The sequence below is a fragment of the Callospermophilus lateralis genome, unplaced genomic scaffold, assembly GCF_048772815.1.
Source record: "Callospermophilus lateralis isolate mCalLat2 unplaced genomic scaffold, mCalLat2.hap1 Scaffold_194, whole genome shotgun sequence".
Classification (NCBI taxonomy): Eukaryota; Metazoa; Chordata; class Mammalia; order Rodentia; family Sciuridae; genus Callospermophilus; species Callospermophilus lateralis.
In genome coordinates, this window is record NW_027512953.1 from 873,785 (window position 1) to 1,017,963 (window position 144,179).

At 37.8% G+C, this 144,179-nt stretch overlaps 1 non-coding gene and 1 pseudogene across 1 annotated transcript; both read right to left on the reverse strand.

Annotated features, from left to right (window-relative positions):
- Positions 1-4,164: 4,164 nt before the first annotated feature.
- Trnaa-ggc (transfer RNA alanine (anticodon GGC)) lies at positions 4,165-4,237 on the reverse strand. Its single transcript has one exon. It is a non-coding gene; the product is annotated as a tRNA-Ala (tRNA).
- Positions 4,238-7,364: 3,127 nt separating this feature from the next.
- LOC143388555 (mucosa-associated lymphoid tissue lymphoma translocation protein 1-like) lies at positions 7,365-81,953 on the reverse strand (annotated as a pseudogene).
- Between the last annotated feature and the right edge of the window lie 62,226 nt (positions 81,954-144,179).

A 144,179-nucleotide genomic window follows, 5' to 3' on the forward strand; every position in this document is an offset into this window, starting at 1 on the left:
GATCAAGTGATGCTCTGCTTTTAAAAACCTGGGAATGAGATGAGATTCATTATTTTTTAATGTAAAAAGGATGATGGCAAACTTCGCAGTGTCATACAAAACGGGGCTGTCACTCCTCCCTGCACTTGTATGATGCTGACCATTGAGAAATTAATAGCTGCATGCCATACTTACAAAACCTAGGGTTTGACATTAACGCAATATTTATTTTTTTCCTTTGAAAGCAGTGTTTGAGTGTTTAATTGCAGTGGATGATTCACAGGGAGATCTTCAACCCTGAGCAGTTCCCTGGTACTTATTCAGGAGCGCATTTTTCCAAGTAAGACACACATCTACTGAGGAAGCCCTTTAGCTTTGCTCTCGTATTTCTCTTTCCACAAGGGGGCTGCTGCTAAGTTTTATTTGGTTTCTAAGAGCATGGTGAATGAAATTAAAATTAAAATAGTCAAATGAGTTGAACTAAAAATTAACCTTATGGTTACCCAAAGTGTTCTGGAAGAAAATTTAATCTGTATTTATTTATTTTATTATAATTATTATTTTTTTGGAAAGTTCTTCTTCTGGAATGAGAAGAACTTTGGAATTGCAGACTAAAATGATGTGTCTGGAAATCTAATCCTTCCATGGAAAATCTGCAAGGCCTGCCCTGTGCACATGTTCAATGTTCATGTTCCCCACTGACCTCAGCCTCAAGGAATGTCTTACGTTATGCAATGACTTCCTCTCATTTTAAGGAAGAAAATTGACCCTTATTTCTTTAGGTCATTTTTTTATTAGCTACACATGACATTACAATGATCTTTGGGTCAACATTGGGTCAACTTTTGGCTTCTACTTTACCTTTGTAGTTTTTTTTTCTTTAGTACTTTTTTTTTTTGCACCAGCGATTGAACCTAGGTGTGCTTAACCACTGAGCCACATCCCCAGCCCTTTTCATTTTTTTTTTTTTATTTTGAGACAGAGTCTCACTAAGTTGCTTAGAGCCTCACTAAGTTGCTGAGGCTGGCTTTGAACTTGTGATCCTCCGGCCTCAGCCTCCCAGGTTGCTGGGATTACAGGTGTGTGCCACCCACCGTGCCTGACTCTTTAGTAATTTTTATAGTTTGATTTTTTTTCCTAGATTTATTCTAAAACCGCTGGGTTATCATAGAATTATTTTCTCTTCTTCTCTTGAAGTTCGTCTCCTATTGCTTCTGGTTTTATCCATCCCTGCTCCCTAAAACACCCAATAAATCATTTTCTTTTATGTGTTCATTCATGCAACTATTTCCTGCCACTGGAATCGGTACACTAGGGTCTGCTGCCTTATTTATACTACTTGTTAGCTAACAGTGCTTTGTACATTTAAAAAAGATTTTTTAAAAAATGTCAAAAGAAGTTTTAATAAAAGTTCACTGACCATATTGAAAAAAAAAAGTCAAAAGAAGAATGCTGTTTTATGGTAGGTAAAAATTGTATGAAATTCAAATTTCAGTGTCCATAAGTAACCTTTCATTGTAAGGAGGCCACATTTATCTGCTTACCTATTGTCAATGGCTGCTCATGGCCCATAGAAGCCCAATGGCCAATCTAAATTCTCAAGAGTTCTGCCTTCTTCTCACGGCTCCAAATCCACCATCCTTGCCCAGAGGTCTCTTATTCCTGTCATGCACCATTGCTTTGTACCTATTTTTCTTTGCTTGCTACTCAGCACCTTTTGTGTGACTCTCTAATACAGGACTGGATGGCTTGATCCCAATCTGTTCTGTTAGAGGCAGAACTAAAGTCCACGATCTCTCTCCTGACATACCCACTTCCAGCCTCATCTCCAGGTTGGAATCCCAAGTGCTCTGAATCTCAAAGGGAAGCTTGGATAGTATTGAAATAAGAGTCATTAATACTTGTCCAAAAATAGGAAGGGCTCTCAACCTGATTTTTTTTTCCTCTTCTTGCCTTTGTTTAATTGAATTTTTAAAAGCTTAGATGTTAAGAATCTCCTTTCGTAGATGTTAAATGTTTCCATGTTGGTTTTCGCCCAGGGTTGGTGCCTGCAGAGCTGGTTCTGAAACTTCACCTTGTTGGCCATTGTTCTGCCTTCTTGCTCAGTTAGGTGTTCCAAAGATTTTTTTTTTTTTTTTTTTTTTGCAGAGGTATATTCTACATTCAAGAGCGTTCAATCCCAAATAGAGCTATGTGGCACTGTCCTAAAGACTTCTCTGCAATTCAATATTGATCTGTTAAGCGGCACTCACTGGCTGTAGTTCATTCAAATAATTGCTGATCCCTTTAACAACACACAATTATAGAAGGCCATCAGGTGCTTTGCTAAAATCACAACAAACCACATGGAAGCCCTTCACCTACCTGCTCTAGTAGCTTAGGGGTTCCCATCAGGCTGAGGATGGCAAGAATAAAAGAGAGTTTCTGGAATCAGGCAGACCTAGGTTAAACTCTGTGTCTGCCAATTCACCCAGGAGACTGCTTGTCCTCTCCTCCACGTGGTGGTGAGGATTCAATGCATGATCTTCCATATAGTCACTCCCCTCTAAATGGGAGTTTTATCACCAGTCATCATGATGATTTCTTGAAATCATCAAGAAAGAATGAGATCAGTTAAGAATGGCTTCTTAATAAGTTCACATTGGCATCTAGTGGAGAAGAAATGGTTTCTAAATGCCCGTGTCTCTTTTTTGATCTTAGGTTGCTATGGTTCATATGTGTTTAATGTTTAGTATACTTCTGTGGTTCCTGAAGTCCACCATTGACTGAAATTTGTCATCCTACTTATCTGACTCCAATTCTTCCAATCTCCTATTTATTTAAATTCTTAAATAGCTCTGAAAAGTCTTTTTTATTTTCAACGCCCTAGCATATGATTGTCTTGAGCAAGTGGATGTCAATGTGTGGGATGAGCCAGGTGTTTCTGAACCTCTTTCTCCTGTAAGGTTTCTCTTTAGCTGAAAAAAACTTGATTTGGGGCTAAGCGCTCAGGATTGTGAATGAAAATCTTGAGATTCTGGTGCTTAATCTGCTCCTCAACTGGCTATGCATTCTGAGATGTGCTTTCGGACCTCTCAACACCAGTTTATTTCTCTGTAAAATTATTAGGTTGTACCAGAAGCTTTCCATTCATATCTGCTTATTCTAGAACCTTCTTGTTCATTACCAGAAGCAACCTATTGAGCATGTGCAGGACACCCATAGAGAAGACTGGAGACTCCTCTGCTCCCTGGTTGCCCTCTCCTGAGCTGCTTACCTCTGCCATCCACTTCCACCATGATGCTCTTCCTCATCTTGGGCCCAGAGCAATGGAGTTGGCTGACCATGGACGGAACCTTGGAAACCATAAGCCCAGATAAACTTTCCCTCTCCTACATTGTTCTTTTCAGGTCTTTTGCTCACAGCGATGAAAAAGTTGACTCAAACTCTCACCAGATGTTGGCAACTGTTCTTAGATTTCTCAGCCTCCAGAACCGTGAACCAATAAATTTCTGTTCATTATAAATGATCTTTTCTGTGATATTCTGTTATTGTAGCACAAAAGGGACTAAGGTAAATTCTGCCAAAAGAAGAAGAGGAGGAGGAGAAGGATGAGGAGGAGGAAGAAGGATGATGATGATGATGATGATGATGATGATGATAATAATAATAATAAAGTAGAGATGGTAAAGGGTTGATGTAAGGTATAAAGAGTTTTGTTTTGTTTTCTTTCAATTCTTATTTTACTTTGTCAATGCTTTAATCCTCCCCAAGGTAATGCCAATGTGACATATCGACCTGCCCACCACTCTCTGGAATACTGCCTTGACCTTCTTTAGAAGAACTAACCTCTGTTTCCATCTCAGAAAAGAACACCATTTTGAGGCAGTGTACAATTTTAGTTGGAAAGAAAAGGCATTCAACATGTAAGGATGTATAACACAAAGACAGGGTAATTCAACAATTGTCTTAGGGCCTCAGAAGCATTTGTTCTAAGTAACATTTGGAGGCATACAACTCAGATAATTGATACTAAGTGTTTGCTTCTTTGTAGTTAGTCGAGGCTGAGGGGAGAATCAATGGAGGGATGGATGGCATTGGGTTTTTATGCTCTTTCAGGGCACACAGTGAAAAGTGCTGTTTGAAATCTAAGTTCTGGAGTCAGATAGTGGATCCACTCTTCTTTTTTAAAAATTATCATTATTATGTGTGGTGCTGGGGATCGAACCCAGGGCCTCATGCATGCCAGGCAGACACTCTACCTCTGAGCCACATCCCCAGTCCACAGAGCCACCCTTTTTGATTGGGTAAAGTTGGAGAAGTTACTTAATCTCTTTTACTTCATGTTCTTCTTTTTTAAATAGGCATAATAATAAAATTGCAGTGAGAGTCCATTCAGGGTGGAACACATACTCACACAGAAGAGCTTAGACAGGTCATTGGGTTGGAGCAAATACCCACTCAATGCCATTTATTACCATTCTTAATGTTTTTTTATTCTCCCATAGATACATCCACATTTTATTAAAAGGAATAACGTATGGAAACAGGACTCAATGAAACGCTTATGGAATAGTATGAAAGGAAAAGAGAAATGTAAAAAACCCTGACTATGTCTAAAGGTCCAATTGCTCATAGCCGCTGTAAATTCTTCCTTCCTATCTTTTTTACTTTTGAATTTAAAAGTGTTGCAGGAAATTTTTAAATTATGTTAGGTTTTTTTTTTTTTGAGTGATCTTTCTGGAGCTTAGAAAAACCATCATGCCATTTGACTCTGGTGACTGTATCACTTAAGACCAATTAATGTACTATTGAAATGTCATTAATGAAACATGGCAAGAACACAACGCATATCAGAAGGTAAGCATTGTTTTGCCAACACCGATCTCATTTTAATAGATGCACTGTGTAAAGGATTTAATTATGCAATAAAGCAAAATAATGGGGAATTCATTGAAAATCATTAAAATGAGTAACAGAATGAATAACTCCTTTAGGAGTTTTTTCGGCAGGAGGAAAAAAAAAATGATTACTACCTGTCAAATCAGTGTAATAGATGGGATGCTCTCAGAATCCCCGTGACTCTTTGTCTTGGGTGAAATCAGTGGTGGGAATCAACAACGGAAGGGTGGAGCGGGGCGAGATAGTGACAGGAGGGCGTGAAGAAAACATAAAAAGGCTTGACAGAATTAGGGGCACTGGGTGGGAAATATCTGCCGCTTTAGGGAATCAACTAGATGATGTTTTAAAGCACTTTGTGCATTCTGTATCCCGTAACAGAATTAGCAGCTATTTCTTCCACTCTGTATTTGTTTTCTTTGGGGAGCTTTCTGACAATGAATTCTCTCTGAGTGTTTTTTTCTTTTTTTCTTTTCTATCCATGCATACTGTTGTTGGGGACGAAATGGGAAGCTGGTGGGGAGCATCTCAAAGACATAATGAGATGAACTTGGTCCAATGGACATTTAAAGTGTAAGAAAGGAAACCTCTTGAGCAGTGAGAGCTCTTAGGCACTGAAAGGCTCTTTGCTTGATATAGTTAAAAGATTACTAAAAAGTCTAGAAAAATAGATGCAAGCAGGAACACCGCTCTGCATGGGTTAGATGCCTCGGTGGAATTTTCCCATCTTGAAGTTCACAGGGCATTCGTTTATTGACTGGTGTATGGGAAGGATGTTTGCTTATGCAGACTGAGTAGATTTGAAACAGGAGAAAACAGCTGTAATGCAACCACAAGACATTGGCTTGTGCCTCAAACTAAAAGACCCTTCACAGTGAGCTCCTTCCTGGATGCCAAGCCTAGGTGACTGCTTAGTAAGAGGTTACCTGTGAGTCCACAAAGGGTTGGAAGAGCCTATCCAGGAGGCATGTGCAAGAGAGAGGACACCTGCTTAGGTCATTTCTTTGCCATTGATTCTCTACCATGTCTTGTTTTGGCCTCACAGGATGAGTTTGGGAAACGTTCTCTCCTTTCTTTGGGAAGAGTCTGCAAAGACTGGGTGCTGATTTTAATGTTTGGTACAATTCAGTGGTTAAGCTATCTGGGCCTGGAATTGTCTCTGTGTGACTTTTAAAATTACTAAATCTTTTTCCTTGTTATTGCCAATTTTCTTTTAAACCTGCTTTTACGTAGGACACAAAATGATAAGGATATTATCTCTTAAGCCCATTTTAAATTACTAATTCTCTATTTTCCCTTGTTATTTCTAGCTGCATTTCAATGCAGCTTTTAGGCAGAATCACAAGTGATAAGAATATCATCTCTTAAGTCCAGTTAAGTTCAAGAAGGAAACTAGGCACAGTGGTGTACGCCTGTAATCCCAGCAGCTTGGGAGGCTAAGGCAGGAGGATCATGAGTTCAAAGACAGCCTCGGCAACTTATTGAGGCCCTATGCAACTTAGTGAGATCCTTATTCTGTCTCAAAATATAAAAAGGGCTGAGAAGTGGCTCAGTGGTTAAGCATACCTGGATTCAATTCTCAGCACCACCCCCCCCAACAAAAAAAATTCAAGAGGAAAATATATGTCATCAACGTTTGGAAGATTCAGATAAACATCTACCAAAATTATATCTCTATTCTTAATTCTGCTGTCTAGCTTCAACACAGATAAACATTTCATCACCTCTCGTGGTTTTGTGAAATTATGAACAAGAAATTTCAGTCCTTTCTACATAAGATTTATTTACAAACAATCTTAACTGACACTTGATTCAAGGTCCTATGATTATTAACTGAAGTTTATACATTGCTCAAGATAATATACAGATATGTGTACCTACCTACCTGTCTTTCAACCTATCTACAAAAGTAACAGTTGTCTCAGAATCTGTCAGGAAGGCAGGAGTAGAGAAAACATGGGAACAGAATTCTAGAGTCTCAGTTCTGATGTCAGCTCCAACTTACACAAGAGACTTTAATCTTTTTTCTCCCACTGATAAAACTAGGTTAAGCATGATGATCAACAGGATTCCTTCTGGTGTAAAATATACAACGACTTATTCTACAACAATGCCATTCCCATTGCTACTAACTCAGAGTGATCAAAATGAAAAGATTTTTGTTATGTACATGTACTAACACACACACACCCACATTCACACCCACACGTCATTCTTACAGAACCAACCAACCACTTTCACAAAATCTTAAAAGAGAAAAAAGAGCAAGAGGAAGTCTGTGGTTAAATAATATAATTCCAACAACTCATAAAGTCCTAAGCCTGCTATGAAACAGTTGTTGCTTATTTTCTTTGTGTGTGTGTGTGTGTGTGTGTGTGTGTGTGTGTGTATATATATATATATATATATATATATATATATATATATATATATATATATAATATTTTCCATTTCACAATGCTCACTTTTTAAAAGCACTATTTCATGTGAGGCATCTAATAAGAAGGTCACTTTTCAGAAATCATGAGCCTATCAGAGAAACTGAATGGTATTTCATCAGTTGCCTCGACTGGCACATTACTTCTACTGAAGTGGCAGGAATAATGATGGGTATGATAATTTGAAATAAATTCATTAGGAGTCTGGCTGCAATGACACCTGTCTGATGGTATAACACTGTTTGAATTACTAAGATATGAATGGTAGACACCATGGAATGAGTCCTGAGATGAATGATAGTGCCCTGCTCCCCCCAAGGTGGATGTGGAGCTATGGAAAGGCCCATCAGACATAAGACGTGTAGGAAGGCAAGTCTTTCTTCCCAGACTTCGGTGCATGTCTAATTTAGCAATGAGAGGCTTCCCGAAGTTCACTTCCTGCTTCTCCTCCACAGTGTCTTCCAGTCCTGAGTACTGATAAGACAAACATACTGTGAAGATTAGATGTTCCTGAAAAGGAAAAGAAACGAGGTTTACCATTTTATCAATGTTAAAAATATCAATCTTAAGATGTAATTCCCATACATAGAACAAAAAGCCATTCAGCCCTCTATCCCAGGTTCCAATTCTCAAGGCATCCTCTCCCTCTCCCCTAAATCAAAAAAGGCTGGCAATTAGCCATCTCCTTTTCCTTCCTTCAATACTGAACTGAACAAGATAATGGGCTAAACCTTTAAGAGATGACTTTAGCTAATACATAGTTATACGGCTATGAAAAAGTTAAAAACTCAACTTTTCTAAGGATATGACTTTATTAGAAAGTTTAACCATGTAGAGCTAGCTTCTCATTATCAAATCAACTAGAAATTTAAAAAAAGATTAAAGAGAAATTCCATACTAATTTGCTGTATATTCTGTGGAAAGTCATAGAACAAGGAAATGATGATTCAAAAATGCTAAGATATTTAAAAGTAGAATATGCTGCATTTTCCTAACTTCTCAAGAGTATGGATGATAAACACATATACTCTCACATGAAAGTCCTCAAGCCACTACCGGAGAAAGAATATAAGGACACTGAGAGGACCCACTGTAGATCAGTTATCTCAACTTCAATTTAATAACCAATAAAGCAGCATATGTATGGATTTTGCCAACAGACTTTTCAGTTTCAAATAATTTTTCATTAGTAGCTATAATTAGGAAAAGCAATAACCTTTAATTTTTGCAGTGAACTGAGTCTTGGATACAGGCAATGCTTGGGAAGATCCTTTGATACTAAATAGCTGCCAGTTTCTTCAGTAGTTCCTTTATTTGCATCTTTTGGATCAATATCCAGGTCCTGTGGGGGGGGTGAATCAATGAATGTTATTGATGAAATCAATCAGTCACACACTGTCTATGGTATAACATCTTGACAGGTATTGCTCTCATGAATTTGACATAAGTAGTGATTCCTTACCCAGGATTAAAGAAGCAATGAAAACCACATTCTATGATTACAATAGAATTGTAAATTCTGTACTAATATATTTAAAAAGTAAAGTTAGCTCTGAAAGGGTAGTGCTAACTTTACTTCTCTTTGAAATACTTATTATCCTACTCAAGTTTCTTTTTCAGTAGAGAGAACCCCATTAGTAATTAGCTCCTGAATTCTTTCTCGTTATGATCATATGTTTAGAATATTTAAGAAGAATAAACGAATAAGCTAAAGTCAGCCCTTCCCTTTTTATTTTTTTAGAGTCAACCACTGGTGAAGGATACTGCCCTTCTGCTTTTCTAGAGGGACGCCCCAGCAACACTGGGTGGCCTAATCTGAGCAGTGCTGCTATCACTGGAGGCCGGCTGAAACTAACTGAGCGATTCCGTACTAAATCATTTGCTGTCACATGAAGCAGTGGGTTCCATGAAGTCTCTATAAATAATAAAAAAAATAAATAAAGCACATATTTTTGAGCTTACTTCTCAGTTTGTCATACCTATGTAGAAAGAGGGGTACTATTTATTAGATTCTTTTGATCAATAAAAAATAAATACTAGAAATAAATGTTTGGAAAGAATAGAATTAGATTTCTATTCTTCCAATATATGACCATAACTTTACAAGAAAGTTTTATGTGTTATAATAACACAATGGAAACAATAGATTTTTTTAAAAGAAAATCCCCCCACTCTATATATGTACGTGTATGTATAAATAAAATATTTTGTTCTTCTACATTTGACATCCTATTTAAGGACTGAGAAAGGCATCCTTCCTGAGTGAACTTTAGACATTTTAAAATTAGACAAACTTAAGGTATTTTGGCAAAATTAATAAATATCATGATCAATGTTTCTAAACTACAAAGAAGTAACACTTATATAAATATATCTCCCTTATATTTACCATCAACTTTTAAGTTTTTAAAAGTTTAGAAGTTTTTTTTTTTTTTTTTTTTGTGTGTGTGTGTGTGTGTGTGCATGCACGCTGAGTACTGAACCTAAGTCCTCCTCACATGTGCTAGGCAAGTGCTCTACCAACTGAGCTACATCTCCAGCTCAAAAGTTCAGTTCTTTAACATCACAATACCCCTTTTATTTTTCTTCCCAGAACTAGGATTTGAAATCAGGGGTACTCCACCACAGACACACATCCCAAGCCCTTTTTTATTTTTTGAAACATTGTCTCATCTTGCTAAGCTGCCAAGGATGTTCTTGAACTTGTGATCATACTAGCCTCCTGCCTCAGCCTTTTGAATTGCTGGGATTATAGGTAAGTATCACCAAGCCCAGCTAATATCACTGATTTTATTTTATTTATTTTTTTTTCACTTTTACTTCAAAATTTTATTAACAGGTTAAAATACAGAAAATAATAAATTAGTAAAGCCTATGTATGTTTCCAAACATTTGATTGACTAGGATTCTGATTTTTCTATTGGGAAGATTGTATAAATCTCAGATATCCCAGAAGAAAGACCTAAATTTTTTTTTTAATTAATTTTTATTGTAGGTTGTTCAAAACATTACATAGTTCTTGATATATCATATTTCACACTTTGATTCAAGTGGGATATGAACTCCCATTTTTACCCCATATACAGATTGCAGAATCACTTCAGTTGCACAACCATTGATTTACATATTGCCATTCTGGAGTCTGTTGTATTCTGCTGCCTTTCCTATCCTCTACTATCCCCCCTCCCCCCTCCCCTCCCCTCTTCTCTCTCTACCCCCTCTACTGTAATTCATTTCTCCCCCTTATATTTTCCCTCCTTTCCCCTCACTTCCTCTTGTATGTAATTTTGTATACCCCTGAGGGTCTCCTTCCATTTACATGCAATTTCCCTTCTCTCTCCCTTTCCCTCCCACCTCTCATCCCTGTTTAATGTTAATCTTCTTCTCATGCTCTTCTTCCCTACTCTGTTCTTAGTTACTCTCCTTATATCAAAGAAGACATTTGGCATTTGTTTTTAAGGGATTGGCTAGCTTCACTTAGCATAATCTGCTCTAATGCCATCCATTCCCCTCCAAATTCTATGATTTTGTCATTTCTTAATGCAGAGTAATACTCCATTGTGTATAAATGCCACATTTTTTTTAATCCATTCGTCTATTGAAGGGCATCTAGGTTGGTTCCACATTCTTGCTATTGTGAATTGTGCTGCTATGAACATGGATATAGCAGTGTCCCTATAGTGTGCTCTTTTTAGGTCTTTAGGGAATAGACCGAGTAGTGGAATAGCTGGATCAAATGGTGGTTCCATTCCGAGCTTTCCAAGAAATCTCCATACTGCTTTCCAAATTGGCCGCACCAATTTGCAGTCCCACCAGCAATGTACAAGAGTACCCTTTTCCCCACATCCTCGCCAGCACTTGTTGCTGTTTGACTTCCTAATGGCTGCCAATCTTACTGGAGTGAGATGGTATCTTAGGGTGGTTTTGATTTGCATTTCTCTGACTGCTAGAGATGGTGAGCATTTTTTCATATACTTGTTGATTGATTGTATGTCCTCCTCTGAGAAATTTCTGTTCAGGTCCTTGGCCCATTTGTTGATTGGGTTATTCGTTATCTCATTGTCTAATTTTTTTAGTTCTTTGTATATTCTGGATATTAGGGCTCTGTCTGAAGTGTGAGGAGTAAAGATTTGTTCCCAGGACGTAGGCTCCCTATTTACCTCTCTTATTGTTTCTTTTGCTGAGAAAAAACTTTTTAGTTTGAGTAAGTCCCATTTGTTGATTCTAGTTATTAACTGTTGTGCTATGGGTGTCCTATTGAGGAATTTGGAGCCCGACCCCACAGTATGTAGATCATAGCCAACTTTTTCTTCTATCAGACGCCATGTCTCTGATTTGATATCCAGTTCCTTGATCCACTTTGAGTTAACTTTTGTGCATGGTGAGAGAAAGGGATTCAATTTCATTTTGTTGCATATGGATTTCCAGTTTTCCCAACACCATTTGTTGAAGATGCTATCCTTCTTCCATTTCATGCTTTTAGCCCCTTTATCAAATATAAGATAGTTGTAGTTTTGTGGATTGGTTTCTGTGTCCTCTATTCTGTACCATTGGTCCACCTGCCTGTTTTGGTACCAGTACCATGCTGTTTTTGTTACTATTGCTCTGTAGTATAGTTTGAAGTCTGGTATAGCTATACCGCCTGATTCACATTTCCTGCTTAGAATTGTTTTTGCTATTCTGGGTCTTTTATTTTTCCATATGAATTTCATGATTGCTTTCTCTATTTCTACAAGAAATGCCGTTGGGATTTTGATTGGCATTGCATTAAACCTATAGAGAACTTTTGGTAATATCGCCATTTTGATGATGTTACTTCTACCTATCCATGAACAGGGTATATTTTTCCATCTTCTAAGATCTTCTTCTATTTCTCTCTTTAGGGTTCTGTAGTTTTCATTGTATAAGTCTTTAACCTCTTTTGTTAGGTTGATTCCCAAGTATTTTATTTTCTTTGAGGATATTGTGAATGGGGTGGTTGTCCTCATTTCCATTTCAGAGGATTTGTTGCTGATATACAGGAATGCCTTTGATTTATGCGTGTTGATTTTATAGCCTGCCACTTTGCTGAATTCATTTATTAGCTCTAATAGTTTCTTTGTAGACCCTTTTGGGTCTGCTAGGTATAGAATCATGTCATCTGCAAATAGTGATAATTTGAGTTCTTCTTTTCCTATTTTTATGCCTTGAATTTCTTTCGTCTGTCTAATTGCTCTGGCCAGTGATTCGAGAACTATGTTGAACAGAAGTGGTGAGAGAGGGCATCCCTGTCTTGTTCCAGATTTTAGAGGGAATGCCTTCAGTTTTTCTCCATTCAGAATGATGCTAGCCTGAGGCTTAGCATAGATTGCTTTTACAATGTTGAGGTATGTTCCTGTTATCCCTAGTTTTTCTAGAGTTTTGAACATAAAGGGATGCTGTACTTTGTCGAATGCTTTTTCCGCATCTATCGAGATGACCATATGGTTCTTATTTTTAAGCCTGTTGATGTGGTGAATAACATTTATTGATTTCCGTATATTGAACCAACCTTGCATCCCAGGGATAAATCCTACCTGATCATGGTGCACAATTTTTTTGATATGTTTTTGTATCCGGTTCGCCAGAAGTTTATTGAGGATTTTTGCATCTAGGTTCATTAGAGATATTGGTCTGTAGTTTTCTTTCTTTGAAGTGTCTTTGTCTGGTTTAGGAATCAGGGTGATGTTGGCCTCATAGAATGAATTTGGAAGTTCTCCCTCTTTTTCTATTTCCTGAAATAGCTTGAAAAGTATTGGTGTTAATTCCTCTTTAAAGGTTTTGAAAAACTCTGCTGTATACCCATCCGGTCCTGGGCTTTTCTTAGTTGGTAGTCTTTTGATGGTATCTTCTATTTCCTCAATTGATATTGGTCTGTTTAGGTTGTCAATATCCTCCTGACTCAATCTGGGCAAATCATATGACTTAAGAAATTTATCGATGCCTTCACTATCTTCTATTTTATTGGAGTATAAGGATTCAAAATAATTTCTGATAATCTTCTGTATTTCTGAAGTGTCTGTTGTGATATTGCCTTTTTCATCCCGTATGCTGGTAATTTGAGTTCTCTCTCTTCTTCTCTTTGTTAGCGTGGCTAAGGGTCTGTCGATTTTATTTATTTATTCAAAGAACCAACTTTTAGTTTTGTCAATTTTTTCAATTGTTTCTTTCGTTTCGATTTCATTAATTTCAGCTCTGATTTTAATTATTTCTTGTCTTCTACTTCTTTTGCTGTTGTTTTGCTCTTCTTTTTCTAGGATTTTGAGTTGAAGTATTAGATCATTTATTTGTTGGTTTTTTCTTTTTTTAAGGAATGAACTCCAAGCAATAAATTTTCCTCTTAGAACTGCTTTCAATGTGTCCCATAGATTCCGATATGTTGTGTCTGTGTTTTCATTTATCTCTAAGAATTTTTTAATTTCCTCCTTGATGTCTTCTATAACCCATTGATCATTCAGTAACCTATTGTTCATTCTCCAAGTGATGCATGATTTTTCCTTACTTCTTTTATCGTTGATTTTCACTTTCATTGCATTATGATCAGATAATATGCATGGTATTATCTCTACTCCTTTATATTGTCTAAGAGTTGCCCTGTGACATAATATATGATCTATTTTTGAGAAGGATCCATGTGCTGCTGAGAAAAAAGTGTAACTGCTTGATGTTGGGTGGTATATTCTATATATGTCAATTAAGTCTAGGTTATTAATTGTGTTATTGAGCTCTATAGTTTCCTTATTCAACTTTTGTTTGGAAGATCTGTCCAGTGGTGAGAGAGGTGTGTTGAAGTCTCCCATGATTATTGTATGGTGGTCTATTAGACTCTTGAACTTGAGAAGAGTTTGTTTGATGAACATAGCTGCACCATTGTTTGGGGCATATATATTTATGATTGTTATGTCTTGTTGGTGTATGGTTCCCTTGAGAAGTATGTAGTGTCCCTCTTCATCCCTTTTGATTAACTTTGGCTTGAAATCTATTTTATTTGAAATGAGTATGGACACTCCTGCTTGTTTCCGAAGTCCATATGAGTGATATGATTTTTCCCAACCTTTCACCTTCAGTCTATGTATGTCTTTTCCTATCAAATGCGTCTCCTGAAGGCAGCATATTGTTGGGTCTTGTTTAGTGATCCATTCTGCTAGCCTGAGTCTCTTAATTGGTGAGTTTAAGCCATTAACATTAAGAGTTATTATTGAGATATGGGTTGTTCTTCCAGCCATATTTGTTTATTTATGTTACTAAACATGGTTTGTTTTCCTCTTTGATTATTCCCCCTCACCTTTACTGTACTACCTCCCGCTGTTGGTTTTCATTGATATTTTCCATTTCCTCTTCCTGTAATATTTTGCCAAGGATGTTTTGAAGAGATGGTTTTCTAGCTGCAAATTCTTTTAACTTTTGTTTATCATGGAAGGTTTTAATTTCATCTTCCATCCTGAAGCTTAATTTCGCGGGATACACAATTCTTGGTTGGAACCCCTTTTCTTTCAGTGTTTGAAATATGTTATTCCAGGATCTTCTAGCTTTCAGAGTCTGTGTTGAAAGATCAGCTGTTATCCTGATTGGTTTACCCCTAAATGTAATCTGCTTCCTTTCTCTTGTAGCTTTTAAAATTCTCTCCTTATTCTGTATGTTGGGCATCTTCATTATAATGTGTCTAGGTGTGGATCTCTTATGATTTTGCACATTTGGCGTCCTGTAGGCTTCTAGGATTTGGGATTCTGTCTCATTCTTCAAGTCTGGGAAGTTTTCTCGTATTATTTCGTTGAATAGATTGCTCATTCCTTTGGTTTGGACCTCAATACCTTCCTGTATCCCCATGACCCTTAAGTTGGGTCTCTTTATGTTATCCCATATTTCTTGAATGTTCTGCTCATGGTTTCTTAACAGCTTTGCTGAGCTGTCTATGTTCTCCTCCAGTTGAAATACTTTGTCTTCATTGTCTGATGTTCTATCTTCTAAGTGTTCTACTCTGCTGGTAGTATTCTCAATTGAGTTTTTAAGTTGGTTTATTGTTTCCTGCATTTCCAGGATTTCTGTTTGTTTGTTTTTTATAACCTCTATCTTCCTGTATAATTGATCTTTTGCTTCTTGGATTTGTTTATGTAATTTATTGTCGAAGTGGTCGAAGTGGTCTTTCATTGTCTGATTTTGCTGTCTAATGTCTTCCTTGAGACTCCAGATCATCTGAAGCATGTATATCCTGAATTCTTTATCTGACATTCCATCTGCTGCAGATATTACCTCTTCTAAAGTTGAGTTGACCTGCATTGCTTGTGGTCCTTTCTTTCCTTGTCTTTTCATACTGATCGCGTTTCTTTCTGCTTGGTGAAACTGTTGTGTTATTGATTTTTCCCCCTATATATTTATATTGCTCTTGTATAGCTGCAAAGTCTCCCTCGCAGGCTTTGGCGGTGGCTCTGCCCCTCCTCCAATTGAGGCAATGTGCCTTCCACGCCAGGAGGCCGCTGTACCTGTACTTTCGATGGGCCTGTTCTTCCGATAGTCACAGGTCCACCTACCTTGCAGGCGTGAGCAGCGGCTTTGCCCCTCCACTGGCCACTAGGCCTGTTCTGTCTGTCGGTTGCAGATCTGTCTACCTAAAAGGCGCTGGTGGCGGCTCTGCCCCTCCCCCGACCGGGGCGATGTATCTGGCGGGCCACTGGGCCTGTTTTGTCGGTGGTCACGGTTCCGCCTACCTTGCACACGCGTGGAGCAGCTGTTTCATTAGTGCCTGGGCACACTCTCCTTGTTTGCCTCCCTCAGGCCCTAAGTTTGTAGAGCTTGGGGCTGAGAACCCCCAGCAAATTTGCTTACCTTCTGGTAGCCACGCCCCCGTATCTGGTGCAAGAGACCTCAGTTGTCAGCACTGGTGGGAGCTGTAGCTGGGAGACCCGCGCCGCGCGGCTCCCGCCGGCTCCTGCGTCAGCACCGCCTCAGCTCCTGCCGGTTCCCGTGCCGCTGCCGCGGTTCCTGCCAGCTCTGGCCGGCTCCCTCGCCGCTCCTGCTAATTTAGAATCCGCTGGGAAGGAATCTCTTTGGCCGATCTTTGGTGACTTCCCCTCTCTGCTATGGCGGGCCCCTGGCTCCTTGCAGGAGTGACCGAAGGGAGAGGTGGAACTGGCTTGTCTCTGGTCTGACACAATCTCTGGTTTTAGATCCCAGTTCGCTAATTCATAGAGGCTTGGTTAGATTTCCTTCCCATCCTCTCAAGGGGGGGAGCCCTTTCCCGGGTGGGCAGGGCTGTTAGCAGAGCCGGAAGGGCACGTGCCTTCTGTCGGGCCAGGCGGGGACCCTTCTGGCTGCGCTGGGCCGCCGGGGGTGCCCACAGAGCCAGGCAGATGGCGCCCGCGTGGCTAAGAGCCGGGCGGGGTGACCCTTCGCAGAGCGGGCGGGCCGCCAGGAGTGCCGGGATGGTGGGAGCTGTCTGCCGGCCGGGCAGGGACCCTTCTCGACGAGCAGGGCCGCTGGGGGCGCTTGTAAAGCCAGGCGGCTGCAGCCTAGTGGCTAAGAACCAGGCGGGCGGGGTGGCTGTTTGCAGAGCAAGAGCGGAATGGCGGGAGCTGTCGGCCGGCAGGGCGGGGACCCTTCTCGCCGAGCAGGGCCGCCGGGGGCGCTTGTAAAGCCAGGTGGCTGCAGCCACGTGGCTAAGACCCAGGCGGGTGGGGTGGCTGTTTGCAGGGCAAGAGAGGGGCCGCCAAGGTAGCCGGGATGGTGGAAACTGTCTGTCGGCCGGGCAGGGACCCTTCTCGACGAGCAGGGCCGCCGGGGGCGCTTGTAAAGCCGGGCTGCTGCAGCCTCGTGGCTAAGAACCAGGCGGGCGGGGTGGCTGTTTGCAGAGCAAGAGTGGGATGGCTGGAGCTGTCTGCCGGCCTGGCGGGGACCCTTCTCGCCGAGCAGGGCCGCCGGGGGTACTTGTAAAGCTGGGTGGCTGCAGCCGCGTGGCTAAGAACCAGGCGGGCGGGGTGGCTGTTTGCAGAACAAGAGTAGAATGGCGGGAGCTGTCTGCCGGCCGGGCGGGGACCCTTCTCGCCGAGCAGGGCCGCCGGGGGCCGCTTGTAAAGCCGGGTGACTGCAGCCGCGTGGCTAAGAATCAGCCGGGTGGGGTGGCTGTTCGCCGAGCGAGAGCAGGGCCGCCAGGGTAGCCGGGATGGCGGGAGCTGTCTGCTGGCCGGGCGGGGACCCTTCTGCCGCGCTGCTCTGGGCCGCCTGCCGCTTGCAGAAGCGGCGGGTGGCCGCGGGATTGGACTCTGAGCCCGCGCTGCCGGTCAAGTTTCAATTGTCTGGGGCAAACTGTCACGTCTAATAAACTTACTAATTCTCGGCAGGTCTCCTTTCAACGGAATTTTGCTAGAAGATCCTCAGTAGGTAGAATGTAGCTGTTTTAATTGGTGTTTCTGATCCCGTTAATGTGGAGATATTGAAAGTGCAGCTTCCTCGCAGGCCGCCATGTTGGATCCCCTCGACCTTTTGGGTCCCCTTCTTCCTCCGGGAGAAGTCTTTTCTGCTGCCCTTTAATAAATTTCTAATTTCTACTCTGACCTTGCCTCGGCGTGTGCTTTCTGGTGTTATTCTTCAACATTGGGGAAGCAAGAACTCGTCACTGGTCAACAGCGGTTTCAATGGTTTCAGAGGTCTTAGTTCATTGATGGTCAACTCCAATTCTCAGAGCCTAGGGTAAGGCAGGACATCATGGCAGAGGAGTGTGGCAGAGAAAAGAATATCACTGATTTTAAATAAAAAATAAAAATAAAAAAGGAGAGACTTACAAGTGGGAAATCAGTAACATTTGCATCACACATTATTATCTCAGGTGGTTTGTGGACTATACTTGTATAGATTATCATGACGTTGGAAAACTCAGCTGCAAATCCTAATTGAATCTGAAAACCACATTGAAATTTAAGACACATACTTTCTGGAAGTTCTGAAAAAGAACAATAGGGACAACTTACAAAGAGTGCTTGGTAAATTTTCTGATAAAATAGCTAGTATTCTGTATAGGATAAAATACAATTAGAGACTTTTCTTTTGCTTAAAAAATGTTATATAACCAATATTATTTAAACACATATTTTTTCTGGCTAAACATATCAAATCTTTTATTATAATTCTTGCCCATCTGCATATATACTTTACTTAGTGGTAATCAAGAGTATATGCACAATGATAGATATATTTTCACTGATGTCTCAATCTTCATGACAATAATATTTTCTGGTGCTGGAATGAAATCCAGGGTCTCATGAATGTTAGGCAATTCTCTACCAGTAAGCATTTTTCACTTTTATTTGAAGACAGGGTCTTGCTAAGTTGCCTAGGCTGGCCTTGAACTTGGGATTCTCTTCCCTCGGCTGCTGGAATTACAGATCTGGGCCACTGCACTACCTTCTCTTACCATTTTATGCTATTAAGAAACCCCAAAAACCAAAAAAGCTATCTTCTTACTAAATTTGTTACAAATACCTTCTACCTGACTTTTTAGTCTTATTTTATAGAAGGTTTTGTTTCCTATTGATCTTTACCACTGTAACTTTGTGTTGTTCAGACTTATTTACAGAAAAGATATTCAATTTTAATTACTATGCAATTATCTGGAATGCCAAGATAATATGTTTACAGCACTTTACCCTTTAATGTGCTCTAATATGTTAATTTGCTAAAACTATTATGAAAAGAAATATGCTTTATAGGCATTCAATAAATGTAATTATTTTTCAATTATTTCTAGCAAGAGATTCACAGAATAGATATTTGGAACTCAAGGGAAAAATCTAAAATCTTTATTAAAGTCAATAATTCAAACTTATTTCACTAAATCATAAAAGGTAAACTGCAAAATAATTGCCAAAATGTAATTTAGGCTACAGATAGGATTTTTATCTCACCTTTACCCTTTTATAACCCCAAACCAATAAAGTGTCACAGAGAGAATGGCAGTAATATTCATGGGCCACGCATGTCTTTCAATCACAGCAATCCTATCTAGTAGGATTTCACTCTCATGTTATAGATAACATGTTTACCAGGTGGTAGAAACCAGGTCAGAACCCAGACCTGACTACACAGCTACACATTTCAGTAGTCACAGTATAAGACAAGCTAAAGACTACATACTACACAAATAAAAAAAATCTCATTTAAAAAACACAAAAATAAAACATACTCTGTTAAATTTTAGCAATGGTAAAAACAATGGGCTAAAATTTTTGAAATCTTTAACATTATATAAATTGGCATAATATCTATAATTTAAACATTTGAATTTGCCCACTAAGCAAAAATTTTCACTATAAAATTGGGAGGAAATCTATTTAATCAGAATTAAAAAAACCTTAACAATTTAAAGTAAGTTTATGGTAGAAAGATTTCACAAGAAATCTACCATACCATGAGCCTTGGCCCACTGTAGATTGCGCACTAGGGATTCTGCAGGATGAGCTGTGCCCTGAATTCCTGAATTGGATCGGTGAGTGCTCTCTTCTCAGACAACTGCTTTGAATCTCTAGAGCTTGTTTGCCTTTGGTAAGGTGACATTTACCCATATCTAAAAAAATAAGAAAGTAAGTAGTATTTTTAAAGCCAGCAATTCTTTTGTTATGTTTATAACATTTAGCCAAGAACTCTCTTATAAATCAGATTATATTCTCAAAATGATCCACTGACTCAAAAAGTGTTTACTGAGCACTTACTCAGACATAGATTAAGGTGCCAGTGATGTAGCAGTAAGCAAAAACAAAAATACTGGACCAGTTTCTAAGAGCTGAAAGTATTTTTCTAAAAAAGCAGTCATGATAATTTTATGTCTATATTGGCTTACACTATGACCCAGCAATTCTAAATCTTAAATTTATATCCCAAAGAAACTCTTGTAGGCACACTCTAGGAGATATATACAAGAATGTTACAGCAGCACTATTTCCAGTAGGAAAATGCAGAAGTAACTCAAATGCCCATCAACAGGAGAGTAGGTGGAAAGAAAACTTAATATGTTTTAATAGTGGAATTTTTACACAGAAGTCACAATGAATGAACTATAGTTATGTAATAATACCAATCTTGGCAATATAATATTAATTGAAAAAACTTTTAGTGAAGTCCTGAGAGACTACATATTGTGTAATATCTCTCTATAAAGTTAAACACAACCTAAAACAAAAATATACTTAATTTTGGGGGGCATATGGAAATTCTTTTTTGCCCCCTTTCTTGGTACTGAGGACTGAACCCAGGGGCACTTAACCACTGAGCCACATTCCTTGTCCTTTTTATTTTTTATTTTGAGTCAGGGTCTCACTAAGTTGCTGAGGCTGGCCTTAAACTTTCGATCCTCCTGCCTCAGCCTCCTGAGCTGCTGGGATTACTGGCATGAACCACTATCCCTCGCAGAACATATAGAAACTCAATAAAACTATGTAAGAAAGAAACTGAGGGCTGGGATGTGGCTCAGTAGTAGAGATGTTTGCCTGGCATGCATGAGACCCTGGGTTCCATCCCTAGCACTACAAGAAAAATTCACACACCGCGCCCCCCACCCCCCCAAAAAAAGAAAAAAGAAACAAATTAAGTAATAATAAATGGTGGTATTTAGAAATGATTATTATCATGGAAGGTGGCAGGGAACAGATAGAGGAAACATAATTAGATGTAGATTTCTGTAAATGTCCTAGATTCCGGTTGTGCATCGGTTCACAATACATACCTCAGAAGTAAGTTTGTCAGTACTACTAATTAAATAAGCTTTTTTGTTTTGTTTCTGTAGTGCTGGGATCAAATCTACATACTAGGCAAGTCCTCTACTACTAAGCTACATCCCCAGCCTGTTTTATTCTATTTTTAGTCAGGATCTTGCAAAGTTGCCCAGGCTGTCCCCGAATTTGGGATTGTCCTGACTCAGTCTCCTAAGTCACTGGGATTATAGGCTTGTGCCACTGTGCCTGTCTAAATAAGTGTTTATTTCTAGCAGGTCTTGGAGTTTAAATATGAAGATCATTTTCAGATATCTGAAAGCCAAACTGATGAACTAGACTAGTGAGCATTCATTTTGCCATTTCAATCAATTGAATAGGCTGTACTGAATAGTACAAAAAATTATGTTCTGGAGCTACAACTATTACAGCGAGCAATTTATTTCACATTTTGTTTTACTTGTACATAGCTGAAATTGGCAATTTTAATTAAGGAGACATGGTAGATCTAAAAAAGATCAGCAAAAAGCAAAAAACTTTCCTGAGACGTTTATAAGAAATTAAAAAATAATCACATAACATACCAAGATGTCATTTGTTGTCATGGCAACTTGGTAAGTAATCCTATACGGGTAAGTGTGGAACTTTTTTTTTTAATACTTTAAAAAATAACTTTATTTAAACTGGAACAAGACAGGGATACCCTATTTCACCACTTCGATTTAACATAGTTCTTGAAACACTGGCCAGAGCAATTAGATGAAAGAAATTAAAGGGACACACATAGGAAAATAAGATCTCAAAATGGCACTATTGGCTGATGATATGATTCTATACCTGGAAGGCCCTAAAGTTCCACCAGAAAACTCCTAGAACTAGTAAATGAATTCAGCAAAGTAGCAGGATATAAAATCACACCCATAAATCAAAGGTGTTTCAGAATATCAGTGACAAATCCTCAGAAAAGGAAATGAGGAAAACTACCCCATTCTCAATAGCTTCAAACAACAACAACAACAACAAAACAAAAACAAAAACAAAAAAAAGACTTGGGAATCTTGGATAGGCAGAATTAATATTATCAAAATTCCAATGGCATTCCTCATAGAAATAGAAAAAGCAATCATGAAATTCATCTGGTTTGTAAAGCAAACCTTAGCAAGAAGAGTGAAGTAGGTGGCTTCACCTATACCACACCTTAAACTATGCTACAGAGCAATAGTAACAAAAACACATGGTATTTGCCACCAAAATAGACTGGTAGACCAATGGTACAGAATAGAGGACACAGAGACTAACCCACAAAACTACAATATTATTTTATATTAGACAAAGGTGCCAAGAACATGCATTGGAGAAAAGAGCCTCTTCAACAAATGGTGCTGGGAAGTTGGAAATCCATATGCAACAAAATGAAATTAAACTCCTATCTCTCACCATGCACAAAACTCAACTCAAAATGGATCAAGGACTTAGGAATACAACCAGAGACCCTGTGTCTAATAGAAGAAAAAGGAGTCTCTAATCTCCATCATGTGGGATTAGGCCCCAACTTCCTTAATAAGACTCCCGTGGCACACAAATTAAAATCAAGAATCAATAAATGGGATGCACTCAAACTAAAAAGCTTCTTATCAGCAAAAGAAACAGTCTGTGAGGTGAATAGAGAGCCTGCATCTTGGGAGCAAATCTTTACCCCTCACACAGCAGATAGAGCACTAATCACTAGGATATATAAAGAACTCAAAAAGCTAAACACCAAAAAAACAAATAACCCAATCAATAAGTGGGCGAAGAACCTGAAGAGACACTTCTCAGAAGATGATGTACAATCAACAGACACATGAAAAAATGTTCATCAAAACTAGCAATAGAGAAATGCAAATCAAAAACACTCTAAGATTTCATCTCACTCCAGTCAGAATGGCAGCTATTATGCATACAAGCAACAATAAGTGTTGGTGAGGATGTGGGGTAAAAGGTACACTCATACAATGCTGGTGGAACTGCAAATCGGTTCAGTCAATATGGAAAGCAGTATGGAGATTTCTTGGAAATTTAGGAATGGAACCACCATTTGACCCACCCAGCTATCCCTCTCGTACTCAAAGGACTTAAAAACAGCATACTATAGGAACACAGCCATATCAATGTTTATAGTAACACAATAGTAATTCAATTCACAATAGCTAAACTGTGGAACCAACCTAGATGGCCTTCAGTAGATGAATGGATAAAAAAAAATGTGGCATATATATACAATGGAATATTACTCAGCAATAAAAGAGAATAAAATCATGACATTTGCAGGTAAATGGATGGAGTTAGAGAAGATAATGCTAAGTGAAGTTAGTCAAACCCAAAAAAACAAATGCCAAATGTTTTCTTTGATATAAGGAGGATGATTCATAGTGGGACAGGGAGAGGGAGCATGGGAGGAATAAATGAACTCTAGATAGGACAGAGAGGTGGGAGGGGAAGGGAGGGGGCATGGGGTAATTAATGATGGTGAAATGTGATGATCATTATTATCCAAAGAACAGGTATGAAGACATGAATTGATGTGAATATACTATGTATACAACTAGAGACATAAAAAATTGTGCTCTATATAATAAGAATTGTAATGCATTCTGCTGTCATATATAAAATTTTTAAAAATTAAAGTTAATACCTAAAAAAATAAACTTTTATTTATTGCCTAAAAATAACTTTATTCATTTGTTTTTATGTGGTGCTAAGGAACAAACCCAGTGTCTCATTTGTGCTAGGCGAACACTCTACCACTAAGCCACAACTCCAGTCTGGTGCTTTCTGCTGTTTTAAAATAGTTGAAATATTCACTCATTCATGATACTAGGGATTGAACCCAAGAATATTCTGCCTCTGAGCTACATCTCTAGCCCCTTTTGTCCAAGCTGGTTTGTGATCCTCCCTGCTTCAGCCTTCCAAATAGTACACCGAGCTTAAAATATACTTTAAAAATGAAATTAGACTAAAAACACTTTAGAGGCTCTGAAGCACCTTAATGGATCTCAGTATAAAAATAACTAATATAATCCAAATATTTTACTTTTTTGTTTGTTTGTTTGTTTTAAGCAGAAGAACCTTTTCTTCAATTGACACTTATTGGGAAGCCCAATGTGTAAATGAATTAAAAGCAGAACTTCTCTGGAAAAAAGCAGGAGGGTGGGGAGAAAACCCAAAGCCCTGGCAGGCTACATTAAGTAAGAGAGTGGTTAAGTCATGGGGTATAACTAAAATATCTACATTGACAAAAACATGAAAATAAATGTGACTGACAGTTGCTAGTGAAATAACTTACACTCAAACTGTTATCTCAGGAACATCCATGAAACTCATTTTTAGGGAGTGCTAGTTTGCACTAGCATTACCTTATTTTTGGTCTGGACCATAAAAGGACATTTCCACAACACTGTAATCTACTGATTTAACATATACTTATTCAGACCTGACATGAGCACAGACAGCAAGCACTGTACTAGAAGGCAGGGCAGGGAACAAGAGGATATAGAAGACACAACATTAGACCTCTAGGATCAAGCCTTTACAGCAGGCTTCAAAAATACTAAGCTCACCAATTAAAGAATGAACTTGACTTTTTCTATCAGAGTGTCAAAATTTCTGTAAGATTCTCTCTCTAATCCCAGAAGAGACTGTTCACTGGCCTTTTTCCCCGCTTTCTTCCAGGCAAGTACAGTGGGCAGCATCAAGGCACCAGGCACAAAAACAAGGTATAGTTCTGAGGATTACTTTATCACTGTGTCTGATGTCAGCCCTGTCAGCTAAGTGATACTGCACAAATGCCATGAAGCTAAGACTGCACGGAGAGAAGAAAGGAATTAAATAGCAGGAGCTCTGATGAACATTACATTTAAAAATTGTTTTATAAAATAAATGTCAATTCCAAATCCACAGGGTACTAGTAAGAATAAAATAATCACCAAACAGGGAAACCTGAGTAGGTTTATCTCCCACTCCTTTTTCTGAGTTGATTTCTTTCTTTAAATTTTACCTTCTGCAACTTCATCCAGGAACACAGTATTTTTTTTATCTTCTAATAATCTATCTTTTAAAAATTTCATGAAGATTCCATTTGCCAATCCAGAATGCTGGATTTCAAAAGCTTCTGCTCCTTGACACCTTAAAAACACCAAGAGAAAGAAGTGAAATAAACCAGGCACAGAAAGCCAAAAGCCACATTCTTATTTACATGTGGAGGCTAATCAAATCAAACACAGAGAAGCAGAAGGCAGAATGGTGATTCCTGGAGACTGGCAAATAGGAGGAGTGGGAGTTGCTGGTCAAAGGACAAAATGCTATTAGACAGTAAATATCTTGAGGTGATGAATACGTTAATTTGTTTGATCCATCACTCCACTTTGTACTCCATAAATACATAAAACTATACTTTGTCAATGTCCACTGAATAAGAAATTAAAGAAAGAAGTTTTTAAAGAAGCAAATACTTGCTACCTGGAGTATCCATATACAGTGATGAGCTTCATTCTCTCTCCTCCTCCCCTACAATGACATCCCTAATTAAAGAGTTATCTTTAAGCAGGAACTAAATGCATTGGTGCTTAGTAATAAGATACCAAGACATTAGGTACTGATGTCAAGTATTTAAAACTTTGCACCAAGAACATCAAGGAGGCAAATTTATGTCTAGATATCTATGCATCTAGGCATCTAATCTCCAATCAAAAGAAAACATCAAAGAATAAATAAAGGAATCTCAACATAAGCATAAAATTTTCTTACGTGGCATATCCAAACACAATATTGGCAGTGACTTTTAGTGCATCCAAGATTGGAATGGTGTCATCATAATCATTTCTATTTAAAAGGAAGAAAGGAGAGAAGGACAGATATGAAAAGTTGAACAGAATTCTTTAAAGAATATAAATAATATAATGAAAAATACAATATATTTTTAGTATAAATTATTTAAAATTACAGGTTCCAAATTGCTTCATCTAGTCAGCAATTTATTTACCAAAAATAATCTCAGGCTCCTAAACACACAAAAAGGCAAACAGTCACATCTTCTGTTAGCTTTAAAAATGGAGGTACATTTAAACTTGGGCATTGGGTTTGATTGGTAAATGCTGAGAAAGTGAAAAGCAGTAAATCCAATAGTCATTGGTTCTGTTCCTTAGCAATGCAGTGGCAGGCAAATGGGATCCAAACCTTTAAACATTTGCTTCAGCTATCCTTTCAATATTTGCAGATCCAGGGCTAACTGACGTGTCCCAACTCTAGAGGAATGGTTTTGTTTTAATTCCTGAAGGAATAACTGTAGTGACTGTCAGAAACATGTTCAGGCATTCTGGAGAGTTAACTCTTTGTAGTGTGATAACCATGCCTCTTAGTTCTTCACTTTTATTCTCTGACAAACAGGAATAGAATAAAAATAATTTGATATACATAGAGAAACAAGGAATTTTTTTCTAGTTTTCTTCTTTCAGTTTCAATTTATAATCAGAAATTCAAAAATTCAAATTGTTCTTGACTTCTTACAAGTTTGCCTTAGGTTTATCAAGGTGGATATTTAACAACAAAAGTAATTTAATAAACATTAAAATTTTACCTTTTCCTACACATATCCAACAAGAATACATTGAGTCCAGTTTCTTTTTCTTGCATCAATTTCAGTATATTTTGTACACACAGGCAATTTTCAGACCTATATGGATTTGGAGCATCTACAGGGACCATAAAGCTGTTTTCAAAGTTTTCATAACCATGTCCTGCATAATATAATAACCCTGGAGAGAGGGGCAGGGAGAAAAGAGATAGATGGTAACTCTAAGAAAGACCCAATATAAATTCAGTCAATGTTAACTTCCATTTTAAATTATTGAGGCAACAGTCTTTACTTAAATTCTGCACTTAAGACATCAAGATGCAGTATGAAGTGTATTCTAATTCATACAAGAATATATTTATAATATGAATTGCAGTTTTATCTCAGGTTGTATAAAGAAAAGGGTGTAGGACTGTTTTCCTGGCTCATTTATCACAAAAGGTGAAGATTTCCTTCAGTGCACAGAAGTCTTAAATCCATCTGTTTATTCCTGGCACAAGGAAGGAGCTTAGGAAATATATAAAAGATGAACAGGCAAGCAATGTTCAACATCATGAGCCACTACGAAAATGCAAATCAAAACCACAATATCACTTCACACTTACTAGGTTATCTATAGTAAAAAGACAATAAAATGTGCAAGTAAAGATGTAGAGAAATCGAGATCCAATTACTTCTGGAGAGAATATAACATGGTGTAAGAAGTTTAGAAAGTTTAACAATTCTTCAAAAAGGTAAACAAAAAATTACCATATGACCCAGCAATTCCACTCCTAGGTACATACCCAAGAGAACTGAAAACTTAAGTCCGCTTAAAACTGTGTACCCAAATACTTACAGCAGCATTATTCATAATATCCAGAAAGTGAAAACAATCCAAATACCTACCTGCTGATGAACAGACAGGAATAATGTGGTATATTCATATAATGAAATATTATTTAGCCCTAAAATAATAGAGTCTGATACAGGCTACAATATGGATGAAACTTAAAATTTTTACACTAAGTAAAAGAAGGCAGACATAAAAGACGTTATATTAAATTTGCATTTATATGAAATGTTCAGAATAGGCAAGTCCATAAAGATAGAAAAAGGTAGGGTATGGAGGAAAAGTACTGACTACTAATGGGTTTCTTTTTGGGTTAAAGAAAGTAGAGAGTTGGTGATCACCAGTGCACAACTTTGGGGACAGTCTGACCCACTAAATTATACATTTTAAAAGTAAAATTGATACTAAGTATTCAAAATATGACTCTATTTCCCCATCAGTGACTTCACTGCTTATTTTAAATCTTCATGACTTTTATTCATTGATTGCCCTATATTTTAACCCCTCCTCAAAGAGCATCTCAAGTTCAGACTCCTGGGCAAGCTATCATTTGCTTATATCTTTCTAACATACTGCAATCTCTCCCTGCTTTGAAAAGTGGTGGCAGTACATTTTAATAATCACTGACTTTGACTAACATTGTACAGTTGTACACACACTTCATTTTTTCTGATAGAAAATGATCATAGTGACATGTACTTTCATACAATCTAATTTAAATACATATAACACAATCTATAAATTACTCCTACCTACATAGATGAGAAAATTAAAAAGATTAAATGATTTGCTTAAAATCACACAACTGATAGGTGAATAGACTCCACAGACAGTGCTTTGTCCCATTATATTAAGGAACTATAATTTTCTTGGGAGAATAGATCTTGTTTTTTATTCTCTATATTGCTCTCAGCAGTAGCACATTTCTTATCTGGACTGTGGATATGCTAGGAATCCAGTAAGTACTTACTGAACTGCATTATATCAAACTGATCAAGACAGAATCAGATATAGAGCCCTTTTATAAAAGGTCTGATTTAAGTAAAAGTGGTGCTATTCTAACTATGGATATTAGAGAGCATCAAGCAGAAAGCCTGGGTGCTACCCACATCATATCATTGAACATGCATAGCTTTAGTAAGATTTGGTCTGGGAGAAGAAGCAAATCAGGGAGGGAAGAGAGAGAAGGTTTGTTTCCACTCATCTAGGGGAAAGCTAGGTATGGTTCTACTATGTTAGTCATATGCTCAGCCTTGTAACTGCTGAAATCAAGGTACTTAAACCAAAATACGTCTTCTTCCCAAGAAGATTCATGAAAAGTATAAACATTTTCTATTACAGCCTGCAACCAAATTATATTAAGTGTTTTTATGTAAAGTAGTTGAGATTTATTTTAAAAATTCCATCTCCAGTAATAATAAACTAACCCATTACTCAAGGACAGAAGACAATATAGATGTCTATAAAATCTCAAAGAACCTAACATGGTCAGAGATATAATTCTGCACAATAGATCTTCAGGGTATTTATTTCTCTGGAATATGATTTTCAAGAATAAAATTTGCCAAAGCTATTTATTTCTGACCACAGAAGTGATATTCACTTCTCTAGAAAACTCTCCCTCCCGAGAGGATCTGCGCTCCACCTAGCACAGTGCTCTGATGAGGTCAACCCCACCTCTGGGAGACTCAAGAGAGCTTGGTATGCCAGGTCTGGCTCCAGGACAGCACTTCAGTTATGTGACCTCATATAATCCTCAGGACAAGGTATATAATATTATATTATCATACCCCTTTACAGATGTGAAAACAGACAATAATAAGTTTATAAGCTTACCTGAATTCAAACCACTAAGTGATAGAATCAGAATTTGAATGTAGGCCAGTTTATCACTGTGCTGTATTATACTGTCTCTATTATTTACTGCTGACTTTTACTTAACATTATTCTCAGAAAATATAAAGTATAAAATGTTAGTATACCAGTTTCTCACCATTTTACTACTTTATGAACTCCTCTCCCCCCACCTCCTTAGAAACCTAATGGAGGCCCAAAGCAGAATGCTACCTAGTCTAAATCCTCAACCTAAAAATAAAGGTTGAATTAATTTCTTTAATTAATTTTCAGGAAGTCGTCATTGCTGCAATATTTTGAGCACTTCAAGGTGCCAGGCATGGAAGTAATTATTTGCTCTTACTTTTCCTTTACCAATCCCTTTAATTTATTACTAATCATTTTTTGAGATCACTGTTGGCTTAGAAAAGGTAAACCACCTTAGTTACACTGCTTGTAAGCAGAAAAGCCAGAGCCTGGGCTAGCTTACTCTGAGGCCTCCTTCTTAACCACTGAGCTGTCATGAACTGAATAACAAACTCTTTCTCAGTGAACAAGTCTTCTGCCATCTTTTGACCAGACACTTTTATTTCTTCCCCACAAAAGCACAGATAAGCTGCAGCCAGTGATGAACATACTAAAGCATTTGGTGGATGGATAATAAGCCAAACAGCTACTTTTAACCTTAGCTATCTGTATAACTAAAAATCTTTATCTTACTTATCTTCAAGGACACCTAATATCATTCAATTATTTCTATTTTTAAGGCATTTGTAAACATAAGTTTCATATGTTTTGAATTACTTATTTTCTGTTCTACTGTAACTTATATTTTACAAGCCCATAAATAACATAAAAATAATAATGGCATATACTTGAGTCCCTATGTTTTTCTAACCTAAAGTTGTTCAAGCTGAAATCCCCATGACTCTACCTTCACCTCCTCTCCACCACTCAGGTACTACCAGTCATCTGGGGATATCAATCAGAGTCAAAGGCACAGTCCAAACAAAAATGAAAGGTTTATTTATGAAATGCCCTAAACCCTCAGGCCTTTAACACACATTTAATGTAGATGTGTCTGATGTTTTGGATAGTCATAATACTTCAAAATAAAATGCAGCCACCCTGTTAAGACATGAATCAGTGGGATTTAAAAATGTTCTAGCTTCCTTAAGCTACCATTTTGCCCTAACATGTCTCTTTACTCTATACCCCAAGATGATGTTTTTATAGTGGGGCCTCAACTGAAATCTTTCCCCAGCTTTTTATATTTCTGGTTCTCTATTTAGCAGGGACAAGTAAAGGTTTTGATTTGATTAGCCAAATAAAAAGGCTTAAAAAGCAAGGTGACACTGTCAATAAAAATAAGAATAGATACTCAAATACATACTTTTTCAGAGAATTCCTTCACTCTCAATAGTTTACCAATCCAGAAATCTAAATTTATCAATATTTTTTCTTATATCTCATTGCTTCTAAAGAAGTTTTGAAGACTTTTCCTGTTTAAGCCATTTAGGTACCTTAAAAACTGGGATGGATACACTTAAGCAATCCACCTGAGTCTAAGATGAAAGTATAAGTCAGTAATAGGGCATCTTAGTACAGTATATTCTTTCCTATTTTCATAAGAAAAATGGATGGTTGCACCCATCAGTTATCATCCCATAATGCTCATTAGCAAAGTTATACTATTACAACATGAACATAATAGCTGAAGTTGCAAATAGTAGTTACCTTGTTAACTTCAGCTGTGCCACAGTGGTAATTCTCATTATTCAGAAAATGAAAGTTATTTAAATAAGATTTTTTTCCTTTGGTACTTAACCACTGAGCCACATCCCCAGCTCTTTTTAATATTTTATCCTTTTCTAAGCATTATTTTTTTCAGATTTTTTATTTCTCTTTCAAGTCCATAGGTATATTGTCCAAATTTATCCTGACTCCAGTCTTCATATGCAGAGATTTTAGTGCAATTTGATCTGCTCCATACTCCTCTACCCCCTCCCCACACCAAATGAGCTTTGTTTGTTTTCTCTAAGTGGTATGACACCATCTGGTGTTTTCTGCATTTGACCCAGAGCTATGTCTAGCATCATCAGACTAATCAAGAGGTGGGAAGGGACAGGGTCAGGCATGGGTTAGTGGCACAAATCACTTGGTAAATAAAAAAAAACAGATATAACATTTGCTCCCTGCATAATAAAATGTGTATTGCAGGATTCCAATAAAATCCTGTTTTATTAATCACCAGCAATTGGAAGTTCAGAGTTTATGTTTGTCAGATTGATGCTGTGGATAATATGAAGTATAAAATTTCAAAAAGACATTGAGAGGCAGTTAAAGACACATTTATTCTTAGCCCACATTTTCACATATGTTAAATTCCTCCCAGAAAGTATTGGATGATTAAAGTACAAGTGATTGAAGATAATAAAGTATCTATGTCGTCATCCTTCCCATTCAATCAATAATTGTGGCCTTATACCATTTGCCAGACATTGTGCTAGCTGCCAAAGATATAAATGGGAATTTTTGAAACTGTAGACTTTTTAAAGATATATGGAAAGACTAAAATAAATAACAGGAAAATGAGATAAGTAATCTGAAGTCAGCTTCCATAGACCAATAATCCCAGAAAGCTTAGCAAGAAAATTAATGGCAGAAACTAAGCTTGGATATTTCATAATTCTCTTTTAGCCACACAGAATTAAATCTGTAATTCTGAGAAGACTCCGGCATAGATATGAAACTTTTACAAAAACACACAGAATATAAAAAGTACATTCTTGGCAGAGAGATGACTCATATGCATAACAAAGGTTTCTGTTTGCCCTGTAACTCAGAAATCTATAAATATAGAACATATCTTATGTGGGGAACTAAATATCTCTGCCAAAGCCTTGAAATCACCAACCAATGGACAATATTTTAGAGTCTTATAAATTAACCAAGTCATATCATACAGTATTTAAATTATAGTCCTATAATATTTTACTACATAATTAAGCTGAAAACATATAGTATTTATAAAATTCCATGTTTTGAAATTTAAATCCAAGTTTAGACAGATTTTATACTATGTATTATTTAACTAACCACATTTTATATTAGAAGATAATTCTGTTTTAAGAAAAACTTCACAAAGCACACTAACATGGGCAAAGTTTTAACTTTGAACACAATGGATAATAAAAATATAGAAAAAATTATAAACTAACACATTAGACCCTGAAAACATAGAAATTACAAGGAATGAATTGAAGCCTTTTATTGTGCTATACTTTAACCAGAAAAGCTACTGAAACTCTTTTTCCAAGTCACTGATTTAATCTACAACTTTTTTCGACTCAGAAGAAGCAATATAAAATGTGAACTGGTTTATATCTTGAAATGAATGGATATTCAAATACAAGATTGGGGCAACTTGAAGATACAACTTTGGCCTTACAAATCAAAAGAAATAAAATTAGAATGAAGACACTTCTTACAAGTTTTAAAATGTAGACTGCTAAAGCTATTTTTTCTAATTCTTTGTCTTCTCTGAGGTTCCATAAAAAGGTTTCAAAAGGCATTGTGGGCTAACATAAAATAACTACCACTATGCATGAAATTTCTTAAGATATTATCTACTTAGAAGATAGAATCAGATAGTAAGTTCAGTGAATCTGTACATAGTCACTTTTCTAAAACAGCAGACTTTTGGCTATACCACCTGACAATTTCTTTGTCCAAGTCACACTAAAAATAAGACTTTAAATAATGGAAATGTTGAGACATTAACTATAGCAATGTGAATGAGCGCCACTGTAATAAGGATTTCTCATCAACTCCTGGTTTATGTTATATTAACATATGAAAAAGCTATTTAAACATTAAAATTAATACATCATAAAACAATGGTAATGCTTCATACAAAATATAGTTTTATTTGAATCACAACTACTCACAATAGCTATGAATATCCCCATTCAAATTGCTATCATGAATATTGTATAAAATGAGAAGAATAAACTAAAAGTAAAATTAGAATACTGCTTTATAAATTATAATATGTCAGGCTAACAAATGGTAGACTTGTCATATTGAGCAACTAAACGTCTAAATGATCATTCAGCACTCATAGTGTAGGAAGAAAAAACATTGGCTTTGTTGCCTCTAAAGCAGTTGCTCGATTTTTCATACTGTCATTCTGCTCTATTAGCAAAGCCTAACACAATTAGGTATGAATATGCAGTAATAACATGCAAATTGTTCCCTCACAATTGCCCTAAGGCAGCAGTCTCAGCCTTTCTAAGCTTGATTCCTTCTACATCATTACAGCCTTGGCATAATTCATCAGAATAAAAAATACCTCAGCCTTATTGCAAGTGGCCAGCTAGTAAAATCATTGGTAGCTGTTAACCACTCTCCCTCGATGGGTTTGTTAGCGATGCTGTCCCCAGCTCCCTGCCACTCCTGCTCTTGTACATGTTTCCCTTGGGTAATGTTACATACTACATTTGAGCCTGCCAGAACAATTAACCCTACTGTTAATTAGAATGAAATGTCAGGCGCACAGATGGTACAAGCTGGCACCCTGCCATCCCGCCAACTGCTGCTGAAAGCAGCAACCCTACTGCTGACAGCTGCTCAGCCATGTCCCAAACCAGCAGATGTAAAAACTTTCCAGCTGAGGAAGGTTAAAAAAAGCAAAGAGGAGGGGTTTCTTATCCCAGTAGTGATGATGACTGTTTTAGAGCTATTGTATCTGTTACCTGTTGTCATACTGTACCAATCAAGAGGAAGTCTGCAGAGAGACACAAATTTAAAATAATGATACTAATAATCATAACATAAATAAACACAATATGACTAAAACTCAAGACAAGCACAAAAATAGTATGGGCAGCAAACAAAATCATTGAACTTTTTCCATGAAATTCTCAGCAAGTCAAGTGGTATATTTTAATGTACATTTTCAAAGAGGAAAATACCTCTTTGCATTCCAAAATCAAATTATTAAAATGGACATGAAATATTGCCTCTCTAAGCTTCAGACAAAATATGCACTTTGTTTCCAGAAATCATACCTAGGAATGAAATTATTATTGTTCCTGATATCTTTCATAGTTCACATTTATGAATATATTGTGAGATGATAATTTATGTTTGCCTCAGTTTTCAGACACATATATATTGTGACCCAAAAGAAAGAGGGAAGCATGAACCATGAAAAATGTCAAAAACTGAAGTCTGATTGGACAATAAAATCATAACTGAATATCATTTTGGTTAGAAACTAGCTTCAAAATTCTGACTGGAATGTTGTACTAAATTTTACGGCTGAACCAAAATATTAATAATCTCATGAATTATTTGGAAAGTCAACCTATTTCTAAACACAAGAGGACCATAGCGTAAATCCCTACTACGTATTCTTTACTTTAAAAAACAATTTTGTGTCTGATTGTTATTAAACATGGAAAGTGTAGAAATGTGAAAGCAATCTCATTTCAATTATGCTATTTTGAGTCATTCTCTTTAACAGCATGAATGCAGGTGGATATTATAAACTAAATGCCACAGGAAATATGCCATAAAATTTAAAGTTCATGCTTCTGCCATTTCTACTTCAGGCAGACATAGTTTTTTGATAAATAATTCATTCAGTATTACATAAGTATGCACACATACCAAAAAACACAATCTAAAATTCTTTTATGTATTCAAAATGAGTTAAACATCATATACATAGTAACCATTCACTAAGCAGAAAGAAATGATACTAACAGATATATGGAGCATATAACAGTGATTTTCTGTCATGCATAACCAAAATCAACTCATACTAAGAGAAGATTTGGAGGGAAGGTATGGAGTGATTTACAGTAAAAGAAAAATTTTAGACTGACTTGGTAAGGACAGGGAAGTCTGTGAAATTAAGAGAGAGAAACAATGGGCAAAATAGGATACCAAGATGAATAAACTAAAATAATTTATTCTAAAAACTCAAAAATTCTGTTGTACTACTTCATCCACTGTGCCAAAATTTGGTATGTACAGTGTAACTTAATATATCCAAAAAGACTAAAAAACTGTTTCAGTTATTATTATCAGAAGGAAAGCAAGTGAATTCTAAGTGTCAAAACAAAAAATGACAGACGATTAATACCCTGTGAAGTCAGAGCCAAAGCATTCCAAGGTTGAAACCACATACATGAGTACTATTTAGGGGATGAGTAGATATCACTAATATGATAATGAGTATAACTAAGATATTGCTTGAGATGATAATTGGCTTTGTTGAACATTGAACATCTCACTAGAACACACCAATATCATCAATAAAGTCTACTACTACTTCTAATTTTTTTCTATTTGTTCCTACATTTCTATATGACTTTATAAAGTATTCAAAAGAGTCTTCTTTCTTACTATAGTCCTGAAATAGATATATGTACACTGACGTTTCACAAATGAAGAAACAAGTGGTGTGTCAAAAATATAATAGAATAGATATATGAAAATGTTTTGTGCTAACACAAAGGAAGAATTTGATATTTGTTAGAAACAAATTTAAGCTAGGAAAGCTAATTTTTTTTCTTCAGTTGGTAATGTTTTTGTACAAGCAATGTAAATGGAATCTGTGAAACATTATCTTATATTTTACTATTTTATTCCAAAAATATTATTTGAGCAACCAACTATAAAATGTCAGACCCAAATCAAGAGAACAAGGGTGGTGAAGGAAGTGAGATAAACCTCGCCCTAAAGAAAATTAAGTCTAATGTGAAAAGACAAACAAGTAAGCAAATATAAAAGTAGTTTATGCTTTTCAGGAAAATGATAGTCTGAAGAATCATGAGGATATATGAGGGGAAGGATCAAGTCCTCCTCTGTGGGAGAAATCAAGAAATGTTTTTTAGAAATATGATTATTAATATACTTGAAAATTAATATTCTTTAAAATATTCAAAAATATCACATAGCATACAAAAATACAAAAAAATTAATTAAAATAAATAAAAATAATTGAAGATAAATCCACTCATCAGATGAACAAATAATACATTAAACAAAACAAAATGCTTGGGATTTTAGCACTTCTTTCTATAAAATATCTCTTTGCAGGTAATATATTAAAATCAAGATACTGCTTAAGTTCAAAATATGTGCTCAACTGGAAAATGTGTTACTTGCAACTAAATTTTAACTTTAGAATGACATATTAAAAATGCCCAGGATATAATATCAAAGTTTCCCCTGACTGCCACAGTAATTTGTTATACTGAAAAATAAGATGATATTAAATTGAAAATATGAGCATGGTCAAAATCTATTTGAGTCTGCTTTTTCTTTGGACAAAAAGGAAAATAATACTTGCTAAAAAATTAGAGTATACATATAATTTATGCATAGCATTGTATGATTTTGCCATTTCTGTTAGAATCCCATAACATTAATCATATTCTACCCATGTACATAAAATTAATTTTCTAGAAAAGTGTATAATTGCAATCTGGTAATTCTCTGTCTTTATTCTCTTAACTTACACTTTTTTAGGCATTAATGCCATTAGATATTAGAATGTTGAACATTGGCTAACTCACAAATGTAACAACTCAAGTCATATCATTCAGTCTCACCAGAAATTAGATAAAATATATATATTTTTTCCAAATCTCCTATTTTGGTGGCTTTTCTGTCATTCACAACTCTTTTACAAACAAGGGCTGATTCTTATTCTCTATAATTATTAGTACACAGATTTTGATTTATAGTTTTTGTTTTCCATGCTGTACATAGATGAAAGTTATATGTTTATATATTTTAATATGAAAGTGAAATTTATCTGTTTTATTAGTTGCAACAATTGATAGTAAAGGTTTTTATGAATTTATGAATCTTTATGAATTTACGAATTTTATGCACACATTGAACTTCACACAGTCTATACAACATGGAAGATGTCATCCTCACTATTGTGTGAATTTCTCTGGATCACAAACAAATATCTGAACTAAAGTCCATCCCCAGATCCCAAAGCATGTCCATGTTCCTTCTAAATTAACACCATCTGTGAAATCAATTTCAAAGTCCATCAGCATAGAGTAACAGTATTACTGCCATTTTGTTGATCATGCCTATTTTCCTTTATTTGAATCAAATGATAGAGATTGGCTGTGTGTGTGTGTGTGTGTGTGTGTGTGTGTGTGTGTGTGTACACATGCCCAAAACCGGAGTTTGGAGCAAGATAAGCACTCACTCTACAACTGAGCTTCTCAAAGAAGGAAACATCTATTCACCTATCTTTCTCAGCCACCACCACAATAAATGTCAAAGACCTCTAGAAAATCTGGAGAAATGAGCCAGAGACTTTTAGTAAACAGTTGTGAAAGTTTCACAGTATAGGCATTAACCATTTAAGCAGAAATAATATAGCTTCTGTTCCCTGCATAATTAATAGTTCAAATGTGTGATAAATTTGCCAGAAGAAAAAATGCATTTAAATTGAAAGACATGCCTATTTAGAAAAATGTGGCAAGACTTGTCTGATAAAGTGTGACATCTTGCTTAGACCTTTTAAATCTCCCACATAGGGCTTCCTTGGTATAAGAATAGGGATGAAAGAAACAGAGAGAGAGAGAGAGAGAGAGAGAGAGAGAGAGAGAGAGAGAGAGAGAGAGAGAGAGAGAGAGAGAGAGAGAGAGAGAGAGAGAGAGAGAACAGATACAAACAGGCATATAAAAGGGGAAATGTAGGGAACTTGTGTAAATAATTAATAAGATTAAATATAAAAATATAAGAATGTAGAAAAAATATCCCCTCTGATTCTAAGAAGAAAGATTCCAGATAGAGCTGGTTTGCCTATGTGAGGACCCCTGTTCTTTTAGTTCATTTGTCTTGGTTGCATTGGAGTATTATTCTTAGGAAGGATGTTTTAATCATTAAATATCTCTTGGAGGGTTAAAGCACTATTATTACTGTTAGAAAAATTATGACATCCCTGGGGGGAAAAAAACTTTATTTCTTAGCTGAAAACTTCCTGTTTTAAAAACATGGATTTTGAGAACTTGAGAGTCAGAGTAATTTGCTTTAAATTAAAAATCATGACCATATTACCACTGAGGACTCCAGAATCCTGAGTGCCCTGTGGAGAGAATAATGGCAGCAATCATAATGGATGGTATTTCGAGGGTCCATTCTTGAGCAGCCAGTGCTCTCAGACAATTCCATATACCATAACTTAGATGGTACTTTGTGTACAAGTTCCTTCAACCTGTATTAAACAGAAGAATGAGGAGCCTTTAGTCACTGTTTTAGGAAATGAGAAGAAGAACAAAAGAATGACTTGATTGTAGTTTTAATGAGAAGAGGTCTATGCTTAACCATTCCACATACTAGGGTATTGCCCAAGATTTGAGAGCATTTTTTTCACAATAGTCCTTCTACAGTATCTATTAATTTCATTCATCCCTGCTCTCCACTGCCAAAGGAATCTAGTCAACTGTACTTTTTGTATAAAATATGATTAGAATCTATGGCTTGAAATCAATGTCCCATAAGGTTTATATTATATGTTAGAAGTTATTAAGAGCCATTGTATTATTTATACTTCATTTTAAAAAATTAATTCAAATGTCTATTAGATATTACTTTGTTCATAAAATTCATGATTATTCCCAGTAATTGAAAGCAATAGAAAGAAATAGCCTACAATTCATGTTTGTGTTAATCAAGACACTATGGCCCTATCCCTCTAGATAGTCTGCATTATTATAGTTCATCTTTTTAAGAAAAGGCAGATTGATTATGCTCTCCCTTCTCTCGAGAATAGTCACTTTCCATCCTGTCCTGAAACACTTCTTTCCAGCTAGCAAGGCTCAGTTCTCACGCCACCGCCTTTACAAAGCTTTCCCCAGACACACTGCCTCAGGCATCTCCTGATCTTTAAACTTCTATTGCAGTGTAAAACTCTTTCCAAGATTCATCACACATCATGTTAGATTAGAACTATTTATATACATGTCTTATCCTCCTTCCTAGATGAGAAATGGCTTTGGTCTAGGAACCCTCAGTTCTATCACAGAACCAAGCATCGTATTTTTTATAAATTCTCAATTAATGTGTGTGTGGTTTTGAATGAATGATGAGTTGAAGCCGTGGGATATGTAAAGACAAAAGAAATAGGAAATACAAGATTCTCACTGGGCTGGAGAAAATGCCTTGAGTGTCCTTTTCATATTTCCACATACTGAGATCCCTAATGTTTCTCCTAAAGATAAGCAAACTTGCATAATATGTGCCTACTGTATTTTGGTAATAAGAAGACACAGATAACACAATCCTGTAAGGAAAGCCTTTTTCAAAACTATCTAAAGATATTACATATTGTTTTCGTTTGCCAGTACAACCATAAATCCCTACATGAAAAGAAACGTGAAAAACCTCTAATCTGGCATAGGATGAATAAATCCAAAGTTCCACATTCCAGTTCAGCTTCCCTTTGTGCCTGCAACTTTCTCTAGTTCTCAAGGGAATGAAAAATGAAAGACATACCAGGCTCTGTAGAAAAAATACAGTTGATCTGATCTAAAATTGTTACAGCTCTTTAGTGACTTGTGAGGTATGATATTCAATTTCTATTGAAATAATATAAAATGTGCTTAAACTTTAGAAATAACAAATGAAGGTACATACATTTAAAAGAAAAGTATCTAGAACTCTATTTTGGTTTGTGTGCACAAGGAACTGTTTTAGATCTACATAGGTAAGAATCTGATATGTAGTCTCAGCCCTTGTAGAGTTGACACTCCAGAAATTCAATCACCATAAATCAATCCATCACATATTTAAATTTTGCTAAATAACAGAATAGAAAAACCTTTTTGGTGAGCATTTAAGTGAGGAATCTTTTATAATCTAAGGAACTGGATGACACTTCTTCAAAAACATGACATAAGAACTTAATATTGAAGACTATTCATTTTCTAAATTTTTCAAAATTTCTATATATTTCTAAAAGAATAATGGATGATTTAAATTTGAAGAATTACAGATCTGCTTTAGAACGTATAACCTCCACTCATACAGAAAACATGTCAATTGTTGAAAAATGTGTATCAAACTTAATATGTGTATTTTTATGACTTTTGTATATGGATTTCCTAATTGGGATGCATGTGTTTCAGTGGTGTTGTTTATGAACAAGTGTAGAGTATTTTAGCTGGCATTTAAGCCAAATAATTTTGCTAGGATGTTCTGATATATTAAGAGGAGGTTTAAGGTGCCATATAACTACATGTGTAACTACACTCTTATTGCTGACCTTACAAAGCACTTAGTATCTTATACTTCACTAATGCTGTCTCTACCACCACAAGCAATTTATTCTGCCTCATGTTCCTTAAGTGCTCATAAATCAGCATTAGATCCTTTTACTGAGTTGCTGATTTTAAGCCAGCACAATAAGAAGGAGCATTTGGATTCAAAGTATAATATTGGCACACATATTGATTTTAATTAGTCTAAATAGTTCATTACACTAAAAATCACACATATCATTTATTACATCAAACCTAATGGCATATGATCAAGGATTTAATATGATAATGAAGTAGATCAATTATCACTCATAAAGGAAGTCATTAACAAGTGTAAACATTGTCAAGCTGAATACCATTACAAATTATAAAGTCACAGCAAAGACAATTTGCATATACACACTAATTATATTTTACAATCTTCTCTTTAAAAAATGAATATGATCTTGTTTTTAAGTTCATTGTCATATATCCATCAATACTATTTTAAGGTATGCACAAGCATTTTAACATAAGTTGTCTGTTTAAATACTTGTGACTCTATCTGGAAAATTCTTATGTTACAAAAATAAATTAATATAATTGACTGAAACTTAAATCTATTTAGACTTCTATCTTTACCTTGAAAACTAACAGTTTGTTTCCTTTGGCAGTTTAGTGGTCTGGTTTGCATAAGAATAAACAAACAAACAATGAGGGTCAATGAAATATGTCTGATACTTGAGATACTGGACGTGATTTTTTTATCTTTAATTAAATAATAATAGCAACATATACTTACCTTCAGCAAGGACCAAGATAATTGCAAAAAGATTTCAGATTACAACCCGTATGTACTCATTTATTAATGCTTCTTTCAGCTTTAACATTACCAAGACATCTTAAATAAGAGCAGCCAACTGTGCACACTGGTCCTAACTCAATGCATTGCCATTTATCATTAGTATTGCTATCATTACCCATTGCTTAGGGTCCCTTCACTCTGTTTTAAATCCATTTGACAGTAGTGCACATTCAAGCCTTTCAGAATTTATTTTTCGGGTAAGAACTTGTGAGGTAGTGTATAAAATATTTCCTTGATATCCAGATATAACATGATTTAATTGTCACCCTCTAATTGTTAAACTTCCCCAAACAAATGCAGTCTCAGGAACTCTTCCTAACCTCTCTAGAAAGTTCCCAAACAAAATATGAACCCTTGCTATTGACAATGATGTATATAAAATCTAAAGTTGCATTATAAGTGTTACTGAGTAGTAAATTCCCATAGCTAAAAAAAATAAAAAAAGAAAATATCTTCCTAAAAGACTATCTCATTCTGTTGTCAGGAGCAAATTCAGATATCACACTCTGAATTCCTCACCTGGTTCCTCTACTTCATCATATGTGCCTCATAGAACACTGAGGATTAAATGAGTTCATACCTATGACTAATTTGAAATGTTCACTCAGAAGTGGGTACAAAGAGGCAATGTTCAATTGTCTGACATTTTCCTAGTCCAGCAGCTTCCCAGAGAAAACTACAATGCACCAAGTATGCACTTCTCAGTCTCTTACTTTACCTACTGCACCTGGCACAGAGTCTGCCACAATGATACAATTTCTTAATGGTATTGAAACTGGAGTTTGGGGAGGAAAATAGATTCCCCAATTCAGCTGGTAGGCTGCAGGCCTCACCAATTTCCTTTCAGGTTCTTGTCTTACAATTTTAAAGAATAAAATCCCCAGACAATAATGAAATGGAAGAGTGAAAGGAGTAGGATTTACTTAAGTGAGAGGAGATAGAATTCCTTTGATGCCAAAGGGGATCTGATAGTATTATAGGGGCCTCCTAGGAAACTGAGTGGGACCTTCTAGGAAACTGAGGCAGTGTGAAGATCCCACCCGCATCCCTGATTCTTGAAAATAAATAAAATATTTTAGACATGTCACTCAGAGTAACCAGGCAATGAGGTTATTAAAGGGATAAGAAAAGGGAAAAGGGGACACTATCGAGGGAGAGAGTGTGTTCTCAGAGAGGAAAGGAAGAGCGTGCCTCTCTAGAACTCAGATTTTATTGGGGAACCCCAGAGAAGTTTCCAGAAAGCTCCATCAAGATTCACTTTTGGACTTTTGACTGACAGCAGGATGACATCAGATTTTCAAGTCCCCCCTGTTATGAAAACTCTAGGTCACTTTGGCCCATGCTGACTGGTTCTAATTGGATTCTTAACCATAAATTCTTATAGAGTTATGGTTAGGAAGAATTTTATCCTTATCTCCCTGCCTTCTAAAATCTAGTCTGTTAAAAGGGTCACAAAAGTCTCTTGCTTCAGGGTAACTTGGGTTCTTATGGACATTATTTTGGGCCTGCATTTCTCCTGCAGATAACAGATAGTTTGCTGAGGACTGTAACCTATCCTGCCCACTTAAGCCAGACAGGGCTGCAGGTAGATTCCTTCTTGGAAAAGAAAGCATGGGAAGGGGTGGGTCAGCACATTTTATAGAATTATCACCTAATGTCATATTCCTACCACTCCTTTCTGTTCCCTAAGAGTATTACCTTACCAAACACTTTCAAATAAATACATCCTCCTTATTGCCATTATCTTCCAAAAGCTAAATTGTAAAATTGTCTTCTCATTAGTATTTCTTTGCAAGGAGAATGTTAAGCTCAGATTCCTTATCATAACATTTCTCAGTCCTATTGCATTCTGACTCTACCCAAGGTGTGTGTGCTATAGACACAACAGGTTCTCATTGTGTCCTAACAAGCATTGGCTGATAAGCTTCTGTGTTCTACATATCCTAGGTTTGCATCCTGGTGGCTTCTCCCTCATCTTCCCTGTTAAATTCCTAATGATTCCCCAATATCTTTTTTCAAATGCATTCCATTCTTCATGAGGAGCTACACTTTTCTGGTTAAATTATTTAATCTTTGTGAGATTATGAGGTTATGTACATATTGCATACAGTGTCCAGTATATAATTGGTGCTGAAAGCATTGTGATTACAACTGCTGTTTTTATATTTTGTTTTGCTTAGATATTTCTGGAACTAGCGATTCTATCCAAGGGCACTTAACCATTGAGCTATATCTCCCCTCCTTTTTAATTTTTATTTTAAGACAGGGTTTCACTAAATTGCTTAGGGCCTCATGAAGTTGCCCAGGCTGGCCTTGACCTTGAGATCCTCCTGCCTCACTCTCCTAAGTTACTAAGATCACAGGCATGCACCACTATCCCCAGAACTACTATTTTTAAATTTGCTTTAATTCCATCATTCAAAAAAATGAAGCCTCCATTTTTCAACCAGGATGCAATGAAATATATACACTGGGATCAAAGCACTTAGTCCTGAAGGTAAAAAGTCCCCCAAGTCCTAAAATGTGTGTTGCCCAGTGGGACACTACCAGTGAGAAAAACAGAGGTAGTAGTTCAAAACTGTGTAAACAAAAGATATGCAGACTGCCTAGAACTAGAGCTTAACAAATGATAAAGAGGCAACTACTGTGGGGGAGGAACAACTCCAAAAGGCAACAATGTTGTCAAAGGTTATCCTGCAAAAGTTTTTTTTTTAAATTAATTTTTATTGTAGGTTGTTCAAAACATTACATAGTTCTTGATATATTATATTTCACACTTTGATTCAAGTGGGATATGAACTCCCATTTTTACCAAATATACAGATTGCAGAATCACATCAGTTGCACAACCATTGATTTACATATTGCCATTCTGGTGTCTGTTGTATTCTGCTGCCTTTCCTATCCTCTACTATTCCCCCTCCCCCATCCCTTTCCCTCTTCTCTCTCTACCCCCTCTACTGTAATTCATTTCTCCCCCCTTATATTTGCAAAAGTTTTTAAAAATATTTTTTAAAACATTTAAATATAGGAAAATCCTATTATTTCATGAGCTCTACCACTGTTTTATGTCATAAGCAAGCATAAGCAATGTACCTGCAGATTCATCTACTTTGCAGGAAGTAAGAGAAGAGGCACACCTCCACCTCCTTTCATGATCTGTCAAATAAGCCCTGTGCTTTCTCTGTAAAGATCACAAGCTTTGGTGAGTTAGTCATGGGGTTTTTTGTTTTCAATTCAGATAAGCTGATTGTTTTCTTTTGAACCAGAGTATACAGACCTGTTGGCAAGTTGAGAGGAGGCCTCCAGGGAATACACTGAGGACTACAGTAGAGCCGACCCAAAAGCAGTACACAAACTGCTCTCCAGATTCCATGGAATGCACACACATACTGCCTTAATTCATGCATCATTAGCATCGGAGTGCAGTGCAGCGCGCCTACCACACCTGGCTTGACAGCTGGATTGAAAGAACCGTTGACAGCTGGTGCTTATGCACTTGCTTGAAGTACAGGGGCTGATGATGGGCTTGCCTAGGGAGCTAGAGCCCTGCTGAGAGGTTATATGTTTGATGAAGGTAATAGAAGTTAATGAGAATATTTTTGCAAGAGTTTGGGGACTAATGTAACAACATTACAATAAAATGCACATACTTGGCAATTCAATACGTAGCTCTGCTAAATATTGTAAAGCCATGTAAACATTTGAACAAATGTCTCATGTGTTAAGACATAAGCTCCCACAGAGCTGTATTTTTAACATTAAATGGCTAAAATAGAATCAGTGTATACGCTCGTGGCCAGGGGGGGGAAGTAAAACATCCCTGTAAACAGGCAGGCATTTCCCTTTAACTCGTGGCCACAACGCATGCTCACCACAGAGCCACGGCAGGATAGAATTTATGTTTAAACCCAAAGGCTTTGTTTTCCCCAAGTCAATGATTAATATTTATATTTTAGGGCCTTAGTTAGTTTCATCCCTCACAACAATTAAGTTTGATTAAGCAACTTAAAATGCTTGGTTGTTTGCTTCTATTGCTGGTTACATTCAGAGCATTTCTTAATACTTGTGAATATTATCCCAAAAGATTGGATCCATTGTATGCCCAGGATCAATAGGCTAAGAACATAATTTTCCCTAAGTATCCTGCTCTGACCACAGCATTCTTTAGCATCCACAACAACAGCAGTAGCATTTTCAGATTCACAGGCCATATAGAATTAAGGTAAAAATCTCAAATTGGCTTTTTAAAAAATTTATTTTAATTAGGTATATATGATAACAGAATGCATTTTGATTCATTGTATGCAACTGCAGCACAACTTTACATCCACATCTTTCTCTGGTTGTACATGATGTAGCATCGTACCATATGTGCAGTCATACATGTACCTAGGGTAATAATGGCCATCTCATCAAATTAGCTTTTACATCCTTCCTGACCTTGGCTTCTACTGAAACTCTCCCTTCAGGCTCTGGGCAGCTTATCCTAAAGTTCTCTCAAAATACATTTTTTCAAATACTTTCTTTAGTGTCTCTCTATACATTTGCTTGTATTACCTTAACTCACCGTGTTTCATGATATAGGTAAAAAATCACCTCTTGACCACATTTGCTTCTTCTGAGATATGTAGAAGTATGTAAGTGGCTTGAAATACTACTGTGAGATTTTTAACAGCTAAGTATTCTGTTACATTTATATTTCTTCCAATTCATTTTTTAAATAAATGAATTAAAAACAAAAGCAAGAATAGAACCAGGTTTCAACTTTCAGGATAGTGCTGAGCCCTTCCAGTTTATATTGTCCTCTGGCTATGAATCATGGGAAGATATTCAAAAGGTAGAAAGAAGAAATCTGCTGGGAGCCATCAGCCAAGTAGGTATGACAAATTCCTTGCCAGCTTACTCCCATGCTGTCTAGTGGAAGGACTTCTGTAAGGTGACCTTGCTCAAGGACCAGGGCAGGATCCGTGTTTAGGTTGTTCCCCCTTTAGAATAGGGCGGTTTAGCATAATAGGAGATTAGGGTGTTCCCCCTTTAGAATAGGGCAGTTTAGCATAATAGGAGATTAGGGTGTTCCCCCTTTAGAATAGGGCAGTTTAGCATAATAGGAGATTAGGGTGTTCCCCCTTTAGAATAGGGCGTATCCTGCTGCTGAGTTCCTCTTGAGTGCTTAGGGTCAGACAGTATATTTTGGGAGACAGAAGCCCATGTGGATTGGATTTGGGCAGAGAGTGGATTTGGGAGAAGTGGATTTGGGCAGAGAACGTGGATTCCCCCAGAGCGTGTTTGTAGACGGCCGGTGTGAGTTCGGGAATAAAGAATTGCTGTTTGAATCTACAAGCTGTGTGGAGACTCGTGATTTGGGCCCAGCCAGAGACTGCGGCAGAAATCCAAATCTCTCCCTCGACTTGCCTGTAGTATAGGTACCTATACTAATAATAGCAGCTACCAATTTTAAGCATATTTGATATATTTTTAAATTTGTGACTCATAAGACAACCAATGAGATATTATGACTCCCATTTTATAAGTGAGGAAAATGTGCCTCAAAGAGGAAGTTAGATCACTTTTCTTAAGGTCACAATAAAAATGTGATGAAAGTTAGATTTTGTAAAGTTAATCTTTACTGAACAGTTTGTACATGTCAGAAACTGTTCTAGGTTCTTTCCCATAATAAATCATTTAATCCCCCCAACCATCATGAAGTAGGTACTAATATAAATTTTAATAATGAGAAAAATAAAGAAACAGGAGAGGTTGAACACCAAATGCAAAATGGTCATTGGTGGGGCTAGGCTTGGAACTCAAGCAATTAATTCAGCACCAACTTTCAACTACTATGCTATAGCAATCCCAGCATCTCTGACATCAGCTCACACTTTCAGATGCTATGGGACACTGTCTCAGAAGGAGCATTTATCACACAGTGTTTTATTGTATATGTGTATATCCACCTGCCTTAGTTATTGAGAACATGGACCATGGCTTTCTCATTACTGTGTATCATATATTGACTAATATTAAGCATTATAAAGTACATTTTCAATAAATATCAGTGGCATTATACTCATGTGCATTGCCTTAATTCAATGGAAAGGAACAAAGAGACAATTCTCTAGGAGTCTTTAGCATTTCTAAATATCTGAGGGAGGCATGTTCAGCTATTTGTTCCCGATTATCTTCTCAGATATATTTATGTTGTGAACAGCCTTAAAATACAGGGATGGTGTCCTTATGCAAACTTAAAACTTATATACAAGAGGTCAATGTTGCCTCCAGAACAAAGAATAGGTGTGCATACTGCCCATTATAAAAACCTAGGTTCACTAAACTCAGGTTTCTTTTCTGTCCCACAACCCACTGATTACATAAATTTCTATCTGGGCCTCACATAGAATTTATGGGAAAGGAGATTGACATAAGTAGGAACATGCTATTTGCTAGCCATGAATAATAAAGCCTTTTATCTCTGACACAGGAATCTTGTGTTGTTTGCAAGCATCCTCAAATCTGTGGCAGACAAAAATGTTAGCTTTTAGATAAGAAAGATCTTAGACCCTCCACAGTTCTTGTCTAAAACTAAAGTCATGAAAACAAATTTTCATCAGGCTTTATGGGTAATCAGCAAGTTATTTCTGCAGTGGAAATTGTAATTTTTTTTAAATTCTTAATTTTTTATTTACTTATGCAGTTGGACTCCAGTATTCATACTGAGAATTCCACCAACCATGGATCAAAAACATTTCTTTTTTCAAATTTAGTATATGCACAGGTCCTGGAACCAGTCCCCCATGGCTATGAAAGATGACTGTATTTATCTCTTAGTGAAGAAATTTAAAGTCATCCACAAGACTAGGATCATAATTAGAATAAGATACACTTCATATTGGTTTAAATATGTCAAAATTGACTATTGTCATGAATGACTAAAAAAATAAAGAATAATGAACTCAGAGAAAGGAGGAGAACAAAATTTCATGTATCATTGATTAGTTGCTATAGCTGGTTAAATAATGTTTTAACCATATGAAAATATATAATGGAAGCTTTGACACCATTGATAAAAATCTAACTGAATTCTCTGTTCTGTTTCCTCAAATGTGCTGAGAAGATTGTGGCTTCCTTTCTTATTAATGCAGGAACATAATGTTAAATATTATGACAGCAGATAACATAATATTAAATACCTGTTGAACTCTAGGCACTGTGCTATGTAATGAGATGATAAAGATCAGTGAAGACCCAGTTTAGTAGAGAAATGATTGTGTATGTCTTGGACCAACCCTATGAAATGTCTATTTAACAGATGAAGAAACTGAGGTTTGGAAAGATTATATAAAAGCTAGTATGTGGCAGAGTTGATTCTTGGAAAAGTTCATTTGATGTCAAACTCTCATTATTCAACACTGTGACAGACTAGAAATAGGTTTATAATTAAGAAACTTCTATAACTGCAGGTAATTATCCATCAGCTGCCTGTCAAACTTTAGATTTTGCATCTGCTGAACTTTTATGCTACAGTGGGAGAGTAAGGGTCATGAGAGTCGTATCTGCTGAATAGTGCAAATTAAAACAACCAGAAAAAAACCTGCTGACAAAAAGCCAGAAAGAAGAAAGTGGCACTAATTGAGAAAAATTAAAAAAAATAAAACAGCACATTAAAAAATAACAAACCACCCTTATGGATGTTGTTTGATCTTTAGAACCAAAGTTCTAAATTATGGGAACTATTTTTAGAATGCAATTAACATGTCACCAGTACTTTCAGATTATGCTCAAGAGATCACTGTAGACTAGATAGAGGACAGACAAGAGAATTTTTATTCCTTTCAACAAAAATCATGGATAACTTATTCGATATAAATTTTGAAGCAAAGAAATAATCTTTAGCAAATAAGTAGAACATATCCTGAATCATTTTAAAACAATACTTCACCTAGTTTTCCATTTGACTGGTTTCCATCATTGATACAATGAAGTATTCCACACTAAATATTTTAAGTGTATGATAAATTAACTAAGACTGATGATTGGAAACTAATCTCAAAATATATAGCAATCTCCATGTATTTGTGTCTATTTTATATTTTTAAAAAATATTTTTGATAAAAATTTTCTCACATAAAAAAATAAATAAATACAATTCTATTAAATGAGAAAACAAGAAGAAATAAGTTCTGCAAAATGCATTGTTATTTTCTTTGCAGGGAGGAATATATATTATATTAAAATGTATTACCCACACCTGAGTGGTGCTTTTGCATCTATGATGCGTTCCTTTCCTCCGCCCTTCATTTATTCATATTAAACCAACATTTATTAAACACAAACTCATGAGAAACTATAAAAGAAGACAGAGCCAACATGGAAAAGGAGAGGATGCACTAGAAAAGCAGGAGAAAGATATGAAAACCAATGCTATAGAATTATCAGGATAACAGCTCTACTAATATTATTTTTTGAAGAAACAAAAAATTATCCACCTGCTCAGGAAAATAGCATTTAAAATAGTTCATGATGACTATGTCAGAATATTGATAAAGGGAACACTGGCAGTATCAGGATTTGGATAAAGTCACAAAGCAAGTTTGGGGAAGAAGAAGTAGAACAGTTAAATTCCATTTATGTTGTATGATGGAAGAGTTGGGGAGAATGGCATTGGCAAAGAGGAAGGAGACACTTGCATGATGAGGCTTACAAGATCACATCCTTTAACCAGCTAGGAATCAATGGGAGTGTTCAGAGTAAGCAAATGACAAGATCACAGTGTGTTTAACAAAAATCACTCTGATTACACTGTGAGTGAAGATATATAAGAGACAAAATCCCCAACCACAAAGATCCCTTCGGAAGTTTTCTTTTCTATGAGATGAGATAAGACCAGAACTCAAACCAACACCATTGGCCTAAAGCTGAAGATGGGCTTTGAGACACAATTTGAATGAAGAGTAGATGAAAGATCTGGTGAGATGTGGTGTGAAAAACTGAGAAGAATAGGAGATAACACTAAGCTTAGGAATTCAGACAATTGTGAGGTACCATTATCAACAAGTGGAAACAGAAGCTGATGAAGGGGGCAAAACAGGAAATGACTTCGATTTGAAGCATATTGACTTTAAAATTTTCCCAGAGTATATGAAGGGATATACAAAGAAGACAGAAGAATATGAAAATGTGTAAACGAGAGAGAGCTGATCTAGCACTCTGCACTTCCAGGTGAATGGAATCCATGACAGTGTGTGAAATCACCCAGGGCAAACATACAGAAGGATGACCACATAACCTAAGAGTACCTCAATTTTTGAGGCATATGTGGAAGTCGAGCAAGAATAAAAACAAATAAAAACAAAAGGAACCTCAGGGAAGCAGACTCCAAGGAATAAGAAAAATTTAAGCAGATCGTGAATGAGAGCATCCAGTGCTACAGGACTGAAAAGAGGATGAAGACTCGAGAGCACTTAATTAACTTAAAATTAAACAAATGAATGGAAAGTTGAGGGTAAAAAGAAAAACAGATTGCTTGAAAATAAAATATGCTTTGCCATAGATAAGAGAATAGGTAATTAGCACACTTTTATAGCCTACTAAAATATTCAAAATTGCCAAAAGAAATATTTTATCTTGATTCATTATGAAGCAAAGAAAGGTTTTGTGAGTCATGAAGCATTTTGCTCTAAGTGAAATTTTCTGTCACTATTTATGCATATGGAACCCACAGTGGCCCTGTAAATACAGACAGGACACAGAACATCTGTTGTACAAACAGAAATTATTCCAACATCTTTTTTTTCCTCTCTATTCACTGACTTTTCATCACAGTGTCTGATAAGAAGTGTAAATAAGAAGCATATTTTTAATTTCCACTTCTGTGTTAACCCCTTGAACACTTCACTTTTCAATACTGACATATTTGTTTATGCTTTTTGTGTGTGTCATTTCACAATAATTAGTGGCAAATATTATTCTAAAATAAACATTTTAAACTTTCCCCCAAATCCATAAAGCTATGTAATTTCCTAATATGGCACAAAAACATTAATACTGATTTCAACTTATATTTTATAAATTGTAAAACATTCCATAAACAATCAAAAAGTAAATAAGACAGATGTACTTATAGTTAAAAAGCCCAACTTCATAAAATTAAGAAGCAATAAATGGGATGGTATCAAACTAAAAAGCTTCTTTAGCAAAAGAAACAATCAAGAACTTGAAGAAAGAGTCTGCAATTGGGAGAAAACCTTTGCCACCTGCACCTTAGAGCATTAATCTCCAGGATATGTAAAGAACTCAAAAAAGTTCACACCAACAAAACAACCCAATTAACAAATGGGCAAAGGAAATGAACAGACACTTCACAGAAGGAGAAATATGACCAGTCAACAAATTTGTGAAAAAAAATGTTCAACATCTCAAGTAATTAGAGAAATATAAATCAAAACTACTCTAAGATTTTATCTCACTCCAGTAAGAATGGCAATTATCAAGAAAACAAGTAACAATAAATGTTGACAAGGATTTTGGGGAAAAGGTATACTCATGTATTGCTGATAGGATTGCAAATTGTTGCAACCACTCTGGAAAATATTATGGAGGTTTCTTAGAAAACTTGGAATGGAACCACCATTTGACCCAGTTATTCCACTCATTCGTTTATACCCAAAGAACTTAAAATCAACATACCACAGTGACACAGCCATGTCAATATTTATAGCATCTCAATTCACAATAGGTAAGCTAAGCAACCAACTTAGGTGCCCTTCAACCTATGACTGGATAAAGAAAATGTGTTGTATATACACAATGAAATATTACTCAGGCTTAAAGAAGAATAAAATGATGGCATTTTCTGGTAAATGGATGGAACTGGACACTGTCATTCTAAGTGAAATAAGCCAGTCCACAAAAACCAAACACAGAATATTCTCTCTGATATCCAGAAGCTAACACACAACAAGGTGGTTGGGGAATAGAATTTCATACAATGGGGGATGAAGGTTAAAGAGAGGGCATGGGAAAAAAAGACAGTATAATGAATTGAACATAATATTCCTATGAATATACAACTAGTAAAATTGCACATCATATAAACCACAAGAATGGGAAGTTATATCCCATGTATGTATAATATAGAAAAACACATTCTACTGTCATGTATATATAAAAAGAACAAATAAATATATATTAAAAAGTCCAAATTCAGTGATTTAAGTGACTTATCAAATTTTACATGATGAGAACCTTGGCTTCTGCTTTACAGATTTGCCTGGTACTTATCTTTATCCCAGAAAATGAAACTCATTAGCAAATTAGAATATTTGATATCATTATGTAAAATATTCTTAATTTTAAAATCTCAGAGAGAAAATGTATTGTCTTATTTTCTTTTTAATGGAAAATTTGTTAAATTATGTTTAATAGGATGTTAGGTCTGTGAAAAGTGTAAGAATTTTTATATAAACAATAAACAAATTTATTGTATTATGAGAGACTGTAGCATAGACTCTAGAACCACCAAAATAAGTACAAATCCTTGCTATACTATTCACAAATTGCATAAGGTTTAGTAACATCACTTTAACTCTCTGTGCCTCAGTTTATTAATTTGTAAAATGTGACAATGATCATTCACATTTCATAAGTTTGTTATATGAATTAATATATTTATGCACTATGTAGGTGTTTGCACTTGCTGCTTTTATTCTAAAATGAACTCACAGATTCCTAATGAGATATAAGAAAATAACAAAGAGAATACATTTTTATTTCTTCTGGCAATCTTTTAATCTATTAGGACTGTAGACATCTACTGAGCAGACTAAGAGGCAGAATAACAAGTTTATAACATCATATTACTACATTAGGAAATATTGGAAAGTACATGAGTATGGATGACTTGAAGATACAAACCTAGCTTTCAAATTATTTACTTTTCCCTGTTCTTAAAATTTAAGTATTTTGAAAGCAGAATTATTGTTTGTAAATGAGAAGACATAAATTAAAATTGTGTAAAAGAATAGAAACAACTAATGAATAAAATCAAACCTCAGAAAAAGGTTTGGGAATAGTGGGAACCCAGGCAGCATTTAAGATTTTATGGAAGCATCCCATGGACCTCCCCATTAGAAATGATTGTTTTTATATGATTCTGCTGCCAACAACACCATTCACCATGTCTCTCATTTCACTATTTTTTGGGACTTATCTGATCCAGTTTCCATCTAATATCCACTTCCAACAATCAAGCTAAAAAGGAGAGATAGGGTGATGCAGACATTTTTAGCATACCAGACACATGCTCACCTCTAATCATGGTGTACAATTCTAGATGAAAGGAGGCAGAATAGCCAAGGCTAGGCAAATGGCCTCCGCTCAAGAAAAGTCACTATAATTTACTTTATAAAAATATGAGTTCATTTACTTATTTCCATAAAATAGATTCCTGTTACTTGGTCAAAAAATATTATTTTTAAAGTCGTTTCAAAGTACTGCGAGTTTCTTTTTCAGAAAAAAAAAAAGTTCTGATAGACTGAGGTTGTCTCTTGCATCACATTCTTAGCAATATTGAATATTATGATTTTTTAAAAGTAGCAACTTCAACATTACACGTTAAAATGATAGCCATCATGTTAACTTTAATTTTGTGATGGTTTGAGACCCTATAAACTTCTAATTAATTCTTCTACTACTCTTCCTTCCATTTTTGCTGAAGGCTATGTTATGGTTTAGATGTATGATGTCCCCCAACAGCTATGTGTGAGACAATGGAAGAATATTCAGTGTAGAAATAATTAGATTACTAGAGTTGTAACCTAGTCAGTGGTTTGATCCACTGATATGGACTTCCCGGATGGTAACTGTAGGCAGATAATGTGTGGCTAGAGGAGGAAGTTCACTTGGAGGCATGCTTTGGGGGTTTATATTTGTTGCTGGTGAGTAGAGCTCTCTCTTCTTCCTGGCTATCATGTCCTGCACTTCTTTCCTGGATAAAGGAAAAGATGTTCTGCTCTACCTTGGGTTCAGAGACATGGAGTCAGCTGACTGTGGACTGAATCTCTGAAACTGCCCAAATAAACATTCCCCCCTCTAAATTTTTCTTGTCAGATCTTTTGTTCACAGCCATGAAAAGCTGACAAAAACACAGTTCAAATTAATTTCTCTTACTTACAAACAAAATTTGAAAAACAAAAGTTAAAAATAAAAACAAAGACATCTATATCAGGATCAATTTAACTAGTGATCATTTGGAAATGGTGAGTATGCATCAACAGAAAAGTGATTTCAAAGATAGATATGAGAGCTCAGACATCAGAATAACAGGAATTCTGAAAGACAAAAAACAATAAATAAAGAAAATATTCTAAAGTAGCCATTGAGGAGAATGTCCATAAAATGAAGATTGTCCTCAATCTTCAAATTAACTGAAACACTCTGTTCCTAACTTCTGGCTATATTAAGGAGAAGACAGAAGTCCTAATCATATAATAGCAACATTCCCAAACTCTAAAGCTAAAGAGAAATCTTACAAATTGTCAGGAAGTAAAATCAAATGCACACAGTTTTACATAGATATAGCTATAAATACAAATATATATATGTATATATGTATGTATATATGTATATATAATAGATACAGATATATTACTTATTACAGCAAAAACATATCTGACTTCAGGTTCTTTATCAGGCATTTGGGAGGATATCTATCAGTAGAACAGCAACTCCAGAAACTTCTGACAAAATAGAAAAGACTGCAACTAACACTGATCAAGATATCATTCATCTTCAGAAATGAAAGTAAAATATTTAAGGCCATATAAGAATTAGAGTATATACCTACTAACTCCATCTGAAAAAAAAATGTAGGCAAAAAAACCATCTAATCAATTTACAAATTAACCCAGTAAAAGGTATTAATGAGGATCAATGAAGTAAAAAGGATATAACAGTAATCAAAGAACATTGCATTTATGATTAGATATTCACTATATACACAATTATGTTATGTGTGTTTTATATCAGCTATTACATTTAAATCAATATGGATAGATACAAACATTAAGCACTCTCCTAAAGATTGGTGATATTCTACTAAAATCACTAACCAATCTCATGCAAAGATAGCAGATTTGGGGGTTAATGAGAAGGGGAATGTAGGTTTCCTAAAAGACTTGTTTCATTTGGGGAAAACAGCAAGATAAAGTATTTGGAAACCAAGTTTCAGGTATCTGATTATACTCCCCCCAAAAATCATGTGCTGAAGTCCTGATTCCCACAATGTAACCTTTTTGGAAATGGGGTTGTTGCTGATGAGGTGCACTGGAGAAATGCAGGCTCTTAATCCAATATAATTGGTGTCCTTTTAGAAATAGGAAATCTGGACACAGACATGCACAGAGGAAGAATGCAACATGGAAAGGAAGTCCAAGATTAGTATGAGGTATCATCTACAAGACAAGAGACAATAAGATTTGTAGCAAACTATAAGAAACTAGGTGAGATAATGGAGCAAAATCTCCCTCAGAACTTCAGAAAGAACCAACATTGTGGACACCTTGATTTCAGACTTGTAGCCTCCAAAATATGAGCTAATAGGTTTCCATTGTTTTGTTACAGTGTCCCTAGCAAATTAATATGCCAAGTGTGACTTTTTGGAAGAATAAGTCAATGTCTTATTTTCAGATATTAGTAAAAATGCATGTATCTGGTTACATATAAAAACAGGGAAAAGAAAATATGAAGATGAATAGAATGGAAAGGAAAAATAGAACATCTGCATTAAGAGGAAGGAAACACAGCAACTTGGTCAACAAGAAACACCAGAAAACATTTTAAAAAACAAAAATGTTTTGTAAAATCAAGCATATTATTCACTTTACTATGTTGAACAGATGAACTCATTTACAACAGAGATTCTCTCAGACTCAGTTTTTTTTTTTTTAAAAAAGTAACCATATTTTATTACAAGAAACAAATTTATATAGATAGAGATTTAGACATAGATATAGATATACATGTAGACATAGATGTAAAATGATTCCTGATCATTAGGTTCTCCTCTTTTCCTGGAGCATGCAGATTATATTCCAGCCCTTAAACAGCCACCTGGGTTACATGACTAGTTTTAGTCAATGGGTTTCTAACCAAATAAATTAAGAGGGACTTTTGCTTTTCCCTTGCTATAGTGGACCCTAACATCTCAAGTCAGGATGGCAGAATCACAAGACTGAAACAACCTGGATTATTGAGGAATAAATGGAGGGTAACTGAGTTTGAAAGAAAATTAAAATAAATTGGATTTAGAACCAAAAATAAATTTAAGTTTTTTAAGACTTTGAAAAGTCAGGATTAATTTATGAGTGCAGTACAGCTCTTCCTATCTAGATTGACACATTGGATTAAAACAAAGCAAATTTAAACAAAAAATTGGAAATAAAAAGATGAAAAAGGCAAATGCCAAGTAAATGCAAATACAAAGTAAGAATGGATATTTGATGAGAATAAATGGTAAGTTTACAAGCACAAAAAGGACGATCAGTAATGTTAAGTGATGAGAAAAATCACAATTTATAGAAAAAATATGTTAAACTCACACACAGAAATAGAAAATAATAAATCAATAAGATGATAGTTTAATGGCATAAGGCAAAAATTATTAACAGTGCCATAAACTATTAAATTATAGTATAAAACTTTAGCACATTAATGAATTTGATAGCTCTAATAGACAAAATATAGGTAAGGTTATAGAACTACTGCTATAGATATATCCCTTAATGAGAAAATATACATTTTCTTTATGTGTTTAATTTAACCACATTAAAATACTTAACAGATTTTTGAAAGTTTATCTTATAATAATTCAGTAAAATTAGTCATTAATAAAGTATTAATTAAGATCATAATAAGAGTTTGTTAAAATGAATTCTGAGTGGAGAGGAGGACCCACTTTTACATGATACCTCTTCAAAACCGCTTGTCTCATCATCAATATCAATATAACTACCAATATTATACAATATCTCATTTGGTAATTATCCCCTATATATGAACAGCTTTTGAAATAGATAAAAGCTTATTTCTTTCATAATGGAGGGTGGAAAAAAGTTCATATTCTTATGAAGTCCTGTCACAGTCTAGCTATAAAAGAAGCAGACTTTAATCATAAAACAATGCAAGATACTTTAACTCAGAAAAAAAAATCTCAAACCAGTTACATTCTAGGCTTGAAAGATCCAGGCCATGCATCACTGTCCTGTCAGCCTGTAATAGGATGACTGTTCATCCTGGTTTGTCCAGGACAGTGTGGTTTATGTCTGTTGTCCAGGTGTAATTATTAATAGTACTGTACCCTTTCACTTTCAAAAGTGTCTCAGTTTGGACAATAAATTTTATAGTCACCTTACCATGGAGTGATACAGTTCCACTGCTTAAGAGGGTAAGGATCTCAGGCCATTTCTACAGAGATTAGTGAGGACACCAACACTATCTATGGTCCTTTTTTTTAATGTCATGCTTTTCCTTATGTGTGAAAGAACCATCAAAGGAATTAAATATTAACTAATAAAGATAATAAAACCATCAGAAGCAGTATTTATGACTCTAACCCAATTAAAAATATATGTTTGTTCTGATAGATAAGGAAATACTAATTTCCTCTGAATAGGATATCAAAATGATAATAATGTATTAGAAAAAATATAATAATATCTTATTAAATATATAAGGTATATTTTCCTAAACAACTAAAAATGCAGTCAATCAACTAAGTATAAAATAGAATACAATGTATGCCAATGTGATGAAAGGATTAACATCAGTGTGGTCACCTTCTGACACTAAAAAAAAAAAATTATACTAGGTAAAGTGGGAAAGGTAATGATAATGACTTAGGCAATATAGTATCTTTTGATTCTGTCTTATCCTACTCTGCATACTTATTTTGGAATCTATGTGGACTTCTATAATTTTACTTCTATGAGTAAATACCAAATCATAGATTAATATTATAATCTTCCCCATTTAATGATGTAAAATAAATTTACTCATTATTCCATTCTCACTACTCAGTTAACACACCATAAATATGCAATACAATCTATTCTTCTGTCTATTTATCTTTGGTTACATAAGAAACTATGCCTTTGTCCCTGGTAAATCCTTGAGGACATACTGTCCCTATTATTTATCATCCACTACTTTCTGCAGTGCACTTCACTTTCAAAATTTCTACTAACAAAAATGACTTCCTTTATCTATTCATGTTCAAACTCCAAAGCAAATGACTCACTTGCAAAAAAATGAAAGAAATATTTTTCATTTTTAGTCATTTTATAATCAATATTATTGGCATTGGAGTTGATAGTCATTTGATTTTTACACATTCTTCTTTACCAGCATTATTTTGATTGGATTGCTTTAGCTACTTGTCAATTTGTATAGATAAATTAATTTCTCTTGAATCCCTGTCAAATCAATGCTTAATCACAAACTTTCACTTTTCTTTGTCACAGAAATCTATAACACCTTTTCTCAGATATTTAGTTAATTAGTGTAAGAATTATCATTAAACATTGGACTTGAACTCTTTGTTGCTCCTTGTTTTCTACAGGTGGACCAATTGATCATCAAAGTTATGATAGCAATAGAAATGACAAAATTAGATTCTTCTCAGAAGTCTAATAGAGTTGTCAAGAAATAGAAGAAATTTGTGTTTTTAGAAAATTATTAAAATCAAAAATTCTTATCAATGGATTGCATTTGCTGTACTAATCATTGATAACTGAATGAACTACTGAGATAAGGGTAGACAGTGGGGTGAGGTTGGAGAAAGGGGTTCACTAGGAGAATAGCCTTGGACTGTATCTATCCCTGGATCCTTCTCTCTCTCTCTCTCTCTCTCTCTCTCTTTCTCTCTCCCCTTCCTGACTTCTTCAGCATGCCTTTCCACCAACTCAGATAAATGGAGTCAGGAGACCATGGATGGGGATTTCTGTAATGGTGAGCCAAAATACACTTTTCCTTCTCTGAATTATTTTTGTCAGGTATTTTGATAACAGAAATGAAATGTTAATTAACACATAATCAATAAATGAAATTTGAGAATATGGAATACATTTGACCTTAGAAAAATCAAGTAATACCTTTTAATAATTTTTACATTTACATTAAGATTGGAGCTGGGAGTGGTGGCACACACCTGTAATCCCAGTAGCTTGGGAGGCTGAGGCAGGAGGATTTCAAGTTCAAAGCCAGTCTCAGCAAAAGCAAGGCACTAAGCAACTCAATGAGACCCTGTCTCTAAATAAAATACAAAATAGGACTGTGGCTCAATGGTCCAGTGCCCCTGAGTTCAATCCCTGGTACCCTCCCTCAAAAAAAGAAAAAAGAAAGAAAGAAAAGGATAAAGATTGAATCTAATTTCAAAAATTATTGAACTTCATATCTTTTAAAAGAAAGGTCAGTACACCAGGAAGTAAAAAATTTCTATTAGTAATACCAGATGAAAACTTAAATTCTAAATAAGGACTAATTCTAGAAACATGTGTATGCTTAAAAGTAGTTTATATTTCTCAATTAATGAAAGCAGATGAAGAAAATGCTTTTTAAAAATTTCAGCTATATATAGTTTTGTTGAGGAAAATGTTTTTAATTCCCTTTGTGCTCAAAACCAAAATTGTTAAAATTTCCACATTAAACAACTAATATGTTAATATATGTGACAAAAATATTTGTGATAAAAATTACAATGATTATTGATTCTAAAAAATACTCTAATAGGCACAATATTAAACTATATCTTCTATAATGAAGAAGGAAAACAAAGAAACTTGAATTTAGCCTTTTAGCCTAAATCAGATTCATGGTTTTATGTGATGCCAAATGCAAAGCCAGTGTCATTTCTAGTAACACAGAAATTGTGCATGAACAATGACAATATGATTATAGTAAGTTACCAGCTAATGTGATCAGTAATTAAATCATAAGAGGTATACAGCATGTTTTACTGCTTTTTGTCAGCATCTTAATATTTACTTTCATATGTAGGAAAGTATTCAAGATGCTTTTGTGATGAAAATTTGTTTTTGTATGTTTATATTCTATTAATCAGTTGGTACATAATAGTGTTGTTTATGTTGACAGAATAAAATAAAATAGAAATTGTAAGATATTTTAAAGCTGTTAATTTGGGGGAAGCCATTTTTATTTCAAATTTTTAATTTGTAGTTAAGAAAATAGGACAATTTTTAAAAATAAGTTAGCTAATCTTGGGAAGCATATTTTAAACTTTTTCAGTCAATCGTATATAGGGAAATTTAAATAATGATATAAAATAGAATTAAAAATAGTAGGTAAGAATATAATTCCAGTCTTTTGGAGAAGTACTTAGGTGCTAACACTCAAAAAACTAAAGCAACTGACTTTAAATGAACTTATTATTATTTTGAGATATTTAATTTTGCTTAAGTCATAAGGCTTTTAAGATTCAGTGTTCCTCCAATGGCATCACTATTTACAGTACAATTGTGTAGTAAACTGCATACAGGAATAATCTACAAGCTCACAGTCTTTTTTTAAAAAAGTGACTATTTCCTAAATGACAACGTCAAGTTATAAAACTTTAAGGGCTGGAAATGTTGTTCAGTAGAAAAGCACTTGCCTAGCATGCACAATGCCCTAAGCTCAATCCCTAGCCGCCCAAAAATTATAAAACTTTGAATCTTTATATGTAAATAATTAATATAATGTGTTTTGATATTTTGGTAAAATTTCAGATTTATTTTCCTGTTTAAGACATTCTACAATGATAATATTTGGCCCCTAACCCTGAATTAAAAAAAAGGCTAATTTCAATATCCAGCCATTCAACATTTGGCCCATATTCAACTCCCAGATGAGAAAAAGATCCCTCTAAAACCCAGTGTGTAATCCTAAAAGTAATCCAGGGTAAGACCTTAGACAGGGGCTTTTCAAACTTGAATGTGCACAGGACTCACCTAAAGATCTTGTTCCATGCAGATCCTGATTCAGCAGGTCTGATGTGGAAGCAGATATTCTGCCTTTGGAACCAGTGTTTATGTCATGGCCCACACCTGGAGGAGCTGGTTCTTAGAGGAAAACATCATTTCTATGTGTAAGTGCACACCTGCACATTCTGACCCAGAATTTCTGGGAACCAATTCTATCTAAAAAAGTTTGTGTTGGTTTCTGAGGCTGGTGAGAGGGGAATGGAGAGAATCAAATTACTTCATTCATTGCTTAAGAATGTTCTGCTATGTAAATATAAAGGAGAAACATAAAGGAGTTCAACAATCCACACAGGGCATACTACAACAAAATTGGGGAAATGACTAAGTTACCCTACATTATTTCATAGGTACAACATATTCAAAAGGACTACACAAAATTTCTATTACTCAAAAAAAAATAAGTTGAGGGTAATACAAGGAAAGCTAAGCAAAAACTGTGACTAGAAATAAATAAAAATGGTGGACAAATAAAAATATTCAGCATTAATTCAAATTTAGAAGGGACAAGATAAAATGGGATAAAGTACTAACCATCAGGATAATGAAGGACAATAGAATGCTATAAGTACTCTAACCTGAGGGAAAGGTAGTTGGTAAAAATAGATCTGATAAATTAAGAGAGGTATGGAAATTATTATAACTTGAAAATGGCTAAGATATTGAAAGGTATTTCATATCAGTCTATAGGTAGAAAAAATTAAATCTGTAAGTACTAGAAAAATCTAGCTCCCTCCCCCCAAAAAAGCTATGTAGAAAAATATTTTAGAACTTGAGAATACATAAATCGATCAGTGACCACACCTTACCAGAAAGATGTCATGTAATCTAAAGTACAGCAAATACTTTCTTGGGAATAAAAGTTATTGTCATTATCATTATTAATACATCTGAGCATCAATAATATATTTGGGCTATACTTAAAATAGAAATAACTGCATCTGTATGAATTTGTAATTCAATCTAAAGGACAAAACACAGGAGAGTAGAATAAAATAAACTCAGGGGAAGATCCAGAAATCATTTTCCCAAAAAACACTAGAATATACTATCTAAGTATAATACTATTACATCAGTCCTTATGAAAAAGGAAGAAAAACAAAAGCTATGTTTATTAAAAACAAAACAAAAAAAACTTGAATTAAGAATATGCTAATGAAATAGAATCACTTCTGTCTCATTTAGACTAGACCTGGAATATTTTCTTACTACTGAGTAACCAATGATAGCATAATATGGGGAAACCATCCATTATTAACACAGAGGAGTATATGAAGCACTTTGAAGAGAACCACCTTTCAGACCACCAAGGCTCGATTGGCTTAATTGCACCCCATTGTACTAAGTGGTACTTTAATGGGAGGGAGGATGTAATGCAACTACAAGGCACTTGACACAACAGGGAATATGTTACTCATCTGAGAGGATACTTACAGATACTGCAATGATAACAATTGTCTAGTGCCACTTCACACAAATACCTCTCCACATTTCTATGTATTAATTTACTTTTAAATTTGTCACTGGAAGAAAGGGTGATTCTTGCACACTTCAGAATTTTGCAGAAAGCTAAAGGATTTTTTAACTAACATCTAAACTAAATTAAACTTTAAACTAAAAGAGTCCTTCAAACTGCTTGAAGCAACAACTGTATCTTTTGTATGCACTGAGGTGCTCTGTGTGAACCATTATATTGTGTGTGTGTTTGTGCGTGTGTGTGTGTGTGAACATGTTCATCTTTAAATGGAGTAGGAGTAGCAATATATTTGTCTCTGAGAATTTATATACTTTGTGAGTAGTGGGCATGCATGAAAAAATGCCTTGTCCCTGTCCCTAGGTTACCAAGAAACAAGATTTACTTTGAAGTTCTAACCTCTTTTTGACCACAATAAATAACAGTTGGCTTAGATTTGCTCTACCAGGGACCCATTGGAATCCACATCTGCCTAGAGGACATGGCCCCATTAAACACAAGGTGGGTTATCTCTGGCTGGGCTGCCAGAAAAGGCTTTAGCAACACTATTCAAAGACAGCAACAAATATCTTTTGATGTAGCTATCTCACTTTGGGGAATTTATCTTTGAAAATCATGGTGTATATATACAGAGCATTGAATATATATATATATATATATATATATATATATATATATATATATATATATATATATACACACATATACATATATACAGAAGCATGAAATTGTGCTTCCAAGTGTTTTAAATTAGCAAAAATTTGGAAACACAAACATGCATATGCCATGCTAGATCACCAAAGAACTAAGCTATATTCTTACAGTAAAATATTAAGAAACTTTACAAATAATGAAGTAGAAAAAATATTTTGCATTATTGAAAAAAATGGCTAGGTTAAAGTAGATGAAACAAATGATCAGTTAATATGCTAAGAAGCATTCAATTTTGTTTGGATATTTGCATATATAAATAAATTATAGAATAAAAGGATGTGGGGTATTTGAAACAGAATTTATTGGGAATGGTAACATTAGAGATTTTAATTGTTTGTGCTCTTTTGTTCATATTGTATACTAGAAACATATTATACATGAAAATATTACCTACCTTAACATTTGGTATCATGATCCTTCCTAGGCAGGAAACTATTTTTGAGGAAATATTTTGATGTGCCAATTGTACCTGAACATGAGCTATTAGTAGCATGGAAAGAAATGTCAGCAGAAGTCAAGAAAGGTGAATGTAAGCTATTTAAGATGATTTGGTTAATTCAGGAGAGGAAAGGGGAGGACAGAGAAAATGAAGAGCAACAAGAACATGAAGAGCACTGTATGGAAGCAAGGACAGTGTAAAAAATCTGCCAGTAGAAATTCTCCTGAATTGGTATGGGAAAAGGACATTGAAATGACTGGTATTCAATTCAATGCATGTTTTTAAATATTTGTTACTTGTGTTCTTTAAACCCCCTCCAGAAATCTTTAATAAATTTTGACATTTGACACACTCATGAATGTTAGCTGTGAGGATGCATTTCTTAGCTGAGTTTCTTCAGTGTGTAGTGCAAAAAATGCTGGGACAACCTAAGGGAGGTGTTTAGAGGCAGAGCAAAACCATAAGAAGCTGAGTTTGATGACATTCACAACATCTTGGGAGCCTCCACCTTTCCACAGGACATGGAAACCTAGTGGTATGAGTTAAACTTAATGCTTTGTATAGATTTCTGCCCCAGTAAGTCCAAAAGGCACAGCATGGAGCCAAAGAGGATTGTTCTTGCCCCTTAAAATATGATAAAACTCACCTTCAAGGTTTTTATATGTATTTGTCTCTCATACCTCCTTTCCCATTTCTCCATTTTGGATTGGGAATGTCCTTTCTGTGCCTATCTCTGTTATGAAATGGGAATGCCTATCCTATGTCTAGGCCTATCTCATGTATTTGAAAGCATAGAACCTGTCTCATGTACAGGTTCATGGTTTTAGTAGGATAGCTGGGGCTTATATTGGTTCCAATCCTTTTGAGGAATCTCCATAGTGCTTTCCACAGTGGTTGTACTGATTTTCAGTCCCACCAAAACTCTCAAGTTTCACCCATGTCTAATTTAAATAATATTTTGATGAGACCTTAACTGTAGTGTTAATGCTGGAACATGTTAAGTTTGGGGGGACTGTTGGAATGGATGAATGTATGTCCTAAGCAAGACTGACATGAATTTTGGGAAGCCAGGGGAAAGAATTCTATAGACAAAATTGTGTTTCTCCAAAATTTATTTTCATTTGTTCAATGTGATGGTATTTAGAAATTGGGCCTTAGGAGGTAATTAGATTTAGATGATGAGGTCATGAAGATTGTCTCTCCATGATGGAACTGGTGTCCTTTTAAGAAAAGATGTGAGAAAGCACACTCTTGTGTGTGCGCTTGCTCCCCCCGCTCCTGTCTCCATGTAAGGACACAGGAAGAAAGATCATGGTCTGCAAACCAGGTATATAAGCATCACTAAAGAATGAAATCAGCTAACACCTTGAACTTGGATTTCTTGGCTCCAGAACTGTGTGAAAATAAACTTCTTCTTTTAGCCACCCAGTCCATGACATTTTGTTAGTCATTCAAACAGTCTAATATGCTGGTATTAAGAAACTAGGGTACAATTGCATTGACATCTGGATTGCAATTTCAAATTAAATTAAAAAATTAAAAAGATGAAATAATTAGCCTGATTTGTGCCACTTGCCTTTTGGAGAAAAATTCCATTTTTTTTTTCTGACCTTAGCCTAATACTTTACAATCATTTTAAACCTTCTTTAGTTTCTATACATCCTATGGGACTGTTATTTCAACCTGGCATTCCTCTCCTCCTTGAATGCCTTTCTACTCATTTATTACCAGTCTAATATTTGAAAGTAATGTAACCCTGGCTCAGATTTCTCTGTTTCCACCCTCAATTTGCTTTAAAAACTATGAAAAAAAACCTCACACTCCAGTTTTTTAGGCTTTAGAACTATTTTGCCTTTTAAAGTTAGTCCTCAGTACCTGTAGACACACAGAGAAAACCCTGGCTTCCTGCTTCAATTTTCTCACCTACGTCTACTGTCGGGGGGGGGGTGACGAATGACTTGTGAAGTTGATGCAGCAGGAATGAGAGCCGTTTATTGTAGGATCTGAGTGATATTTATACATTTTACACAGCTTATCTAATTAGCATAAAATAGATACAGCAGTCAACCAATAAGGAATCTCCACACTTAATAGCTTGCTTTTGTTACTTCACAAACCACTCCCTCTGGCATTTTGCCAGGCGCCATCCAGACTTGTTTACAGACCTTAACAGTCTACAAAATTTGATTCTGCCTACCTGCTCATATGAATGTCAAAATGTACATTTTAATTTCTTTCAGCAGGAAATTGTGGACCTGTGGCACCTGGACCAGTAGATGGTATGGTGTTCCTCACACTTAACATTAACAGGATTTAGAAAAAGGTATTGCAAGTTCTACAGATTCAAACTGAAAGACATGCATAGGAATATAGGCAGGGACTGGGAAATGAAATACTGTAAGGAGAGTAAAGATGGGGGTTTCACAGAGTGAAACAAGAAATTAACCCTGGCGACTAAGAGGAGAACCATTGTTGTGGATGCTTTGCTGCTGTGCAATCTCCTCAGCCAATGCAAGTGCCTGGAACCAAATACGAGCCCATGAATTACTTGCAAGATGAATAAATGATGAGATGATGGCTACATCTGCATACTTGACTATTAGGACAAACTTTCTAGGAAACACAGAGAAGATTGTTTTTTGATAGTAGGGGATGTTTGAAATATGTAGTCAATCTCAGTTATTTTTCCCATTGTGATTGTTATTAAAAATCCTTCAACATAAAAGCATTTCTGTGATTGTTTTCCAAAGTATCTAGAAAGAGAATATTGAGGAAGATTTTTTTTCACACTCTGCAATCATAATTAAATTAAAAAAAAGAAAAAGAAAAAATAAATAAAAATCAAGGGATGGGATGAGTGACTTCATGGGAACCCAGAAGGAGAGAAAACAACATAAGCCTATGGAGCTTTCTTCACAAAAGAAAGAATCTTTCAAAAAACCTATGTGAGCCCAAGTAGTGTCCTTGAAGCAGTAGCCAATGGATCTTTGAGTCTTCCACAACTTTTCCAAGAGAAAAGCTGGAAGCTTTGTTGGTATAATAGTAACCAGAGTTTATACATAAAAAACTGAGAGATCCACAACTCATGATTTTGACAATACTGGGGTGAGAACTGTCTTGGTATTTTTTTCTTTTTGAGGAACATTTATAGAATATTTTGAATTTTTCATGTCACCAGTGATATGTAATTAAATGACACACCAATGTAAAATTAGTCTTTCAATACAATTTTTCTAAAGGTAATTATATGTAATTGAAGAGAAAAAGGTTGCTCCTACTTTAAGGTGGTGATCATATCATACCATCATTTATGATTCATATAATAATCATACCCACAGCATAATAAGATCAAAATGTGTTTCTAAGCAAGGATGCTGATTAAGTAGCATAGTATACCAAGCAATTAAAATTTAAAAAGCTTCCAGCAAAATGCCCAGTGTTTGCAAAGATATGAATTTTTGAGCCGGCTCGGAGACAATTCTCTATGGATTCCTTATATGTCTGTATGTCTTGTGTAGTAAGATATTGGCTGCTTTTGTTTTTCAAAGTATCTTTTCCTGGATGTTTGTATAGCAAACATTCTTGGAAAATACATTGTCTCCCTCCACAGCAAGGCAAGTTTGCTTATGGTCAAGAGAAAGAAAGATGAGCAAACTCCTTACAGAAGTGTTCAATACAAAGACTGGGTTCCCTACACTCAGGGTTCCTCTCCAACTTTTCTGTAATACATACTGAACATTCAAGCATCTCTATCAGCCCATTCACATGGCCTCCAAGAAATGTGGGGGCAAAAAAATAACTGAAACAAATGGTCAACGCTCATACCATGAGAAATAAAGTTCTTTGTGCCAGACTCAGGAGTTTGTCTTCTGCCAGCCTACAAGGAACTGCAGCAGTCTCAACTGTTACCTTCCAAATAGAATAAACTCTTGATCTTTCATAGTTTTGGCAGAGTCAAATGATCAAGAAAATCTATGATTGTTTTGGATAGCATTAATTCAATTTAAAATTTATTTAAAATGTTTTGGGATAACATTTTAATTAGGACAGATCTTTTAGTAGGACAATTTTACATGTCAAAATGTGTCATCTCTCATATGTCCTAAAGAAAGTGGGCCAATCATATTTGTGAGTCAGAGAGAATGGTATGCTAACTTAGCCCCTCCTGATTCTATGAAGAATGCACTATAAAACTGATAGGAAGAATATTTGGAATGACAAGGGACTGCTCTGATTCTGCCACCAATTGGGAGAGACGTCTTACCACTTTAGCCTATCTAATGGGAGCCTTGGGAAAATAATATTCAAGGAAGCTCATGGTTTTTGGTCCACTACTGTTCTATTATTTCAAGATATGTAGCTGCAAACTAATTACATATTCTCTTCAAACCTAAGTTTTTTTTCTCTAAAAATGGAAGTAATGACAACTTTTATGATTATTATGAGACAAATAGACAATTTATACCATTTTTTGTGTGTGTATGACTTGACACAAAATAGGACCTTAAGATGCTAATTATTACCATAAGCAATTGTACTAATATAAATCATATCTACAAAAGTTTGAGTTCAGCTTCTGAAGATTAGTCATTCCATAGGGACATAATAGAAAATATGTTTTTGTTGAGTCTGAATGAAATATATTCAAGAAATTCTAATATAATACCATTGATTGTACAGTTGTTTTTAAGTACATCTGACATGCTAATTGATTTCTAAAGTTAGAGAAAATTAATGATGGCACAAGGTTCTTGAGACAGAGAGAAAGAATTTGAGATCAAGAACAAGGAGAGAGTTCACACTTTCACAAGAATAAGACTCAAAGCAAACATTAAATTTCAACTGGTAACAGTTGCTCATAGTCTATTATGCTAAGTTTCCTAGAGAACAGTTATAGATGTGACAGATTTTCTACTCAGAAAATCTATATATGTATGTTAAGGGCCATCTCTTCTTTGTCTAAAGAGCATTAAGCAAAATCACTGTAGTAAGCCATCCTTCAAGTCCAACTCAGAACTTGTCACCTCCCAGGCCCTCTGTCTGTCTCAAGAACATTGTGTCATCATTCATTTTCTCTTTCTTCAGTAAGCATGATAATTATTTTAGTAGGTACTTAAGAACAACTGTACAAAAAATGATATTAATTTGAATTTCTTGGACAGTTAAATTCATAATCAACAAAATACATTTTCTCTTATGTCCTTGCCAACTTTTGTCTTTTTTTTTTAGTTTTTAAGTAATACATGACTTAGTTGCCTGTTATGATTCTATACATTTCTACACAAGATTCTAACCAAAATCAGGAAAATATGTTAACAGACACTATTTGAAGATAAGAGGACTCAGGTAGTTACAAAATATGCAGGAATCTGCTGATTAATTAGTACATTAGACAATTTAATTGCTTCCAGTATATATGCTAGAAGAAGTTAACACATGTATAAAAAATAATACTGTACAGCACAAATGTAGATGTACAGAGAGAGAGGACATGAAATCCCTTTACAGAATCAAGGACAGTACCTTTAATTTCTTTCTTTTTATGATGGAATTGTTTTTCTCATGAAGTTTTGTCAGGCCCTTAAAATTGATATCATTTTTATTAATTCTTTTTGTACTCTGATGACAGTTAATGGAATGATTTGAAAGCTATTTGCTTTACAAAAAAGAGCCAATATAGCTGCCTTTTGTGCCCATTCTTAAAGCTTTTACTTCTTTCTCTTGGAATAATTAGTGAAAGAGAAGAAAGATTGCTGTAATTACTAAGCATTATAAACTATATCTGGCTGCTTGAGATTAACAGTACCTGTCATTAAAATTACATCACTTGTCTCATTTTAAAGAAATGTTACTTTTTACTGTTTTAATGATATAATCTGAAAAATATCTTGACAAGTTGCTAATTCTGTAAATGGAATATAGGACCTTAAAAATATGCATTCTGTTTGCCTTATTCAGAAATCTATAAGGGATTAAACTTGTGTCTCCAAGTATATCAATTCTTTATGATTGCCAATATAAAACTGGATGAAACTTATCAATTATTGGGCTGGGGATGTGGCTCAAGTGGTAGTGTGCCTGCCTGGCATGCGTGCAGCCCGGGTTCGATCCTCAGCACCACATACAAACAAAGATATTGTGTCCGCCAAGTACTAAAAATTAAATAAATAAATAAATAACTTATCAATTATTTAATAAGAACAATTAGAGTTCAAGCATTATATTTGACATCAATTTTTTAAATAAAACAAAAAAGTTAATAATATCTTAAGTAATCAAACTGCATGCTTTAAGGGCAAGGCTATTGGTAAAGGGTTTAAATACACATAATATTTCCAAGTGTTTCTTGTTCTCTATTAAATTTAACATTTGTGTTTGCAACATTTTCTTCATCAGTCTTTTATTCATTGGTATAAAAATAAGACTACAATATAGAGAATAATTTTTTTCTTGATTACATAGCAATTTTCTCATTATACCAATGCACTTTACCAATAAATTTATATATCTTTAACAAGTGCAATCAGAATATTGTCAAATGCAAATAGCAGAAATACTGAAGACACAAAGGGAAAAAGGTATTGTGAATAATAAAAGCATAAGTCAAAAAATTATCAACAGATTTCCAGGCTGTTTTTCCAGATTTGAAAATATATAACTATCAAGTTATATTCTGAAAGAACTAAAGGTCTTAAATTATCTTAATTAAGCATTCTTACTGTGGTAAGAAAATCCACAAGCTATACAAATATATTTTTAATTAGTTGGATAATTAAATGGTTTTTAACAGCAAAATTTTATATTATGCACCTTATATTTCCATGCTAGACATGGTATATAATTATGGTAAATATGAAAACCAACAATAAAAATATTTGAAATTAATGGTACCCAAAGTTACCCTTGAAATTTAATGCTTTCCCCACCATGAAACAACAAAGTTGATTCTATTAAATGTGATAAATAAAATGTAAATTAAAATGTTAATAAGGTGCTTGTTAATCCATTTGTTCAAAGCTAACTTGAACTCAGTTAAATAAGCTCCTTATTATGAGCACTAGAGATATGATTTCTTCTAAATCTCAAGGGCAAATAAGTGTTAGAGGACTGCTTGTCCTAAGATAGCTACATAAAGTGTTAGGAAAATTATGAACTAGACACGTTTTCTGTGATGCATTTCATTTAGAAAATCAATTCTGTGTTGTTAAAGATAGTAAAAGTACTCTAAGAGCAATCACAAGACTGGATAAAAATGCCAAAATATATCCATATAGACCTGTTATGAGGTATTTATACTTACTCTGGTTATTTTATCACAAAGAGTTGCAGGAAAAATAGTTCTCAATTAATTGTTGATTATCACCCGATTACTGAGCCACAGAGTTTCTCCTGGAAAGTGTAGAAAATAAATAGTGTTTGTTAGATGTTCTCTAATCTCCAGCAGAGTATTTCTCAGCTCTGTGAACTTGCAGATCGACTAGTTAATATGGTACAGCTAATGGATTTATAATAAATTCAGCATAAATCTGAGCATCAATTTTGGATAAGTTGGATAAATAATTCATCGTGAATTAAAAATGAAACAACTATTAATTCATAATAATGATTAACAATACATAGAGAGAGATGAATGTTGTTTTTTGAAAGTTCTTTATACTAGGAAGTCTGAAGCTAGACCATCACTGAGAACTTGAGCCATCAATTAAGTTTAACCATTTAGAGTCAGTTCTTACCTTCTATTTGCACTACATCATACAAGTCACTATTGTAGGGGATCTAAAATGACAATATATGGTAAATGGCTCTGGAAGGCAATTCTCAATGCCCATATCAAGCCTGGGAATTTTTGGCAGTATAAAGTCAATACTGAGCTTCTTTATGCAACGTCAAGTCAATAATCATCCCATCTATAATGTGGAAAAGGTTATGAGATATTTGTATAGTGCTAGCGACTTCATAAAATGAAAATTGAAACAAAGAAGAAGAAAACCATAAGCCATAACTTACACTAATGGTTACTAAATGTTACCTAAGAAGTAGTGGTCCTGAAGCATATTTACCACATTTCAAATTAATTATAGGACATTGAATAGCCAATATTTTGGGGAAAAAAAGTTGAAGGATTTGTACTTTGTTTCAAACTTCATTGTTATGTTGCAAAATTCTTAGACGAAATCATAGATTCAATTATTTATGAACTTATGTTAGGCAATAGGTTCTCAGAAGTAATTTCCCAAACACATTAAACAAAAGAAAACATACCTATTTTGAACTCTATCAAAATTAAAAACTTTGTACTTTAAAAGGTACCATGCAGAAAATGAAAAGGTAATCCACAGAGTGAAATAGAATCTCTGAAATTTGTATATTAAGTGGGTGATTTTTATCTGGAATATGCAAAGTATTTGAAATTTAACAGTAAAATGACAAACCAATTTAAAACTTGGGCACAGGATGGGGACAGTTCTCCAAAGAAAATATGCAAATTTTAATAATTACACAAAAAAACCTTCAGTACTATTAGTGACTAGGGATATGCCAACCCAAACCACAGTGAGATAGCCTTTCTAGGAAAACTTAAAAAAATTAAATAAATAGGCAAACAATAACAAGTATTGGGGAGTGTGCAGAGAAATAGGGACCATTCCTGTTTGAATTACAAAATGGTACAGCCACTTTTAAAAAAGAGTTTGGCAGTCTCTCAAAGTGTTAATCAGGGTTATCATAGAACTCACCAATTCTACTCCTGGGTGTAAGCCCAAAGGAAATAAAAATGTATATTCACCTGAAAATATACACACAAAAGTTCAGAATAACATTATTTAGAATAAACAAAAGGTAGAAATTATCTAAATGACCAATCACTGATGGATCGATAAATAAAATATGGGATATTAATATAATAAATATTATCCATCCATAAAGTGTGATGTGTTGAAACATGTCACAAAATGGGTGAATTCTGAAAACACATTCTAGGAAGAAGCCATGTACAATTGCCAGATTTTGCATTATTGATTTACATGCACTGTTAAAATATGCAAGTCATTAGAAACAGAACTATTTTAGTGGTTTGCCAGAGTCTGAGAGAAGGGAGAATGCAGGGGGCGGGGAAGTTGCTAATGGAAGTGGAGCTACTTTTAGATGTGATGGAATGTTCAAAAATTAATTAGTGATAATGTCAACTTTGTCAATATACTAAAAATGATGGAATGGTATTCAGGGCTATTAGTGCCTATCTCACTAGGATTATAGGAAGAAAGAAAAATGTTTTTAAATAGCACAAGACTCATCTTCAAGTTATGTTCAATTTGGGGAGAGGATTTCAAAGAAAACTTTGTGGCAATCTGAAAGAAATATTTGTTTAATAACTATAAATAACAACTCAGTGGAATTGAGCAAGAAGGCAGTCAGAAACTTTAGAATCCACATTAAATGGAAGAAAAAAGACAAATGGTTTTGACTAGATTCTGAAATTAGAAGACTATAATTACCAAGTATGTATAAGAACTATGACACAAAACCAATGGGGTCTTGCTCAGATTAGAATCATACGAAAAGCACCTTTCTTCAAAAGTTAGCAGGAATGATGAAAATAGCTTTAAATAACAATAGGCTATAATAGAAGACTAACACAAATGGAAAAGGAATGGACATATTAGAAAGTATTTAATGTTTCTACAAAGATAAGTGATTTAGAAACACATATTTAAAATATGTGATGAAAACTGCATGTACTGTTAGTTTAATTTTTCTAGCATTTTTAAGTTAAACAAAATGTAGTAGGTATTTCTTATACCTTTCCCTAAAAAGGAAGACAGGTGAGAATTAGAATTGAGCTTTACTAATGGTAAGATAAGCACTGAAAAGATAAAACTACCAAAATATACAAGAAAATTAAAACAGATAGTTACAATGGGGACACAGAGCAGCATGATTTTTTTTATAACTAGAAATGACTTTTTATTATTCTTTATTTAGTGTTAAAATTTAAACAAAGAGCAATGTTTTTTATTTTTTATTATTAGTTGTTCAAAACATTAAATAGCTATTGACATATCAGCATGATATTTTGAATGGTATTATTTTGAGTGTTCATTCACAATCTTGAAAGCAGAAGAATATTGGTGAGATTACATGAGAGTAGAATTTAAAAATTTTAAAAAAATCTCTCTCAGAGTATAGCAGGGGTTTCAGTGGCTAAACAGGGATAATAGAATGGTGCTTCCCAGACAACTCCAAAACACAGATAAAGCTGACAAAATGCAGCAAAAATTTAGTAAAATGGAAGATTTTAACTTCTTAGTCATCAATTGGAATTCCCACTGGATACGGGTAAAGCAACTGAAAACATTTCACTTGGCTTACTAACAATTTCATCTGCCCAAAGATAAAATAGATAAGATAGGTGGGATGGGATGGGATGCTCTGAATATTTTTTTTCCAATAGGGATGGATTGGATGGCAAAGTGGAAGTGACAGAGACTTTGGAAGAACGTGCTACTGACATCTCAGAGAAAAGTGAGTAGAGTCAGATATGAAGCTGCTCCCAGTGTCCCCAAAGGTAGAGATACTTTTTTTCCTTAAGTCTGTATCATTTATTTTGATGTTTCAGTATCTTTCAAGAAGTAAAGAAGAATGCTTTTATTAGAAATCCTATGCACAAATGTATGCAACAAATAGGGGAGAAGGATCCAGTGGAGACTAAAATAAGTGTTTATCTAAGAAAGTAATTTAAAACCAACAAGAAGATTTTTGTCTTTAGAAAACAGACATAAGATGCTCAAATAATAACTGGTCAATCATTTTTTACACAACTGACATAAAACTTTTTAGCAGTTAAAAAGTTATTAGTCTTTATAGACTTGGGAAAAATCTTAATAAGTTGATTCTAAAAATAGATTAAAGAACCTTAAAATAATACATGACTAGGCACCAGCTGAATGTTTGAGAAGTTCATGTGATTCTGAAAAAGAGTATTGTATTTTACCTGATTTCTCAATGTTCACATTATCTGAGCAATTGAATGTATATCCTATACATGCAAATATATACGATACAAAAATTACATTCTAAAATTCACATTCTCGTTCTTTTAATTTTTAAGGCAAGTCTAGTGCATTTTCTATTTTTATGATAATGATCTGAAATGGCCAATAATGTGAAATTGTGCCAAAATACTTCATGATCTTTAAAAATATTCAGGTGTCAGCCTTTCATATTAGGTCTGCTGAGGTTAATTAATAAAGAAACATTATCATTATGTCTATTACTAAATTAAAATTTTGCACAAATAATCCACATTTGAATGTTTGCAAGAAAGTGCTCTCTTTACTATCTCATTAGGGTGTGGGATAGGGATCAAAGGAAATAAAAAATCATTTGACAACATTTTTTTTCCCATGAGTAGGGAGCCCATTAGAGAGAGAAAGAAATAAACACAGGACTGGGGTCCAGATAAGAGCTTAAGCTCTTTCTGTTCAAACCACTGGGATGTGCTATTGTAATATATTCACTGGCAAGATACATTACTGAGCAAATGATGGAATCTATTATATACAGAAAAACTGACTTCCCATCAACTGCATAATATTGAAAAAATGTAATGAGGACTGTCAAAATGTGAAATAGTATAAAATATATTCATCATTCACATTTAAAAGAGAAAGAGAAGCACCTGCCCATTGCAGACACCTAAAGGTAAATGAACAATAGATGGAAGGGTGGTGGGGCCTCCAGTCTGGAATGGCGATGTTCATATTTACCTTGTGCTATATTTATTGGCTATTTTTTAACTTTAATAAGACTTGAAAAATCGTTTCAGTGAAGGTGCAAGGTGTAGATATGTCTTAGCCAAAAGGCAATAATTACAATACAGCATAAGTCAAAAAGCCACAGGCTGTTAGAGTTCAAACTACTATTCATCCAATCCTGGTTAAATCCAGTAGGCAACTGAAGAGAAAAATCTAAGCATTTATAAATATTTATGTGTTCTATAGAGAGAGGTCAGAACATTACTTCTTTTATTTATTTATTTTTCTAAAACCAAAAAGTAAAAATCTTCACATTCCTTCAACTGAGTGACATAGGTTTACTCTTTATCCATTTTTTTACATTGAAATATAAACATAATGTTACTAATTGATTAACCAACTACACTTGTCAAAGTCAATAAAATCATGATGAGTAAAACCAATAAATGCTTCAAATGGGTTATGTGAATTATTTTCAAGAAGAAAATATAAACATGGAGAATTACATTCTAATTTTTGCACACCTATTTTAAAGTATAACCAAGTGACAATCTAATGAATCATTTGGGATTTGCAAGCAGCATACAAGTTTGAAACACTTTTACTAGAGAGTGACCACTTCTTTATATGTAGTTTTTCTGCTCACCATTCCAACCAGAGGAAGGAAATTTCTGTTATTCTGTATTTAATATATTCAGATTACTCCAGTTGTATTTATTTATTTGCGTTATTTTTTCTTTTTATTTCTTCTAATTAGTAATATATGACAGGATATATTTTGACATATTATACATATATAGAATGTAATTTCCCGTTCTTCTAGTTGTACATAATGTAGAATTACAGTGGTTGTGTATTTGTTCATGCACATAGGAAAGAAATATCTGATTCATTCTACTATCTTTTTTTAAAAAACGACAGTGTCTTGCTATGTTTCTTACACTGGCTTCAAATTGTTAATTTTTTTTAAAAAAATTCTTTCCTTAAAATCTTAGTATTCATTATTGAATGTTATAAAAATTACCCAAGTTTTCAAATCTTCTGACAACTCATAGCAAAAGTAGTAAAACAATTTGTGATCATTTACCAAACTTCAGTCCATAGAAACTGATTCTTGTAATCCCTAAATCATTCTAGAAAATTTCCAGAAACAGGTAACTAAATGGAGACACAGTATATGCTTTCCTACATAGGAAGATCTCTCAAGTAAAAGAAGCTGTTGAAATGAAATTCAAGGCCTCAGAAACAAGTTTCATTTATTTGGTAAAAAATTTCAAAGGGTAGATTTTTCACTCCAGACAAGAGAAATGTTTTGAGAATTTAAGCTCATTATTTATTTGCCTGAGGGTAGTGAGTTCTCTGATGATGGAGATGAACATTAAAATATATGTTAGTTATCCATTCAGTTTCTGAAAATATTTCCTCATTGAAAGTTGAAATAGGGAAAAAAACATTAACATGCTTTAAAATTCTGAATCCTATGGTTGGTTCAAAGAAAAAGACATATAATTTTAAAAAATTATATGTCTTTTTTTCCATTCTTTTTCATTTCATTAAATTAAGTAGGTTTCTTAGATAACTCAAAGAGATTGTAAATGATTTAAACTCTGAAAAAACAGCTGTAGCTAGAGTATGGGAAAATTATAATTTTCATGTAGCAATGATGAGAATTTAATTATTATAAATATTCTTTAGGATCTTAGGAATGTGGGTCAAGAATTATTTTCTAAAAAATAACATACAAGGATATCTCAGAGCTATACATGGGATAATTAATATTACTTATGGCTACAAATTTGAAACAATTTAGCAATGACTGATAAATTATAGTTCATGGAATAAGAGACAACCACTAAAAGCAATGATGTGGAACTGTATTTATTTACATGAACTGATGAGAAAACTTATCTGTATAAAAACCAAATCTCTCTTTCTGTGATTAAATGCACATCAATATAAATACACCTACAGAGACACATTTAGACTCAAAGTTAAACATGGATATCAACATTTACATTTTTCTTTATTTTTCTCTGCATTATTTAGCCTTATTAAAAGGGTATATATTTTCAACAAATAATTATTGAATTATTCAATAACTAAAATCAGTTTATGTTAGGAAAGGAGTATCTAAGGAAAGGAAAAATGAAGGAAAATATGTTGATTGATATAGAGAAAAATGAATCCAAGTCAGCACACAAGATTTAATATATAAAAATTAATTGAATTAATATGAGCAAAAGAACAATTGCATTCATAATAGTAGTAAAAACAATCCAATGCTTAAGAATGTATTGAACATATTAAATAAACACTGAGTTACTGCTGCATGAATGCCAGGCCCCACTTCAGGCACAGAAACATCAGGCCCCCATCGTCATGGAATTTCCATGAAGGTTGTGTTCTTTAAACATTCTAGATAACATTTCAATAAATATTCTTTTATGAGTAACTTTTCAAAATTATATGCTGTTACATGATTCTATAAAATTGTACTCTAGGACATTTGAGTTTTAAAACTGTGATCAGCATGTCTAAATGTTTTGCAATGAAATGGTACTCTGAGTACGCGCTTATATATAAACAATGGAAAAACCTGATTATGTACTTACTTAAACCTAACATTTTAAATAGTTCTAAATTTGAAGTAATATCAATTTCAAAAATAATCATACAAAGAAGGAAATAAAAAACAAAAGGATAATCATCAAATATGCTAGTGCAAGAAGCAAAGGTCTTCGCTATTTAAATTAGAAAAAAAGTGTATTCACTACTAAATTTTTCAGTAGTCCTTCCTCATGTACAATAAGAGTTAAGTCCTATATTTTTCAAAACTGAATAAATTTTAAAAACTAAATCAGATTTTTTAAAAAATTATCCATATAAAAAAATTTCCTCCTTTCACTTGAAAGTATAGCAGTATGTTACCTTATTAAAATACCAATATGTAAAATATATGTCATTAGTAAAGAAAAAATTAAAAGTCTTCTCAACATCGAGGTTAGTAGGTTTATAAAAGTGTCATAGTTTAGACACATAAGATTATTTAGTGAACTAAAATATTAAAGAAAGGCCATCAAAAGTAAAACATCCCTCTTAAGCATGAGGCTTAGGTAGGAGGATCAGAAGTCGGAGACCAGCCTCAGCAACTTAGTGAGGCCCTGAGCAACTCAGCGAGACTCTGTCTCTAAATAAAAAATAAAAATGGCTGGGGATGCGGCTTGGTGGTCAAGGGCCCCTGAGTTTCATCCCTGGTACCCAAATACATAAATAAAAAAATAAGTACATAAATAAATAAATAAATACATAAATAAGACTAAAATGTCTACTTGGGGAGCTTTTGATTTAATGCTGAAGGAAAGAGAATGCAGTGGAAGTGTGCAGCGTTTGGAAGTGGGGAGATATCATGGGACCCTGTTTTTTCCCCCACAGCCATCTGATTTCCTTGTGGCTGGCACTCTGTCTTCCTGCAGTGCCTCTCTGGGGGACTGAATCTGCCCCTTGATCTTCCCCAGCAGGTCCCCGTAAGCATTCAACTATGGGGCTCTTGCTTTTTCTCTCTCCCCCCCTGTCTCTCTCTGCCTCTGTCTCTGTCTCTCTCTCTTTTGGGACCATGGCTGCTGAGCCACCCCCAGCCCCTGTATGACACTAATGCTGAACTGAAGAGTTCTAATTCTGAACTGTGTGCAGAAGCTAAGCTTTGTGTCACATTGAACTTAGGCTTTTTATTTTTAATTTTTGGTACCAGATATAGCACCCAGAGGCATTTAACCCCTGAGCCCTGTCCTCAGCCCTTTTTATATTTTCTTTAAAGATAAAGTCTCGCCAAGTTGCTGAGACCTTGTACAACCACACCTGGGTTTTATGTTTAAATTTTTTCTCTCCATTGTTTTTTCTTCATTTCTCCTTTTCCATTTTTATTTCCTATTTTCAGGGTCTCACTATGTTTCCCAGGCAGTCCTGGAACTCCTGGGTTCAAACCATCCTCTTACCTCAGTATGCTGAGTAACTATGGCTACAGATGTGTGCTATTATGCCTGGCTTACTTTTCCTTATTTAAACATGTGCCAGTGATTTTATTTGACTCATTAATTAAACATATGAACAATATTCCAGCAGCTCAGGAGGCTGAGGCAGGAGGCTCACAAGTTGGAGGCCAGCCTCAGCAACTTAGCCAGACCCTTAGCAACTAAGTGAGACCTTATCTCTAAATAAAATATAAAAAGGGCTGGGGATGGGGCTCAGGGGTTGACGGCTCCTGAATTCCATTCCTGGTACCAAAAAGAACCAAAAAAAAGTGTAACCAGTAATGTAGGACAACCTTTCAAATTCCTGAATATTATTATTTTTAAGATCTTAAATTTAAAAAAACCCACCATTTTTCTAGGTTGGGGCAGGGGCTCAGTGGTAGAGCACCCACCTAGCATGTGTGGGGCCCTGGGTTCAATCCTCAGCACCTCATAAAAATAAGAATAAAAATAAAATAAATGTATTGTGTTCATCTACAATTTAAAAAAATAATAAAAAAAAACATTTTTTTGTGAGACAGAAACGTGATAAAACTGGCCTTCACACAGTTGCTTGTGTTGGAGTTGCTCAGCAGGAATTAAAATGCTTTAAATTTTGAAAAAGTAGAGGTCACCAGGGTCCTTGGTTGGGAGTGGCCCCTGGGGTGGGGTGGGTAGGGGACACAGCAGGGGCTTTTGAGGGCAGCAGTTGAAGAGAAATTTCTAGATCCTGCCACAGAATGAAAGAGCAGGCCGTGACCTCCCCTCAGACATGAGCCTGCTGTCCCCACACATTTGACTTCCTGCAAGGCTGAAGAGGGATGGAGAGAGGGTCATCTGTCCCTGATTGTGTCGCTCCCTTGACATGATAAATGTCCCTGTCAGGGACTTAGAAACCTAAACCAGCAGATGAAACCCATGTCCTTTGTTCTGTTGTGGCTAGAGACACCACCCTCAGTTCGCCCCCTGGCCCACAGCTGGGCCCACTGTCCACAGGTTCTTCCTCTGTCTGCTGGTCACCACCAAGAAACTTCTAGACAAATATGAGTAGCTGAGAGACAGGGATGCCTTTCTTCCCCTCCTGGGGGAATTTCATGTCGCTGTCCCCTCACAATGAATATGGGCAGACATTCCATTTGGAGGAATTTCCTCTTTGCAGAATAGAAAAGTTTCTATAAAAAATTGAAAGTAGACTTGAAAGCCAAGAATTTTCCAAGCAGGAAAGAGTTTTCTGATACCTTCATGTTGTCTGGGAAATTTCTTTTCTTCTTCTTTTTTTTTTTTTTTTTTTGTACCAGGGATTGAATCCAGGGGCCCTCGACCTCTGAGCCCCATCCCTAGCCCTATTTTGCATTTGATTTAGAGACAGAGTCTCCCTGAGTTGCTCAGGGCCTCAGTGTTGTGGAGGCTGGCCTCTAACCAATGATCCACCAGCCTCAGCCTCCAGAGCTGCTGGGACTTGGGGTGTGCACAGCTTCTCCGGACTTTGTTTGAGAAGTTTGTCTTGGGATTCAGGTGCTGGAAATTTGGTTCATCAAACACAGAATGAGGCTAGTCTTTTGGGTGTTTTCCAAAAGCCCCATTTATAGGCTCTCGGGTGGATCCCAGGCAGAGGAGAGCTTACCCTTAGCTTCCAGTCTTGAGTGTCCCTGTCCTTGTTGGGTTTCTGAAGAAGAGAAGGCAAGGGATGGCGTGATAAGATAATGCCCCCCTTGAACAGTGGGAAGTGGCCTGAGTGTCTGATCCTGTGGCAATGTGTCTCTGCCTTTGGGACATTTCCATATCAGCTCAAAAGGAGCCCGATGGTGGCCTGCAAGCAGAAGTCCTCTGTGACCTCCCCATTTGTCAGGAGAGCAGCGACCCTCAGCTCTTCTATTTTTTTTTTTTTTGAGGAGGGGCACCAGACATTGAACCTGGGGCACCTAAGCACGGAGCCACCTCCCAGACCTTTTTTGAATTTATTTGGAGACAGGATCTCATTGAGTTTATCAGGGCCTCACTGGGTTGCTGAGGCTGGCCTCCAGCTTGCCCTCCTGCCTCGCCATCCTGAGCTGGGATAAAAGGCATTGGCCACCGCTCCCTGCAGTGTTGCTCTCCAGCCATGATGGTGTCACTGGGTTATACTGTAAGGTGACTTGTCAGTTCTTGTGCTGTGGCAGTTTTAGGTATGAAGGTTGTTTGTGGGGAGGAGATGGATGTGAAGAGAAGGATGGTCCCATTTCTCACTGTGTCCCCATCGGCCATCCCTCCCAGAGCTGCGGATAAAGGAGGCCAAGCAGGTCTATGAGCGGAGGTGACCGAGCTGACGCCATGTGGGACCGAGAACCCCGTGGGCGGCTACGGCAAGACCATCAGCCACGTGATAATGGGCTCAATACAGCCAAGGGCATCAAGCAGATCAAGGGGAGTCTTTCCTGAGCCCTGTCCTCAGCACTGTGGCACCGGGCAGGTGGTGTGACCTCTGAGTCCCTCTTTCCTTGCCCTCTGCACTGTCGATGCCATATGGGACACTCAGGATAACATCGTGTAGTACAAAGGGACACCTCGTAGAGGGCATGGATGTAGTTCCCTTCATGAGGTAGCTCTTTCTTTTCTTATTACTCCTGGGAGTTGTGTGATTAAGAAATTTTTTCTGCCATCTCATCTGCCACATGATGACTATTGGCCACACAGTCACAGTGGAGCACGCCTGTCATCCCAGCCACTCAGGAGACTAAGGCAGGAGGATCACAAGGTGACGCCAGCCTCATCAATTTAGTCAAGGACCTGAGCAGCTCAGGGAGATCCTGTCTCCAAATAAAATAAAAAATGGGGCTGGGGAAGGGGCTCAAGGGTAAGTCACCCCTGGTTTCAATTCCCAGTACTGCCCCCTCACCTCCCCAAAAAGTCAAAGTGGACATTATTTTGTTTTCTTTTTTCTTTCTTTTTCATAATATTTTTACTCATCCACTGTTTTTATGATTGACTCACACTAGCTCTGTACCTGTCTTCTGCTACATAGACAGGTACCCTGCTGCAGGCTTGGGGAAGTATTTTACCTGTGGCTCCTTGCAGCTGTGTGCTTGTGTGTACAGGTGCCATGAATCTCATTTCCCTGTTTTCCAGATCAACTCTTCAGGTTCAGAAAGAGGCTTCACAGTCATCCTGTGTCCAGTGCTGGCTGAGGACCAGGGTGGCTGTGAGTCCCTTGGTGCTGGGTGACCCCTGTGAGTCCTCTGAGCTCTCTGTGGCTCAGTTTCTCATCTCTAGACCACTCTCGATCCACCATAGAATCTCTCCATCTTTCCCCCTTTTAAAATTTGATGGTTCTTTGATTCTCTGAGGTGGTTTCTGGGTCAATGCTTTATGGAGATCATGAAAATGTCACTTCTTCCAAGGGCTATTTTTCTATTTTCTAAAGGGGCCTTAATCTCAGGAGCGTGGCTCTGCAAACCTCTCTCTCTCTCTCTCTCTCTCTTTAATCACTCACCACATCCCGTCCACCCTGGATTAATGAAGTTCTGAGAATGTGGCCCCTTCTCAGTAAGGACACCTTGAGCCAGTTCATCTGGTAAATCAACCCTATGAAAGTGCCTGAGAAGAAAAGAGAAAATTTGACCTCTTCCACATAGGAGAGAGGACACAGGAACACAGTGGAAATTTGAGACATCCATCGGTCTGCATCATCCAGCTTCTCGAAAAAAATAGCCTAATGGAGAACAGGAAAATTGTCTTCCAAAACAAAGGTGGTATCTACCTCTGATCCCAGCAGCTCGGGAGGCTGAAGCATGAAGATCGTGAGTTCAAACCCAGCCTCAGCCAAAGCAAGGAACTAAGCAACTCAGGGTTACCCTGACTCTAAATAAAATGCCAAACAGGGCTGGAGATAGGGCTTGGTGGTCGAGGGCCCCTGAGTCCAATCCCTGGTACCACCAGCCCCCCAAAACCCAAGTCCTTCTGGGCAGTTTCCCCACATGGATGAGATATTGGGACAGAAGGAGCTCAGGTGCGTTTTGTGGAGTTGTGAAGTGTCTGAGTTTGAAGGAGGCTTACCAATCTTGGCCTGGGGACTCCCCAGTCCTGGTCCTGTTTGCACAGTGCCCCAAAGAGGCCAGAGAGGCTGGACCCTGGTGAGCTTTTGGCAGCTCTTTTGGGGTGCATTTGGAAACATGATCCACCCATTTTAAGTGTGTGCGGCCCACAAGATTTTGATGCATGACATAGGTTACACTCCTCATCTTAATTCTAGAACATTGTCATGAGCTTCCAAGGGACCTCATTCCCATGAATGGCCACTTGCTGTCCCCTCTCCTGGCCTTTAGCCACCACAAACCAACTTTGTTTCTGGATTTGCCTTTTGGGGGGCCCCTCCTGCCGAGAGAGCCCTGCACTGGGTGTTAGTCTGTGTCATGACCCCTGTCACCCCACTTTGACTCTGGACACGGTCTGGGACAGATCTCAGGTGTGTTTCCACAGGGTGGCCATCTGTAGCAGCTGCTCTGGAAGCTCAGCCTCAGGACCTGTCTGCCAGCTGGGTCCTGCAGAGGCTGCTGTTCTTGCCAATTCACACCCCTGGGGAAGAGCAAGGCCCCATAGAGCACTGTCATTCTGAGATGGTTGTGCACAGCCCTGAGGGGCAGGAGGGTGCTAGGATTTGCTCTTTTGTGGTCCTGGGGCTCAAATCCAGGGCCCTGGCCATAGCAAACTAGCGCTCTGCCATTGAGCTGGGCCCCAGCCCCAGGGCCAAGCTATGTTGTCTAGACTGGCCTCCACCTTGGTGATCCTCCTTCCTCAGCCTCCCGACCCAGACAGTTTTGGGGATTCCAACTTTTGTTTCCCCTTCTGAGCTGGACTCTTCTGTGGATGCTTCTGGGTGCTGCCACATAAAGGAGGAGACTGAGGCCCAGAGAGCCAGAATCACGGGCCACATCAAATGCAGCCTCAGGTGGCTAAGCAGGAAGCTCTGGTGTTGCTAACCCAAGGACTGGAGCTGTAGTGGTGATCCTGGGTGTGCCGTGGGGCATGGCCATGGACATATGTCCCCTCTAAGGGCAGCTGTGTCTCTCTGAGAATGCTTCTACAACTTTGCAACCCCTGAAGGCAAGGCAAGGAAGAGTAATGTTGACGTTGTCTTGTCCCCTGCAGGCAGACATGGTCACCCTCAGGTTCACCTCCTGGGGTGGTAACCCCCCAGTCCAGGCTCTTGTGCCCAGCCACATACCTTCATACCCACCCACTCCTAGGGTCGCTGGCTACCTCAGGTGTCTGTCTATATGTCTGTTTCTCTCTCGTGTTTAGTTCTATGAACTGAACCCATAGTCCTTAAGCATGGAGCCAGAAGCCTGCCCTTTTTATTTTGCTTTGTATTGTTTTGAGATACAGTCTCCCCTCACAAAGTTGCTGAGTCTGCCCTTCAACTTGGTGATCCTCCTGCCTCAGCATCCTGAGTCCCTGGAATTACAGATGTGAACCGCTGTGCCTGGCCCCTCAGGTCTCTTATGGAAAGGTGCCTTCCCTTGGGGTCAGAAGGAATTGGAAGGTGCATCATGGTTGTCTAAGTCCCCCTTTGTCTGGTTGGTTTTGCTTTAACTCGATCCCAGCATTTTTGAAAGTCTGCAGAAGAACTTGTGAAGTCCAGGGACATCATCTACATGGATGACATCAACATCAGGGCTGTGAAGGTATGCTCCCCGGGGACTGTGCCATGCCTGAGGGTCTGCCAGAGAAAGACCTGGGTGACCAGGACATCACTTTGCTCAGTGGGGGTGGGTGGGGGAAGGTCAGCAGCTGTCCCTTTACCTAAGTCACCTTGACTTTTCTGTCTTCCACTCCTAGTGACTTAAGCAGGCAGAGTGTTCAAGACCCAAACCCTGTGGGGGACAGGGACCAGACAGCCTTCGTCCCTTCCTGCTGCACCAGGCGGCATCTTCAATCTTCCTTTATCTCCCTGGTGTCCCTCCCTGAGTCCTGAGCCTGGGGACTTCACCAGGTGGCTCCTCCTCTATCTGCTGCTGCATCCCATGGTGGCTGCACCTCCCTGATTTATGGATGAGCCTAAGGCCTCGTGTCACCCATACCACCTAGAAGAGCCTGGGCCCCCTGCTCCAGTGAGTCCCCTGGATGCTCCTTTATCAGGAGTAAAAAGAAAGGGATTCAACTCAGGGGCTCTTGACCCCTGAGCCCCGTCCCCAGCCCTATTCTGTATTTTGTTCAGAGACACGGTCTCAACTGAGTTGCTCAGGGCCTTACTAAGTCACACTCTCGGGGTTTTCTGTCTTTCTGGTTCAACAGGAGATGGGCCTGGGCCTGCTCAGCGCAGGTGGCAGGAGGGCCTCTTCCACCCCAGCAGTTGAGGGCCATGGGGACAAGTCCTCAACAATGCATGCTGGGGTAGGAATTAGGAAAGAACCCTGTGGTCCAAGTGTCTCAGAATGGCTAGAGCCAGAAGTGACCCCCCAGTTCCCCATACTGGCTGCTGAGTGGCAGACAGTGGGAAATTCAGTGGCTCTCAATGAAGAAGCCCTGGCTCAGGAGCTAGGGGACCACAGTACCAGGTCACCCATGGGTCCCTGCCACTGGCTGTTCCCTTGCCCATGAAATCCGAGTGAATGGCCCAGGCTCATGGGCAGCATTCTTTGGTCCCCCCAAGTCCCCTGATGTGACCGAAGAAGATCAGGGCGAAAGTGCTTCCTGCAGCCTTGAGGGCAGCTGGTGTCAGTCTGCCCAGCTTCTGGGGGAGCTAAGGGCACCCTGGGTGGCATTGGGGTCCAGGGGTTCTGGAGCCACCACCTGATAGTGTAGAAGTCCCCTCTCCGGGTCCCCTTACTTGATCTCCTCATTGGGTCCCCATCACTGGGTCCCCTCGCTGGGTCCCCTATCTGGGTCCTGCCTGGCTGGCTGAGGGCTTCACATGGATACATAGCACCCCCTGCTGGGGAGCCCTGTTCACAGTCCCCCAGGGTCCCTGGCCTGGCCAGCAGGTGTCTTCAGAGGGTGCTGCTCTGTCCACCCTGAGCCCCAGAGAAAGTTCCATGGGAAGGTGGCTCTGACCCGAGAACCTGCCTGTGGGGAAGGAGCCCAGTGTTCTCCAGAACAGGACCCTGGTGCCCAGTCCCGGTGTCATGGTCGAGCAGCACTGAGGGATGTGACCCTGCCCCCCAAGCCCAGGAGCAGGGGCTGTTACCTGGTGTCCAGGGAGCACGCAGCCCAGAAGCAGGCTGGGCTGTGACCAAGGCTGGACTGGGCCAGGAGCTGGGGCTCTGGGCAAAAAGGGGTTGTGGTGGGGCGGAGGAGTATCTGGGACATGGGCACACTGTGGGTGACTCCTGACCTGCTGCTGACAGGCTGCTTTCCAGGGCACCTTCCAGCTCCCTGCCCTGCTGACCCTCGTCTGAATCTGGGGCCCATGAGGGACAGGGGAAAAGGTACAGTGTTGGCTGAGGGCTTCTTCTCCTGAATTTCCGCATGGGCCCTCTGGGACACTGGAACATCTTGATGTTCTGAGAGCCCATGGGGCTGTCCTGACTCGGGGACCTTCCCAGGCCAGAGCCAGAAAGTGTCCACCCCAGCAGCTCCTGGCTTCAAGGCCCAACCCCACCCAATACATTTAGAGACAGTGTCTCACTGAGCTGCTTATTTAGTACCTCACTTTTGCTGAGGCTGGCCTCCAGCTACAATCCTCCTGCCTCAGCCTCCCAAGCTGCTAAGATGACAGGCGTGGGCCTCTGCAGTATCCAGTCTTTTTAAAAATCTTAGATGATGAGTCTGGACAGCGGCCTTGACCTCCTCATTTCCTTCTGTGTGGGGCTAAGGAGGAAGATCAGCAGCTACTGTGCCAGGCCAGCTCCAGGTCATAGGCGTCAGGCCATAGGCAGTGGTGTCGCCTGGTCCCAGTGGGAGCCTCTGGCCTAGTCCCAAGTGAGGCTTTGAAGAGCAGCCCTCTGGATATGCAGCTCCTATACCCTGGAAAACTCCAGTAGCACTTAGTGTGTCCACAAAACCGCAAAAATGCCACCATAGTCGGTTTTAGAATGCTGCCACCCCTGTCCCCATCAGCTGTCCACAGCCCCTCTGCTGCTGTGGCCTGTCCATCACCCCGACCTCAGGCAGCGGAAGGCTGATTTCTGTCCCTTAGCCTTAGGTGGTTGTGTGAGTGGTGTGACTGACAGGCTTCACCCCTGTCCTCCAGGCTCTTGAATCTCCTGTGGCTGAGGAGCACCCATTGTGTGGGGCCTTCACCAGCTCATGGATCTGTGCACTCATCAGTGCTGAGAGCCATAGCCAAGTAGGAATGACGCATGGCATTTTTGGTTGAAAGGTGACCCTGCTCAGGGATTAGGGTGGCTCCAGGTTTAGGGTGGATCCTGCTGGATTAGGGTGGCTCCAGGTTTAGGGTGGATCCTGCTGGGAATAGGGCATATCCTGCTGCCTCAGGCGCCCACTCCTTGAGTTCCCATTGAGTTCTCGAGGGGTTCTGAGAGAATTGGTATGCAGAGCCTGGTGGAGGGAGTGTATTTTCCCAGAACGTGTGTGTAGAGTGCCGGTTAGAGTTTGGGAATAAAAAGTTGCTGTTTGACTCCACAAGGCTGTGTGGTGGCTCGGTTATTTTGTGCCCAGCCAGACTGCGACATATCAGCTCGAACCCGTTGGGGGGTTTGGCTGTGGGAGTAATACTGTCGCAGATGTGTGGGGACTGCGGTTTTTTTCTTTTGGATCTGTGTGGAGGGGTGGAGCTGCTGTGTCACATGGCACCTCTGACCTTCCAAGGAACTGCCAATAGGATGGCTTTATTGCCACACTCCTACCAGTAATGTCTGGAGGTCTTGGTTTTTCCACGTGCCACTTGACATCTTTTACTGTCCACCATAGATGTCCTTGTGGGTGTGCGGTGGCCTATCACTTGATTTGCATTTGCCAAGGTCCAGTGAGACTGCATTTTTTGTGTTTTACTGGCTATTTGTATATCTTTGTAGAAATATCTGTTTTTATCCTTGACCCTTTTTTATTATGTTATCTTTTTATTATTGAATTGTAAGAGCTCTTTATATATTGAGGATACAGGACCTTTTCCACGTGTGTGATTCGTGAGTATTTTTTTTATTCTTTGAATTGTCTTTTCAGTGTTTGAACAGGGTTTTTGACATTAACGAGATTTGAATTTTGATTTAAAGCTCCAGTTGATTGTCCTGGAGGTATATGTGGCTCAGTGTTAGAGTGTTTGCCCAGTGTGCCCAAGGCCCTGGGTTCTACATCCAGCATCACATTCACATACAAAAATCAAAGAATTGCAGTTTATCTGCTTTTTCTTTTGTGTTTTTGGCCTCATATTTAAGATATCATTGTCCATCCAGGAGCAGTGGCACACACCTGAAATTTCAGAGGCTGAGGAGGCTGAGGAGGCTGAGACAGGAGGATCACAAGTTGCAGGCCAGCCTCAGCAAGGACCTAAGCAACCCAGAAAGATCCTGTCTCTAAACAAAAATTAAAAGGGCTGGATCTGGGGCTCTGTGGTGGAGCCTCCCAGCCCCAAACAAAATCAATAAAATAGGGGTTCTTGGGGGCCTCATCCTCCTGCGCTGAAATTACAAGCGTGCACCACTGTGCCTGGGGCCCGGTCACTGTTGATCATGTTCTTTCTCCTCTGAAGGATCATTAAGATCCGAGCCCAGATGGAGGGTATCCACATCAGTGAGAAGGCACTAAACCACCTGGAGGAGATCGGCACCAAGACCACTCTGAGGTGAGGCGGTGGCCTCCTGGACCCAGGTGGAGGCTGCACAGGGCTCAGGCTATCTCTGGGCTTCCAGGTGTGACAAGTCCTGGGAAATCCCAGAGAAGCTATTTAGCTTAGACTGCTGAGCGTCTGAGGTTGGTTGTGAAAGATAGATTGATGAGAGAGGTCCCCTTGTCCTGCCACTGACACTCCCTCTGCAGGAGGTCACCAACTCTGTCACCATCCTTTGGGACAGGAGATGGACACAACCAGAATCTAGGCTCCCTGGGAGACTCGTCACCACCGCCTCTCCCCTGGCCCCTGGCCCCTTGCTCCTGTCCAGATGCATGAGGACAGTGGGCTCTCCAGACCAGGAAGGGAGTCCCCTACAGTCCGTGAGACCCTGTGACCCATTTTCTTACCCCCACATGTCCCTTGGTTCCAGCTGAGCCTACAGCTGAAGCCTCCTGTGTGGTGGCTTCACTGAATTTTAACCTCTCTTAGCTGGAGACCCACAGAGACAATGCCTTGATTCTGTTGATTTATTGTGACATTGGGCTAAGGAGCAAATCCAGGGCCTTGCAAGTGCTATGCAGGTGCCCTACCACTGAATCCTGTCCCCAGCCCTCTTTTGCATTTTATTTAGAGATAGGATCTCGCTGAATTGCTCAGGACTCGCTAAATTGCTGAGGCTGGCCTCCAAATTGCCATCCTCCTCTCTCAGCCTCCAGAGCCTTTGGGAAGGCACTGTGCTTGGCTTGAGAAATTTCTAGACTAGGGTTAAGATGTGAGGACCAGAACTTATGTCACACTGGTGGCCTTCCTGATGGGGCTGTGACTGTGATGTTCCCAGTTGTGGAAGCTCTCTCCTTTGCTGGCTCCACAACAACCAGCCAGAGCCTGCAGGGGGCCCAGCTGGCAGAGTCCTGCTGCCTGTGGACCTGAGGGGGGACCTCTGGGCCTGGCTGGACTCCTGGCCCAACTGTCCACTGCAGGTTCTTGGTGCAGCTGTTGACTCCAGCCAACATGCTGGCCAAGATCAACGGGAAGGACAGCATCAAACAAGAGCCCATGGAGGAGACCAGCAAGCTGTTCACAACGCCAAATCCTCAGCCAAGATCCTGGATGACCAGCAGGACAAGTCCATGAAGGGACTAGGGAGGCTCTCCATGGAGACTGCGTCCCCACGAAGGCAGCGTGCACCACCTGGGCCGGGCCTCCCCTCTCCCATGAGCTCTGCGGTGTGGTTAGTTCTGTCTGAAGAGTTTTTTGTTCTAAATTATAACTATTTGGGGATTGTTTTGCTGGAATCCTCCCTCCCCTGAAGTGCTTTCAAATAATGTCTTAAATGTTATTTGGACTACACCCCTCCCCCTCCATCTCCCTCCCTTCCTCCCTCTCTCTCCCTCTTTTAAACTTTTTTTTTTTTTTTTTTTTTTTAGGGGCAAGGAATAACTAGGATTAAACCCAAGGACATTTTTATTCAGAGACAGGGTCTCACTGAGTTGCTCAGGGCCTTGCTGAGTTGCAGAGGATGGCCTCCAAACTGCGATCCTCCTGCCTCAGACTCCCAAGCCACTGGGATGACAGGCCACCATACCCAGTTGGCCATATCTTAATTATCTACTATTGTTATACATATTTCTTCCAACATGGCTTGGGCTCAAGGCCAAAGGTGTGGTTCTGGGCACTATCCCCAGGAAGGGTGCCTCTGTGGTTTCCACTGTGTGCTGTTGAGATTTCTATGAGGTCAGGCCCTGGGACAAGCTCACTTGTCACAGGGGACAGTGGGGTCCAGGGTGAATTCTAAGCTTTACCTCCACCTCTGTCCACAATCTCCTCATCCACTCTGTCCCATGTCCCCACACCCTGGCTGCTGAGGTCCTGCCCATGTGGGGGATGCCTCTGTGTGCTCATGCACACTGTGCTCAGCCTATTGGGAAGGAACCTTCTGGTATGGCCAGCTGTCAGGGACTGCCCCCTCCCACTCACTCAGTGGCCCTCTAACCCTGAAATGGTCAGTGATGGGGATATGCTAAAGGGACCAGGAGCCAACATAAGGCTCTCAATGGCCCAGCAGGAACCAACCTGAGCAACCAGAGAGAGTCGTTCTGGGTTTTAACCCAGTGCGCAGTGATGTGAGTCACACTGACATCACAGAAACTTGGTCAACACAGGGGGCTGGGCTCGGCCACCTGTGGGCTCCAAGTCAATGAGGTAAATGTGCAGCCCAGGAAGCCAAGCCCATGATGCTGCCCTCCATAGGTAGATAGGAGAGGAGGGACCATGTGGGTGTGAAGCGTCCCCTCGACCGAGTCAGGAGGTGGTGGTTAATGCCAACTGGAAGTGTCTGCAGCAAGAGCCTTGACAGACACAGGGTACGGTGGACTCCCCACACCCAGGGTCCCAGTCAGGCAATGAGCTCAGCTGAGGGACATAAGCACAGTACCTGACTAGTCCTCCCTCAAACTGCTGAGGTCACATAGAACAAGGGCAATTGAAGAAAAGGTTACATCCCAGAGAAGCCTCTAGTGATGAAACAACAAGGTCCCTGGCTGGGATTTTATGACAGAAAAAAAGGGGCAACAGGTAAAATGGAAGGTGGTGGGTGCAGATGGTGATGGTGCAACTATAAAAAATGATGGGTGACACACAGGAATGCACTGCTACTGTCACACTGCTCTGCAAATCTAAAACTGTTCTAAAATTCTAAGTTGCCCAGGGCCTCACATGGTCGTCAAAAGTTCCAAGAAGTCGTGTGCAGTGGGGTAGGCCTGTCATCCCAGCAGCTCCAGAGGCTGAGGCAGGAGGATTGCAATTGGAGGCCAGCCTCAACAATTTAGCCAGGCCCTAAGCAACTCAGGGAGACCTTGTCTCTAAATAGAATATAAAATAGGACTGAAAATGCAGCTCAGAGGTTGAGTGACCCTGGGTTCAATCCCTGATACCCCCCCAAAAGATGGAAGCCAACTGGCCATGAGAGCCCAGAGCGCCCTGGGCCGCACCCCCCTCCCTTGGTGCTTGGAACTGGCCTCACTAGAGTCCTGGGTATTTGGAGGTTGTGGTCTTCAGATCTGACCTCTAAGGGCAGGTTTCACCCCGGCCCCACCTCTGAGCCAGGCCCCAACCTTTCCCAGGAACAGGCCAGAGGCTGCAGTGACAGCAGGCTCCAGGTGTGGGTTGGGACAGAGATGCCCTGGTCACCAGAGGGGTCTTCTCATTCCTGCTCCACAGGTGTTGGGGAGGTGGCCAGCTGGCTCTGGGCAGAGGTGCCCCTGGGTGGGCAGGTGGGGTGGCTGAAGGGCCTGATGACGACATTCATCTCCCAGAGGAAGTTTTGACCAGTGATAGGCAGTGTCTCCATCCATGATGGGCAGGACACAACCCGGGCAGGAGCAGGGGATTTGTCACATCTTATTGCAGTGACATGCCATCTAGCGGCCATGACAGCACCCCCATTTTTGGTGCCATTTCAGCTTGAGCCTGAAAAATGGTTGTGATGTTTAGGTGAAGGGGGGAGCTGGTCCCCAGAAATGGTTGAGGTGGTCACAGCTGGGCCCAGGCTCTGGGGTGCCTCCCAGCATGGGATTGGGTGGCCCATCAATCCCAGCTTCCTGCCCACTGTCAGGGGTCTCAGTGGGAGTGGGAACCCAGAACAGGAAGGGCTTTTTTTTGTTGTTTTGGCACCTGGGACCGAACCCAGGGTCCCTTACCCACTAACACCATCTCCAGCCCTTTTTATATTTTATTTAGAGCCAGGGTCTCGCTGAGTTGCTCAGGGCCTCTCTAAGTTGCTGAGGCTGGCCTCCAACTTTCAGTCCCCCCCTTCAGCCTCCCAAAATGCTGGGATGACAGGTATTTGCAACCCAGCCAGGCTCCTTTCTGTTATTGAGCCTCGGTTTCCACATCTGTAAGATGGGCCTCTGTCTCCTATCGCTGGAGGGTGTGATCATATCCCATGGACCTGGGAGGTGATGTGTGATCAGCCACCCAAGCAGCCTGGATTAAGAGGAGCCCCCAATCCTGGTCCCTCCAGGAAGAGGACCTGGCAGTCTGTCAACAAGGAGACCCCCTTGGTGGTTCCACCCTTCCCTCCCAGTGATAGACCCAACCTGATTTTCTCTTAAAATTGGGAGCCATCTCGCCACAAAGCCATGAAAAGCTAATTTTGGCTTTAGTATAAATTACTGCAAATTCTGAACCTGCTTGGAATGCCTGCCCGAGCCTTGAACTCACCCATGCCTGGCTCTCTGACCAGATAGCAGCCCTCTCTGAAACTTAGTGACACCTCACAAATCTTGGCCTTCCCTGGCCAGACAATGACCCTCTCTGAGGCTCTAATGACCTTCATAAATTCTGATGTTGGGGCCAACAAAAATGTAAACTACCAACAGTGTGATGCTTGTCAGAGTTCTGTTATCTGTAACCCACCTTTGTGGAACTTTCTGGGCTATAAAGCTGGGCTGCAGGAAAGCTATGGCTGCTGTCTCATTCCCGTAGTTTTGGGTGGGAGAGACAGCCCCGCCAGTGGAAATAATAAGCTTGCTTTAGTTTGACTTTAATTGGAGTCAGTGGTCTTTTCTTGCTTCCTGGTCTAACTCCCCATTATTCACGTGGCTTCTGACCTTCAAATTCCCTGTGTACTCTAGTCCTTGGGGTTAAATTTTCCTGTAGTTTACAACAAGTCTAGTCCAATTATTATTTTTTCTTTACAACACCACATAAATATTTGATGGAATGTTCAGAATGATTCTACAGGTCATTACAATAAAGTGGTCTTACATAGAAGGGAAAAAATCTTTAATTGGGACACATTAACTATACTATTTTACTTAGAAGAGAGTCATTATTTTTTATTGTCACCTGATTTCCTAATTTTTCCCTTTTTTATTCTTATGTGAAAGACTCACAAGGGTAAAGCAAAATCTTTTAAAACTGGCCTCCAGTTTTTGGAGAAAAAAATTAAAAATAAGGCACCCCTTCAAAATTAAACATGGGAAAAAGTGATTGATCATTTTGAAACTGGAGATTTTTTAGATGAAACTGAATTTCTCTATTACCAGTCTTCTCTGGGATCCTGACTCACAAATTTTGAAGAATAAAATCTATGGACACTCAGTGAAAATAAGAGTAAAAAGAATAAGATTTAGTTAAGCAGGAGAAAATAGAACTCAACGACATGAGAGAGGACATGATCACAGAAAAACCCATTTTGGTGTGGCAGCTTTGGAGTATAGGTATGGTTTTGAGAAGAGCATGAGGCAAAATCTACTTAAAATAAATATTGAAAAAAGCATCCTGGTTACCCCCTGGGTTCACATCTGTCCTTTCTGTATCCCATTCTTCTTCCTGTAACTTCCACCTGGATTCATCCCTGGGAAAAATGATTTGGTTGAAGGTACTCCCACAAGTGAGCCTCAAGGGTTTTTACATTTGAAATAGGCCTTAATGGTGCTTATTAACATATCTATCCATTAGCCTCCAGGTGTGCTTGGAAGCTCTCCATTATCTGCCTGGTCATTTTACTATCTCTTCAACTTATCCTCAATCCCGGTGAGCAGGGAACCCTGGCTTTGGGAATGTGAAGTAAGAGCTGGAAATTCAGAGATTTATTCTGAATATGGATAGCTAAACCGGAGTTCTGTATATCAGACAGCTGTTCTGTATATCAGACAGGATTGTTCTGGACTTGAAATACTGCTCACATTAGATATAGAGAATTCAGGTGGCATGAGAACGGTGAGTTCAAAGCCAGCCTTACAACTTACTGGGGCCCTGAGCCACCCAGTGTGACCTTGTCTCTAGATAAAAATATAAAAATTGTCTGGGGTTGGGTGTCAGTAGATAAACATTTCTGGGATTAATTCCTGGTCACAAACAACAGTCATATATAAAAAAAAATCAAACAAACAAAAAAACTCAGGAGTAGCAAAAACACGGGTTCTTAAAATCACAGCTTATTTCCTGAAGAAACACAGGCAATGGAGTGGCCTTCTCTTTTGATGTCTCTCTTTACCACACAATCTGAGGTCAGGCCAGGATAGTGGCACTTCAAAAGTGGCACACAGATTCCCACGTAGGATTTCAGGAAGGCCCTGAAAACACCATACAGTGGTGGCAAAGAATGCCATGGGTCTCCAATGCTGGTCTAAGGTCCACTAGAGTAGGCAGAGCCAATTGAAGACTGAGTTGCCACAGAGACACCTTCTGGTCACCAGTCACTGGAGAGAACTCTGAGGAGTCCCTGGCCCCCAATTCCAGTTCCCACCTTTGCCAGTCCCACTGGCTTCAAATAGCCTCCCTAACCAGTCTCAAAATGTGAACACACACCTACCATTTCCTGGCTTCCAGTGTGCTCACTTTTTTCCTTGATAGTTTCTTTCAGCTCCTGTGCAGTGCAGAAAGCTGGGGCTCCTTACCTAGGACTGGAAGCATAGAAATGGTTTCAAAAAAATGGCAGGCTCCAGAAACAAAAGGAACAGAAGATGGTGGAAGCCTGTCCCTTCCTCACTGGCTGTGTAAGGACTGGACAGTTCTCACCTAAGAGACAGATTGGAAAGGGCTCAGGCACTTCCTTCAACAGAGCCTAGTAGGCCAACTGTTAGAGTGACACTAAACTGGATCTAACCCAGAAACAATTGATGTCAGAAAGACAAGGTCTTGGGGCTGGGGATGTGGCTCAAGTGGTAACGTGCTCGCCTGGCATGCGTGCGGCCCTGGTTCGATTCTCAGCACCATGTACAAACAAAGATGTTGTGTCTGCTGATAACTAAAAAATAAATATTTAAAAAAAGAAAGAAATACAAGGTCTTGGCTGCTCTTTTTTTGTAGATAAAAGACTGGGGGGGCTGGGGATGTGGCTCAAGTGGTAACTCGCTTGCTTGGCATGCGCGGGGCACTGGATTCGATTCTCAGCACCACATAAATAAAATAAAGATGTTGTGTCTGCCAAATAATGAAAAGTAAATATTAAAAATTTCTCTCTCTCTCTCTCTCTCTCTCTCTCTCTCTCTCTTAAAAAAAAAGACGGGGGATTGACCATGTGCAGTGATGCATGCCTGTAATACCAGCAACTGGAGAGGCTGAGGAAGGAGGATTGTGAGTTCAAAGCCAGGTTCAGCAATAGTTAATAACTAAGAAATTTGGTGAAACACTATCTCTAAATAAAATACAAATATGGCTCAGGATGTGACTCAGTGGTCATGTGACACTGAGTTAAATCCCAAGTAGTAAAAATAAATAGATAAATAGATAACACTGGGGATCAGATCCATGGATGCTCACTAATGAGCCCGATGAACACTGATTGACAGATGGATTGATGGATGGAGAGAAACATAGATAGATTCCTGGGGAAGCATCTCTAAATCTCCTGAGATTGATTTTCAACTGATATTACAAAAATGCTCCACAGTCCTGAGATTTTTTTTTTTTATTTGTTGTGAATTGTATTAAGGGTCTTAGGATGGAATTATTCCATGCCAGTGTTTTCTCACAATACATAGACCCACCCAGACAGAAGTTCATTGAAATTTATCAATGTATATAAGGTTAAATCAATTTTTGAATACGTATGTATATATTTTTATTTAAAAAATCACAATTTCAAAATTTTATTTAATATTTCTGTACTCTGGTATTATGAGAAAACATCTTGAGATTTCTACTCATAAGTAATTGCCTGAGGCAGCCATGTCCCTACTCCCCTAAAAAATGAGGCTCAAATAAAATTTAATGTTTCTAGCATTAACATTAAAATGAAAAAAAAGATGTGGGGTGCCAGGTCTCTAGATCTGTCAGTATCCCAGACTATGGAGTATAAGCAATAAAAAACAAACTTATTTGCAATTCTGCCTTGAGACTAATGCGAGGATTATGCTGGCTTTTCCCCACCTTTGGTATGGGGTACTATGAGAATATGAGCACAAATCACAGGCATGGATATAGATATAGATAGAGATAGAGATAGATATTTTTTTCCATAGCTCAATACAGCCCATCAAGAGAGTCAACTTTAAATTTAAATTAAAATAAATTAAATCTGTATTGCCAGGGTCAAGCCCTAGCAGAGGTCCAGGGGTCTTGAAGGATGAGTGGCTTAGGTGGAAGAAGAGGAGACAGGACTACAGTTGCAAGTTACAAGGGATCTTCAGAAGTGTGTGCTGCCTCTAGAGGGATCTTTATTTCATACCTTTTTACAGATGTTTTTCATGTAGTTAATGGATAGCTTGAAAGCTCAAAATTTATATAGTTTCTGAGAGTTACAATCTTTTCAGACATATATTAATTACCTAAGCTATTGAATATATTGTTTAAAATATTTTCCTATAACATTTGCCAATCATGATTAAGCTTTTATATTTTCACCTCAATCACTAGACTACACAACTGGACTGCAGGTATCTTCATCTATTATTAATTTTTAACTTTAAAACATACCTATAATTATATCATTAACCTTTAACTTTAATGCATACCTATGATTATTGGTAAGATTTCTTTCTTCTAAAGTCCCAATATAACACACTTCAAATAGTGAAATCCTATTACTCTCAAGTATCAACTACTATGATAACTTTAGTTTAATTAGCCTCGTATTTATGATTTTTAAATTGCATTCTTAAGAATAAACTCTTGCAGATTTTATGGTTAGTAGGAATTATCTTTATTTCCCTGAATCCCAGAATCTGGTCTGTAACAGGGTCCCAAAATTCTCTCCTTCAGGGTAACTTGTGTTCCCCTTATGAACATTATTTTGAAACTGCATTTCTCCTGCACATAATAGTTTGATAAAGAATGTGACACAACCTGTCCGGTTGATCCAGAAAGGGTGCAAGTAAATTGCTTCTTGGAAAATAAAGCATAGAATCAATGTGTCGGGCCTATTTATTTATTTTTTTTATTGTACTGTGTGTTGAAATCAGAGCTAGTCAACCATCGAGCTACATCGCCAGCTCCTTTTTTTATATTTTATGTACATAAAAGACTCATTGATTTGCTTAGTGCCTCACTGATAAGTTGCAGAGGCTGGCTCTAAATTCATAATTCTCCAGCATCACCCTCCCAAGCTGATGGGAGGTATGTGGCATGTGGCACCACGTGCAAACCTACAATTTACCCTAAAGGTAATTTAGTTCTTTTACCATGTTCAGTGAAAAATACTACAATGAAAATATAAATGTAGTGTTTTCTATGATGTAATTACTCCAATATTTTTAGATACATACCCAGAATTACTAGTACTAAATCATATGGTATTTCCTTTAACGTATTGAAGAACCTTAATATCATTTTTAAAAATAGCTTTATACAATTTATATTCTCACCAGCATTTTTAAAACTGAGTCTTTATTTCCATGCTCATATGTTCTGGAGTACATACTATCTTTCAGATTTTCATTTTTGCTACTAAATATTTTTTATTTGTTTATTTATTTGTCATAGATAAATTACTTTTATTTATTTATTTTTATGTGATTTTGATCGTTAAACACAGTGCCTCCCATGTCTTAGGCAAGCACTCGACAACTAAGGCAGAACCCCATCCCCAATCTTTCAGATTTTTATCATAGGTATGCTGACAAAACTGCACAGGGTGTAGGAAATTTTTCATTTCACTGATGCATTAAATTTCTGATGTAACTGTTTTATATTATAGGCTGTCAAGTAGCCCGAGGAAGAGTGTGCTGTGAATATTTTCTGTGATGAAACAGGAATCGGTGATTTCTAAAACATTTTTACACTACTGCTGAAAATTTTATTTTTTGAAAGTAGTTACAAACAATGTAAATCCAGCTGTTCATAATGTCTGAATATTTGCACAAGCTCAGTCTCTATTGCTTATAGAAATTGGAAGTTAAAGATACACTCCCTGGAACAGAAGTCCCTATTTTTAGATGCTCAGTACATGGAGAAAGTCCTTCTGAAAACAATTGGTAGGCCTGGAATTATGACTGGGGTGAACAAGGGTAGGTCAGGGTTCAGAAAGCGCTCAAATCTTATTGAGTCTATCAGTAGTTTGCTTAATTTCCCCTTTTTGTAACTATAATTGAATCGAGAGAGAAGCAATTCTTCCCACAAGAGAAGTTAGCAAAACCACTGGTAAATCTCTTTTTTGGGACAAATTGACATCTTTGATATTGAACTTCACTGCCCTGACTTCAGGTTGTGAAGCAAATGAAAACACACCAAATAGAAGATGACCACTGTGTCCTTTGTATACTTCTATATTGTTTCTTCTCTCATCAATGGATAAATTAAGAAGAAAATCACAGAAATTTTTAAAGTCAGCTTATATATGATGTCAATCTTTCTTTATTTAAGGTGACCCCTGACTTTAGGGGGATTTTTTCTCAAATATCTGGCACTTTATTCAACAACTCAAATGCCTAGGTGTATCCCAGCTATTTCCACTCATTTTGCTGTAGGTATTGTTTTCAATTGTCCAAAGTATCTAAATCTTAATTTTCCAATGTATCTGAACTTATTGATGACTTTGTCAAAGAATGACCCGTAACATGAGTAGATGTGCCATCAATGTATCAGTAGAGGGAGGGAGGATTGAAAGCCTCATATTCTCCTATATTTCTGTCATGGTCCAGTTGTTGGTGTCCCCCAAAAGCTCACATGTGAGACAATGCATAAAGGTTAGGAGAAGAAATGATTTAGTCATTGCCTTAACCGCATTAGTGAACTAATCCCTGAATGAATTAACTGTGGTAAATGAAGTGATAGTGTGTCCCTGGAGGAAGTGGAAATTCGAGATTTGACTTTGGAGCATAAATTTGTATATTCCCCCCAAACAGAGTCTCTCTTTGTTTCATGGTCACCATGTAAGTTTCTTCCCTCTGATACACCTTTCTGCCATATTCTGCCTCACCTTGAACCCTGAGAAATGGAGCAGTCATCCATAGACTAAGACCTCTGAAACCCTAAGTCTGCAAATAAACTGTTATTCCTCTACTATTTCTATGGTCAATTTATTTAGTCACAGTGGTGACAAAGACTGATTAAAACAACTTCTAATTTTACCTCATCTGAACATCTGCTTTTTGTGATGAATTTGAATGCAGTACCTTACATATTCTGCAAGCAAACTCTCTGGGAACTGTGACCCAAGCTCAAACATCTAACTTTAAATTGTATTGTATTATCCACTTACTTCTAGTGTTATTTTGGACATGGATAGGCTTAGACTATTCAATTGCTCTTAACGATACAAAAAAAATTACATGTATATGAGTTTATCTTTGTGTTTGGTTCATACTATAACTCCTTGCTCTTCATTATTGTATTAGGGTTTTATAATGTACATCAGTGTCACTTATTGATGCTACTAGTTTACTTTCTTCTCTGAAGCAGAGGTTTTGGGGGTATTTCATATATACTTTTCCTCCAAAGTATTTTCTTTTTCTTTAGTCTCTTTCCCTTAAAAGAGAAGCATGCTAAAATCTCTTTGTTAATGTTTTTTTCATAGTTGTAGTTATAAATAATACCTTTATTTTATTTATTTTTTTATGTGGTGCTGAAGATTGAACTCAGTGCCTCCCATGTGCTAGGTGAGCACAATACCACTGAGAAAAACCCCAGGCCCACATGCTAAAATTTTAATGAAAAATTTTACAAATTATATTCATGGAAAATTGTTTCCTTTGTAATGATGAGTCATATCTAAAGACATGTGTGTAATTGGGCCTTTTGTGTCCTTGTTCAAGTTTTTATTTTCTGATAAATTCTACATATTTTCTTTTAAAACATATATGCACTTGTGTAAAGTAGTATACAAGTATGACATTTATATCATACTGATGTGGAGTTTTGTCCTGCTGGTTAGGCTGAATGTAGTGTGGACAAAATATGTGTCAACCTTAGAAACCATTTTACTCACACTTTATTATTTGTATCTTCTCATGTGTACATTATCTTTTCCTTCACCTTACAGATCTCCACTATATGGACCATTCAGCTCTACTTTTATATGTATTTTGTCTTAAAAGGGCCATCCGTTTTCTATTTTAATCCTACTGGTGGGTAGAATCCTGTCCTTGAATAGGCACAATTTTTAGCAGAGGCTTCAGCCAGGCGCAGGCCAGAGGTGAGTGCGAGGCCCAGCGTGTAGAAGGGACTCAGGCGTGGCCCCCACTGGAGGAGCCAGTGGCTGCCACCCAGACCAGTGCGGAGTGGGAGAGAGGCTCCTGCTCTCCCCAGAGCAGCGGCTGAGCTGGGCAGGTGACTCCTCCCAGAAGGTGCATTCTTTGAGGGAAACGCTTTGCAGCTGCAGCACAGGTGGGAGACGGTGAGGGGAGGCAGGACTCGGGAAGTGATAGGGGTGTGTGGGGGTGAAGAGGAGGGTCCAGCTGCGGGCTGCGCCTCCAGGAGGAGGAGGTGGAGAAGAGGCGGAGGACAGCCCTGGCCCATGTCAGCGCCTGGGGCAGAGGGTGAGGGGTGCTGCAGGACCCGGGCTGATGGGAAGGAGCTCCTGTAGGCAGGGCGGCGGTGGCACGGCTTGGTCTGAGCTGGCCAGGCCACGGAGGGGGCGGGGAGTCAGCAGGCCGAGCTGCAGAGGGAACGGAGCCAGGGGGCCAGGCCATGGTGCGCAGGGGAGCAAGGGACAAGACTGAGGTGGTGGTGGGGGCAGGGTGTCAGTGTGGGCTGGGAGCTGGTAGGTCCTCGGTAGGGTCCAGAGCCATGCGGCCTGGCTCCAGTGGGGGGCGGGGAGCCGGGGGCGGGGCCGCGGTGGGAGCAGGGAGCCAGAGGCCCCCTGCCTCGGTGGGGGCGGGGAGCGGGGGGGTGGTGGGCGGGGAGCGGGGGGGTGGTGGGCGGGGGTGGCTGGGAGCTGGCAGGGCCGCGGAGACGGGGCCTGGCCGTGCTGGGGGTGGGGAGCCGGGGAGCCAGGTCGCAGTGGCGGCGGGGAGCCGGGGTCTGGGCCGCTCTGGGGGCGGGGAGCCAGAGGACCGGGTCGTGGAGGGGGCTGAGAGCCCGGGTAGGCCCGCCAGAGGGGCCAGGGAGCTGGGGCAGGGCCGCAGTGGGGGCGGGGAGCCAGGGGCCTGGCCCAGATGGGGGCGGGAATCCAGGTGCCCGATCGCGGTGGGGTCCAGGTTCTGGGGCTTGGTCGTGTAGGGGGCAGAGAGCCCGGGTCAGTTAAAGGAGGGGGCGGGGAGCCTGGTCCTGGCCGCATTTGGGGCGGGGAGCCGAGTCCTGGTGTGGGAGGGGAGCTAGCAGGGCCGCTAGCAGGGCCGAGGTGGGGGAGCAGGGCACGTGCCCAGCAGCCATTAACTCACCGAGGCTCCATCAAGGTCAGCACACTCATTTCACGTACCTTCTCCAAGGCACAGGTCTCCCTGGAGACACAGGACAGGTGACAGGAAGGATCCTGGGGGCAGACACAGTCACCAAGAGGACACAGCGGGCCATCTCAGCCTCACACCACCCACAAACCACAGACTCGGACACCAGTGAGGACCCAACTCACAGGGGTGAGGACAACACCTGGCCAGGACGTCCTGCTGCAAGGCACGTTCCTGCCCAGAGGGGACAAGCCAGTCCCCCTGCCCCACCCCTGGACAGACCCCTCAGGCCAGCAGGGATGACTGGGCAGGCTGGGGGCCCCGGTGCCTACAGGGAAGCGGGGTCAGAGGGGGGATTCACAGCTCCCCGAGCCCAGCAGCCCCTACGCTCACGGGAGCAGGGGACATGGTGACTCAGGACTGTCACCAGGGAGGGTGATGTGGAAAGGGACAGGCGGCAAAAGAGCCCTGGCAGCAGAGAACAAGGGACATAGAACAAAGCCAGGGCCCAGGGCTCAGGAGAGGGGACAGTGGAGCCCAGACACAGAGGCCCGAGAACACAGAGCTAGGACCAAGGACCCAGAGGACACCAAGACAACGCAGCGGGCCATCTCAGCCTCACACCACCCACAAACCCCACACTCCACACCAGTGAGGACGGGCAGGTAGGGCAGGAGGCAGCCCCTAGAAGGATGTGGGGGAGGGAAAGGCCAGAGGGCACTAGGGGGATTCTGGAGGGAGGGAGGGAAGGGACTGGGAGGTCGCAGGAACGGGAAGGAAGGGGTACCAGGGTCGGAGGTGGAGGCCAGGGCTGGGTAGGGTCCTCACCCCCCCAACCCCCACCCCCCGTCACCTTGGGGACAAGGTCCTTTTATCCTGGGGACCCTACGTAGCCTGGACACCTGCAGCCAGGACTCTACATCCACCCTAGTTTCCACACGGAGTCCACTTCCCAGCAGGGGCCTGGCCCAGGACTCAGGGGCCCATAACAAAGGTGGAGGCTGGCCTCCCTGGAGCCCTGGAGGCCTCTGGTTCCCAGCTCAGCAGACCCCGGGCATTTGCATGATGCCACGCCCTGGGGGATGCTCATGCTCTGCTATCCCTGATCCTGGAGGTGACCTGCATATATTTTCATATCCCTGGGTAATTAGGCCCAAGGGCCTGGGGGCATCTGGGCTCCCTGTCTCCCAGCAGGCTCTTAGGGCTGCAGCCATATCCTGGGGGTGCCCTGGCAGGCAGTTTGACCTGGAAAGATAGACTGTGTGTGTCCCCCACCATGAGGCCACTGTTCACCCCAGGTCTGGGCTAGTGGGGGGAGATCTCCAAAAATGGGGTCTGACCTTTCTCATCCTTCCACAGCTTCTAGAATCTCAGAATAAAGGCCAAAATTCTCCTGTAAACACAAGACCAACCCCTACCAGTCCCTGGTATCCGCTCTCTCTCCATCACCACCCACGGTGGAACTTCTTCCTTGGAGGACCCACTCAGCAGGCTTCTGGTCACCACAGGAGCCTTGCACATGCTACTCCCAGCGGCAGTCTTGCACTTCCCTCATCCTGTTCACTCCCTTACAGATGGTTCATCCTTTGGATTCCAGGGAGAGTGCCACTTCCTTGGGAAGCCCTCCCTTTCCTGTCTGACCTCATGCTCCATTAGGCCTCAGCTCCCTGGTAAGGGAGAAATTATCACGATGACGTGGAGGAGCTCATGCCCACTTCTCCCCCACCAGACTGTCAGACTTCACTCCTCTCCTCACTGCCCTCCTGGGTCCTGCCCTGTACCCAGGGGTCCCAGGCAGGTAGAATGAATGGATGGATGGATGGATGGACAGATGGATGGGTGGATGGATGGATGGATGGGTGGATGCACACGAGGACCTTGGCCGCCGACTCAGGCAGTGCCCAGATCTTCAGACCCTGTCAGCTGGGAACCAGCCACATTACTGTGCATGAGCCTCATCCTGGTGACTCCCTGAGGTGGAGGCACGGGATCCTGTGCACCTACAGATGAGGAAGAGACTCCAGGGAGACTCCAGAATCTAGACCATGCGGTGAGGAATTGGCAGACTGGGAGGCCACCTCGGGCCCGTGTGGCCGGTCCCCAGCCCATCTGCGCACATCCCCAGGGCCCTCTGGACAGTGAGTTCACTGGCATGCACACAGCCTCGGCCTCGCTGGGCCACACCCCTGCCTATGTGCACCACCCTGGCCTTCAGTCCTCGTGAGCGCGCGCGCGCGCACACACACACACACACACACACACACACACACCAGCACCCAGACTCTCGCTCAGTGATTCACCAACATCTCACCTGCATCCGCTCTCTGTGGCCTCTGGGCCAGGAACAGACAGGGCAGGCTCTGCCAGCCCCCTCGGACTTTCTCCGGGGGACACACACCTGACTGCCACTAACACGAACATCGCTTCCCTAGAGCAAAGCTTTCTGCTCACACAAGAGTGGACAGATGGGCCAGGTGCAGTGTCGCACACCTGTCATTCCAGCAACTCAGGAGGCTGAGGCAGGAGGATGGCGCGTTCAAAGCCAGCCTCAACCACAGCAAAGTGTGAAGCAGCTCAGTGAGACCCTGTCTCTAAACAAAACACAAACCAAGCCTGGGGATGGGGCCCAGTGGTTGAGGGCTCCTGGGTTCAATCCCCTGTACCCCCCACAAAAAAAAAGGAAAATGAATGAACAAAGAAGAGTTCACACTGATCCTCCCTGATGTTCCCCACCCCACTCCACCCACAACATCCAAAAATGGCCTTAATAGTCATTGCAGCCACATTGTGCTAGGGACTGCTCTGCATTTAAAAAAACCCCATGAGACACACCAGTACCTCCATTTAAGAAAGAAACTGAGGCACAGAGAGGTTAATTACCTTACCCATGGTCACACAGCTCAAAAGAAGCCCAGCAGGGCTTTAAACCCAGGCCACTTGGTTTTCACCCCAGACCCCTCAGACCAAAGACGCAGTAAGTGGGAGGAGAACATCAGACGGATGATCCACCTAGGGCAGGAGAAGACTCGGGTGAGTGGAGCCTTCCATGATACAGACAGTGTCCCCGCCTCGGGGGCTACCTCACCTGGTCCTGAGAGGCCCACTCGGCCTGGGGGGAGAGCAGAGCCCCCTTCCAGCCTGTTGGTTTAAGAGAATATTCACTTACCTGAGCTGCAGAGGAGGCGGGGCCATGTCTTGTCAGAAATCCTTAGAGGTGACCTCATTTTAAGGAAACAAGCCTGTGGCCAATGGTCCGAGATTGATTATGTCAGGGACCAACACAGGCAGCCAGCAGAGGGGACACCACTGCCTGCTCCAAACACGCTGCCTGCCCTTTGTAGAGATGACCCAGAGCAGGACCCAGGGGCATGGGGCACGGTCTGGGCATAGACCCGGTGGCTCCCAGCTGACATCCTCCCTGTCTGGGAGCAGCAAAATCATGGTGATTTTCAGGTGCATGGGTGGAAGGCACTGCTTGCTCCAGTCTCAGGGTAGGACAGGGAAGATTTCAGGCCTCATCAGACTATGGGCATAAGCAGGATGTTGGCCGGGAGGGGAAGACATCAAGGGCCTTCATCTCACAGCAGTTTAAGCATTGTTTGTTTAGCCCCTATAGTGCATCATGTGGATGTATCTGGAAAGTGCATTTTTAGCATGTGCAAAGGACCTGAGGGAGCAGTGGGCTTGGTCCACTTGAGGCTGTGTGGAGTTGAGGCTGGTTGAGCCAGGATGTGCCTGGGGATAGCTGCACCGGATGAGGCAGTTTGGGAGCTGATTAACTTCTTTCCCTTGTGTTCCACCTATCGAAGAAGCAAGGCACAGAGATGAAGCTCTTTCACATTACAGATGAAGAGTCTGCAGGTCAGAGTGGTAAAGGCATTTCCAGGTCCCAAAGGTAATACATGGCAGAGCTGGAATTCTAACCCAGGTCTGCCTCTAGAGCAGTTTACCTGTCCCTTCTAGCATGACTTTCTGACAAGTCCAGACCCACCCAAACTCAACCTCCTGTACCTAGTTTGGAGAGTCCCAGGTACATGAGTCATATAAGGCCCTGATAAGTCCTTCTGCAAAGGAAGTTTCTAACATTTCTTTAACCCAGCACTTCCAACCTTCATTTGAACATGAGATCCTTATAAGTGTGACCAGAATGAAGACATTTCAGAAGTGACCTTGGGAGACACTGGTCTTCCTGATCTTGGGGAAGAGAATTCTGGATATATTTTGGAGACTCAGTAAGATGGTGAAGGCATGGAGAGAGATTCAAAGCACTAAGGGGGCTACTTCAGAGCAGGAAGAGATCCCTAGGAGGACCCTAAGAGGGACTCTGGAGACATTTCCTCCCTCCCTCCAGAGAAAAGAGCCAGGGCCTGTGAGGGGAGGAAAGGGGTTGGAGACTGGACCTGAGATGGGCCATCTTGGTTGGGAGTGAGCTCCCCACCACTAGCAGTGTGCAGTTAGAAACTGTTGCATTACACTGCTGAAGGTCACTTCCTCTAGGATTCTGGGCTTCAGGGAATGAAAACGCAACCCCAACTCGTCCATGCTCAGTCCCCTTTCTCTCCAAAGTGGGCACAAAGAAGCCAGGCGTGGCACCTTCATGACATTAGGAAAATTCTTAGGAATAAGATAGTTACTGTGAAAGCTGATGAGCTCTCCACAGTTCAGCACCTCTCTACAGGAATATAGCCAACCCCGTGATTCCAGTGTCACCTCCTGCCATGGACTAGAGAAAACACTCATTTTAAGAAGTATAACAAGAAAAGTGAGTGACAGTCTATTGACATTTTAAAAAGTGTGTGAGCAGGAGCGGGGCATGACTGGCTGGAGAGACCCAGAGACAGGAGGAGAGAGGAGCCACATCTGTCCCCTCCATCTCCACTCAACCTGGAGGGCTCAGGATCCTCCGTCGCCCAACAGCTGCGGTTCGGTGTCCCCTCCACCAAGAAGGAGGTCGAGGTAAGAAGGGGCGGGCAGGGGGCAGACCACGGGCCTGAGGTGCCCCGACTCCTAGGTCAGGGTCTCCCCTGGCTGGGCTCTGGTGGCTATGTGGGATTGTCCTGGAAGGTCAGGCTGGGAATCTGGCCAGTGGCGACCAGGGATTCAGGTCCCCTCAGCTTTCCAGCAGGCTGCGGGCTCAGGGACACACATGGACCCCACCTCGTGCCTGCCCCACTGCCACCTGCCCCCCTGGAACTGAGTGCAGCCCGGAGTGGGGTGCAGCGGTGTGGGACGGATGTCCACGGAGACTATTCTAGGGAGGACCTGGGGCCACCCCTGCGCCCTCTCCAAGGCGAGGGGCGAAGGGGCTGGGCCCGGGCACTCCCTGGGCACTGACAGGTACAGTGCCCTGGGGATTCTCGGGCCTCCACCATGATGGCCTCTCACCCTGCCCTCCTAGTGCAGCACACGCGCATGCACACAAACACACACACACACGCGCATGCACACAAACACACACACACACGCATGCGCGTGGGCCAGCGCACCCTCATGAGGTGGATATCACCCACCTGAAGTAGCATCAGCGCACGCGCAGGAGGGGCTGTCAGGGGGCGGTCCACCTGCACATGCGCAGACAGTGCACACCCACCCCGTGATGCATGCACGCCCCCCAACACACACACACACACACACACACACACACGACCATTCCGTCTTATGCACGTGCACACTTATGTGCACACATGGGGACAGACCCTCGTTCTGCCCCGAGTCCCACACTCCCAGACAGGTGCCCGTCCAGCACGTGACAAACCCACGGAGCATCATACACAAAGTCACGGTGGCCTCCCCACCTCCCGGGACCCCACCTCGTGGTGCCCCACTCCATGATCAGTGTTTGCACAGCTGTCCTGTGTCCCCTGAGCGCTGGGGGAGCAGCCACGGGTGGCCTCGATGGAGAATGTCACCCTCTCCAGCCCCTCCTGCCCTGAACCCGCCTTTGTAAACCAGGACAGCACTCAGGGGACCCTGCTGTCCTGCCCTCCTAGCTGGCTTCCCCGCCAGGGCCCTGGGCAATGAGTGAGCCTCGGCGTCCCTCCTTGCCCCATCGCCCCTGCCCAGGCCCTATCAGTGGGCGCGGGTGGAGAGGACAGGGGTTGCCAATCGGGAGGCCTGTTCTAGAAGCATCGGCCCGTCCCCTCCCCTTCCTCTCCACCCGCCCAGCCACTCACATCCGCTGGTGGCCCCACCTCTCAGCCTTTGTCCAGGCTGTTCCCCGCCCCCAACTCGCCCCTTAGCATGGACCCTTAGCCTCCCTCTCCAGGAAGCCCTCCCGGTTCTCTTCCCTCGTGGCCTCGAGGCTGCCTGCACCTCTTCCCTGGTCCCCTCTCACACCAAAATGTCCATTTCTTGCTCCCTGAATATGACCATGGGATGGGGAAGAGTGGAGTCATGGGGAAGGTGTACAGCTGGGCTCCCATCATCCTGGCACCCCCAGACGTGTGGGGGAGCCCTGGCCAAGTGCTAGACCTCTGTAGAAGGACGGTGGATGCTTCTTATCCATTAAGCACATGGCAAGGCTTTAAACTAGGTTGAACTGGCTGTACCTGGACTGCCTCTCAAAAGGTTTCTTGGGGCTTAGAGAGCAGCTCAGTTGCACATGATTCCAGGATTTTTTTTTTTTTAAGGGGGGCAGAGAGAGAGAGAGAAAGAGAATTTTTTAATATTTATTTTTCAGTTTTTCGATGGACACAACCTCTTTATTTTATTTTTATGTGGTACTGAATACCAAACCCAGCCCCCCGTGCATGCCAGGCGAGCACGTTATTGATTGAGCCACATCCCCAGCCCAATTCCGGGATTCTTACAATCAGCTTTCCTTAATTTCTTAAACTTTTGATTATACTAGATTTTTTTTTGAGAGAAAAATTAATCTTCACAATTCAAAATAACTTCAGGTTTGATGAAATACTCTTTGCCCTGCTCATGGCATTCAGATACATGATCACAGCCTCTTTGCTTTCCTTTGACGTGTTATTTCCTTTTTTTTCTTCTTACTTTTCTTTGTAGAACTATTTATTGGTAATGAGATTGTTTTATGGAATGTTGTTTTTATTCCTCTTGTTACTTTCAAGAGTGAATATTTCATAACCATTTCTCTCTCTCTCTCTCTCTCTCTCTCTCTCTCTCACACACACACACACACACACACACACACACACACTAATTTTTTTTATTTTGTCTTCTCTGACTTTTTCTGAGTCCTAATGTCTTTTTTTTAATGTGGTGCTGATTTTCAAAATCAGTGCCTCACATATGCTAGGCAAACACTCTACCACATAGCTACAACCCCAGCCCAATCCAACTGTCATGATCTGAGAATTTTAGAATGTTGGCCTGGAAAATTCTGCCATCATAAGTCATATTCTAAGCCTTTTATACAGCAACATAGATTATTTCAGAAGGAGAATTTTAAGACATTCTTTTTTGGGGTGGAGGGTAGGTATGGTGGATACCAGGGATTGAACCCAGAGCCATTGGGCCACTGAACCCACATCCCTAGCCCTATTTTGAATTTTTATTTAGAGACAGGGTCTCGCTGAGTTGCTTAGTGCCTCACTGTTGCTGAGGCTAGCTTTGAGCTCAGGATATTCCTGAATTTTAAGACATTCTTTTAGGAAATTTGCTTATAAAATGTGATAGGTATTGTATTACAAAAAGAAAGAAAAAAGCCTGTGATCAGAATCAGAAGGCTAATTATACATTTAATAACATCAAAGAAAAACAAATGTGAGATAATTTATGCTCTTGTTATATTTTTTCCTATAAAAGTTGAACAACCCATGCTTATCTGTAGCACCACCTTCCATCTTTCTTAAATACAGCATTGATAGTTTCTTATTTTCTGGGTTTCATCATCATAATGAAAGACTATTTATTAGTCTCTCCCACATATATAGTTGAGTCCTATACAATATACTGCAAAATGTATAGATGTACACACACATATATACACATACACACATGTGATATCAATTAATTTATAGGATGGTATCTGTATTTATATAATTATTTAAAGATGGAATTTTACTACATTGCACTGGCTGGACTAGAACTCCTGGGCTGAAAGAGTTTTTCTGCCTCTGTCCTCTTAGGAGCTGGGAATGATACATCCTGCACCTGGCATGTGGGATGGTTGCAAATTACTAGTTCAGTCTCTTAATAATTGTTAACATTTCACGCAATATAGTTTGTGTTCCATAAACATGAATTTCTCCCTTAATCTCATCTAATTTTCTTACCTTAATCATTAGATAAAAGACTTTAATTTATTGCCTTGACTGGAGGAAAAAAAGAAGCCCAAACAGAATTAATCCTAATGTTTAGATTTTTATAGTCATTTTATTAATATAGATTATTAAAGCAATTATATATTTATACACCAAGGATAGCATATTTTTTACTGTGAAAGGGGGCAACTGGTTGCTTATACTCTTCAGAGAAAATAGAAACAAAGATGTTGTCTAGATGTGAAACAAAAAAAGACTTAAATGTCTTAATTCAAGGGATAAGGCAATATAATTTTTTAAACAAGTTGTTTTCAGTCTGATTTCATTTATCATTTTGCTTTTGCCTGGATATTTAATATTTATGGTTTTCATGTTCTAAAACATTTTTTTTCTTATTTTATATTAGTAGAAGGAGCTGTAATTCACATTTTATGGTCACCTACATAGTAGATGAAAGAACTAAGACTTTGAAAAAAATTTCAAATCTTTTAAGGTGGGAAAAATGCTTTCTGGCTTATAGTACTTATTTTTTATATTTTATACACTCTTGTCTTAGTTTCTTCATTTAGTGCAATAAAATTTTATTTTTTAAATCAAATAATATTGAATATTTACAACATTGCAAGATACTATGTTTTGGGAGAGAATAGTGCATTTGTTTATAAATCTACTGAGCATAGCATCTATATAATCTAGTACATAAAGTACAAGAATTCTGGTTTTTTATCCTCAAAATAAGCCAAGTTGGAAGCACTTAGTAGGAATTTAATGAATTCTTATTGAATGTATAAATGAAGATTTATGCCTGTGGGGGATTTATAATCTGGTTGGAGATGAGATGAATCATAAACACTTGGAAAATTAAATGAAAGCAAGAAAATAATTACATAATAATCCTGGCTTAATGAGATTAATTATATAAAGTGTTTAACAGAGTGCCTAATACATAGTAAATATTTGAAGTGCTTATTTTCTTCCCTTTGGACTAAACACTAAAAATTCCATAAAATCATATTTACATGTAGAGATTTGTTTTGTTTTTAAATGATAATAAATGCTCTTGAGTTTCAGAGAGATTACTATGAGCTGAGTGGGCTCGAATTTGAATATTGGTTGAATATGAAAAGAAAAGGTGTTTGGGGAGGATAGCAAGAAGAGGAAAAAGCAAACAGCAAGGCATGGACCTGGAAAAGTTCCGTTCTATCTGAAGATTCATTGCTTCAGTTGAAGCACAGAGTGTGTGAGTAGGGATTATGAAATGTGAGGCTAGGAAGAGTAGTTTGGGACAGACTGTGGCTATATTTGTTCTGCTGGGAAGAGTCTGGTGCCGCAGTCTGGCTGGGCACAAATAACCGAGCCACCACAAAGCCTTGTAGATTCAAACAGTCACTCTTTATTCCACAACTCTCACCGGCACTGCCCACACCACATGGGAACCGCCCCCCCCAGGCAGCAAGAGCCGCCCTACTGCCCGAGAGTAAAGTTCAAATATACAATACAATGAATCCTGCATCACAGCAATTATATATAGCTTAACTCAAATCTTCATCTCAATGGTTCGCTGGCTTCACCTTTCAACCATTCCATCTGGTCTGGTAAATGCCAGGCCGTGGCTCTCAACAGGCTGGACTTTATATGCCACCTGAGATTTGTAGGTTTATACTTTATACATAGGCAATGAATGCTTTAAATATAGAAAAGTAGGCCCCTTGAAAAATGCTACTTTAAGGATTAATGTACATATCAAAATAATTTTATTGGTTTATCATGTGTTTAGAACCCCTTTGGAGCCATAAACAACATCATACATTATAGAAGACTTGCCATTTGCATGCATGCTTTCTGAGATCATTTCAAATCCTCATATTTTAACATTGTAAGATTTTTGTTCAAATCTTTACTTGCTCTGACTGTATTTCTATTGAGTCTTATGTTTCTTGTATATACTACTATTCTACATGTTAATATTCTTTAAAACATTAGTGAATGTTTTATTTTACTTTATAAATTATTTTTGCTCAGGTTGGAGTATTTGGCGAATCAGTTCAATAAATTTTTTTTCAAATCTCAAACATTTGGTGGACTTGTTCACATTCATAGCTACAAGTTGTTACCAAATGTGATAATCTGTTCCTTTTCAGGTTAAGAGTTATCATTTTTTTAGTCTTTACATTTTTCCTTTTTCCAATATTGGTATTAACAGTTTGGCTTTCTTTGGTGGTGATGAGGAAGACATTTTTTATGAAGAAACTCGGGGGGCTGGGGTTGTGTCCCACTGGTAGAGTGCTTGCCTAGCATGTGCAAGCACTGGGTTTGATCCTCAGCACCACATAAAGATAAATAAATAAAATAAAGATAATATGTCTAACTGTTAGACCAGGACTCAAGAAAATACCACTGACTCCAATTAAAATCAAATTAAAGCAAGCTTATTATTTCGACTGGCCAGGCTGCCTCTCCCTCCCAAAATGATGGGAACAAGACAGTAACCCCACCTTTCCTACAGCCCAGCTTTATAGCCCAGAAAGTTACACAAAAGGGTGGTTACAGATGATAGAACTCTGACAAGCATCACACTAATGGTAGTTTACATTTTTTTTTGTTTGCTGGCCCCAACATCAGAATTTATGAGGACCATTAGAGCCTCAGAGAGGGTTGTTGTCTGGCCAAGGAAGGCCAATATTTGTGAGGTGTCACTAAAGTTTCAGAGAGGGCTGCTATCTGGTCAGAGAGCCAGGCATGGGTGAGTTGAAGGCACAGGCAGGCATTCCAAGCAGGTTCAGAATTTGCAGTAATTTATAGTAAAGCCAAAATTATCTTTTCATGGCTTTGTGGCAAGATGGCTCCCAATTTTAATAAAAGATCAGGTTGGGTCTATCATTCCCCCCTTTTCTTATGTGTCCCTTTCAAATCTTTGATAGGGTAGGGGAAGAGCACTGAGGGAATTTTAATCCTTCAGGTACCAGTCTCCAAATTTTTAGAACTCACCCCTAACCGGTCTCCCTGATTTTACCTGACTTAATTAATTACTTATAATGATAGTCTATTTATTTTTGGCTCCATTGTTGTAAGAAGAGAGGCGTCACTCAGTTTGGCTTCTTCTGAGCTGAGAGAGGGTGATGTGAGGGGGCATGGTGTGAGGCACATGAGTTGCCTTTTAGAAATCAGTTGAGGGAAATGAGTTGTCTTTTAGAAGTCAGTTTGGTTTGAAGTCTGGTTGGGGAAGAACAGGTTGTAAAGTCAACTGGGGTTGAGTACTGAATAAACCATGAGTACTGAATAAATGTTGCAGCAGCTGGAACATATATCACTGTATAGAAGTTCCCTCACCAGGCTTTAACATCCCATTATCAGGACTGTAAACTTAACATTTAACTTTTAGTGTTACACTTGTTCCTCCCCATAAGAAACAGTTTAATAATTTAATGTCATCTGATCTTACAAAATCCTTTTACTAGTATGACCTCTGTGTCTAATAGAGAAACCTTTAATTCTGTTACTCAGGGCTGGATAATCATACTAGCGAACACGAAGTCTACCTGTGTAGGTTAGGAATATCTGTAGGCCTTAAACTAAAAACTTCTGTCTCTGGCAGCTCCACTTGATAGTCTCTTTTTATAGTTATCAGGCATTTCTGTCTGAGAATCCTTCTTTGTAGCCTCCAGTCTTACTTATTTTGGGAGGCTAACATAAAGTCTATACCTTAAAATATTATTGTTATTATTAATATTATTAATATTACTATTATTATTATTATTTAAAATGCCCAGGAATGGCTGTATTTTGGTTTTAACTGTCTTTGCTAAGTGTTTAAGATGAAGCAGTCAAACTGACTATTGTTTCTATCTATTGTTAACAGTCAGCTGAGCTTTTATGGGAGTCATTACTGGGGAAATTTGAGAGCAGCTTCTCAGTTTTGCTAGTGCCATTTGCGCTAGGATGAGTCCAGGTCTTGCTTGACCATGTGGCTTCCCTCGGAAGCATCAGGGATGTCTCTCTTCTCTGATGACACTCCTCTTCATAGCAAATGCACTGTTTGGCTTTCTGTTCTCCAGTGGTCTCATTTAACTTTAATTTTAAATCCTAATCTAAAACATCCAGCAAATAAATTTTAACAGTCTTATATTAAGAGTACTGGGCTTTAATGTCTATAACTTTATAATTATTTATCTTTGTATTAATTGGGATCTGTATTATTCTGTCTGTCTTGTAGGGGATGACTTATTATCTTAAATTAACCCATGTTGTGTTCTTAAAGCAACACTTCTGTAAAACACTAACAGGAAATCTTTAGATCACTTATAAGGAAATTACAAAATAAAATTAACAAGAGTGAAAACACTTAGTTCGTTTAATAGCTACCCTGAATTTTTAAACTGAGTGATACATAATATCCCCTGTTTGAGATCCTAGTAATCTTGACAAAAAAAAAAAAAACAACTTTTGAACATAACTTTAAATGAAGTAAAATCTGGCCTACTTCTTTCGTAGTCATTCTCACATGTAATAAGATGGGACACAGAGCCTTATTTCAGGTAAGGCAGGGCTCTTTATAAATCTTAAGTGTTTTAGTTCTAAAGCTGATCTTTGTTTTTTAAATATCATTTTACAAAGATTACATAAATTGTTTGAGGTCACATGAACATTAGGTAACACCATATGATATCACATTTAAAACATGAAATAAAGAAAGGCAGAAAGTTTTTAACCTTTACATAGATTAGGCTCTCATTAACGTAAAAATACATTTAAATTGTTCCCCAATGTAAAAAGTAACATAAAACTTTACACATCTTATAGATAACATGTAGATAAATCCCCAGTATATTTTTTACCATACAACTTCAGAACACCAGCTTGATATAATGCTCTTTTAAAGTTTCTACCTTACAGATTTGTATACCTGGAAGATATGAGCACATTAATAGCATTACAATTACATTGATGTTTCTACATTAACCAAGTTTAGCTTTTAAAGAAATGGCAGTACAGTGCTCTAAAATAACAGTTCTTATTTTTGTTTAATTTTTATGGTTGCTTGCTCTAGAAAAAAAAAAAACTTAATAAACACAATGTTATGGGTAAACTTATGTTTTAAGAAATTTTTGTCTCTTTAACACATGACTGATTTTTACAATCTTATACAGACTTTAGTACAAACTTACACAGACCTTAGTAAATCAATCAGATATCTAACAAAAGTACTCATTAATGAGTAATTCCATATAAATTTACTTTACTTATTTATCAAAATATTAGACAAATGTATTGAACAGTGTAAACCATTTTTTTGTTGAAGGAAAAATCCTAGAAAAAAGTCATATTAGACATTTTATAGACATTAATATTTTATTAGATTTTTGAACACCTAGAAAAACTTGTAAGCTTAAATTTAAAGACATTTATTTTTATCTGTTTATCCAATTTAAATTGAACCATTTAAATCACGTGAATTAAAGATCTTTGGATCCACTTTTTAAAATTTATTTTTATAACTGCTCCTTATATATGTTAATTTGTATATCATATATATGATATATGGATATATATATATATACATATATATAACACATAACAATAGTAAAGGCCTTGTAGCCTTTCTCAGGTGAAATCTCCATTGCAACATTTCAAAAACTCCACAGTTGGTCAAAGATAGAACTGATCAGAAAAACATTAACATAGGTCTGTAGGATAAAAATGATGAGTTCAAAAAAAATAAAAAATACAGAATCTAAGGAAAAAAATAAAGACTCCTAGAAAAAATGACTTTCCAGTAATTAGTAAATAACATACAATTTACCTTTTTTTTCCCTTAGGCCTCAGATCAGTCTCCTACTGAGCTTGCAGGCTTCTTTCATTTGCATTTCAACATAAGTCCTGGCTGAGGTCTGGAAAGAGCAGGGAAACACTGCTATTCTGAGCAGACACCTAAGGCCTAAGGCATTTTAACCATAAGTCATAACTTTCAGGTTCAGATGTTGAAAATTATGATACAAGTTTAAGATACAATTCACAAAATTTTATATCTTTACATCTTGTTTTGTCAACAGATACCATACTATGATTTACTATCCTTGTCCAAATTAATGCACTGGTATACACAGTGATATTTTCCCAGGCTACCCAATTCAAAATTGGTGAAAAAAAAGACTGAATGCTTGGGAAGTTACTTGCCAACTTGGAAGTAGAGTTCTTTAGTTTTCCATCCTAAGTATTTAAGTTCTCTGGCATGAATTATCTGAAATCATAAACTAAACAATTACCTAAACCCAACTTTTAACTGCAAGATTGTGCAATGCTTCAAAAACCCATTCAGATACCAGATTGTTACAATAAAACATCATCATTTAGACACACATTCAGCTAAGATAATTCCCAAGAAACAATTTATAATATCAACAGATTATTGCACCTGTCTTAAAGGGCCAGAAACAAAGACACAAGACAGACAGAAAGGAGCTCCAGACTATGGCTGACAGACAGAAGCCTTTAAAATAGAGCAGATAAGAGAAAAATCTCCTACACCACTGGCACCATAGATGTCCCCACAAGGGGGACAACCTGTAATGTAAAATCACAGAGGGGCAACCTGAAATGTAAAATCAAGGGTCTCCATGGTGACTTTACTGCATTTAGTGACCCCTTTTTCTTTTTCTCTTTTTTAAGAAGACAGAGGTGGCAAAATCCTTACAGTGCAGGGAAGGAAGGAGGGAATTCCCCAAAGCAACAGGGTTTTGGCAGCTGCTGGGAGTCCCTCAGTCCCTCCTTTTACTTACAGGATTAGCTCCTCTGGTTCGGTTCCACCCCAAGCACCCTCCATCTCCTAACATTTCAGTAGTCAGCTCTCAAAAAGTTCCGGGGGGGGGGTACCAAAATTTGTAACTTAACGTTCGGTTCCTGTCCTTGAAGCCAATTAATGCCAATTTAATAATGAGGACAGGGTTTTGAGAAAAAGAAAAAGGGAGGTTTATTGTTTTGCTAACAAAGGAGAAACACAGGGGACACTGCCGAAAGGTTGATCTGGAGGGACAAGGGGTTTTAAAGGAGTCTCACTTGTTAACCTGGGAGATATTCAGTTCTTAGATCCCCAGCAGGCATTGCCCTGTGCAGTGGGTGTGCTCCAGGCAGCCAGCTAGAGGCTTCTCTCATCCTGCTTAACAAAGGAGGGTAAAGTTCATTGCATTCCTTAAAACACAGTCCAAAGGGGTGTCAGGCTTACTTGCTTTATTACCCATTTTCACGTTCAATATCCTTAAGTTTTTATCACAGAAATCACACAACAAAATGCACAAAAACAAACAAACAAAAAACATATAGAACACAGAACAAAACACCAGTGCTAAAACAGAAAAACAGAGGAGCAATGAAACGTCTTGCTAAAGCTCCGGGGTAGGAGCGCGTGCAAGCCCGTCGGCACCTCTCTATCCTTCCAGAGGAATTCCCTACAGAACAGAACAGAGGACAGAACGATTTCTCATTACTGTCCCGGACAGGAGTATATGTGAGCCTCGCCAGGCCACCTCTCTGTCATCAGAAGAGATCTCCCTTAACCGGATACCAGATGTTATAAAGGCACCAGTTACCTATGGAGGCCTCCTCAACCAGGTGCTTGCTGATAGTTTTAGTGCAGCAGTTCACTGCAGTGCTCTGGTGACCGAAGGCTCACTCCGAGGCCTTGGAATGTCTCAAGTAGCGCACCCACTATGGTGGCTCTCCAGCCCAGAGCCCTGGAGCGAAGGCCAGCTTTAGAATTTCCAGAAGTCTGGTCTTGTGATCTGGTTGGGCAGGGTCATCTCGCTGGGGCATCCAAAATGTTAGACCAGGACTCAAGAAAAGACCACTGACTCCAATTAATATCAAATTAAAGCAATTTTATTATTTCGACTGGCCAGGCTGCCTCTCCCTCCCAAAATGGCGGGAACAAGACAGCAACCCCACCTTTCCTACAGCTCAGCTTTATAGACCAGAAAGTTACACAAAAGGGGGGTTACAGATAACAGAACTCTGACAAGCATCACACTAATGGTAGTTTACATTTTTTTTTTTGTTTGCTGGCCCCAACATCAGAATTTATGAGGACCATTAGAGCCTCAGAGAGGGTTGTTGTCTGGCCAGGGAAGGCCAATATTTGTGAGGTGTCACTAAAGTTTCAGAGAGGGCTGCTATCTGGTCAGAGAGCCAGGCATGGGTGAGTTCAAGGCACAGGCAGGCATTCCAAGCAGGTTCAGAATTTGCAGTATTTTAAAGTAAAGCCAAAATTATCTTTTCATGGCTTTGTGGCAAGATGGCTCCCAATTTTAATAAAAGATCAGGTTGGGTCTATCATAACTACAGCTAAAAAATAAATATTAAAAAAAGAAACTTAGGGTTTTAAAAAATAACATTTCTTTTATTAGTTGCTCAAGACAATACAATGATCTTGATATATCATACATTTGATTCAAATAGCGTATGCATTCTCATTTTTCCACGTGTACAAATTGCAGGATCACATTGGTTATACATCCATGTGTATACATACAGCAATCCTAGTGTCAGTTGTATCCTGCTGCCCTCCCTATCCACCCCCTCCTGGCTCCTCCCCTCCCATCACCTCTCTCTACCCATTCTACTGTGACACTTATTTCTCTCTCTCTTTTTTTTATCCCTTCCCCCTCACACCTTCGGATATGTATTTTGTGTAACCATGAGGGTCTCCTTCCATCTTCCATGCAATTCCCCTTCTCCCTCCCATTCCTTCCCACTTCTTTTCCTTGTTTCATGGTAATCTTCTTCTCATGCTCTTCCTCCCTACACTGTTTTGAGTCACCTCCCTTATATCAGAGAAGACATTTGGCATTTGTTTTTTAGGGATTGTCTAACTTCACTTAGCATAATCTGCTCTAATGCCATCCATTTCCCTGCAAATGCCATGATTTTGTTGTTTTTTAGTTCTTAGTAATACTCCATTGTGTATGAATGCCACATTTTTTTATCCATTCATCTGTTGAAGGGCATCTAGGTTGGTTCCACAATCTAGCTATTGTGAATTGTGCTGCTATGAACATTGATGTAGCTGTGTCCCTGTAGTATGCTCTTAGATACACTTGTACATTGCTGGTGGGACTGCAAATTGGTGCAGCCAATTTGGAGGGCAGTACTTGGAAAGCTGGGAATGGAACCACCGTTTGACCCAGCTATTCCCCTTCTCAGACTATACCCCCCAAAAAACATTTTTAGTAATTGCCTTTGAACTTTGAGATATAAATGAAAAACATTAGGCTGAACTCATGCATTTTTAGTCTTTGAATTAGGCCTTAACCTCTCCATTGCCTTCACAAAGTATCTTCTGCATGGGTAACCATGAGCGTCATAGTCTGATATACTGAATATGTTTGTAGAATTCTTCCCTTGATTGATATCTTCTTTTCTCACACTTCTTTGTGTGCCTGTATCTGTGTATGTGTAGATGTGTATAGTATATGCATCTGGTTTTGTATTTTTTAAATGAACTTTCTAGCCCCTTGAGCAAACATCAGGAACATTTGTAAAGATTTAATATTTAAGAGAGTAAAATGTGCTGGGGGAACTGATTGGTTGGGAACCTAAGTGAACCTTTTTGAGATTGTAGAAACCTACTGCTGGGTGGTTATTTATATTCTGTCATAAGGCAATGATATGGATATAATTAATTTAGTGGTTTGGGTAGTTGAGGGTTTTGTGTATTGGAAAACCAGTATTTGTTATCAGACATTTGGCGATGGCTTAGTGAAAGAATGCACCATTCTTTCCAATAGCATTTCAGAGGTAATATGTCATCTAAAAACTTCCTACTCTTTTTTGAAAAGGAATGATAGACAAATAAATGTAAACAGTACAGGAATTTTTCTATGCTAGTTACAGAATAAATACCAGGTCAAAAGTTTTTTAAAAGAGCAACAATTCTATATTTGTCTCCAAAATTAAATAGATGTCCCATTGTATTTTATTTGTGTTTGTTTTTATATTCACTGCTTTTGCCTGTAACTGTTTCTATTGTAAGTACATCTATCAAATGTCATTTGTACTCATGGTGTATATGACATGTTACATCTACTGGACTGTGAACTGTTTTATTTCTATTGTTAGTCTTTTAATCCCAATGCCAGGAACTGTGCCTAGTACAGAGTAGATGCTTGATTAATATTGAGTTGAATGAATGTGAATATTTGACTGTATCATTTGAATTATCATTTATTAGAAGACTGTACTATCTTATCTTAGCTTTTCTTGTGGACTGGTCATGTACTCTAACCAGATTGGAAATGTGTTATGAGTAGGAACTTGATTTTGTCTTTCCTAAATTCTTCTTTATAACACTTTGGGCTGTAGTGGGTAATAGGTATTCTCAAACATGTGATTGAACTGAAATATGTTGGTAGTTTTTATTTCCTTATCAGGAGATTCCTAAAAACACAGTCATTAATAATAAATTTGGAAGAGATTCCAAAACCAGTATATATACTTGTCTGTCAGCTTGTGGACTTGTGTAAGACTCCATACTTTCATGGAGTAAAGAGTTATGGTTCTGGGTCCTTGCTTCTGAGTGGCCTACTTGCTTTATTTTGGACTTCTACTTGTGTCACAGATGATTTAAGTCAGTGGCTCTTCAAATGTGGTCTCAGATTAGAACATCACCTAGGTACTTGCTAAAAATGCAGATTTTCCTGCCCCCTCTAGATCTACTAAATCAGAAACTCTGAAGGTGGAGCCCAATCTGTGTTTTAATTAGTCCTCTAGGTAATTTTGATGGTGAAGTCTGATGTCACCATGTGATGTAACTATCTTTAAGAGAGAGGGCTCAAGGCAATGCTTATGTGCTAGAGAAAACCCAACTAGCAGCCTAGATTAAAGAGCAAAAGTAATTAAAAGGTTTTTAGAGGAAGTTAGGTTTAGTTTACAAGAAGGCATTAAGATGTAAAGCAGGGGCTGGGATTGTGGCTCAGTGGTAGCGTGCTTGTCTAGCACATGTCAGGCAATGGTTTTGATCCTCAGCACCACATAAAATAAATAAAGGTATTATGTTCGTGTATAACTAAAAATTTATTTTAAGAAAGATGTAAAGCAAATTCCTGAAACTTCATTGTATGCTATTTTTTAGATTAAGTAAACCAGATTATGGATTTTTCAAGTATTTCTCTTTTGATGTGTGATTTTGTGTCCAAATTAAAAGATGAGAACTTTAGTTAAGTTTTCTGTACATTAATTTGGATTTTTATAGGGGCAAATGTTCTTTGTCTCCCATAGCAGATGACTGAGAAACAACTGAAAAGTATTCAACACAACTGGCACTTCGTGTGTTTTCTTTTTGAGTATGCTTTTTTTCAATGATGTCATTGATTTTGAATTCGAATCCTTTTAAAAAACATTTTATTTGCTCTAATTAGTTAAATATGACAGCAGAATGCTTTTTAACTCATTGTACACAAATGGAGTACAGCTTCTCTTTTCTCTGACTGTACACGATGTAGAGTCACACTGTTCGTGTAATCATACATGTACATAGGGTAATAATGTCCCTCTCCTTCTACGATTCTTCCCACTCCCATACTCCCTTCCCTTCTCTACCTCCCCTCTACCCAATCCAGAGCTCCTCCATTCTTCCCTATTCCAACTTCATTATAAATCATCATCTGCATAACAGAAAACATTTGGCCTTTGGTTTTTAGGGGTTGGCTTATTTTGCTTAGCATGATATTTTCCAACTCCATCCATTAATCCACAATTGCCATAATTTCATTCTCCTTTAAGGCTGAGTAATATTCCATTATGTATATAAACCACATTTTCTTTATCCATTCATCAGTTGAATGTCACTAATGTTGGTTCCAAAGGTTGTCTATTGTGAGTTGAGCTGCTATAAACATTGATGTGGCTGTGTCACTGTAGTATGCTGATTTTAAGTCCTTTGGGTTTTGGTATAAATTAATTCAAATGCTTTTTAATTTTAGATTACAAGGTAGTTAAAAATTGTGTCAAGTGCATTTAAAATAGTTTAGTTTATTAGATACAATGCATGCAGATAAGCCTGCTTACGTATGGAAGATTTCTATTCCTTTTACAAGTTGAGTATCCCTTATCTGAATACTTGGGACCAAAAATATTTCAAATTTCAAAATTTTTGATTATGAAATATTTTCATAGACTTTACTGTTTCAACTGTTCTAATAGGAAAATCCAAAGTCCAAAATGTAACATGGAGTGCAAAAGGTTTCAGATTTTTGAGCACTTTGAATTTCATATTTTTGAATTAGGGATGCTCAACCTATATATAGTCTTTTGACAAATAATAATTTTTAAAAAATAGTTCTGGCATGATTGTGCACACTTATAATTCTGGTGTGGGAAGCTGAGGAAGGAGGATCGCAAGTTTGAAGTCACCCTCAGCAACTTAGAGGTGCTATAAGCAACCCAAGTGAAACTCTGTCTCAAAATTAAAAAAAAATAAAAAATAAAAAGGGCTGGGGATGTGGTTCAGTGGTTTAGTGTCCTTGGACACAATCCCCAGTACCAAAAATTAAAAAAAAAATTAAATTAAAAATTAGTTTCCTATTTACCATGTAAACTAAATGGTAAAATACCTACATAATATTGTTTGTCTTTTTTCTAGTGGTTGGGAAATGGAAGATCTAATCTTAGATACACTATGTTAAAAAAAAAAACTTATAAAGCATCCCAGAAGTTTTTTTTTTTTTTTCAAATATTTATTTAGTTGTAAATGAACACACAGTATCTTTATTTATTTTTATGTGGTGCTAAGGATTGAACCCAGTGCCTCACACATGAGAGGCAAGTACTTTACCACTGAGCTACAGCCTCAGCCCCCATCCTGGAAGTTTAACACTTATTTTTTTTGAAAATAATTCCAGAAATTTCTTTTGAAAATATGTTATTATCATTAGCTGTACTCATACACATAAATGGCAGTATGATGACTTGTGCCTGCTTTTTATTTAAACTCTGGAAAGTTCAGGGGAGAACACGTTTAAAAATATCGAGGTGACATTAGAGCAGCCAGAAGTGAGATTTCTGAAAAAGTAGTCAAAATATAACAATGATATGTCAAGAATTATCCCTTTAAAAAAAGTAGCTGAAATCATCACTTCTGTACTACTCAGTAAGTTTGGAAACCACTTACTCTCTTATTAGAGGTCTCTGTTCTGGAAGGAACTTTATTGTGAAGATGAGAAGGGAGAACTTTGAAGGAACCTTGCAAGCTATTGCATTTTCTGGTAACCTTATATATTAGGTGTATGCTGTAAGCTTTCATTGTGATAGTTTACTTAGGTCTTGGACCATCAACTTAGATCATTTGTGAGAATGCTATTCCCTTTAGGGATATAATCCAACTAATCTCTTGGTGCTTCTTTTTATTTCTTTCTAAAACTAATGAGTGTAGACAGAAACATCCAAGACAGTCTACAAATTGGTGGGCTTATGAGACTGAATCTGATGAATGAGAATTGTTTGGTTGTAATAGGTTTCAGTTACAACACTCTGCCTATGATGGTACAGCCTTGACAAGGTTGAAGGGGATTGTGCATGTAAAGGTAGGTTTAACTCCAGTTTCTTTGTCTCTCAGTTACCTCGTTACCTATGGAAACATTCATAGTTACTATATACTTGTACATTTTTCTAGAGATAATACCTACATGTAGAGACATATGATGTGTTTACCTATTTCTTTCTGTTTTAGAAAGACACCTGAATGATTTTAAACATTGTTCTATGTCTGGCTTTTTTTCATGTACTCTATCATGGGTATTATCCCACCTCAGTGTATATAGAGCCATCTCCTTTGTAATAACTACCTAGTGTTTTTTTGATATCCTATTTTTTCATTATCCTACTTCATTTCTTTTTTTTCTTTCAGCTTTTTCTTCCATTTCCTTCTCTCCCCTGCCTTTTCAATTAAATAATCCAATACAGACAACAATATAGTGTCATTAATGGAGACGTGTTACCTGGGATTTAATCTTTATTTTGAAAGGGATTTATATTCACACCAATTACTATGTTTTAGGCACAGGCTATTTTTTCATAAGAAATAGCTTCCTTGTATAGGAACATGTATTTTAAGACTTTTGTTTTTAATTTTCCAGATGTGAAAAACTTAAGAGGGTGACATTATTCTTAAAGAGTCTTCTCTATTCTCACAGGTCTTAGTTCAGATCCTAATTTTCTTCCAGTTGTACTCTCATAATCTGTTTAACCAGTTACCCATAGATGGGCATTTGGACTGTACATAATTTTGTCTTTTTTCATTATATCATTTCATAATTTTGCAAATATATTTGAAAAAAACACATTCTTTCAAAATTATTGGGTTAAAGAATGTATAAACTTATGAATTTAATGGATATTGTCCACTATAAAGTGAAACTGATATATACATACACAGCATACATATGCGTGCTTCTCAACATACTAGATCATTAAATTAGTGAATTACGGACCTTTATCTGTCTAATAGAAAAAGGGATATAATTACTTTTTTTATTTTTGGCAGTGCTGGAGTTCAAACTGTGATCGTAGCACATACTAGGCATCCATAAACTACTGAGTTCCACCTCCTCACCTTTTATTTTTTTAAAATGTTTTCTTTTTTAGTTGTAGTTGGACACAGTATCTTTAGTTTATTTATTATTTTTATGTGGTGCTGAAATTCAAATCCAGTGCCTCGCATATGCAAAGTGAGTGTTCTATTGCTGAGCCACAACTGCAACCCACTGATTATACTTTTAATTGACATTTCTCTTACATTTGAGGTTGAAAATGTTTTTTAATAAATTTGAGCTTTTTGTATATCTTTCTATTAACATGCCTTCTTGTGTAGTTTTCTTTTGAGTTCTGGATCTTTTTCTTACTGATTTGAAGGTACTCTGTGAAAGTTAAGAAAAAGCAAATTTGTCAACTGTGATAATCTGACTTGTTTTGTTTTGATCTTTGTCAGAAATTTTCTTATTTTTGTATAATAGTTCTTCAGCAACTTTTTAATTGCTGTATAAAAATTTTTAATGAGGTCAAATGTATTTTATAGCTTTGGATTTTGTCTTATTCTCAGAAAGGCATTGCAAATTTTGAAATAATAAAACAAAATAAAACCTCACTTTTGTACTAATATTTTTAGTGTTAATTAGATTTTTATTTTTTTATAATTTAAAAATTTTTATTTTTATAGTGCTGGGGATTAATCCTAGGCCCTTGCATATTCTGATAAACATGCTTTGCTGTTGAATTATACCATCACTCCTGACCCCAATTTTAAAACTTCATCTGGCTTTTGTTTTAATCCTCATTTTCTCCAATGATGTACAGTGCTACCTTGAGCTTATATTAAATTTCTACATTGATTTGGATTTTTGGATTGTCCATATATAAGTGCCATATTTAAAGTTAACTATTGAATTATTGCTTGAAATATTTTAAGACTTTTGAATAATTTTTGGTTATTCTTATTTATTGTTCCATGTGAGGTTTAGAATTATGTATGGTTTTGTTTTCTAAAATTGCTTGTATTTTAATTGATCTCATGTGATATTTAAAGATACATTTAGGGAGAAAATTTTTTGTAATGCCGAGTTTGATTAAGAACATGGTATTTATTCTCATTCTTTCATGTCATTTTTTTGTCCCCTAAGCATTAAAAATTTCTTTGTATAACTCTAATTATTAAATTTTCCTGGCATTCATTCATATTATTTGCAAATGGTAACAATATTTCCTCTTTTCTATATTTTCTGTGTTTTCTTGACTAAATTACATTGGCCTGTACCTCTAGCACAATGTTAAATTTTTGTGGTGAAAATAGATATTCTTATTTTGTGTCTTTGGCAGGAATGGTGTTCTGTAATCATGAAGGAGTATCATTAATATTTTGGTTATTCTTAGGTTTGTCTTTTCCACATAGTCCCATCTTCTCTGTAGCCATTCTCTTTGATAATTCTGGGACTTTTCTTTTGATTAAATATTTAAATAACCTAGTATGAATTGGTAGGAGGATAGGAAGCAGGTATATGTGGAAATTAGGGGAGTTGTTAGTGGATTGGAGACTGAGTCCCAGTATTGTAGAGTTTTATAGGCTGACACTTCAGAATCATCCAAGATCTGTAATGATAGCATAAATACAGAACTAATCAAAGCATATAGAGAAGATAAAATTGATATTTAATGTTATCATTATTTTGATTGATTGAACTGTGTAGATTATTGCATTTATTAAAGCCATTTTAAGAGTATAAAAATCTATGGCAAAGCATACAAATTCACGCTAATATTTACTTTAGACTAAGATTTAATTTTTTCAGCTTTAAGTGCCCGTGTCACTATTCTACTTAGGTAAAATAATTATCTCATTGTAGAATATGTAATTCCAAAAAACTTAAGCATCATTGAAGTAGAAATAGATACTGTGGATATTTGATGCCTTTTCCTTTGTGTATATAATTGCTTTCACATTAATTTTAATCATTTCAATAAGACACATGCAATTCAATCAATTGAAATATCAATTTTAAGAGCTCATTGGAATGAAAATGAAAACATTACTGTACCTACATCTGGAAGATTATGAGAAGATTGCTAAAATAGATTTTATATTATTGTGGTACTAATAGAAATGAGTCCTTTAAAATAAACAGAATTTAATTGTTTACTCATTAAACTTATTTGGATGATTCTCCTAAATCTTTAGGGATGTGGTAAGGTCATCAATAAATGTAAAGTTCTTGCTTACTTGGAAAAGCAAGTGGAAAACATTGTGGGAAAACATTGTTTTCTGTTTTAGTGGATTCATATAAACTAAATTGGAGGAATACGGAAATATATGAGAATGAATAATGATAGCGTTCCTTGAGGAAACTTAAATAGAGTTCCTCCCTCACTTACAGTTAACATAAATTACTTGAATGACTTAATTTTTACTACATATTTTTAATTCCTTAAATGGAAATTATTTTATTTCTACTTAAATTATTTTATTTCTACTTATTTTATTCTACTTAAAAAACTCTGGCTCTTTCTTAGTCTCTCTGTTTTACTGAAGATAAAAGGTTTTTTTTATGGTTTATTTCCTGTATGTAATTCTTTGGTGGGAAACAGGAAAATGCAGATGTCTCTGGTTTTCTTTTTTTGCCTTTCACTTACTTTTCTCCTGCATATAACAAAGCCTAAAACAGATTTGAGAGGTTGGGAAGTTTTGTTATTTGTAGGGAAGGGTTAGGATAAAATCACTCAAGACAAAGAATTCCTTGTAAAATTTCAATATATGGTTCAACTGAGACTTTTAATTTGGAAGGATATCATAATAGTTCATGTGATTTTGCTCCCCCTATCCCTTTACTCTTTATAAAATAAAGAAACCATCTCAAAAGTTTAAGAGAAAAACCCTGAGCAAACTACTGTACACCTTGCACTTGCTTGCATTGGCTGTTTTAGATGATCAGCTCTTAGAGGATCTGGACTATGAGTTGTAACATCCAGTCTGAATTAAACTGCATATAGGTGTTTTTTTTTTTAATCTTTTGTCTCCTTGCAGTCTGTGCTTTTCTTTATTTTTATATACTTTGTGACAGATATGGAAAAAATCATATATAATTATCCTATTTTCCAAAGATTCTTTGTTAAACTGAATTTTTAAAAATAAGTATTTGGTCTAAATTGAGTTTTGTCTTCTTGTTCCCTACAAAGGCCCAGATCGCTTTTCTTCAAGGGGAAAGAAAAGGTCAAGAAAATTTGAAGAAGGATCTGGTGAGGAGGACCAAAATGTTTGAATATTGTCTTCATCCACTTCAGTGGATGGTCTTTGATTTTGTGTGTGTGTGTGTGTGTGTGTGTGTGTGTTTATGTGAAATCTAAGGCAGTTCATTGCTTTAGGTAATTAAGTATTTGGTAGTTGATATTGAAATTCTTTATTGTCAGTTTTTTCTTTGATTTGTAAATCACTTATTTTTTTAAGTTGGTAAATGGACTATTTGTTAAGCTGCCATAAAATAGCACTTAGATAGTATTATGAATATTGAGACATAAATATTTTTATTAGAACTTGTGTTCATCTTCATATAGGATCATTATATAGTACCAGACCTTTTTATCTCTTAGTAAAAGAAAATAGTTGTTTTTTTTTTTTCATACTTTGAGAGCTTGGTTGAAAGTTGGAGAGATAAAAAGTAAAACATTTTTTTGAAGTATGTAATCTGGGAATTTTTGACATCTTAAGCTTTCTAAATTATAGGTTTAACCAAAGAAAGAATATTAGCATTAATAATGGTAATTTTTTAAATAACTACTGTGTTCTAGGCCATAAAGACTTATAAATAAGTAATTTGTATAGAGAAGCAGAGTTATAGTAGAGCTGAGTTAGGTCCCTCAGGATTGGTTCTAAAAGCTGTATTGTTTACCAGTATATTATACTGTCTTGCAAGGTAGGAGAACTGAAATACACAAATACTGAAGTAACCAGAGTAGGTGCATGGGAGTGTATTCAGACTTGTGAATCACTAAACTGTATGAAGTGTGATGGTTTCTATGGTAGATGTATGTCTAGGCTATACAAGGGGTCACAAAGAAGGGACTGGATATTATCTTGAAGTAGTAAGGAGGGCATTATTAGAGGAGGTGAGGCTTCAATAGCAACATAGATAATAAGAAGGTGCTTGCAAGTTAGGTAAGGTGCAGGAAGTAGAACATGTTTGACCTGGAACAAAGCCTTTTGGTGTATTCAGAAAATTGTAGTCATTGCATGTAAAGAGTAGGGTGTTAGTTGTGATTTCATCACTGATAACATGGTAGGGGAGGTTCAAGTCAGATCATGGAGTTTAGAATACCGAAGAACAGGTACCTAAGGAGTTCAGACTTTTACCTTACATGTGATAAGAAACATGGAAAATTTTCAGGTTCTTATTATTCAAAAATGATCTTCAACTAACAGCACATTTAAGTATAATAAATTAAGGAATAAAAAAACATTTCTTCAAGACCTGGAGCTCTAGAATATTTCCAGTGTTTTCCATTCTAAAATTGTTTTCCTAATGCTTAAATGCCAAGAATTAAAAAGAAAATGTTTCTGATTGAGGAAAATTTGAGACCCAACAATAGAAAGACTAGTACCTTTTATGTACATCTCCAAGATTTAACAGATAATGTTTGTCATTCTTGTTTTAATGTGGTCTATATAAGAGTGCATTCCAGACATCTTGTCATTTTGCCTATAAACACCTAAGGGCTAAGGCATGTGATGTTGTGTTGCTGTGTAGATTTTCTATGTAGTCCCACTTTAATATAAAATTTATTTGAGGGCTCGGGATGTAGCTCAAGTGGTAGTGCACTCGCCTGGCATGCATGCGGCCCGGGTTCAATCCTCAGCACCATATACAAACAAAGATGTCGTGTCTGCAGAAAAAATAAATAAATAAATAAATATTTTTTAAAAATTCTCTCTCTCTTAAAAAATTGTTTGAAAACTGAATCTTTATCATTATAGCAATGAATTTATTAAAGTATTCTTTAAAGTGTAATAAAAGTTACAAAATAAGCAAATTTACAGTTAGTTTTTCAAGAATACAAAGTATATAATCCAAGATTTATTCAGAAACATTCATTCTGAGGAACTTCAAATACTATATAAAATACAGTTCTGAAACATTTTTCCAGTGTTGTTTTTCTCCATTCACTGCCACTTTTCTTTTATCTGAATTAATGTAGAATTTACCTGTCTTCCTTGCCTCTAATATTTCCATTTCCTAGTCCATTTTCCTTATCCACAGGACTCACTTTCTGAAACACAAATGGAATAGTTATGTTATAGCCCTACTTAAAAATATCTAGCTGATTTCAAGGTTATTTTGCAACTAGGTCCTTTCTCTAGTCCCTTCACAGAACTCCATTACTTCTAATACTAAATACACTGCAAAACTGCTGTTGGACCCACTGTCTATTTTTCTAATTCACTTTTATGGCACTGCTTTTGACAGAAATACCCCCCTCTATTAATTCATTTGTCTGACTAGAAAATTCTTACTGTTCTTTTGAGGCTTAGGTGAAATCATTATCTTCTTTTTGATAGCTTTGATACATGACCTTTTATAGAATCAGATAATCCCTTATCTATATTCCTGTAACACTTGATATAACCCTTGTAAGTTCTTATCATAGTGTGCTGTAGTTATTTACATTCCTGTCCATTAGGCACCTTCTTAATTCCATCCCTACCTGACTGCAAGCAACAGGTTATTCCCAGCACTCAGCACACTGCCTTGCACAATGTAGGAACTCAGTAATAGTTAATTGCAATTAGTCACTATTTTAGCATCAACATTTAAGATGTTATTGGGTATACTATGTTTTATTTCCAGCACATTATTATAACAGAATTTAACAACAAAGCTAGAATGAAACTTCTTTAGTTTATTATAGTTATCAAACAAGTTTTTTTCAATAAGTGCCAATTGGGGGGAACCTGACTCTTTTGTCAAATATGAGTTGTTAGACATGAAATCTGCTTATTTATCCTGTAGTCAGAGTATAGTGAAGATACTTTGCTACCACAATGAGCTTGAAGTATTAAAACAATGGGAAGCAATATGAGTGAGGAAGTATATTTTAACATTGGCTTCAAAAGTATATTATTAGGCTTAAGGAGAGTTTTGTAAAATATTACTTCATGAATTTAACAAGTCAGTAGAGAGAGCATGATTTAACAGTTCTTTACATATTTTGTTTTTGTATGTGTGGGGCTAGGCATTGAAACTAGCCTTGTGCATGCTTATATAAATTCTTATGAAATGTTGGGTGTCTTTTTGTTTGTTTGTATTGGTACCAGGGATTGAATTGGTACCAGGGATTGAAGTGGTACCAGTGGTTGTATTGGTACCAGGGTGCTTAACCACTGAGCCACATACCCAGCCCTTTTTATATTTTATTTAGAGACAGGGTCTCACTGAATTTGTTAGGCCTCATTAAATTGCTGGGGCTGGTTTGAATTTGCAATCCTCCTGCCTCAGCTTCTGTCACTGGGATTATATGTATGTGCCAAGATGCCCAGCAGAATGTTACTTCTTAATGTTATTGTTTTTATTATATTTGTTTTGGAGAATGCTTTCTGTTCCTTCTTGTTAATTGCACTGCTGTTTTTCCTAAGACCACTAGAATGCACTAGAATGCAATATTTTCTGCTTATAAATGTTTTTGTTTCTCTTTTTTTATTTTTATGTACACATATAAATTCATAAATTTTCTTCTCACTTTATTTTAAAAGCCTTAATATAACCTTTCCTTAGACCATGTATGTTCAGTTGCTATTTGGGCTCCTACGGAAATAGTATTGCTTTGTCTTATGGTAGATGAAGTATATTTCTGGAAAATCTGAAGAATGACAATGACTTTGAGAATCTTTTTTTACTTTCTGGTAATTGTAAGTCATATTAATTATAAATATTTATTACTTATGATCAACATTATTATAAATATGTTGAAATAGATTTAGAAAAAAATTAGTCTGGTGATGATATTTCTCATTAAGAAATATTGGGAATAGAAATCCCCAGTGAACAAAAACAATTGAGCCACAGGAAATAGAAATAACTTGGACCAAACATATTTACTAAAAAAATTTAAAGATAGATACATACATTTAATTAATCAAATAACTACAAAAATAGATCCCTTCTGCTTTAGTTTACTGATTTCCTTCCCAAGGAAATCATATTAGCTAATGGCTTATCATGTATCTTTCCAAAATATTTTGTGCATGTGAAATTCTCTTTCGCACACACAAACACCCCCTCACACACACACCCCTACACCCACACCACAGACGAAGGCATGTTGTGTATAATATTTTAGATGTTGCATTTTAGCTTAAGCTTAGACATCAGTTCATATTAGCATATCAATGTTGTTGTTTCTTATTTTCTTATTTCTTCTTAATTGGTTACATGTTATTACAAAACCTATTATATATATACATAGGATTAAAGACAGATTAGAAATACTCATGTACCTCACATTAGTTGCCTATAATTTTTATAGTTTTTTAAGACTCCTCTCTAAATAAAACTGGCAAGTCAAAAATAAAAAGCTTTGATTTTTCTGCTGTAACTGCAAAATCAGTATTATTGCAAAATAATCATGAAAGATTTGAGTAACACATCTGACCAAATAATTTTTATTTCCTTTACATTTTTTGAGTTATAAAAACATTAATATAAATGCTTCAATTATTTTTTCAAATTATTTATTCTAATTTGTTATACATGACAGCAGAATGCATTTCAGTTTATATTACACATATAGACCACAATTTTTCATGTTTCTGGTTGTACAGAAAGTAGAATCACACCATTTTTGTCTTCATACAGTACTTAGGGTAATGATGTCCATTTCATTCTACCATCTCTCCTACCCCTACACCCCCTGACTTCCCCTCCATTCCCTTTGTCCTATTTAAAGTTCCTCCATTCCTCCCATGCTTCTTCCCCCATCTCCATTATGGATCAGCCTCCTCCTGTCAGAGAAAATATTTGGCATTTGCATTTGGGGAATTGGTTTACTTGGCATAATATTCTCAAACTCCATTCATTTACCTGCAAATATCATGATTTTATTCTTTTTTAATGTTGAGTAATATTCCACTGTGTATATATATACCACAGTTTCTTTATCAGTTCATCTACTGAAGGGTATCTAGGTTGGTTCCCCAATTTTGCTATTGTTAATTGTGTTGCTATAAACATTGATGTGGCTGTGTCCTTGTAGTATGCTGTTTTTAAGTCCTTTGGGTATAAACCGAAGAGTGGGATAACTGGTTCAAATGGTGATTCCATTCCCAGTTTTCCAAGGAATCTCCATACGGCTTTCCATATTGGCTGTACCAATTTGCAGTCCCACCAGCAATGTATGAGTGTGCCTTTTCCCCCACATCCTTGCCAACACTTATTGTTCTTTTTATTCTTAAATATCTGCCATATTGACTGGATTGAGTTGAAATCTTAGTTTTGATTTGCATTTCTCTAATTGATAGAGATGTTGAACATTTTTTTCATATATTTGTCGATCGATTGTATATTCTCTTCTGCAAAATGTCTCTTCAGTTCCTTGGCCTATTTGTTAATTGGGTTTTCTTGTTTTTTTGCTGTTAAGATTTTTGAGTTCTTTATATATCCTGGAGATTAGTGCTCTATCTGATGTGCATGTGATAAAACTTTGGTCTCATTCTGTAGGCTCTCTATTCCCCTCACTGATTGTTTCTTTTGCTGATAAGATGCTTTTGAGTTTGAATTCATCCCATTTATTGATTCTTGATTTTATTTCTTGTGCTATAGGGGTCTTATTATGGAAGTTGGGGCCTAATCTGACGTGATGTAGACTTCGGCCTACTCTTTCTTCTAATAGATGCAGTGTCTCTAGTTTAATTCCTAGGTCCTTGATCCGCATTGAGTTGAGTTTTATGCATGGTGAGAGATAGGAGTTTAATTTTATTTTGTTTTATATGAACTCCCATTTTTCCCAGTACCATTTGTTGAATAGGCTATCTTTTCTTCAACATATATGTTTCTGGCACCTTTGTCAAATATAAAGTAACTATAATTATGTGGGTTTGTCTCTGTGTTCTCTATTCCATACCATTGGTCTACAAGTCTGTTTTGGTGCCAATACAATGCAGTTTTTGTTACTATTGCTCTGTAGTATAGTTTAAGAACTGGTATAGTAATGCGACCTGCTTCACTCTTTCTGCTAAGGATTGCTTTAGCTATTATGGGTCTCTTATTTTTCCAGATGAATTTCATGATTGTTTTTTTCTATTTCTGTGAGGAATATCTTTCATATTTTGATTAGGATTGCTTTAAATCTGTATAGTGCTTTTGGTAGTATGGTGATTTTGACAACATTAATTCTGCCTATCCAAGAACAAAGGAGATCTTTCCATCTTCTAAGGTCTTCTTTAATTTCTTCCTTTAGTGTTCTATAGTTTTCATTGTAGAGGTCTTTCACCTCTTTCATTGATTCTCAAGCATTTTATTTAATTTTTTGAGGTTATTGTAAATGAGCTGGTTTTCCTAGTTTCTGTTTCAGAGGATTTGTCACTGATGTATAGAAATACCTTTGACTTATGTGTGTTGATTTCATATCCTGTTACTTTGCTGAATTCATTTATTAGTTCTATAAGTTTTCTGGTAGAGTTTTTTGGATCCTCTAGATACAGAATCATGTTGTCAGCGATAGTTTTTGTGTTCTTCTTTTCTTATGTTCACCCCTTTAATTTCTTTTGTCTAATTGCACTGGCTAGAGTTTCAAGAACTACGCTGAATAGAAGTGATGAAAGAGGGCATCCCTGTCTTGTTCCAGTTTTTAGAGGGAATGCTTTCAATTTCTTTCCATTTAGAATGATGTTGGACTGGAGCTTAGTGTAGATAGCTTTTACAATATTGAGGTATGTTCCTGATATTTCTAGTTTTTCTAGTGTTTTGAACATGGGGGTGCTGTATTTGTCAAATACTTTTTCTGCATCTATTGAGATGATCATATGGTTCCTATCTTTAAGTCTATTGATGTGATGAATTACATTTATTGATTTCCATATGTTTAACCAACCTTGCATCCCCAGGATGAACCCCACTTGATCGTGGTGTACTATCATTTGATATGTTTTTTGTATTCAGTTTGCCAGAATTTTAGCATCTATGTTCATTAGAGATATTGGTCTGAATTTTTCTTTCTTTGATATGTCTTTGTCTGGTTTTAGAATCAGGGTGATATTGGCCTCATAAATGTGTTTGTAAGTGTTCCTTTTTTTTCTATTTCATGAAATAATTAGTTCTTCTTTTAAAGTTTTTGTACAACTCAGCCGTGTATCCATTCTGTCCTGGGCTTTTCTTTGTTGGTAGGCTTCTGATGGTGTCTTCTATTTCATTGCTTGAAATTGATCTGTTTAAATTGTGTATATCATCCACATTCATCATATGACTCTAGATTTTTGTCAATGCCTTTGATATTTTCTGTTTTATTGGAGTACAAATTTTCATAATAATTTCTGATTATCTTCTGTATTCTGTACTGTAGTGTCCATCAAAAAATAATAATAATATAGTCAAATTGGAAATTACTTCCTGTAGTGTCCATCAATAAATAAATAAATGTAATTAATCACATCAATACACTTAAAGATAAGAATTATATGATCATATTTTCTTTTTCACCACAGATGTAATTTGAATTTTCTCCCTCTCTTTTTTAGCATAGCTAACGGTATATCAATTTATTTTTTCAAAGAAACAACTTTTTGTTTTGTAATTTTTTTTAAAGAGAGAGTGAGAGAGAGGGGGGAAGAGAGAGAGAGAGAATATTTTTAATATTTATTTTTTAGTTTTTGGCAGACACAACATCTTTGTTTGTATGTGGTGCTGAGGATTGAACCCAGGACGCATGCATGCCAGGCGAGCGTGCTACCGCTTGCGCCACATCCCCAGCCCTGTAATTTTTTTAATTATTTATTTTGTTTCAATTTCATTGATTTCAGCCCTGATTTTAATTATTTCTTGTCTTCTACTTCTTTTGGTGTTTATTTTTTTTCCTAGGGCTTTAAGATGTAACGTTAGTTCATTTATTTGACTTTTTCTTCTCCTAAGGAATGAACTTCATGCAATGAACTTTCCTCTTAGTACTGCCTTCATAGTGTCCCAGATTTTTCAATATGTTGTATTAGTGTTCTCATTTACCTCTAAGAATTTTTTTAATATCCTCTATGATGTCTTTTGCAACCCATTGTTCATTCAATAGCATATTATTTAGTCTCCAGGTGTTGTAGTAGCTTTTATTTTTTATCATTGATTTCTAATTTCATTCCATTATGATCTGATCGAATGCAGGTTAGTACTTTTACTTTTTTGTATTTGCTAAGAGTTGCTTGTGGAATAACAGGGTCTATTTTAGAGAAGAATCCATGTGCTGCTGAGAAGAAAGTGTATTTGCTTGTTGAATGAAATATTCAATATATGTCAGTTAAGTCAAAGTTATTGATTGTATTATTGAGTTCTATAGTTTCTTTGTTTAGCTTTTGTTTGGAAGATCTAGGCAGTGGTGAGAGATGTGTTAAAGTTACCCAGAATTATTGTGTTGTGGTTTATGTGAACTTGAGGAGAGTTTGTTTGATGAATGTAGATGCTCCATTGTTTGGGACATATATATTTATAATTGTTATGTCTTGTTAATGTATGGTTCCCTTAAGGAGTATGCAATGTCTGTCTTTATCTCTTTTTTAATTAACTTTGGCTTGAAGTCTATTTTATTTGATATGATTTTTATAAAGAAAAAAATCCTATTTGACCATTTCCTTTTTCTTCCTTCTATAGTATTGCATTTGGTTTTTAAAATTATTGTTGTTTTATTATTATCTCAGTCTTAAAGCAATGAGTATTTATCACTGGCTTCAGTATTTTGGGGAGAAAATAAATCAAAATACATAAATGCATTAATCATATATGGCCATTTTAAAATTATCCTTTCAAAAATTTCTGTATCTGGGTTATTTTTCTAATCTCGTGGTTAAATCTGACATGGGCAATTGAGATGGGTAAATCTCAGTAACCAGAAATAATGACATTTTGTTAACTTTTAGAAAGACACAGCCTTTTCATTGACAGATCTAAATAAAAGACAAAAAATATCTTGACTAAGAAATATTTTTTCATTACTACTAGAATATTTTATTCAATACTGATGATTTAATACTTTAAATGGTTCACCATAAATATACATTGCAAATTGTACATAATCTAAACTACTATATTTATTTTAAAAACAAACAAAACTCAATTTTGGGAAAAGTTAATCTTAACACATTTATTTCATAGTCCACCCCCCCTTTTTATTGCTTTTGATTTATAGTAAAGTCCAATTTTGAGTCATTAAGAAAATTTGAATATTGTAGAAACTAGAATGTTAGGTGGTTGATTGGAAATTACAGGAAGATTTATGATTCCTAGTGTTATTCATTAGTTATGATGACACTGATGTTATAACAACAACAAAAAAGGCAGGTGTTTTTGTGATAATGACTTTAACACCATGAAAGACCTTAAGCCTTGAAAATTCTAGGAGTGTTAAGCCAGGACTACCACATAAACTGCTCCTGTTATAGAACATAAAGTTCATTTAAATGTGTTTTAAGATGATTGATATTTTTGTCATTTCTTTGTTAGAATCAAATACCACAAGTTGATATATGGGACAGAATTGAATCAAGGAGATATGAAGCCTCCAAGCTATGATTCTGGTAAGTTAGTTTTAAAGGAAGCTTAAGTAATAAAAAGAAGTTAATGACTAATATTTTGTAGCAACAACATTTTTAAATTTAATTCAATTTCTAATCATTTGCATGTTTTTCTGATCTGCTTGTCTGTTGGCACTAATCATTTTGTATCCTGTAGATAATTCCCCCCCACCTTCCTTCCTTTTCCTTCTTTCTCTTTCTTTTAGTTCCCCATTTTCTGCTTATGTTCTATACTTATTGGAAAGTTTCAGGCTTCATGGGGTAACATGCACCAACTTAACCTTGTCTTTCTGGGTCCTTCTATTATTAATGGAAACTTTGAGATGCACAGTACAAAGTACATGATGCCCTTGAAACCCTGAGAAAGAGTAGGAACTATGATGGTAAGAGATTTCTTTCTCAAAGCACAGGGGAATTCCTAATCCTTTAAACCTGATTTAGCGCCTTTGTGGGGGATGGAGGCCAGATCATTCTGTGTGGTTTGGGCTGGAGGTGAAAAGACCACAGAAAGGAGCGGCTGTGGGGTGGGGGGCAGCATGGCTCTGTCACCTCAAGGGTCCTCTTCTGCTCTGGTAGGCAAGAGAGCCAGTGCACCTGGAATCACTTGATTTATAGGGAAAAGCCAACAAAGGACTTTCAATAGAATATTCTACATTGAATAAGGCAGGGGATAAGGTTTTAAGGGAGTTGCCCAGTCCCATTGGGTAACGCTCAAGTCCAGAGCTGAGGCAAATTTATTTGCCAGCTGAAGTTCATGAAGATCATTTGCTTTGAAGGTCATTTATGTACAGCCCAGGCATGTAATTCCAGTCCCACACCCCCTTTACTCAAGTCTGAGACGGGATACTCAGCTCATGAGCAGGCAGCTCCCACAATGACTGCTCAGTTTCACACTGTTTTGGCCTTTCTCATGCGCAGAAAATTCTTTTCTATAAGCAGAACGTGTTTTAACAGGTGAAACATTTATCTTTTTATATTCTTTCTTCTTTTTCTTTCCCCAACCTTCCTCTTTACCCACCAAATAATAGAAAGTAGCACTTGTAAACAATATAGATATAATTCACTTATTAGTAGATATAAGGGAAAGTGAGAAAAATTGTTCAGAACTTATCACATAGGTGAATTTTGGGCATGATTTCAGATGAAATTCCTCAAATATCTAAGAATTTTTTTCTTCATATTTCAAGTACTGAAAACTGTAATTTATATCACTTGCTGAAATTTGTACTTATGCTAGAAACTTTAAAAACTATAATTATTTTATTATTATTTTTAGTTATACATGATAGTAGAATGTATTTTGACTTATACATATGTGGAGTTTAAATTCCCATTCTTGTGGTTGTACATGATGTGGAGTTACACTGGTCATGTATTCATATATGAACATAGGAAAATTATTTCGGATTCATTCTGCTGTTTTTCTCATTCCCATCTCCCCTCCCTTCTCCCCATTCCCCCCTCCCTTCTCCCAGTCTGGGTAACCTCCACCAAAACCCCCTCCTTGTGAGTTAGCATCTACATATCAGAATGTTCAACCTTTGTTTTTGGAGGGATTGGTTTATTTCCCTTAGCATGATAGCTTCTAGTTCTATCCATTTACCTGTAAATGCCATACTTTTGTTATTCTTTATACCTGAGTAATATTCCACTGTATATATGTACCACATTTCTTTAACCATTCATCTATTTAAGGGTACCTGGATTGGTTCCATAGCTTAGGTATTGTGAACTGAGCTCTTATAAACATTGATGTGGCCACATCACTATAGTATGCTGATTTGAGGAATAAAATAACTGGGTCAAATAGTGGTTCCATTCCAAGTAAAAACTATAATTCTTAAAATAGTTATTCAGTAAATAAAATATTGTTCTCATGTCACATATGTGTAATTTTAGCTCACAGAAGTGGACACATTTTCCAAATTTCTATTAAATGATGAAGTGTAGAGCTGAATCCAGGTCTACCTGAAAAGAAAACTGATAAGGACTACTTTAATGTCAGAAGGAAGACCAAGAGAGTAGAAACTAACAGAGGAGAGAGTTCCAAAGGAAGGAATGTTTATCACTGCTGATGAATTAATTCCTAGAGGGTAAAGAGTATCTGTCAGATTAGTAGCACACAGAGGTCATTCATTGGGTCACTGAGAACATAATTGGAAGCAGTTAAGAAACAGGTGATGGGAGAATCAGATGTCAGTATAAAATGAAAAACAAATGCAGTCAGCGTTTTAGATGCTTAGCTTATGAAAATGAGGAAGGACTGAAGGACAACAGCTAAAAGATAACCTGGGGTCAGAGAGACTGTGCGTAGGTGGTTGGGGCAGGGTTCATAAATAAGGAGCCAATAAAAGGGAAAGAGTAGATATACTCAGATTAGGAAGGTATCTGGAAAAAATGACTGGGATTGGATTCTGAACATAATGGCAGACATATTGGAGGAATAACATATTTCTTGTTATTATCTAGAGAGAAACATAGAAAGTCAGGTAACAGATTGTAAGTTTGAGTTTCACTTTGGATGGTGGGTATTTGAGGGAATGTCCTCTTGATAGCTTTATGTACGAGTCATTATCTACAAAGAATTCATCAGACTTTTAAGAAAAGCAGAGAAGGTTTATAATACTGTTTGTGAAGAGAAAGACAAATTCACTAGGAGTTAGTAGCATTGAAAAATAACTAAGGGTTTGGTTAAGTTGTTGTTTTGTTGCAAAAGTCATTTTTCTTTAAAGAAATTTAAACAATAATATGAATATTATATCTCTAGTACTCATAATGCCTTTGTATAGAACTGTATTTCCATCTGGTATCATTTTTCTCCTCCCTTTAAGACTTCTTTTAACATATTTTGTAATATGGGATCCTGGTAATAAGTTTTTTCAGCTTTTGTATATCTGATAAAAGTTTTATCTTGGTATCATTGTTTCCAATAAGATGTCTGCTATTATGCTTATCTTTGTTCCTCTGTGTATAATGTACCCCATTTTTTGGCTGCTTTTAAGATTTTCTCTTTATCATTCGTTCTAAACAAATTTCTTTGTTTTTTTTTTGAAGAGAGAATGAGAGAGGAGAGAGAGAGAGAGAGAGAGAGAGAGAGAGAGAGAGAGAATTTTTTTAATATTTATTTTTTAGTTATCGGTGGATACAACATCTTTGTTTGCATGTGCATGTGGTGCTGAGGATCGAACCCGGGCCGCACGCATGCCAGGCGAGCGCGCTACCGCTTGAGCCACATCCCAGCCCCCTTTGTTTTTTTTTTAACTGAGGAATAAACCCAGGGCCTTGCATGTGCTAGGAAAATCTTGTACCATTGAACAACATCCCAGCCCTTTTATTTTAAGAAAGGGTATCACAAAGTTGCTGAGGCTGGCCTTGAATTTAGGATCCTCCTGCCTTGGCCTTCCAAGTACCTGGGATTATAGGCATGTGCCACCATATGTAGCCAAAAAATGTTTATTATGATGTTCTCTAAAATAAAATAAAAATGTTTATTATGATATAAAAATGTTTACTATGATGTACTGTAGTTCTCTCCACAGTGTTTCTTAAGCTTGGGGTTTAATGAGTTTCTTTGACCAGTGGGTTTATAGTTTTTATGAAATCTGAAACTTTTTGGTCATTATTTCTTCAGATATTGTCTTTGTTTTTCCTCCCTGTGTTAAAAGCTAGAAACTCATAGAAACTCTTTTATCAAGGCAGTACCTGGGAGAGTCATAAGGTTCATCCCTTTTCTTGCCTTCTCTCAAAGATCACTATCTTTTGGAAAACATTGTTTCATTTGTTTTTGTTTGTTTATTTGTGCTAGCTATTAAACCCATGGATATTTAATCAGAGTTACATCCTGATCCATTTTCATTGTTTTTTTTTTAGAGACAGGGCTTTGCTAAGGACCCACTAAATTTCTGAGACTGATCTCAAACTTGTGATGCTACTACCTTAGTTTCTGAAATTGTAGGTGTGTTCCACTGTGCCCAGCTCATCTGTTTTGTTTTAGGTGGGAGGGTCAATGCAGTCCCTGTTATAGAAACTATACTGGATGTAGCAGTCATGTCATCAAGAAATTAAACTATTAGCTACTTTATTTATTGATTTATGTTGGTACTGGAGATTGAACACATGTGTACATTACCATTAAGCTATGTTTCCAGTCATTTTTGTTTTGTTTTGAGACAGGATCTCACTAACTTACTGAGGTTGGCCTTGAACTTCTGGTCCTTCTGACTTAGCCTTCTGAGTCACCAGGATTATAGGTGTTCTTTATTGTACCAGAGCTACCTTAAAATTCTTACTTTAATATAAAGCTTCTTTTTAAATTTTATAGGGCAAAAATGAATCTGATAGTTAATAATTACTTACTAGAAAGGACTACAACTTGGCCTACCATGTAAGAATAAGAGTAATTTGTCTTTTAAGAGAATATTAGTGCATTATTTTTTAACTGGTCTTAACTTACTTTCTATTAAGGCATAATTTTTAAGGGATAATTTCTGTACAGTAAAATTTATCATCCTTAGTGTTTTCACAAATACATAGTTTTATAACTATTATTTTTTGTAGTCAACCCTTCCTTCCCCACTAATCTACTGGCAACCACTAAACTATTTTCCATTTTTATACTTTGGCCTTTTCCAGAATCATGAATTTAAGAATCTTATAGAATGTAGCCTTTTTTTTGGGGGGGGGGTGGTTGCTGGGGATTGAACCCTGGATCTCATGCATGCTAGGTAAGCGCTCTACCACTGAGCAAAATCCCTAGTCCAGAATATAGCCTTTTTTTGATCTGGTTTCACTCACTTCACATAATGCATTTGAGATTCATCCATGTTGGTTGGCTATCAGTTGTTCATTCCTTGTTCTTATTGAGTTTATGTACCATACTTACACAACATCATTAGCTGCCAAAGTAGTCAGTTGAGTATATCTGAGGATGGCATAGAAAGGATTTAGGCCTCTTCTGATGGGAGACTAAATGACCACAACATTTCTTTTCACATCTGAAAATTTTAAAATCTTAAAAGTGTCAGTGTACATGCTCTTACTTGGCAAGTACAAGTTATTCAGTAGACTGAAGTGAATAAATTGTAACATAATTATGTTATGAGTAGTTCCTGAATTGCAAAATTCATAGAACAATGTAATTTTTTTCTTTCCACATTTTTAGTTGGTGCATTGTATTTGTACATAATGATGGGAATTTGTTTTTACATATTTATACATGCTCACAATATAACAATATAATTTGTCTAATATCATTTTCCAGCATTCCCCCTACTCCCATATCATTTTTTCATAAAGTATTGGGACATTATTTTTGCCCTCCCCTGCAAAACACACACACACACACACACACACACACACACACACACAGAGACACACACACACACACACATACACACACACACACACACAGAGAGAGAGTTTGGCAGTATATCCTCTTTGAAGTTATCCCAAAGTAATCTTTCTTTTGGAGTTAAATTAATTTCTTTCCTCCACACTCATTTCCAGTCCACTCTGTTACTATTTCTTTAAAATTCTACAAAACTCACCTGAGTTATTTTAGGAGAAAACAAAACACAAGATATGATTCTTACTTTAATTCACATTTCTCCAGTTTTTATCATTGTTGTAATAATACATGGAGGAAAGTGCTGGGTCTCTAGAGGGAGTCAGGAAGGATTTTTTACACTTACAACTGTGTTTCCAAGGAACCTAAAAATTATTCTCTAAAACTTAGCTTTTCATCTTTAACATAGGGATAAACATGAATTTTTTTTTAATTTGTAAGAATTGAAAGAGAAGGAGCTGGGCTAGTGGCACATGCTTATATTCCCAGCTACT